Consider the following 130,958-nt stretch of genomic DNA (forward strand, 5'->3'; position numbering starts at 1 on the left):
GGCATCACCTCACGAATCTGAGGTGGTACGGATTCCAGGTGGAGTATTTGTATACGGGATCTTAGATTATGGAGAGGAGTGATCCCGTCCATTTCTTCCTAATTGCCGTAAAAAACATGACCGGAAGATGCGGCGCGTGCACAAGGCTGGCGCACTCCAATCGAACTCGTTGTAGAAAATAAAATTAATCTAATCCGTGAGGAGTTTTCGTGGATAAGTTGTCATGAATTAGCTTCAACTGCTGGTTCAAGTCACCATCCCTGACTGAGTTCTTGCCACTTGTACCGCTCGGTGACCTATAACTGTCTGATATTGTATGTGTAGATCAAATCATCCGTGCCGTCGCTGTTGATCCACGCACAGCAATACTCATCCGTAGATACATTAAGGACATCCTCCCAGCCGCCCCACATTCGATGGAAAACTATGCAGGAATATTTTCGATGGATCCGGCTTCCGTTTTCACTACCTTCAACGATTCTCGGAACATTGACCCCGAGTAGTGTGGCAGTTGACGGAATAAACGTAAGATTGTGCCAATCAACCTCTATTTTGACCCCTGAAGACGGCAAAAAAGCCAAAACGTCAGGTAGATGAAGGTTGCTTCTAAAAATCCTCGTAGGTACACTATTAGAAAATGTAAGACACCTATTCTTCGGTCCTATTTCTGGATCCCATGGTAACTCCTCTCTTGCATGAATTCGACTGTTCAGATTTATGCGTAACCGAATTTGTGGATGACTACGAGTAAATTTTTAAAGTCAAATTCCTTCTAATGTGTCTTCCTTGGCGTAATCGTCCGTGTCCATGCTCGCCACGGATCCTCTCTCTTCTGTGACGACGCTTTCATCGATTTCATTCACTGTGTTCTTATCGTTGGCGGCGTCCTACATCACAAAATTATAAATGGTATATTTATTAGCTGATCGGAACCAAAATAAACATAAAAATAAATAAATAATAAATATAATAAATATAATAAATATAAATATGCTCACTTTGTCCGCTTCTGCACGGTCACTCTTAACATTTTCTCCTTCCTTATCAGCAATCGTTCCACCCGCTTTATTCCATTCATAAGGGTCGGTCCTAAGAAGAAACAAGACTAATTCACCACTTTTATACCTTTCTCTGCAAGACCTACATCTTGATCTTTGGTGGCAAGTCCTGTTTTAGTTTCTCCATAAACTGTTTATATGGTGGAACATCTTTGTATACTAGTTTCCGCAGAGTTTTGGCCATTTCAAGGAATGAAGGAGGACATCCCTAAAAAAAAGAGGTAGAGCTATGCGGAATATGTATAGTCGGATCAAAACGACATTAAAGGCAGCATATCCGGAATCTGACCTCTGGTGAGGGAATCCGCGTGAAAAAGCCAGAAATCAGATTGTAGATTGCGGGACCCGGGATGGTTCCGCTCATCTCTCCGTAATCGCCGGAAAACAAAACGGCGTGGAAATCGTTTTTATTCCTACGAGGTACGTTAGAACGCTCCTCTATGTACACGCTAAGGTCCTTTCAGCAGCTTATTCATTGGTCTTATTTGAATAGGTTGTCGAGGAAACGTTATTAATCTTCGACTGCTCGCACGTGGACGCGGCACGTGCACAAAGGTGGTGTGTTGCGACTGAAATCGAAAAAATAGGGTCTTCCACGCCGTTTTTCTTACGATTAGGGAGAAATGAGCGGAAACACTCTCGGATTCTCAGTCTACAATAGTATCTCCAGCTTTTCCAGCGGATTCCCTCACTACGTTTGATTCGTGGTATCCTGTCTTTAAGATCGGTACAGTTGCATAAGCGGCTCGATGCGGTGCGGCGAAGCGTATGTGGTCAGGATCCGGGGGGATCCTTGCTGACATTCCATTCCCGCTGCAATTCGCGATGGTCCCACCTCGATTCCGACCGCTATCGCCACCACGTCGCTTCGAGAACAACAGCTTATGCAACTGGGTTGAGCTCCATCTCGATTTGATCCTACAGTAGATCTTTATTTCTAGCATAAGGGCATCACCCCACGAATCTGGGATGGTACGGGTTTCAGGTGGGTAATGCCTATACGGGGTCGTAGATTCTGGGGAAGAGGGTGATTCCGTTCATCTCTTCCTGTATCAGTGGAAACGAACGATTCCGGAACGCAGTTTCTTACGACGGCTTCTGTTACAATGCGAAACCTTTGCGCCCCGCCCCTGCCTGCGATTCGTCCGAATGGGTTTTCAACTTTACCCGCCATTACCCGCCTGAAACCCGCACCACCTCAGATTCGTAGGGTGGTCTATGGTTCAAGAAAGAGTGCATGCTAGAAATACCTAGAAAAAAAGGAAAAGAAAAAAAAACCAGTTACCTTGCATAAGGCGATGTCTCCAGTGTTTTCTTTTACTTTAGCAGCCTCTTTACGAACCATTCCTTTCCAGGGCAAAGAAGCCGTTAAACACTCTATCATCGAATACAGTGCACCATACCTGAAAGTGTTTATTTTTATATGTATAAAGATAATTTTATTTCAAAAAAATAGTCACTACAAATCATCATGACGACCCTGTTCCTTGTGTTGGTGTACATTCAACGAGCAGTAGCGGACAGTTCCACGAAACATCACCTGAAGCAGTTGGTGAACAAGTACTTCACATAAAGTTACTCTGTCTTTTCCTGTTACTTCTAGGACGATCACTACTGGTATCCATGATTAGAGTCAACTTCAAACCCACCTTGGTTCTTGCCTCCCGTAGCCGTAGCTTACCCCCTTCATCGGGTAGCAGAATTTGACGGGCAAGTCCAAAGTCGAATATGTATACAACCTAGACCGACAGTATGTCATTACTTTGTCATCATTGCGTTAATTAAAGGTAGAATAATTAAAGGCTATCACGAAATTGACGTAGTACGGAAACCACGGGGAATCCACAGAATTCGTGTTGTAGATTACGGAACCCAGCGTGGGTCTGCTCCACTTCTCCTAACTGTAAAAAAACGGCATGGGAACGACTTTTTTCCCTACGAGATACGTTAGAACACGTCCCCTTGTACACGCTCTGGTCCTCTCAGCAGCCCATTCTTTGGTTTTCCTTGAACAGGGTGGTGAAGATGAATAATTGATCCTCGACCGCTCGCTGATGGACGCGTTGCGTACGCAAGTGTGGTGCGCTCCAACTTACCTCGTAGGAAAGAACGCTGTCTTCCATAGAGTTTCCTACGACGATTAGGAAAGGTTGAGAGGAGCAACGTTGGGTTCCGTAATCTACAACCCAAACTCTACGGCTTTCCTGGGTTTCCTTACTAATTATCCGGAAAGAAAGCTGTAAGATGGGTCGAAACAACGTGAAGCATGGTGCAGTTGCGTAAGCGATTGCTTTCAAAGCGGCGCGGTGGAGCGTAGCGGTTAGGATCGTGGTGGGACCTCTGCTAGCATCATTGGTAGTTCGTGATGGTCCCACCCCGATCTGAACAGCTACGCTCCACCGCGCCGCTTCGAGCGCAGCCGCTTAACCCGACTATACCATTGCCCACCCACCTGAGTGTTCGCAAGACCCATGGCAAGATTGCTCGGCTTCACATCTCGATGCACAAATCCAGCTTCATGCAAATCTTGAAGACCCTGTTCCATAATGAGTGTTACATAGAGATGTCGTGAAGTAGAGTGTTGTGTGTTTACGTACACGAATAACTTGTATACATATTCTTAATGTTGACGGAGCGCTCATTTTTCTGTTTGGCAATCGTCTCCGGATATCTGACAGTTCCTTCCCAAGTAAGCTCATTACAACAAAAGTAAATGAATCAGTTTTGCCAGAAGCGTAGCATCGGCAGACGTGCCGAGAACTGTAAGAAACATTTTTTTTTGAAATCTTTTTCAATTGTGGCAAATTGAAAACGTGTGTGTAGTTAATTTGAGCTCTCCTAACAGCACACATCCAAAAATTCCTATAAAACAAGGAAGGACTTGAGTACCACTTATTTTTTTTTATGTTCCTATCCTCAGCTACATCCCTCTTTTAGCTCAACGTCCTCTAAAAAACCTCCAAAAAATTCATATTTCAAAATTCAGTTCATATTTTAATTTATTTTTTTATTTTAAATTCATATTTTATTTCTGTCTAAAAAAAACAGTGAAGTCAGATTAAAGGAGTATTTTATACCGAAAATAACCAACGTGCGTCTATACAGAAGAAACACAGTATATGGACTAAAAGACGTGTTTCTTGTTCATGAAAAATAATACTGGGTTGGCTAAATATTTTGTTTTTTTTTATACGCATACCCTCTGAAATTTCATAGTTTCCTAATCACACACTGATAATGTATGGACCTTAAGCGTCTGCGACAATTTTCTCGACAGTTTCCTGGGACCTAAAGCTGAGGAGCTGAGACTCAAAGAATAACTCAACAATTTTAATTTTAAAATTTTCAAATTTAGTTTCAATCAACGGTCCTAATTTTTAATTTTTTAAATTTAATCTTAATTTTAGGTCACTGGAAGAATTCAACACTTTTTGCTTCGGGTAATGCTTAAGAGCCTGGATCAAATGGTGGTCTGATTGGGTGAGGTTTGGGAAATAGGATGGATGGGGAACCATTTTCCATACCGGTGGCCAAGTGGTCCAAGCGATCGCGATCACTTCGACCACTCGCAGCCGACGTGAGTCCACTACCTCCTTCTCGACCTCTAAGCATTCCCTGAAGCAAAAGCTGTTTAAATGTTTCAGTGACCTCAAATCCACTGTTGAGTTGTTCATTGAGTCTCACCCCCAGCTTCTGATACCAAGGAATTCTGACTCTTCCAGAATGATGAAACATGATGAATGAAAGACGATGAATGAAAGAGAATGATGAATGGATGATGAAGTGATAGGAACTCTTGGTGAACACATCCAACGGATGATCATCAATGTACTATGAAAAGACCATGAAATTGTAAAGGGTATGCAACTGTAAAAAAAATAACTAGCCAACCTAATAAAAGAAAAAAAAGAGCTGACTCGGAAGTCCGCCGTCGCTCAGTGCCTGGTCTGCATTGCAGAAATCTTGACATCAAGTCCTTCCTTGCCCTTCGCTAATGTGAAATATGCTTTTTCGTTGGATTTATCTAACGTTTCCAGTTTTTCTATTTTTTCTCGGAAGTGGTTGAGATTTACTACAAACTCTCTACTTACTTTTGTATTTTCTTCAGCACGAAAATTTCCATTTTAAGAATTTCGTCATCTTTACTTTTCATTAACGGCTCCACTTTCATTGCAGCTTTTCCTTTAGCCTAAGGAGTACAGATGTTAAGAATAATCCAAAACAATTAAGGATTGGTAGCTTTTTTAAAACACGTACTTTTCCATTTTTATCGAGTAGATTCACTAAGTAAACTTGTCCACAAGCTCCCTCACCGATCTTCTTCTTCACCATAAATTGATCTTTGATTTTGTCTCCGATATTTATTTTCACAGGTCCCATAGGTGTCCCCATTGCTGGATAAAAGCCTAGAGTGATAAGGATCATAGCCACCAGGAATGATGCAAAAACCAAAGACTCATTTCTTGTTTGCTGTGCTACCGGATTCATGGAATGGCTCTCTTTCGGTCCCAGTCTTTGATGCAAACGATCCATCAAAGACTGGGACCCAAACAGAGCCATCTCCAAGCTTTACCAAGGATGCCCGCAGAGCCACCAAACCGCGCTCCCTTGCAACTTTGAAGTCTCCGGGCAGCCTAAGACCTTGTAGCGGCTGCATGAAAAGACCCTTGTCAGTCATCTGCACTGGAGTCGCTCTCGATGAGGCAACTCTGCTAAGTTGGAGGGAGCATTTCTCCGCTAAACCGACAAAGGCCATCAGTCCCTGAACTCGAGCGTGTCCAATGACCGATGTACATTGCGGTGTTAGAGGAACTGTCGGTAAACCCGGAGGTTCTGACTCTCTAAGGGAATAACTAAACAAGACTGCTCACCAGTAGTATGTCCTAGAAAACTGAGACCTCCTTATTGTGGATAGTCACAGAAATAGGTTATCATAAATTATTTACTTCAAAACACTCCTTTTTTCGTTACTAGGAGTTACTCATTACCAATTAGAAGAGGTTTTTTCGAGTACTTTTCTATTTTAGAACATCTTTACCTTTCAAAAAGACTACAATTATCAAAAAATAGATTTGGAAATAGAAAGATTTCTTTTAGACATGATCACCTCAATAAAAAAGTTCGCTGTCTTTATTTTTTTTTTTCTTTTTTAATGTTTTAAGTACGGATGTCCCCAACAGAAGAAACGATAAAAGGTATGAGTATCAAAAGAAAATCGTCCGACTGAAGAGGAGCAAATTTTTGAAATACTGCATTTTCTGAATTTCCATTCCAGCTTCGCCATTCCCGAGGATGATTGTGCAGTAATGGAACTACAGTAAACTACAGTATAATACCATAAAGGCAAAAAAAAACTTTCTCCTACTTTTTCAGGTGATTCCTTCGAAGCTCATAGCTTGAACGCCGATCAACTCTAACCTCGTCACCTGTTTGCGCACACGCATACGCATCATACTACGGAAATTTGGAGAGTTTCCCATTTATTTGGTGAGGATTCCACATTTCTATCTTGTTTTTTTTTGCTTTTCTGTAACCGGTCAAAGATCCATCATGACTTTACGGACATCCTGTATAATAAGTAGAAGGTACCTGTAGAATTCGGGCTTTCTGAATAAATTTCTCAATCAATTTTCACTGTAAGCTCTCTAAATCTTACATTTTTTAGTGCATTTAAGTAGAATAAGTCCAACATTTACTCTCCTCATGCATTCACCTCATGGGAATATTTAAAATACGTGAATTCCCGCTTCTATTCCACTGCCACAGTTTTCGGTAAGAAAAACAAATCTCCTCAAGTTTTAATATAGAATTTACAGTACAGCTATAAAGAATTAGGAATGTTGTCATGAGAATGCCTATGAAAATCAGGTCAGGTCGATCACAAAACATCACAGTCATATAGAAGGCACATAAATATATGTACACCGTGACTAGCACAACGAGCGATCTTAAGTGATCTCAGAAAGAAAAAAAAAGAACCCTATTAGAGATAGAACTTGGGTAGAAGTCAGAAAAGCCGTCATAAATAAATCTCAAGCTACCACAATTATGTTTAAATTAGTACCAGGAAACACCACAAGGAACTACAATTCCAGTGTAATTGAAAAAGTTGCGGATTCTCAGTGAAGAACTTAGAAATTTCTGCAGGACATCTTCAGAATCATCCGCAAGATATGTTTTGCCCGTATCTCACCGTCCGTAAATGACATCGTTTAATGACTCGACGTAAAGATCGTTACAGCTTGACATCGCCTTCAAACTTTGCGCGTAAAAAGCGTAGTCTTGTGAAACGAATCTGTAATTTGAACAGTTGTAGGCAAAAAAAAAATAGAAGAAACCAGTCTTAAAGGACTGGTAAAAAAAGATATTTGTTTATTATTTTTTGTTTGTTCTTGTTTGCATCCATTGTTTCTCGGAATTTTAACATTTAGCAGTAAGTATGGAGGATATACATACACCCATGGACACCTAAGCTGTTAATTTCACAAGTAAGCATTAACAATTTCATACAGAACAAAAAAAGTGCCTTTATTTTGCATGTAACACTCCCCGACTTGTGGAAATCAGCCAGGGTTGGGCGCATGCAACATTACAGACAACAACTCTCCTAGATGAAGAAAGGCAGTTCTTTAATGCTCAAAAAATAAATAATTGAAAGAACACTGACAAAAAAAAATAATATAAGATAAACAAAAGTAATAAATAGGTATTAAGATAATAAGTAAGAATTGATAAATAATAAAATATCAAATAAAAATCATGTTGGAGAATCTCAAATGTTTCATTCCTACTTATCTCTATCATGAAGGTATACGGTAGACATATACAAACAAGAAAACAAAGAAAAACATGACTATTTCTTTCCCCCATTTATAACGCAACCCTTGAAGATAAAAACAATTTGTAACACAAACATAAAAACAAGTTGTAACACTGAAATTCTTCTTACCCATATTTGAGTGAGTCGTGCGGAGAAATACCGATTTTTGCCAAATGCAATTTCAGATTTCCTTTAAAGTGTTCATGCACTGTATCGAAAAGAGACTGAAAAGTATTGTAATGCACAGTTCTGCTATTGATTAAGCTTATATGAACTCTAAGGTCAATAAAAAGGAATAAAATTCCAGAATAAACTTCCTAGAGCAAGGATCAATACCTTTATCTGCTCATCGGGGAAAATACCGGCCAAACCGTTATGAAATTTCTGCATTTGACGGCAGATCTGTTGAAAAGATGGCGATGGTACTGATGAGGTCACTTCCCACTGAAAAACAGAACAGAAGTTAGGTATGTAGCCAATCTTTCCTACTGGCACTTACATTATTCAAACAGTTGATAGTGTGGTGATCGATTACACTAATTAACTTAGCAGTTATTTCACCAATATGGTCTGAATAGTCTGTTAAAGCCTATAAATAAGGGAACATAAGACTAAGTCGTAAGCAATGTGAAGAATTGGACTAGACCTGCTTGAAATGGCGCATGAGATGCTTCTGATCTTCTTTCAGGGATGATTCGGCCTCATTGGCCACCATTGGGATGAAGTGAACGATTAGCTGCAGGGAACGTGACGCTAGAGCTGCAAAACATAAAAGTAGTTACCTAACGGGATATGTGATAGATCTTCCGTGCTTTCCATCTAAAATACAAACTACTTGTTTTTAACTGTATTGAAAATAAATTATTTGCTTGTATTCACTATTTTACCCCAAGTTATCTTAACGAAAATGCAGCGAATTGTGGAAAACAATAAGTTAACAAGTAACAGACGTTTCCATAATAAATGACTGACGCTGAAAAAGATGTAACCAGGATTTTCTCCTCAAAAAACAAAAACCACAATGAAAATTCCCTGAGAAAACAAAACTATAACAACAATTACCTAAATTTCGAACCGATATTGTCTTCAATCCGACCAACTGCAGAGCACCGGCTCCCAAAATCAGTTGACAACATCGACTGGAAATAAAATTCACGAAAATTAACAATAAATTGAGGATCACCAAATGTATTTAATAACAATAATTGAAATTGTGAATGAAGTTAAAAGGTAAGAAAGCGAAGCAAAAATCCCACTGATATTCGCACCTGTTGAATCCTTTGAGCAGCTCAACAACTCGTGATAAAATATCGGCAGCGAATGTCGGAAGAGCGGCGAAACATTCACAGTAATCCGCAAGAATCTTCATGAAAATCAAAGAAGAGCTGGAAACCATGCATAAAACTTCTCAAAATATATCCCATCATAAATAAAGCAGTTATTTCCTCGTCTGTCTGTAAGACGCATATAAATAGGTACTTCAAGTAAGTAGACCAGTGCGCTTATTGACCCGGAATATTGTCCCACTGTATATCATATCATTATATATAGCGCCGGGAGAATACTGAGGTGAAAGTAAACTCACAAGCTTCACGAAACAACGAGTTATCGAAAAAGAACAACAAGCAGGAGCAACTAGATCGTACCTCTAAAGAGAGGAAAGTGCGCTCTGCTCGCCGACACCCGTGCATATCCGTAAAACCCTGCGCCTGGACCTTTATGCGCAGCTGCGAAGGAAAGGAAGACTATGGCTGTTGTATAGGGAATTTCGACTCCAGTAAGACCATTCACTCTGTGCATTCCTTCCCTCCTCCCTCCCAATCCAAGTTTCTGCGTGTGCATGAAGCGGGACGAAACCAAGACGAACTCATTCCCGCTGGCACGGGTAAAACTACGGCACAGGTGGTGACACCGGAAATTCTTTGTATTTTTTCCTAATTTATTTTTAGGCGCATAGAAACGGACGGAACCTTACCCGTCAAGGTTTTCGTACGATATCAGGAAAAATAAACTGACCCGACCACGACGTAAGGGGTATTTTCTACCATTAGCGCCTCTCCTCCTACCGACAGTCCAGAGGCCGGAACATTTCTGAGTCGATTTGTTCGAATGGCTTCGTCCACTAGACATTGAAATTCAGCCGCTACCTCGGACGCTTTCCAGAGTTCAGCATCCAACATTGAGCTTCAAAAATAAATATTAAGGCGGTGGAAGATTCCCGAATGAAGTCAAATTTTTGAATGAAAAAAAAAAATAAAAGCTGGAAAAGATTAGGATAAACAGGAAAGGTAAAGAACATTGGGAAATAAAAACGTTAAGGAAAGAAGGTTAATTGAAAACGGACCTCATTTTTGCTCGACGTTGTGAGTGAAACCGTTCGATGTACTCTAAGCACAATTTTTGCAGACATTTCGAGAGTGGGCTAACAGCAATTGGCTAAAAAATGACAATTCACAAAGTAAAAAAAAAAAGAAAATTGCCGAACAAAGCAATCTTCACCTCAGTCTTATGCCATCCCTGAACAGAACAGTCTTGTTGATATGTCTTAACCAAGGAAATCATTTGCGTCATTTGCTCTGGTGTTGTCAGATCCTGTACTCCTTCCTGGAGCTGCAAAAAGAAATTCGATATCCTCTAAACAGACTGGTAATTGAACCCAGTTTTAAACACATATGCTCTGAGAGTGTAGGTTCGAATATACGGGGTAGAGATTTTGAGATTTTCCTTGAAAAAAGTTCAGTTAGCAACGAAATGTGATGAGCTACTTAGTCTGAGGTTAGATACAAATATTACGCCGTATGAACATCCATAGGATCGGTGTGGTGGACAATACAATAGGCAAGTGGGACAATTCTTACGAATAAGGAAACATTCCGGGAACATAAACTTTATGATGATTAATGGATGTATGGGATATTAAATATTATAATATTAAATATTAAATATTAAATCAATATTAAATCTCAGAATAATTCTTTGTGGCCGAAGGTGCACAAGGATAATTTTTCTCACTCCTGACTAAATAGAAGAGCAAAAAAGACGGTTGCTGTCAGTTCTACAATGGAAGAAAAATAGCCGTCTGACATCAAAACAAGTTTCGCTAGTGAGAATAATTTCGTTAACGAAAATTCTTCGTGGAAATTGGCACGCAAGATTTTTTCAAACACCATCCTTCCTTTAGATTTCGTGCAATAATTCTGAGTACTTAATATATGTTCAATGAATTAAGAAAAAGTGTGAAAATTTGAAAGAAACCCGTAACTGTACCAAAATGTGAGAGCAATGTAATAAAACTAACCTTAGATCTTGCAACTAGCAGTCGACATAACCGTGTTTGGGCGCAGTGGTGAGCGAATTCAGCCAAAATGGAAGCAGATTTCAAGAGTTGTGGTAGCGATCGAATTTCAACAGCAAGTAAAGCGGCCGGATCACTGGAGGACATTAAATCAGTTGTTGACGATAGCCCACCGAATGTTAGCTGAAAAACAAGAGTAATCAACACAATAATTACCTGCCACCTATTCCCGGCAAAGATGTAATTCCAAGAACAAAAACAATGATATCAAGCTGGCTACTGTAGATAATTTTCTGTCTCTAATCACTGATACGATTCTGCTGGCGCAGAAATAATTCGAAACCAGAAAGAAGCTTCGATCTTCAGGAAGTTTCGATAAATACTGTAGATAATGCAATCCCTTTACTTAGTACATCCTTGCTTCCTTGAGAAGGAATGTGCGGCTTAACCATGGAACATATTGATTGGGTATATCGAAAAACATCGAAAAAAAAAACCCTTGAATTCAGCACAATCTTAGGACTCAGCGCAAAAACAATACAAAACGGTACGAGTACTTCAGTCCTTGAAGGTAAGCTTCAGAAATTAAACCCGCTATACCAAGATAGATCAAAAACATGAACATAGTTATTCAAAAAAGCTGTTTTCATGTACGTCTTAGGAGCTGGAATTTCCTTTCTAAGAAAAAGAGGAATATCCAAGAAATAATACCAGGGAACAGGAATGCGGTAAACGTTAGCACCACGTATCTTCCTCAAGCTGTACCGAGATGGAAGTGATTTCGGAGACTAATTAAGGGAATATGATAGGTTTTCTAGAAAAATTACACATGAAAAGCTTCGGAAAAATGTTATATTCATGTGATTGGATAAAACAAAATTTTCATGAAAATGATTCATTATTAAATGGTGATAGAATAGAGAAAATGTACGAAAAAATCTACATGAACTTACATCTTGATCGCTCGAAGATAGTTCTAGGGTTGCACGTACTTGAAGCGAATCTTCACTGAAAGGTGATTTCATACGTTTTGTAGCAGTAGAATGATTTCTTATACGTTCAGCGCATTCATACACCACTTTTTGTAATGCCTGAAAAAAAAACCTTATCAAAATGAGGAACGAATTCACACAAGCGAGGGGCGAATTGAACGATAAATTCTAGTAGTTTTCAGTACAAATTCATTAACGCTCTCGATCTCCGGTGCCTTTTTTTTCTAAAGAATATTCTACTACCACTTAAATGAGGAAGAATTCAAAGAAAAGCAGTTGCTGTACACGTAAGTCCAGTACAAAGAATGTTCTGGTTCAACCGGAAAACCCTTAAAAGAACACGTAATCTCCCACCTCAACCCTCTTGCAGAAATTGAAGAACTCTTTTGTGACATCGTCCACTGTTTTCAACCAATCATCAAAACTCAAGCGACGTACAGGCTCACCAAGTTGGCTGCAAGAAAAATTAGATAAGGGAACGGATGAGGGAAGAAAAATATATGTATCAGAAAAATGTCTCATAATTCAGATCACAAAAAAGAGGAACAAACGATGAAGTGATAGAATGATTGATAAATCTTTTTGAAATACGGGAACTTCTGACCACAAATCAGAAATTTTAGGAAAAAGAATCTAAGATTCTCAGAAAAAAAAATCTTAGGATGTTAACGGAGATATTGGACATATACTCACGGTTGTCAACCAATATGTGTACTATTTGTATCCTCAAAAACTCAAAAGCCATATTTGGTTGCAAAATTGTCAATTGCAAATGGAAGTACGAATTGAATAATTTCAAATCATCTATCGTGCAGTACTCTGGGTATCATCATTGCTATATAACAGCTGAGAAAAAAAGAATGGAATGAAAAAGAAAAGAAGAAAAAAAAAGAAAATGGATAAAGCAATGTCTTTCCGCTCACAACTGCGTGCTGTTATTTTATAAATGAATGTTATAATAAATAAATAATGACTTAATTCAATTGCAATCAATCAAATGCATAATCAATTGCACGTACTTCGTCAAAGAAGCAACATAAATAAAGGAATTTCGCAGCAGAAATAAAATCAGATCACCTTCAGTGACCAAGGATAAATATCTGTACTCCAAGTCACCTGCTTTGCCTCCCAAACATGGAAGAGGTTGCCCAAAGAGCACCGAAACTCTCAAGACTAAGCGAAATCATGTTTTCTCTTCCACATTCTTACCTATTTCTGTACATTAATTATAATCCTTACACTTATACTATTTTTCACTGTGGAAAGAAATAATAATTAACATTAAATAATAATTATAACAAACATAGACTAGAGAAATTAAAAATAAACAAAAAATCATCAAAATAAATTAATAAAAAAAATAATTTCTAGTAAGAAATCTGTCCCTGACTTTGAGCTATCACTTGTGACACAAAATTTCTAAACCAGAGACTCACCTAAGCGTAGGATCAAAATCAGTGAGATCAAGGCCACTTTGTACTATATGAAGTTTCACTTCATGTCGAAGTATGCCTTTCACTGCCTCCAATATTTCTGTTCGAATCATTGACATAAAACTGAAACGTCGTACTTGGACGAGGCCCATGATAACGCATGTCAGTTCACCCTAAATTACGCTGGATCTATTTTTATTTTGATTATTTTCTTATTTATTTATTTTCAATGAATGAATTTCAGTGAACCGTCGATAGAACGTACATCGTAGGTCATTAGAACCCCTTCCTCTGGCTTAGTGCCGAATTCTTTTTGTATCAAAGAAGCAAAATCTTCCAGCATCATTCGCCCAATAACACCATACAACTCTGTTAGTTGTGATCCGAGGTGCCTAGAAAACTGTGTATTCGGCCTCGCTGACGAATTCGAAGGAAAATATCTGACGGACCTGAAGCACTGGACCCCGTTCAATTCACAACTTAGCACATCCTCACTGGTCTCTATGCATTCGATTGCCTTCGGGTAGTCACTTTGATTAAGGAGCATTTGTACGGTGGTTTGGGCTTCACGAAGGCATGCAACATCCTCAAATTGTTTTGTGAGTGAATTTTTGAGGGTAAGAACAAGAACTAAGTCTAGTAACTACAAATCTAACGTAAAATGGTCGGCTAAACAAAATTTTCCACAATTACGGTGCGAATAAATGTTTTGTCTATAAGAAAGCGTGAATGAGAAAGGTTGAGTTCTCACCAAAGAATATTTAAAAAAAGAAAACAGATAACAAAAGAAAAACAGAAAAAAGACTGGTATGCATTGTATAAATCGTACGCACTAATGCGGTCGCCGTGAGTATGGAATATCAACTATCTTTAGCCGTACGGTATAAACTACAGTACCTTTAGTGAGTTTAACGTACACTTACTTCATTTCTAGGAATTAAATCGGCAAGAAAAAAGTCATGCGGTCACTTTTTGGTCGCCAAATACACTATTTTAGGTAAGAAGAAAAACGCAGCACTAAGGATAGCGTTGGAAAATATTCCGCTCCTACAATTCGACTTACGTATCAAGCACATCCTGATTCCTACTTGTGAGACTTATCACTATTCCTATGAGTCCGGTACAAGAGTTAAAGAAAGTTTACACTGATTTCCGCTATTACGTAATCTTATTATTGGTATTATATTATTATTTTCTTGGATTCAGACCAAAAGATGAAAGCTAGAGGTTAAAATGCAGGAAATAAGAAAGAGTATCAGAAAAACGGAGAAAGTATGGAACTACGAGTTCTGAGGACTGAAATTTTCATTTGCCGACTCTGCCCTGCAAAGAAAAGTACTGGTCTTATCTAGTTCTGCCTTATCCTCATCTATACAACTGTGGTTCTGTTCCAGAATTTTAAGCTTGATGAGTAGAAAATTGTACCCAGTGTATTTACCGATGCTCCTCCACCCGCAAAAATCGTAGTTTCTGTAAAGCTCAAAATTCTCAAATTACCACAAAATTTAATATTTCAAGGATTCAAATATATATCGCAAATAGCATGTAATTGAAATTTGTCGTAGAAGAAAGTTCAAAAGTGAGGAAATTCGACTTTATTTTTTGCTAACTTTTTTCTGATAGGTTGAATACGTAACATCCAAAGTCTCTATAGGAAAAAAGGATGCAGTTGACCTTACTGTAGCCCTTCTGGTCAGCACCATGCACAGTGAAATCCTATTCCATTTCGCTACGGACCTCCTGGCTTTAAGGTTTGAAGGATAGGTGAAAACAAACAACACCCGTTCTCTGATTAAATTTAGCTTTAGAAAAAAAAATATTTTGTAGATTGGGAGTAGTAATAAAATCAAATGTTTTTAAGTGAAAAATAATCACAGCTGTGTTTCAAACTACACTCACAAACAGCTTCGCAAGCAATTTGTGCTTCTTTTCTCGTTGTTCGTATAGGCGAATGATTTTCCGGGTTCTATCGCAAACCAGATGAGATACAGCTTGGAGGTTGGAGCTGAACAGTAGACGACTGTTTTCGTATACAGTCCCGAATTCAGAGAACACAAACCGTACAATCTACTTACCGTACTTTTCTGATGTTTCCCATTGCATCAGCCAATTCCTCATGAAGCCTACCGTAGCTGTGCACCATTTGCCAGAAAGCGGCTGATTTCGCTACCAGACGTGTTGCCAGCCGAGAATCAACCACGTCATGGAATGATTCCAGACGTGAACTTAGGGACATGTAGTCTCGAAAGGATCCATGTTCCTGAAAGTGATTTTCTTGACAGAATCAATCGAAGTTAGTTATGTGCGACTTCACCTTTCGACTATCAACTTCTGGTGGGCATGAAACGGCCGTTTTTCCACTTCTTGTAACGATGAGTGGATCCGGTACACCTTTCTGCGGCACAGTGAAGATATCGGTGAAAGTTCGCTCATCGGACAGATGGAATAACGGATCCATAAGAACCTAAACGCCATTATTTCGTTCGATTGCTAACCTCCGCCGATATTTAGTAGCTCGGTATACTTTTTCAAACATTACATCATCTACGCCGAGAGTATTGTGTCATCCACCCTCACTTCTCGACACAAAACAACAGCTGTACTTGCCCGCGAGAAAATAGAACGAACAGCGTTCAATGCAATCGTCGTCGCTCCAAGCATTACGATTCACTAAACTACGTTACCCGCACAAAAAAACTAGAAGAAAATGTAGCGAACAATCTAATGTCTACAATTTCGATATGGATTCAATTTATTGGTAAGTGTTCTTCTTTTCATTTTTTTCTTATCCTGAACTGGTAACGCATTTTCCTCATGTTATTGTCCTCTCATATGTCCTCGGAATATTTTCTATAAACTAATGACAAGGAAGTAAGAACTTTGCTACCGTAAAGAATTTTGAAAAAATTTTACTTTAAAAAATTGAAAGAATTTTACTTCCAAAAAAATTGGATTGATCTACAACTGATTTTGAAGCAGCAACTAGTAGAACGAGTAATCATTTAAAAAAGCATCGTATCAAGAAATTGACGTAGTGTAGATACCTGATGGGAAATAGAGTTCGGGATGTAGATTACGGATACGAGCGTGGTCTCGCACAGTTTCCCCTAATCGTTCTAAAAACGGCGCCCATTCCTACGAGGTAAGTTGGAACGGGCCATCTTTGTGCACGGGCCGCATCCACACGCCGGCAGTCAAAAGCCAATGAGGCTTCCTCAGCAGCCTATTCAGGTAAAACCAATGGATAGGCAGCTACTAAGGGAACCGGAGCTTGTACAGAGGGATGCGTACCTCCGTGGAAACAACCGCTTTCCCCAAACCGTTTTTTTTTTTTGACGATTAGGGGAAATTGGGTGGAGAAACGCTCAAATTCGTTATCTACACCCCGAACAGTACATTTTCCATAAGATCTCCACAGGTTTCGGGATACGCTGGTTTTAACATAAAAAAAGAGATTTTTGCGATGAACTTCATTAGTTGTCATTTTTCCCCCTCTTTTTTTTTAAATTACAGTCTTTGCAAATTCCTTCCTACGGAAATATTTCTATGCCTATATCAAATTCTTTTGAAATGGCATCCAGGGAACGCTTCATCTCCATGATTTTAAACTTTTCACAATCCTCGATGCAAATACATTGTCATTCGCCTTGGAATAATATGGAAAAAATAGAAATGAGTAGTTCTCTAATGTACAACAATACACTATGAACTTTCTTCCTGTTGTCCGAATCACCGTTTTTAAGTCAAATACTTGGAATCAAAAGTAGTATTATCGATTACAATTATTTTCAATTATCTTTTTTTCTTTCGGACACAGCATCATCTTTTCTGCATAGGACCTTGGCTACGTTAATTCTGAGTATCACTGTCGGTTTATTCAAAGCATCCACTTCGTTGGTTTTTTGGAGCTTTTTTTTTCTTAGTAAGGCGGTGCGCAGCGGCTTTTATTACAGTGAGGAACTATTCTTGAACAAAGGGTAAACAAAAGAAAATCTTTTTCAAGAAGCCTGAAAAGCGTTGAATCCTCTCTGATCTGGATCCTTTCACAAGTCATGTTTTTGATGTTTTCTTTCGTTTTTTGGGTTTTTTCCTGATCTGTCTGATGACAAACTGATTAAGCATGCGCTAGGTGTATTAAAATTAGTAGTGCTTTAGTGACCAATAAAAAATTACTGTAGTTCATTTTGGATTGTTTTCTTCATGTCTGAACACTGAAATTCCAGAATAACCAAAATAGATGTCGCATAGAGATTTGCACTAAACGTACAACTGTTCAATTCGCAGCTTTTTTTTTTCGGCAGGTCACCCTTCTTCTCTGGATTTACTTCCGAGAAATCTAAATTCCTATGAAAGATAAATCTCATAAATTTAATGCAAACAGTAGGAATTTCTGAATTTCCACTGATAGTTCTAAAATGAACAGAAACAAGTGATCAGTTCCCTCATTTGTGGATTTATTTGTTCAAATACATCTATCGCGGGGCTAGATCCCTTCCCACTTTTTTATACGCATATTTTTTGTTGTTGACCCATAAAGTTCTGAACGGCAGCACTTAAGGGTGGAGACTTCGGTAGTAGCTAGGTTTGATGATTATTGTGTCTTTTTTTCTAGATCCAGAAAAGTTATAGTCTAAAGGGGTCGTATATTTGTATGAGAGGAATAAATCCCATTAGTTTTTATTACACTTCTCGGACTCTGTTGAAAGCCAGTCAGCCGCAGATGTAAAAGCAAACTTGATCACCAATCAATCAACTCTAAAATTCTCATCGTATTAGATTTGAAAATGATGGATCCTATGAAAGAGAAAAAAATCTGCAGTCTCGGTCTCAGATGACTCACAGCGAACATTTGTTGCCACTGTGTGTGTGTTAGAAGATTAACGATAGAGTCTGTAACGTCAACTACCCCGCTCGCTACTCAGTCAATTTCGGTAATAAACCTAAAGTGCACGCAATAACAGTAATTTTCTCGATCGTCAAGGTTTAAACAGCGTACGATATTGTTATTTTATTGCTGTGTCATCTGTCAAGTGTGTCATAAAGCGCATTTTTTTTTCATTTCAAATCTCTAAGTTGATGGTGCAAGCCATCAAAATTAAGAATTAAGAATTTCTTCGTACACAATAACGAATTGTTTTAAGGCGGGCGTAGTGCAGCGGTTAGAGGTTCCGCTTCCTGCACGATCGATCGGAGGTTCGACTTTCCCCTAATGCTAAGACAACTCCTTTATTCAAAAAAAAAAAATTGAGGAAGCGCTATGTAGTCCACATATGAAAGGAGTTTGCATCTCAAGGATTTCAAGCGTTTCACAGCTGAATATCCTTGCATTTTGCGCTGTCAGCAGAGCAGTCGTTAAGGTCTTCGGGCTGTGTCTGCACTATCGGTCGGAGGTTCGAATCCGCCCTAGTGCTCACCAAGCCTTTCATCTCTCCGGGTTCGATAAATTGGTACCAGACCGTCTGGGAGGATAAAAACACTGACTTAACACATCGGTTGGCCTCAGCAAGTCATTGTTGAGGCCATTTACACGTTCGTAAACCTCAAACGATTCTGAATTGAAGTGAACGTGGTGGCGGATCCCAAGCGGATTGATCAACGCCAGGAACTTTATCCTTTATTATAGAGTTGTCTTATTCTTTGTGGTCATCAGTGCGTGAGAAATTGTAATCTCGTCCAATAGGTAGAAAGGTACAGATCGGGAACGAGTTCCTGCAGTATTACACCAGCATTCGCTGCCGCAATCATTTGCGATGGGCTGTCACGGTCACAATGCAATTCACAATGAACAATGCTATGCTGTGTCTGATTGTAAGACGAAAAAGAATACACAGCTGTTTAGTAGTGGTCAAGATCACGCGAATAATCACTTTTCTTGATTTCGGTTCTTTCGATCTTTTGTACCATCCAATTAAAGTAGATTGATCTACCCAACTCTTCTTATTCACCTTCTGCGGGGACCTCTAAATTGTCCGATAACCTCGAAAAAGAAAAAAGCCACACCCTTGTCACATCACAGCCCATCAGTCTAGTAGTTAGTGTCCGTTAACTCCTGCTTCTCTTCAAAATTCCAAACTCGGCACAACAATACTAAAAGATCCTAGCTCCTGGAGTGTGAAAGATGAGAAAATAGATCGAAGGGCAAATGCTATCCTTCACCCCAGAGGTGCGATAAGGGTATAGGAGACCTAGGGGTATAGGAGCCAGATCCTTATCAGGTGAAGGGGGGTTAACTCATGGGGTGCAGCTCAAGCGATGAGGATCCCTTTCCCAACCTTCCAAAAGTGAAGGGGGTCCCATCGTAAACCGTCCGAAAGTGAAGGGGGTCGCAGCATCGGCTCTGAATATCGCATGTATGCTTCACCCTAGCCATTCCTCAATAATCCTTGTCCTAGGACCTTCCTTCTGGAAGAACTCCACATCTACAGAGCATCAGTTGAAGCAACTGTCGCATCCACAAGCGATACAATTTCACGGATGTTAAGATTTATTCCCACAATAGGAATCCAATATTTAAACAATTTCATAGTTTGGAACTGTACTGGCCGTTAATTTCATAGTGAAGCCAGTACAGTTCCAAATTATGATGTGAAACTGAAAGGATGCTAAGGTTGCGTATCAAAAAAAAACATTAGGTTGTTAATGGGAATTTCGATGATACCAATAGAACTGCGCACGAGGAAGGAATATCTGCTAGGAAGGCAGTAGAAGCATTCTGGATTTCCGTCAGGGATCCATCTGTGAAGAATAACAAACAGAAATGAGTGCTTATCAATTATCAATGACTTCATGCCGTTCGTAACTCTCTGTGAGCTATAAGATTGTCCCAAATGTGATTCCTTAACACTATCCAGTTCTAGGTACTTAAGGATACTGCACTGTGCGTAGATTTCATTCGATTTCGGTTACAATCTCTAAGAATATGGTGGTTCACCAGCTCCACTAGACGCTGAGACTGGTCAAACTGTTTTCTAGTTCGGAGTTCTTGCGTGGTTTAGTTGGAGTGATTCTTGCGTAGTGTAGTTGGAAAGGTATACCGAGGCTTTGCGAGCTGAGAAGAGGAGTTCGATGGCGTATGCGTAGCATCAGAAAAAGCCTCGAACCATTTCCAGAACTTTGATAAAGACGAGGTTGTGCTACCACCATTGGCCACTCCCGCCAAGTTTCACCAAAACCTCCTTGGCAAAGCAGGAAAACATAAATACTGTTCCAAATTAATCAGCATTCTATCATAACGATCTACATCGGCCGAGCACCGCTTCTTCAATACGCGAAACAGTACTCAACATACCAGAGGAAGATCGTCCGCGTCTCCTTCTCCACATGTGGACGGTTGCTGAAGAGCAGCAAGCGCTCGCTTCGTCGCATGATACCTCTTGTAGATCTTAAATGGATTTTGGTTTAATCATCACTCCCCATCGCAGTAATCTAGGGAGTACAGCTAAATTAACTAAATTCTCACTCACCCTCCCTGTATTCTTCTGATGCGTCACAAATTGTTGATCCGAGATCGGAGGAATAAGGGTCGAGCGGGGTATGGTAGTGGGAGGCACGAATGAATCGCCCCAATGTCGAGTGAAGAACGTGTTCACTTCGGATCGTGAGCGTCCTGGATCGGACAATACTGACGAAAGGTTCTGCGTGAAGCTGAAAGTGACCGTTCTGATTCATTAACAAAATTTCTTCGACTAGTGACAGACACACTGCGTGTTCGCAACCAGTCATTACCACTTATGTGGAATTTTTACGCTATTATGAATGCTTATACCGAATTAATGAAAATTGGTAAGAGTGGGAGTAGCGAAACAAACCAAAAACAAAGGCAGAATACCCAGGAGAGTTCTCTTTTTGAATAGATCAGTTAGGTCCAGACATGAGATCACAAGCAGAGGTACGGAATCGAAGGAGAATGGTACGGTACAGTGTATAAAGAGGGCAATCAACGTCTTATCGTCATATTCAGCAAAAATCAAGTCGAAGTATTAATGATGTAAAGAAGTATAGATAAATTCGGGGTTGGGGAAGAGGGAGAGGGAGAGGAGGGGAGGAGGAGGAGGGAGGAACAGTCAGAATTCGTACGTGAGTATTTCAATAAAAGTTGATTTTAGAAAAGTTTGATGAGTTAAAATATCGCGCAGTGCAGTATGAAGAGATACAAAGAATAATAGCCGCAAAACAACACCAGCCACCGTAGGATAGAGGAGAATAGTAGTAGCAGTAGATTTTTGTAACTTAAAAAATCAATGCCCTGTTTTTGAAAGCGTAGTTTTTCTTTAGTTTTTTAATGGAAAAAATCCCTATAAAAACGAATTCAATGTATCAGCTCAACACTCTTGAACTGTATATTTCACCTTTTTATAATCAATATATTGAAGAAAAACTGCTTACAGAAGACTTTTTCTACTGCAAAGTACATCAATTCAATAAACTAAAAAAAGAGTGAATGTCATCTTTCAAATCGGTCAAAACCTGCTGCAAATATATGACAACCTTACCGGATTTCAAGAGGCCGAGGAATCGATGAAATGCAAGAATTCACAAACCGTCTTCATAATGACCTCGAATTCTTATTATTGAAAATTTTGGGTCCTAACAAACGATGAAAATATTCAAAACTTAATTAATTCTCAAAAAGGAACTGTATTAAGGGCCTCAAAAATCCTTATGTTGTCTCATAAATATTTCACTCTCTCAAACTTTAACCTCAATAAAAGTAAATAAAGAAAAGGCTTAAAAATTGCCAGAATGCAAATATTTTGGTTTCTTGCCAGTTTAGTTTTCCCTCAAATTTTTACCCTCACTTAATTTTCAATCTTTTCTGTGAGTCCATAAAAACGGAAAAATTGAATTAAATGTTGAAAAAAATACTGAAAAATAATGTTACCATCATCTCAAACGATCCTTCTGACGACATCATGTTCCTTAGTATCCTTTAAAAAAAGTGTTTGTGAGAACAGAAATTCTTTATCAGGCGTACAATAGTGGGGACACAAGTACATAAACTGGAGCGCACTACTTTTCCCTCGTAGGTCTTTGTTGTCAGTTTCTGACATCAATAACAAAAACCACGCACAGAAACCTGCGATTCATTGGTACGAACAGAAAGGAGGGAGGGTCTTCTACACAGTCAAGGTTAAACTGTTCGTACACTTCACATTTTCCACTAAACGCAAGCCCGCGCATCTTTAACAAACTCGAGACTACTATTACGGTATGGCGCAACGCCTTCCCAGGTGAGCGAGCAGCCGTAGCTCGTTAGTCAAAAAAAAAAACGCGCTAGTACACAATTTTTTTTTCTTAAAGATCGTATTTGATGTATTGTTCTTGTAGAAATTTTACACCTTTGTTCTTACCGACTTTTTGTGGATATCAACAGAATCAAGTTCCACTACATACGTGCATCACTTTGTTTCCCTAATACTGTCACCGTAGCTCCATTTCCTTAACACAATGTCCTCTCCATTGGCCAACCCAATTTGTGGCTATTGTTGAAAACAGACATTTTGTAAAGTGTTTGCCGCCGACTGGTCTATGCATTGTCTGTGCCGCATTGCTGATTACCGATTCAACTGTAGAAAATTGCGGCACTTTGGCCGACCCTCACAATCGAAAGACCACTTAAGAACAAATCTATCAATGTCGTCTTACGAAAACTTTTCTGCCCCTTTGGAACCTAAATCGTATGAGAAAAAAAACGCGTATTCAAGTTCTCCATCTTTGACGAATTCCAATTGTCAGCGAAAAAGACAAGTTTCAAGTGCTGTTCACATCGAAACATATGTAGATTTCTACTTTACAGAACTTGTTCGGAAAATAAGGTCTCAAAAATGAACCAAGGCATGAGTAGATTTTCCGCCAATAATATAGATTTTAATAACTATATTAACCCTAGTTGTTTTAAATCGTTTCGGTCCACATAGACAATTTCTGCACTTACCGTAACTTATGAGTTTTCAGGATGAGTCGTGTTGCCGACTATGGTAGTCCTCCACGGGAAAAAAGCAAGATTAGCTCGTGTAAGGAGGCGATGTTTGGAGAACGTGCACGTAAATGGGCATTCATATTTATTGTTGCATTTCTAGCCTGTTTGACGATTAAGGATGTTGTTGATTTGGTGAATTTTGATTTCTTTGGTGGATTTAATATCATATCCACAAAATATCTTAGAGCACATTCTGCTGAATCAGCTGCTCTAGCCCGCGATATTGCTTTAATTTAAATATTCGTAGGTAGATAATGAAAGTGCTATATAATCGATACACAGCGCGGAGCAAAATTTTTCTTTTCGAGGAAACTAAAACTAGATTTTCACTTTTTCTGGACGCTCCAGATTGTTTGGCTATTACAATTAGAGTAAGGCGCGATGGAGCAGCAGTTTCTATGCGACGAATAGTCACGAACCACAATCAGTACGTTCTCATCAAACCTTCAACTAAAGCTTTCCGAAAAAAAAACACCGTCTTTCTTCTTTTCAGCATGGAATAAAGAGCGAATAATTAGGAGAAGATCCCATGTTTCTAGATAGAAATGGCATTTCATTACCAAAATTACGAGTGAAACAATAAAAAAAAAACAACCAAAAAACGGCATCATTTTTTACAACTTTTTTTTGATGATATTTAGTTCATAAAATGAAGGGTAGAACCACTTCATTACCTATTCGTGCCTTTGTTATTTGAAGCGACAATAGCCGAGCGACAATAATTTTTTAACTCAATTTCCACAATTCGGACCGAAAAAAAACATTAAGTGCAAGCATTTTATTTTATTTGATAGGTTGAGTTTGGCGAGTAACTAATTTATATTTATCGGCCAGTTGTACATAAATATAACATTAGCGATAGCCGCATTACAACGGAATTGTGATCGCCACACATTCTCCATCGCACTAGCAACGAGAAAAGAGTAGAAAAGAACATCGCTAGCTCTAACCATCAACACTAATTAATGGTGAAAGATGCGTAAAATAAAAGAGATTAACGTAAAAGAGAAATACTTCAAACTTTCTTTAAAAAAACAATAATTGTAACTTTTATATTTCCAAAAATTTATTGAGCATATCCCCGTACTCCAGGTTATCGAATACTGTGAAGAACCGAAGCAATCAGACATGAACATTGTGTTCAACGACTCAATGACTATGCCGAATGTGACGTTTTGTATGTCAAAGCAACAAGCATGGAGTCATTTTAAGATCAATGAAAGTGCGCCGGTGGATGAATGGGATATGATAGTCGATGTAAGTCATTACGCGTATTTACTACTGGTAATTACAGTACTTATACATATTTATGGTACCTATATTTATTTACAGCATGTAGACTATTTAAAAAATTGATGTGAGAGTTCATTTTCTGGATCTTTTTTAAGGATCATTTCTGGATCCTTAAAAATTATTATTATTATTGTTATTGTTATTGTTATTGTTATTGTTATTATTATTATTATTATTATTATTATTATTATTATCATTATCATTATCATTATCATTATCATTATCATTATTATTATTATTATTATTATTATTATTATTATTATTATTATTATTATTATTATTATTATTATTATTATTATTATTATTATTATTATTATTATTATTATTATTATTATTATTATTATTATTATTATTATTATTATTATTATTATTATTATTATTATTATTATTATTATTATTATTATTATTATTATTATTATTATTATTATTATTATTATTATTATTATTATTATTATTATTATTATTATTATTATTATTATTATTATTATTATTATTATTATTATTATTATTATTATTATTATTATTATTATTATTATTATTATTATTATTATTATTATTATTATTATTATTATTATTATTATTATTATTATTATTATTATTATTATTATTATTATTATTATTATTATTATTATTATTATTATTATTATTATTATTATTATTATTATTATTATTATTATTATTATTATTATTATTATTATTATTATTATTATTATTATTATTATTATTATTATTATTATTATTATTATTATTATTATTATTATTATTATTATTATTATTATTATTATTATTATTATTATTATTATTATTATTATTATTATTATTATTATTATTATTATTATTATTATTATTATTATTATTATTATTATTATTATTATTATTATTATTATTATTATTATTATTATTATTATTATTATTATTATTATTATTATTATTATTATTATTATTATTATTATTATTATTATTATTATTATTATTATTATTATTATTACTATTATTATTATTATTATTATTATTATTATTATTATTATTATTATTATTATTATTATTATTATTATTATTATTATTATTATTATTATTATTATTATTATTATTATTACTAGTAGTAGTTTCTTTCAGAAAATTGCTCTAATGAATGGAGAAGTAAAAATAAGTACGTAATAAATACAATAAGTTTGATATTAATAGTAAGCGCTAATAGTAGAAAGCGGCTGTAATTATAAACATCAATCAAACGTAACCCCAGGGAAAATTCTAGCAGAAAAACTTAAACCTAAAACGTTTAATCAATCCCCTTTACAATATTTTATTGTCCTACTTCTTTTGTGGTGTTCCATTCTTTGTAATATCCAACAAAATATCCTTCTGATGCATGCCCTTGTGGTGAAAAGATATTTGTGTATTAGGTCTGTGTCAATTCTTAGGAAAATCTGCATTTATTAATACTTAACAACATCACACTCTCTGGAACAAATTTCAAACAAATTTTGCTTATGGATACATTGGGATAGGTCGCAGACTGTAGGGTACTTGTTAATTAGGGATCTACGGTTTTAACATACGCTAACTTCCAGTTTTATAATTCCTTAACAATAAAATAATGTATAAACAATATATCACCTTTATCGACCTACTATGTATCTTTCTTCTTAGCCTCAGTAAAATTTTGTCGACTAAGATTTCAGCACATGCTAATTACAGTATGATAAGCACTTTGGGCGGAAAAATCAATTTTGTGGTTTCATAATCCCATGTTAGTTTGATTTAAAGAAGCTTAAGAGGGCTGAACTCTTGGTATTAGGAAGTTGTGGATGTGTCAACTGAATGTAGATGTGAAATCAAATTTGAATAATTTTTCATAGTTTTTTTTTCAAGTTTTTTCTTCCAAAAATAGGAAATGAGGTCTGAAGAAAGTGAAATTATAAAAGGGGAACACCAATAAAAGAAAGAAAAATACATTGGGAACCATTCCTTAGGTGTTTGCACAAGAATTTCCCACAACAAAAAAAAGAGAAATGCACAGTAAAACTTGAAATTCATTATAACAACAACTAGCATAGCTGATCCATCAGGACTTTGTCAGGATTCAAACATTCGTACATTAGAACAAACGGTTAAAATTCCTAGTAACGCAGCAGGTGCAAAAATTGATCCCAAAATGAATTAAATACTTCATTTCACAAGTACTGTTAGAAACCCTTGGAAATTAACAACTTTCTTGTGCATTTAAGGAAGCCCTGGCGAATATGACAGATCACGACAGTTTCATTAAGACTTTGTGGGATTATCGATTAGTCATGGAAGCTTATGATATGATCGCCACCTATAACAGTATGGAGAGGGAAACGACAGCACATAATTCTGCTCGATCGATCAACATCTTTCGGACTTCACCACGATTAGCAGGGAAGAGGAAGACGTTTAAGGTACGATCAACGATCCGGATTATAATACAAATAATGGATATCTTTACACAGATTCTTAGGAAAAATCGAAAGCTTTTCAATTATAGAACCTATAGGGTTGATATGTAATTTTTTTAACCTTCTTCTGATATCCTGACCTGACTGGTCTTCACAATTAACAATGTCATGCCTCAATGGTCTGTGGTCTCAACTAAAACAATAAGAGAAGAATACGTCGAGACCCAGGCGTAACCCTCTTTTAGTTCAGGAAAACTCGTTTTTCTGCACCTACTAAAGCGATTCTATTGTTTACGACAAACTTCGCTCCACATAACAAATAACAATGACTTTTAACACGAAGTAGTGGTAATTAATACATATAAAATCCAAGGTTTACAGAAATGGATGGAAGCACTTGAATCTCGGAATGTCACATTCGAAGAATTCACACAGAAAGCTGGCACAGAGGCGCTACGTCGCTCCATGCAACGTTTCGAAAGAACCACTTTTAACGAGGATTTAGTGGTGAAAACAAAACTACGGATTTCATGGATATCACAAATGCAAATATGTTTTCAACCATGGTTCGATACTGATAATTTCTATACTATTGATGATCAGGTTAGTGCACAAATTTTACAGCTATATATTTCTTTGAGTTAGGAGCGTTAATGAATACTTTATGGGGTAAAGAGATGTAAAAAGAAAATTTAACCGTTTACAGAAACGCGTGATAGAAATACGAATGAGAAATGCAAGTTCATGTGGGCGTGTTGTTTCATTCGAAAAAAAAGCAGGTCGTATCGGGAAAAGGATGACCACCGGTTTAGAATCATAACCTTGCACAAAGACCAGCGCAAGACAAGCGCAGCTCCAAAAAAACCAATCTTTTAAACATGTTGGAATCGTTGTAAGATGTATACGAATGAAACAAAAGTTTTATAGTTAGTTATAACAGAATAGTCGCATGTGCGCCATGTGACGAAGAGTAGGGAAGCGGCAATTGCGAGCTCCGCTGCGACAAAACACGCCAGGGGAGCACATTTATACTTCTTTTTTATTGCGCGCGAATTCCACCTGTCGTTTTGTGTGCTGCTCATCCAACAATCGTTGTTGTTCGGCAAATAAAATGCGTGAAGTTGATTAACTGCTTCTGGATTCTCACGCTGGCTTTTCAAGAAAAAAAAATTATGGGGACGCCTCAGGCACATTTTCAAAAACTATATTATTATTGTTAAAACTACATTATTATTACATTATTATTTTCAGGAACTACATAATTATTATTGAAGAAAACATAAATACATTATTATTATCGGTTGACATTGCCTTGATTTTGTCGTCTAGAGATTATTTATAAAGAATGTTACGATCGTAATTTCGTCATATTTCCCGTAAACTCATTTTAAAAAGCACAATATGATAAGCGATAGTCATGAACCAGTGAGATTCCAGCAACTACCAGATTAATCCACACTTTCTATGGTCGAAAAAGCGTTGAACAGTATATTCGAATCTTCTACATGTCAGGGTAACTTCTTCACAATGATGTTATCCCACAATGCTGAGAATCTCAACGGTGAACATCTCGAGTGTATGAGTGTCGACTTCCACGGACGTCCTTCATCGTTAAATCGATTTATGGAGGGTAAGGGAAGGGCGAGAGATGGATTCACTTTTGAGGTTAGTCCAATTTACCGCTGAGGTTTTAGATTTTCACCGATAGCGATTCATTTAGCTCTGTGCTGGGCAGAGACACGAGGTTTCAGTTGAGGTACGTGCCCTTTATCAGATGTTGGAGAACGATGAGCCCGGAAAAGCTTGTCGTGATGTGGAAGAGGGTGAAGACAGTGAATTCGACTGTAGGTCACGTTGTCGAATGGAAATGATACGGGTTCGCTCTATTACTGTTGTTAGCTTCATTTTCTATAAATCATCTAGAAAAAATATGAAGGATTATAATAAAGTATTATATATAACATTTATAATATATAATATATTTACAAATGATATATGTCATATATACTGTCAACGATGAAAAGATCTTAATCACTAGGATTGTTAAAATGAGTGCAATAGCCAGTCTACTACTGTGATCAAAAAGTAGTAAGACTTTCCAAACAAAACAAAAACGGTATATTACTCTTCAAAATTTATTTCATATCCTTCAAAGTAGTCCTCATCGACAGCAATGCACTAATACCAACGCTTCTTCCAATCTTCGAAACATTGGCTATCCTCGATTTCCGGGATGGTCTCAGGCGCATTCTTCGATGTCATTTTCGAACTCCTCAATAGCTCAATCGCTCAGTCAAAACGATGACCAAGAAAGGGTTTTTTTTTTTGAGTTTTGGGAACAGCCAGAAGTCAGGGCGAGCCAAACCAGATGAATAGGGTGGTTGAGGAACGATACTAGTGTCTTTTTTCAAATGAAAAAGCCGCAAACAACCAAAACCGTGTGAGGTGGTGCATCGAAAAATGAACTTTTAGAGGCAAACATCAACAAGCGTAAATCATTAACAACTGACTCTCCTGTCATCAAATTAGACACAAATGTCAGTAAAGCTAGCGCCAACATAAGACAAAAAAAATTATGGATTTGGACAAACTCAAGAGCTTGAAATTGAAGAGTCTTACTACTTTTTGATCGCAGTACTATTCGCGCATTATTCCACCGCTAACATGCGGACGTGTAAATTTTTACTTAACCACTAACTAACTGCTCTAGTGAAAAGTCTGGACGGAATATAGCGGAAGCAAAGTTCTTTTTTTGTTACAACTCAGGAACTGGAAGAAAAAAGAACCCCATTTTGCTTTCTGAAGCGCCCTGTACCTTGGCGTCTGCGCAAGTTTAGTTTAAAGGCATCACCCCACGGATCCGAGGTGGTACGGATTTCAAGTGGATATTCGTATACGGGATGGGAGACTACGGAGAGGGAGGTGATTCTGTCCATTTCTTGCTAATTGGCGTAAAAAAACGGCCCGGAAGATGCAGCCAGAACGCTCGAAGCCGTATCTTTCGGACCGTTTTTTACGAAAAAAAAAACTCTCCATAAACTACGATCCCATATACGAATACTCCGCCTGAAATCCGTACCACCTCAGATTTGTTGGGTGATGCCTTTAATTCCACGTCCTGGAACTCTTAAACGTAATGACTGCTTTGAGAACAGTTATTGGGGTGGAAAACGGCTGCCGAAAGAAAAACGGAGAAAATCAATCCCGACAAAAGAAAGTAGCTTATATTTCACAAATCTATCGATTTTAGAGAGATTTATTACAAAGCCATTTGCTTTTCCACATATAAATAAATCTATATTCTTCAGGACATGTGCAAATGTACACCTTTGTCACTCAGCTACTTAGCAAACGATGATTTGGACAAATTCCCTCTATGCGACTATACAAAATGTGAAGTAGAGTAAGCGGATACTTCTACATAGCCTTATTTCTCATCAACTTTGAATTTTTTTCTGGATTTTATTCTAGATCATGAAAAGAAACATCGCGTTGAAATAGGTATTTCAATTGCAACATCACAAAATTATTTTCAAACGAATTCAAAAATTTTTTAGCAATCTTCTATGACTTCGATGAATTTCAGCGTACAAAAAGGTAACTACTCGGACAGCGAATGTGGCAAACGTTGTTTCCGTGATTGTCGTCAAATCCGCTACGAAATTGATCACGAAGTTCAAGGAAGGATGGTTAGACCAGGTGCGAATATGAAATTCTGGAACAGAAATGATCCAGAATTTCCACATCATGCCAAAAATTTGAGAAAATGGGTTCTCTAGGAAGTGTCGAAGGGGAATGCTAAGTGTGAGCATAGGTGCGATGGGGAGGAGCGCCGGACCCTTCCCAAGGGTGAAGGAGGTCCAGGTCTAAGGGTGCAGCTCAAGTGATGAGGATGAGAGTGAGGGAAGCGGTCGGTCGGCCTGCAAACTTGTTTCTGGAGACACCGGTATAATGAGTTTGCAGGAGTTACACGACGCTGCGTGGGAGATACGACAATGATAATAATTATGATGCATAACTATGTCTTTTTTGCGCGTGAGAATGTGAAGTTTTGTAGAGATTTCCAGAATATTCTGGAGACAACGTGACATTATCGAAGACCGGAGTATGAACTAGTTAATAGTCACTCAAAAACATTTGTAAAAATGCGAGAATACGTCGGAAACATGAAGAGGATGAACACCATTCGCACGTCAAAGTTATAAACCACAATAACTGTTGTGCAGCTGCTGTTCGAGACCCTTTACTAAAGGATACTGGCCCTTGCCCTCAGGGGAAATGTCATCTGCTCAGATTTCATACAGTTCAACTGTTTGAAGGAACGACTTGATAATGATCATCCACAGGTAGACATTTGCGTGCCCTAATTGCATAGGAACAAAGCATCCACTACAGACGAAAGCGATTTTCTGAGAAAATTTTCTGAATTTTGAGAAAAGTACACCTGCAGAAATATGCAAATAAAGAGATTACGCGGGAAAGAATTTGCTGGTTTTTTCAAGCAAATTTTTCTTTTGTAAATAGATCCTCTCCCATCCACTCCTACAAGAGACACCATATGAAGACAAAAAAAAACTATAAAAAAGAACTGCTCAACTCTACAACTTGAAATATATATTTTTAAATTATATAGTCTTCAGATTTACATCTTATACATAATAAACTACATAATAAGCATCTACATAATAAACACTGATTTTATATTATAATAAACTCCAGCAAAAATCGAACAAGAAACTTAATTACTGAAAAAAAATAATTTTCGGATAATGATTTTCAGATAAAGCTAAAAACACTGAATTAGGACAACGATAAATCCCTATGCGCCATTGTATAGGTCTCATTACGTGTTCATAAGTCTAAAACTATTCTAATCTCAAGTCAAACATGTTAGCGCCCAAAGAGGCTGGGCAATTTCTGGAAAATTTCCACAGACGGTAGTGAGAATTTCAACGTATTTAAAACCTTAGCGCTTTTCCCGAAAATACTAATGTTTGGCCTTTTTTTCTCCTCAAATAATGCTTATGCAGATTTAACACTGATCAATTTGAACTGGGGATCATTCGAATATCTCACAATGGAACAACAATGGAAATATTCAATCACAGCATTTATCGCTGCTCTTGGAGGTTCTATTGGAATGTGGCTTGGATTGAGTATACTCTCATTAATCCAGGTCAGTCGTTGGGTACAGGATCCTCATGAGTACAGTCCAGAAAGTAATTCAGTAGCAATGAAAAGCCCAATTTCTTACTTTTAGGGAGGAACATATTTGTACACATATCTAACAAAGAAGGTTGTGAAGGAAAAAATACTGAAAAAGGTGTCCGAACAAAATCGCCGAAGAGAAAGCAAGGTGAGGATATTCTTCACAAATAATTTTTTTAAATTCTCTGCAAATGTCCATCGAAACCCTCTCATTTTTCGCAACATATGTTGTTAATTCTTTGTAAATATGCATGTTTTTTGCACTAACTCTGAAATGTCCTAAGTCTTCATGACATTCTACTCATTCAAGAATATTTATATACGAAATTTGATCTTTAGTCGCCAAGAAGAACACGACAAGGATAGCTCCTTCTATATAACGGTGACATTTTTAAGGCACTCCTAGAACTTCTCAAATCTTTTAACACTGTGTGGAACTATCAAATCACAGGTCTCTTCTACCACTAAGGCGCTATCCAACTTTGTAGGGACAGATAGAGTAAGATAATCGGTTCAAGAAAGATGAGGATCCTGCAGTTTGTCAAAAATTTTCATCTATTCATTGTTATACAGGATAAGACCTCATAGAAACTGTCAGGACCAGTCGTGAACACTGCTCCTAACAGCTTCAACGTGAAGACGTCCCTTTCATTAACATCACTTCACGCAGTTTGAGCCACAGTCACAATCTGCACCGTGACGATATCGTTTGCAATTTTTTTGGAGCTCGTCTATCTCCTTCCTCCACTGCTTAAAACGTTGGAAATAGTGTTTTGTTTGGTTTTATATCAATCACTGCGACAACGTCGTCCAGACGATAATTTGTCATAATTTCGAAATCAACTACAAAGTTGGATAGTGCCTTTAGTCAGCACCACCTCCTCTGAGTGTCTGTAATTTTTCACTATTCACTTTCAACTCCTCACTTTCTTTCCATCACCTTTTCAGCTCTCCGGACTCGCGGATTTACCGACGAAGAAGATATCGATAGCAGCTAATCCTTTCGAAAACCCGTTTAGTTCACCATCACATTCTCCAAATTATGAGCTTAAAGTAAGCACTATACAAGCACTTTCCTTTTTCTTCCTAACAGAAATAACAGAGAGAAAGATAAGACACTGTAAAGAGCTCTAAGAGCTAAGCACTAGGCTTTAAGAGAATAGTACCTTGTAACAAATAAGATTAAGTTACAAATAGATTTGCCAATTTTGCACATTCTCCTTCTGCTGTAAGAAGAATATACGAGCTTCAAAAAAAAAAAAAAACAGAATAAGGGGATAAGAATACGTATCAAATTAGGGCATAGATGAGAGCAAAGGCCCCATAGTACATTTGTAGACAAATCCATGAACGAATAAGAGTTGGGAGAAACAAAAAAGATCAATAAGATGGCAAGAATGCAACATTAATAGAAGCAAAAAAGGCAGGGCCTCACACTAGAGTGAGCACTAACAGTGACGTGAGAATAGGAGAATGAATATTAGAACGAGGAAGAGTGAACTGGGAGAGAAGACGAATGAAATCATTTGAATTTTTAAAGAAAAGAAGAACGAGAAATTTAGGAAGGTAAACGAATACACAACTAACGTGTAAGAGTGAATAACGAGATGAAGATGTCTACAAACTGACGAAAAGTAGTTGCTTACTTAGGACCTTACCTTACTTTTTGTGCGATGTACAATGGGGTCAAAACGACGTGAAACGTGACCTGGTGAAATTACGTAAGCGGCTGGGGTTGATGTGGCGTGATGGGGATAGCGATTGCGATCGAGCTGGGACCTTTGCTGTCTGCTTTCGAGCTGCAGAACTGAGTAAGGGCCACAGTTCGATCCCCACCGCTGACTCCATGGCACCACAACGAAAAAGAGCCGCTTACGCAGTTGCACCAGGCTTCAGGTCCTTTTGACGCGACTGTAGTGTAACACTGTCCCACTTCTCTACAATCCTAGTGAAGAATCTCTAATTGAGACTTAAAAAACAGTATGTTCAATTCGCTGGTCGCCACAAAAGAATCTCTATATATCACAGAATCACATTTTTCAGGAAGTTTCTCCACCTGGCTACAGTCGTAACCCTAATCCAACTAAAATACAAGTGGATTAGCCTGAGTACTAACAACTGGGAATGAAACGGCCCATATGATCTTGCCTCAATGATATCACTTAATTGTTCACGAGATTTTCATAGATACCGGTGCAACACGATTCATTCTGTCGAATTTTTACTAATACTCCAGTCATGGTTGTGAATGTATAATATTCTATTTTGCATGCTTTCAATGGAAAAAACGAATAAATGTTGTTATTATTCTTATATTGTTGTACTCGTAACATGTATAGATAGGAACCGACCTCGTTAAAGTGAACTCTTTATCATGCGGGCCCCCTGTGGTGGGCGTTGCCAGCTGAAGAGGTACTGAAGTGCAGGAAATGAATGTTTTGAAAAAGTTTGTACATTTATATTAACTGACCACAGTGTACACGACGAATGTGTGCCTCGTAATCGTCATCAGAAACACCTTCCAGTGGAAGCTTTTGACACACATTGTTGTCGCCATATCTGAAATATAATATCTGAAATATCGAAATATCTGAAATATCTGCCCGCAAAAATAACAATGAAACAAACATGGGGTATCAGAAGAACAGGTCTACCTGTTAACGTAAAGCCAAACAACTGGTTATCATCACATCACGATAAGAATTAACTCGATCCCGTAATTAAGAAAGAAAATTAAGCCTTTATTTCTGCGAAAAACTTCGATTCGACGATTTTAGAAGTAAATGTGGCCGTATGAAGAGCAACGAAGGCAAACTGGTTTCGCAAATCCAAGAATAATGCAAATTTGTAACCTCTGTTCGAAAATGCTATGACGGTAATATTTATGTGATGATGTGGTGGTTCTTCTTGAACAGAGTGAAAGATGATGACGACAAAGTGTCAATCTTTTACCGTGAAGTATTTACAAAAAAAAAAACTAAAATAAATCCAAAACTACTAAAAACAATATAAACACAACCAAAACCTAAAAATAAACTTAGTAGAACAAATTACGGGTCATATATTTTCATTGGCGACATGAGACAACTTAAATAGATTGCTTAAGAGGCGGGAATTTGTAAGATCTACACTCACCTTAAAGTCTCACGAGGAAAATATACACATACATATTCATTAGTTTTTAGAGAAACAGATCTGTACGTACGTATTTACCACCTCCTTCATTAGTTGTGAATTCACTGAGGTCATCGAAGTAAAATGTAAACAAGTTTGTTAAACGTAAAATGTGGGCGCGCTATATCTGTGCTATCTTCGAGGAGTGCCAACCAGCAATCCTTGCATTAAACAGCATAGCGTTAATGCATACTAGCACAATGATGCAAGCAAATATACGAAAAGTTATAAATGAGAATATGTACCTCGTTTTCTCCACTTCAATCAATATAAACCGATTTCTGAAACTGAGCTTAGACTCTCTTACGAGTTAAAGAAATTGAGCAGAAGTAATTTGACCAACATCTTCATATCACCATAAATTGTTCTTCAATTGATCTTCGAATCCCTTCATTTTATCAATTCTTTTCGTGTCAGAGAGTGTCCTTCAGGTAAAATCCTCTATTTTCTTAGCCTGACGTGTCATAATCTTGAAAAACTTAGAGAAGAAGGATAGAAAACTGCAGATTCGGGAGAATCGAACATGGGGCAGAACGAAAAAGTGTCGCAACTTCAGGAATCATGTTCAGAATACCAAATAAATGGAAGATTTTGTAAATCGATAAATTATGCGTTCGATAAATAAGTCATGATACAAATCGATGAAAACGTGGAGTTGTTGTTGTACAGGGAGTGTTCTATATCCACAATTATGGATACTTATAGTCATCTGTAAAGGCATCAGCTTTTCATGTATGTTAGGTTGTACAGAGTGAAGTTAATGAGCCAATACTTACTGCTTTAGAAGCATGTCGTAAGGGCAGACGCGGTAGTCATTAAGCGGTTCTCAGATCTTTTGTTTTAATTTCTGTCTGCGTAAGCTGCGATGAATTGTTTATCTACTAATTATCGCTGAATTACTATTCATTGATTACGTGGAATTATTAATTATTGCCACTAACTACCACATTTCTTCTCTGCACAATGTCTGTAAGGTCACGTAGAATGAATTATACAATACGAACGACTAACAATTAGTGCAAAAATATACTGATTTAACTCAGATCACACCACTTATCTAAAGCTAACTGGGTAACTGGGATTTAAGAAATGTTACATATATATATATATATATATATATATATGCTTCATATAATATATATGTATATTTAAATATAGTAAGGTGAAAACGACATGACGCTCGACCGTAACGCTTCGAGCTAACGTTGGAATCGATGTCGGACCATCGTGAACTGCAACAATGAACGGTAATAGCAAGGTTCCACACGCGCTCCTAACCGCTACGCTTCACCTAACCGCTTCGAGCGCAGCTGCTTACGCAACTGCACTGTGCTTCAAGCCCTTTTGACCCTCCTATTCCTAAGAAGTTTAACTGCGCTCATCATCACTTACTTCCAACATGAAACATAGAACCGAAATCCAAAAATTCCCATGCAACATCTGACTGAATCGTATGACTAACGATGTAAACTATGTGAATATGAAAACAGAGTCAGGCGAAATTTCCTGAATGTGAGCACATCTTGTTACGTAATAAGTAACAATCAATTTCAAAAATGTAGCGCATCGGCAAAGCTCAACGGCTTAAAAATTCAAGAGTTTTCAAGAAACAAAGATAAAGGCAACTCTGAACACTGCACTTTTACTTGCAACTTACGCAAATTTAGAAAAGAAACTGTAATTAGGTGCTCACCGACAAATGTACGATCCTCCTTCTCTCGTAGAGTGCACCACTCGCAAATGACGAGCGAATTGAGCTTGATCGTGGAACTCCAGTCGTGGAAGGCATAACTCGCATTCCCTGAATGGGGAGAAATATTCAAATAGACTTGTGTTTAAAAAAAATCTGTAATTTGTCCACGACACTTGGAACTAACCTCGGATAAAGACCAAAAGCAAACTTGGACGCCTGCATAGGAGAACAACGATCTAACCGTACTTCTTCAGCATTCATAAAGTGCAAAGTTCAAGAAGATCAGCCGGAAGCATCAACTTCACCTCCAAAATGATCTCCGCGTGCGATTGCCGCGGCGAGTCGCCTCCGACCATTCGCGACATCGCGAACGACAAATCCCATACCGCGAAAAGTAAAATGAATTCTCAACGGTGGGGAAACACAGCAATATCTGTGGTGAATGGCTTCTCAGCTATTCTATGATTATCCTGTCTTGAAACCCGTTGAAAAACTAAAGAATGTCCTTCAACAAGCGCTGAAAGCAGCGAAAGATCCAGTTCAAACGGTCCGCAAAATTTCGTGTTTGTCTCATTTGTCGCCTACAGACCTTGATCGTCATGTCTGCCAATACGTTTTTTGTGCTATGAAAAGTCATGCGCTAGAGGTTCTCTTCTTCAGAGGCTCCCATTAGAATCGATTGCTTATCGTTGTGATTTAGTAGGGTTGTCTTCCTCCTATTTCTTCAATGGTTCTGAATACTGAGGAGTCCGTAGTTATCGAAGAGCAACCGCTAAGCTTACGAGGTGGTGAGTTCAGTCATTCTTCTGCTCCTGTTTTTCTTTTCATAGATCGCATCGTACTATATACAGTAACTGGCGTGCTTGTACTGTATATCAGTGGTTAATAGGTTTCCTGGATGAAAACAAACGTCGTTAGTGTTCAGAAAGTGAACTTAATGACGGCACAAAATGACTTCATATTAATATGAGTGAAAAGTTTTCGGAATGTCTAAGAATACATAGTAGGTATAGTGAATATCTTCTAGGTCTCATTTCCTTTCTCGCAGTTATCCCTAGGGGGCCAGATTAACATAGTCTCAAGTTCCTTCTGGTTTTCGAGTCTTGGAAAACGATTCTCCTCTTCCACTACTATCTTAATTTACACCTTCTGAAGAGATTTACCGGTTCGGATAATGGTATAAGCTCTCTTGCTATCTTACAAAGATGACATATTGGTAGCCTGGTCAATTATTGTATATCATATTAATCCGGGAGAAAACTACATTCCGAAAGAAAGCGCTCATAGTCGTATTTGAGGGAGCGACTTTTGGACCCATATTTCGGACCGGAATCACCTGATATCCGTTCTGCATTCCGTTCTCTTAGCCTCTGCGGCTTATTTGTTGCGGTACGCTCATCTGTTGTTGATTAATGTTCAGCTGGGCGTCGCACGACGAAAAGTCTGCAAACGTTCCACAGCGGAATGCAGCACGAAAATCAGGTGATTCCGATTGATTGGATGATGTGCGGTTGTCTTGGTCTCGCTGCATTTGCAGATTTGATGGTTATCGACCGCAATTTCCGGCGGTGTGAAGATATGCCGCCGCGTTTTTTGCGAGTGGAGCGGAGAAGCAGGCGATTCTGCTATCGTGTCAACTAAAAAGATGACTCAGCGTTAGAGTGTTTCCCCTAAAGCATGCCACAAATCTGACGTGGTGAGGAAATCAGGGAGGAAAGCTAGAGATGGGGTTGTTGATTGCAGTATCCGGGGTGGTTCACCTAATCTGTCCCTACTCATCGCATAAAACGGTGAGAAAGACGTCGTCTTTTGCGACGATTCCAGTTGCAATGCGCCACATCCAAGTAAATTATCAGTAATGTCTTCTCACCAGCGTATTCAAGGGAGACAAATGAATTGGCTGCTGAGGGGACCGGAACGTGTATATTGATTCGCGTTCTAACGTATCTCGTCGGAACTAAAGCGCTTCCCACGCCGTTTTTTTTTCGACGATTAGGGAAACATGAGCGGAACCACTCTGGTTGCCACAATCTACTACCTGAACTCTACGCTTTCGCTGTGGGTCACCCCGTCAAAATCGTGATACGCTGTCTTTAAAGACTTAAGATAACTCTTCAGTTCTTACAGTTTTTACTTCAAACATAGCACATGCACTTTTTTAGAATTAACTTCATCGCCATTTAAGCTCAATAAATACAATTTTTTAGGTCAGTCTTTGCTACAATCAATAAATGAATTGGAGAAACCTCTTGGCGAACAAAGCTCTGTTTTTAAAACTGGAGATGATTCGTCCAGATTCGCTTTAATCGCGTTGGAGTCAGATTCGAAAGGTTAGCTTACACCTCTACTGATCTGGTGCACTCGATTTCCCGAGCATTTGCATGGCATTATTTCTTGGTTTCACCTTTTTTGTTCGCTTTTATCAGTTGTGAAAGGCAATGTGGTAGTCAGTTTACGCTTTATCTGCAAACATCTTTCATCATGGAAGGCTCATAGCTTTTGTAACTGTAATGAATTATAATTATTTATTTTCTACAACCTTTTTCCCATGGATGAATGATAACAGGAGTAACAACTGAGCTGCTTCGCTGTTAGTGAGCACTAATCGGTCATTTGTTATATACTTGTAAAGAGTATATAATATTGTCAATAATTTTTTCCTCACATCTAAAACCACATTTATATTCTTTTACCTTCATGGAAACAAATCGCTTACCAGTTTTCGAAGCTGCGTAGAGTAGTGTTTTCCTTCTTTACGTCTACTCTGTTTTCTCTAATCGGTGATAAAGGCGTTTTTATAGTTTCGCCTCTATGCTAAGGCATAGGATGGCGGCAGATCGGAGTGTCATTGCGAGCCCTTTGCAGCAAACGAAGCTCTGTCATTGAGATGTTTTTTTTTGTTGCAAATCAAATACATCAATTTAGTTTTTTTTTTTTTGCCTTCCATTCTCCACTAAGCATCGTGTTTGACAACAATATAACGCTCTGAAACTAATTTGGTGCCCCTTTTCACTTTTTATTTATGTCCCTTTCTCCTCAACTACAAAGAAGTGACTTTTATGACTACGTAATTACTTTTTTCGCAGTATTTTTTTCGCTTCCTCATTTCGTCATCAACAGGGTAACGACCTGGCTGTCTTTGAAACTTTTGAACTTCGCAGTGCGCTAGTGTTAATGCGAGGGGCGGGACCTCTCATGATCATCTGTAAGTTTAGATACGAGCCTACAGTACCAGTCCTATCCTTATGTCTAGTAACGATGTCTTGCTTCGGATATCAATCCTTCAGTTCAGAATCTTGTGACGATTTTAGTTCAGTTTTAAGGAATTCAAGTTCCTTCCGTAAGTTCAAGAGGAGATCCATAACTCGCTTTTTCCGTTCTATAACATCTACACACTCATTCAAAGTAACACTAGCACTATGCCTTTCACAACTTTTTCTAGCACTTTTTCATTTTTTTCGGGATTCAGGTTTTGGTTTCAACATAGTTGGTGGAAAGGATAGTCCTCATATCCCAGGGCACAGTGGGATTTTCGTTTCTGTCATAAAGCAAGACGGACCCGCATACAATGATGGGAGAATCTCTGTTGGTGACCTTATACTGTCTGTGAGTGGCAGATGACCTTTTCAGAACCTTTTTTTTCAAGCATTGCATTTTTGGGAGTTTGTCAGGGTGAAATTTTGTATTCATTGCATGCTAAAATATGTTTTTCCATGTGTGCACTTTTCAAGAAAGATTAAAACTTTTCACTTGTTTAAACCACTGTTTTGGGGAGTGTCTAACTTTGAATTTGTTTCTAACATTTTGATGAGTTGAGAGGAGTTTGTAGGAATGGTTGTGTTGACTAAAGGCTATTAAGCTTTGGAAATTATGTTCTCTATAGTTTCAAGGGTAGAAGCTAAAGTCTTTCCAGAAACAGTGCCGCCTTATGTCCACTGAGATAGCATCGATCGCATAGGACGAGACATGTCAAGAGCTGAAGTGTTCTTTTTAAGGTTTTTGGATTTTTTTTTTTTAAAATTGTTCAAAATGACGTTCTAAAGCGTTGTTTGCAACTGTTCAAGCGGCTGCGATGCTTGTTATGACACACTAAAATTTTTTAAAAAATGCGAATCGGCGCTGTGGAGAAAGCGATCAAGGTGGGACAATAATGAACCGCTGCGGGGAATGATGCCGAATTTGTGGTGTGTAGAGCCGCAGAACTTTTGTATGCGATGTAGTTGATGCTTTATTATCCCATACTATTATGCAATCCACGAATACGTGGGTGCTGCCTTGAGCTTTTGTCATCAATGAAGGCATAAAAGTTGGGATAACACGAAGGACAAAATAAAATAAAAAACTTCACAGATGCTAAGAAAGGCAACTAGGAACTTTCAAGAAGGACTTTGGCTTTTTTAAATTGAATTCTTCCAATCAATTATTGCTGTGCTAAAGCTAACGGAATTTTTATGGGAACATTCCCGCGGCGTTCATTCGACATTGAGCTATTATTGCTAGTGTTACTGTGTGTTTTCTGATATCATATTCAGTGTTCACAGACGCCTTTGTGCACAAACTCGCAGTGTAAGAGTGGGGATTAAAAGAGTTCTTGTCGTAGATTAGTTAAGAAAAGCAGGAAAAACCAACGTCATGTTTTTCAGATTAATGGAATCGATCTTGTAAATAAAACTCACGACGAAGCAGTAGCAGTTTTTCGTTCACAAGCAGGATCTAATGCTCAGCTACTCGTTGAAATCGGAGCAGAAAACAGAATACTGAATGTGAGAGTTCGACCTATGGATTTTTCTTGATGCATGATTGAAATTTTCAGGAGAAATTCACTGCTGATACACATATATGTGCAGGAAAATCACCGATTTATGGGGATTCGAAACAACTAACTTCTGGTTCACAAACTCCTATAATTTCTTACGGTAATTCAGAGCTATAGGTGTTTCAGTGTTTCTCAATGAAACTAAAAAGTCTAGATAAAGGATCTACTCAGTCAACACCATCACCGCGAGTTGAATCAAAAGGTCAGGAGGAAGATGACGAGTCAGTTTCCAGCTGCGCACCCTCTGTACATTCGTATTTGGATGATGTACCACGGACACCAAAGAGACCAATGAGCTATTTGGATCCAAGGAAGTAAGTAGTAGGCTTTTGTTTCGTTTTCTCTAGTAGCCCAGATCTCTCCACAAACAGATAGGGGTGGAGGTCGTTCACGACCCTTGTGCGCAAGCCTGAACGAATAGAAATAACCCTTCATATCGCGGAGACAATGTATACAGATATAAGTATGAAGGAATAGAAATATTCCTTCATAAAGTGGATGATATTTTGAAGATTTTGAAAGTTATATCGTTGTAGAAAAAAGTTCCCATCGCAAATCTTGTACAGAATCCGGAACATTGTCCGTATGTGTTTATTTTCGGGAAGAAATCACATTTACGTATGAATGTGAAACTACACTTGCGTTAGTTGTCGAGAGCCCTAATTACGAGTGCAGTAGTCATTCGGCCGGAAACATTAGTCTTATTCCTATTAGAAACTTATAAACCATATAGAACCTAATTCCATTTTACGCACCTTCTTCCTGACATGCTTGGCTACTGAGGCTCTCAATGGTCTGATAATGAATATAACGAATGTGATGACCAGACTAAGCAGAAATGTCGATTTTGCCGATTTGTTAAACTCTCTATGTTTTTTTTTTTGGGAACTCAATGAAGAGGTTCACCCAAATTCATCTAAATAGCGCAGACTATCATCACGAATATGCTAATCTTTTTTTTTCCACAAAAGTATCTATTGGAATAGAAAGCGCGAGCATGGCAAAAGGTGTGAAGGCCGACGTGTCTTATATTGGAAGGTGGATACTAGAAAACCTTCATTATACGTATATTTCGCCTCAATCACATTGGCTGTGTGTTTTTCTGGCAGTGAAGTGCAGTGCGTTACGGCAGTCTAACGGCTGCTCGTCAGTCTCTATTACCCTCTTCCGGAGCTCAAATTTTGAAAGTTAGTGTTTTCGTGCTAAAAGATTGTTCTTAAACCGGTAACCTTGGAAGAAGCGGTTATTGTAGGCATCCTTTCTAAACTAGCGTTGACAGGAATTGAACTCTATGATGAATATCTTCACGTCCTTCTGACTGCGTTCCGACTAGTTCTCACTAGAGTAGTTCTGACTCTGTTTTCTTTCATATCTCCTGCCAAATACAAATACGTGAAAATAGTATTGTGTAATGTCGATTCATGTGTTTCAGCCCATCTTTAGTAACGGAAGTTCTCTACGTATCGATTGGTTTGGCGGTTATTTCTCTAGGAATCTACATCGGGTATCGCATCGTTCGAAGGAGATGAACAGATTCCAATGAAATTAAATAGGATAGATCTGATGTATGCATTTGTAGAAAACAGATGTCGAATTTCTTGTGCTTATGGAATCGAAATATGTGGAAAGAAACAGGAAAGATCATTTATAAATAATTTCACAAACTGTTTACAATGTTCACAAACGAAGATTAATTATGGATATAAGCATCAGCATCGCAACAACGACTCAATTTTTGAAAAACGGATCATTCGGATCAGCATCCAACGCACTTCTTTCTGACAAATTTGTGGTCTCTTCTCCTTCCACTTCCGTGACAGCTTCTCTCTTAGGAGCGGTTGCAGCCTCAGCGGCCCGTTGAAGTGCTGCAAGCCTTCTGGAGTAAATTATTGCCACCATTTCCAGCACCAGCGACGTGAACAACACAATCCCAAATGGAATGAAGAATAGGAGCATATCATTTCTAAAAATGTATACACTCCAAAATCCTGCTCGATATCTCCAACAAAAAGAAAACACCTAAACAGTAGTGGAATTTCTTGTTCATTGATATCATTCATTCATTGACATCTAATCAGAAAATGAGTCAGAAGATCTCTTCATTTCCGAAATTTTCAATGAGGCAAGGAAGAGAGAAGAAGAAAGAAGAAACACAAATTTTTCTTGTTGGCTAAAAAAAAATTCCAGAAGATGGAGGACTGTTTTCATTGTTATCAATACACTCCAACAGTTGCAACCACATACAGTAGCTCAATTCTGTGTGTTCACCAGCAACAGTTATCCTTTTGTTTCGACATTTATGATAAGAGACGCTCGCTCTTGTCTATATTTTCTAATAGTATGCCTACGAGGTTTTTAGATGCAACCCTTTATTTGCCTGATGTTTCGGCTTTCTTGCCGTCTTCAGAGGCCTTAATAGAGGTTGATTGGAACAATCCTACGTTTACTCCGTCAAGTGTCACAACATATTTGGTTGCCAGAAGCATGCCGAGGTTTGAAGAAAAGGGAACGTTTGAATTGTTCGCTTTCGTTAACCCACAGGCTATATGTGTATTTATGACCCAATTTCTGAGTTAAAGAGCCTTTTCAATTAAAGAATAAAGTCTCTGGCGTATCAGTCATCTTGGGATGTGTCAACGCATTTTTACTGCAATTTGTAATCGACGGTAAGGCAACGGTGAGCGGAACCACTACGGGTTCCGCAATCCATTATCCGAGCTTTACGCTTTTGCTGTGGTTTTCGTACCATCAAGTTTTTTCGTGAGTTTCCGTTGCGTCGTTGCAACGTGCCGGCGGCATACTATGACGTAATTAGCGAATATGGAGGTATTAGCGATAGCAGGGCGCACTTTGTTCGCACCTTCTGTATTTCTTAGAAACGCTCGTTTCCGTTTTCCTAACTTTCTTACATAACAGGGAGCTAGCCGGTCACGCGAGCTTGTCCAATTTCTATTCCGATTCTGATAACTTTTGGTAATTTCACATTCTCACTATACGAACTTACGGGTCTCGTTGTGGGTTCTGCAACCTTCGATCACTGCCAAGTGGATCGTACACACCTGCTATGTCGCTGCCAGCAATCCTCAGTGGCATTTTCTAAATCTTTTATTAAGTAGACACAAAAAAATGAAATGAAAAAACGGATGAAATGCTAATGGCAAGGACCCTTCATATCTACTACTGTTGCATTCATTTACCTAAAAGCTTCGTTTCAACTATACAAGCCTGCGGTATTCGCACAATCAGCTTGCTTGAACTCTACATTCAAATGAACCAATCATTATCGATTAATGGTAAGAAATAATGCTATCATTGTTGTTGTTTTCGTTATATAGGAGTATTTTCACAAACAGCTCGTCACTCAAATTATTTGCTTTCGTGTTTGTTTGATTGCACCAAATTTGCATGAGTGAGTGTTTCTTGAAAGCTGTAAGTCCTTAGAATTCTGTGACGCCTCATCGCTGATGACGACGAATTAATTTTCGTAGCTTTTGATTGGTTGCTTGAGCTATAGTCAAGATAGGTATTGATCTTTCTTTATTAACTAATAGCTAGTTGTCGCCTTCGTCAGAGTGTGAAAAATCAAAGTCATCAGAGACTTGTCCTCTCAAGCGCCTCATCACTTTATAGAAAGCATTCAAGCGATATGCAAACTCAAAAAACAACACATCAGCTAATGCTTACCTCATTTGCCGAATTTAGTAATGTTACAGACCACCACGACCAAAATCACGAGTCATAACGGTTTCTAGGTTGGATCTAATGATCCGCCCGTAGATCAAAAATTGCACAGATCTGATCCATTTGGCGCCAGTTCGTTTGTGACCGCAATGCACTCATCCTTTCTGTTGATTCTGGACGTTTGGCTGTTATCTGAAATACCTCTAGTGATCTGCGTGCTATGATTTCGAACTCGAAGGATAGTATCGCAACTTCTACTCTATTTCGGAGTTTTCATCATGTATTTTACGGTGTGCTGTGAGTGCGGTGGATGGTTTAGATTTTACGAGCCCATCTAGATGCCACTCGACCCCGAACACACAGCTCACCTATCCTGATACTATGCAATCACCGTCTCTTCCATATGAACAAACCATGCAGCTTGGAGTTGTACAAAGTCGGTCATGCTCACGATTACGTATCGGCTGACTCTTGAGGTTCGTTAGTAGTATCTCCACAGCCTTCTCATAATTTGTATACCCGCTTTGCGTAGACAGCTCTGTACCGCACTGCTCATATCATCAGACATGTAAGGTAGACAGAACGGAATCCTTTCTGGGCAATCCATGACTTCGTTGGGTCTTCGGGAGGGGAGTTGATTGATTAGTTTTCGATAGCAATCACTATCGTTTTTTTTTTGTCTGAGATAGCCTGTCGTCAAATGTTGTCAATTTTGTTCGACGCGAATTCTTACGTATATTAGAAATCATGTGTGCCTCGGATTTTGCTAGATGAACCACTGTCTCGAAAGAGTGCTTGCTATTCGCTCTCTCACCACAAACTTGCAATATACATCGTACCAGCGGAGTGTCGGGATTCTGTGCAATCAGTGCTACATCAAGCATCTGACAACATTTGAAAATGGAGGGGTTGAAGGAAGTGACCGCAGCGACTGGTGATGAGGAACGAAGCAGGGTGAGCACTTGGTACATTGCTTGAGACGATGATCGATCACCACTCATTTATTGATCTGTTGCATTCCGCAAATCTGCCTCTCAAAACCTACGGAATACAACAAAAAGTTGCCTATGGAAGTGCTTGAGGGTACTAATATCAACACGTCGCGGAAAATGCCCTACGGCATTCGTCCATCATTATTGTTGATTTCGCCTCTTTTTTTTTCGGAGAATGTGGAACTTTCCCAACTGGGGTTTTTATGTATATTAGCCACGAATATGACAATCATCTTGAGTGAAAGTAGCAATTTTATGGATTTGTTGGTTTTTACGAGTATTTTTTTCTTCTTGGATTCAATAAAGCCTTGCTATGTGGTATGTGAGTATACGGTTTATACGTGTTTCAATAACAACTTTATCCTGGAACATGTATTTTGTCGAGTAATTAATTTCGTCAACCCATTGGTCATGGTCAGAGCGGAAGGTTTCAGCATTTTTGCCTTATCATCTCCGTCAATCCTCCCATTCTTCTCTTTCTGGATACTGATCAGATACTTTGATGCATTGCCGAGTCAAAACGACCTGAAGCCGCGCGCGTTCGCTGCAATTGCTGGTAGTTAAACCAAGAAATAATAGTGCACAGAAGCGTCACTGTCAGTTTTCTACGGGTATGAAAACGAACCTTTGAGAAACAAAGAACATGAATATCTGATGTCCAACAGAGCATCTATCTTCTACCTACGCTGTGAATGTGAAGCAGCATCGTGATCTGATTATTTCATCTTCTTGGTTTTAATTCTTTTGGGAGCTGAGATCTTCTTGAGCACGGGTTTTCTGAATTTTGAGATCCTTTTGATCTCAGAGCTATCTGAAGTTTAAAATCTTCTTGGTCACAGTACTTCTCGAAGTTTATGATTCTCTTGGTCATTGAGCTTTCTAAGGTTTGCAGTCCTCTATCCGATTAACTTGAATAAAAATCGATAAAGATGACATCAGCACAGGAGGTCGGCGAAGCCGTTGTTCACATATACATAGAATATATATTCCAAACATGAACAAACATTTCTTCCGTTTGGATTCGACTGAGATCCAGAGAAAATCTGCTGAACAAGCTAGAGAGGAAAAACTATAGAAAAGTGGCGTATGTACGACTAATTCTTTTGTTCCGTTATTCTCAGTATCTCATTAGAGTTTATCTCAACATTAGTTTTAAGCCTAAAATGATGTTTCTGAAAAAAAAACTACTCTAAAGAGAATATACTCTGAGTTCTATTTATCAATACTGTAGAACAAATCCAGCACAGTTTTTGCCGATTTAACACCACAATTTCTCCGTGAAAAATTGATGCACATACTGAGTAAAACTTGTGAAATAATAATATAATACAAATACCCGCTAGAGCTACAATTTCATAACAATGAAAAAGCCAAGGTAAAACATATACGAGCTACCATGACCGTAAGACAAAGTTACACCCTAGTAGTTGTTTGACAAAGTTTCAAGAACAAGTATTTTAGCATCTAATTCGTAAGCAATTCTAAAGCACAATTGTCAAATTTGACTTATATTAATTGTGTAAGTAAGGCTTCAAAAATTTTCAATACTACTACATAGGAAGAGTAGGAGCTTTTTGTGAAGCATCAGAGACATACACTTTTTACAATCATGTCTATTGTTTCATCCATTGAGTCGCGTGCCACAGCACCTGAGTAAGGTGGCATGGTGACTGCAAGCTGAGTTGTGATTTCGTTTTCGTCACACGAGTAGAAGTATCTTTAAATGTAAGAGATAAGATACAAAGAGCCAACTTGAGTCGCGCAAATAAAAATTTCCGAAAAAAAGTCTTACTTCTCTAGAATTTCATGAGCTGCAACGTGTATGTTCATGGAGTGACTGTTGCACAAAAATTCCAACTTATCCTTTGCTCCGAGCTCTTCCATTCGAGTAGCGACAGGATTCAGGAAGTCTGGAGAAATAAAAATGAAGGGTATAAATGGGTATGCAAGAAAATAACGAACAGTATCTAGAAAAAGATGAAATTATAAAATCAAACGTCATAATTACGCAATTATTTCTAGAAAGCCAAAAAGCACAAAGCTATTATTCTTAAGAACTTGGCCTTCCAACAATCAACAATGCAGTCCTTGTGCAATTCAACATTCGACATCTTATAAAATAAAGGTCCACAAAACCTATCTGCATACGCTCTCTCTTTCTCTCTCTTCTGCTATTAGGCCTTTTGTGGTCATGACGAGAGATATAGGTACAATTCATACATAAACTTCCTTCAGACCCCCTTGAACGGCTATACTATAATCTAACCACTTGTAGTTTTTGATCAGTTACCTGTCAATCCTATCGCAAGTTCTTCTCCATAAGCGAGCAAGGAAGACAGAGCTTCCATAGCGTCAGCAACAAGTGAATATTCCAAAACTGTAAGAAAGTCACAAAGTGGAGCCAATAAATCGGCTGCTAAAAGTGCCGCGAGATGACAGGAGCGGGGAGACGTTGCAGTGTGGTACATGATGTAGAACGCCTGAAAACCCATCTTCATCGAATTTCTCAATTATAGAGTGAATACCAAGATCAACACCTCTTTACGGGTTTCATAGTCAGCCATCTCGAGCAAAATCGACATTTGCTTAAGCGTTCCAGCATCGAGAACGGCTTGTAATACATCACCACCTTCGGCTGCGATGTTACTACAAATGAAGCAAGACTCCCGCATCGTTGTACTTCGCGACATAAGGGGAATAAGGTTGTTGAGTAGATTCTCCCTAATCATATCTGGAAAAAAAAAAAACAAAAAAAATGTGCAGTAGACGAAAGAATGGTGATCTACTCAAATAAATAGTAGCTAAATACGTAACGGTATATTTCATATCTCTATTCTCTCTCTTGACAGCTTCAACATCTCCTATCATAATCTTATAAAAAGAAGTCCTACCTTTCGTGTACAACGATGTTTCTTGTATGACATTCGCAATGCAGCGTAAAACACCTTGCAGGACATATGAAGAACACTTAGGTATTAAATATATCAGTTTACATAAGATTCCAGCATCTGCCATAGGCTAAACAATGAAATTACTTGGAATATTTCAAGTGGAGTGGAGAAAGAAACACTCACCCCATAAAACTCTACACATTCGGACATTAGTTTGCAGGTCCGAACAGCGTCAGCCTGGATAGTTTCGTCCTCAGAAGATAAATGACGAGCAACAAGAGGTAGCAAGGGACAAAGCTAAAATAGTTCGTACGGAAAGAATAATCGAACACACCGAACTGATACATTAAACCAGAGCGCGGCACTGAGTTAATATAAACGAGTAGTGTATGAACATTGTATATGGTATAGTCATTGTATACGCCTGAGACTTCATCCTCTTATGGGGAGCTAGCGGTTCAGATCTAGATGGGACCTTCAGATCAGGTTCAGATCTAGATGCGAACTATGGCAATTAATGATGCTAGAAATGGTCCCTCCTCGATCCGAACCGCCCAACTTCCTGAACATCCTATAATTCGCAGTTGTTCCCTTTAGATCCATTTCACAGTACCAAAATAACGTTAAAAGAGGAATCAACCATTTTCTTATTTAATTTTAGAAGGGGACGAAGGGTTGCGGAGACAGTTTTCAACATCAACACCGTATTTTGGTCCCAAAACTACTAATGATAGTAAATTAGTGGTACAAGCAGTTTGAAATTTGAAGCAAAATGCGAAGTTGGAGAAGATAGATAAGTAATGAGAGCCGAGAAGTATATCCAACATATAGAAAAGATGCATCGAGAACTACTACACTCATTTACTAAATCTTCCAGCAAGCGGTTATTATTTCTTCAATCATTTCGACAAGTATTGCAGGAAGGCGGTGTGTAATCACCAGAAAACAGAAAACGCCTCTCACAACGCCATCAAGTCCGGAACAAGGACCCCTCCTAAGAAAGGATAAACGAACTTATTTCTCATCGAAAAATTGTGTTATTGAATTAGTCATAACATTGATGAATAAGAAATGTGTTTGTGTTTATTCATTGTGATTTAGTGATCCACAAACGGCATTTCAGTCGCACTCTCCAGGCAAAGTCTCACCTCTTTCTGGCTACTTGAAACAGTCACGCATGAGAATTTCTAAGCAGTACGTAAAATTGGATAACGGAGGGAAAGAAACGCGCTCCTTCTCTAGCCATTTTGCACATATTTGCAGGCAACAGGTACTATGATAGAGGGTCCAACATAACTAGTCGACGGCCATGCTTTCATACTAATCAGCTTTGAACTATGAATTACATGGAAAAGTTGTTAAGGTGAAAGCATGATATTTCATTGTGAGCGTTTCTGAGTGCAAACTGTACTCACTTCCCCCATTTTAAAAGGAAAAAAAAACTAAGACAACGCCAGCACAGTCGACTATCTGGATAAACAAACAATCGGAACAAAAAGAGGCCCATAGAACTCAGCCACTTCACGCAACGTGTGATCGAATCCACTTACAACGGGAGGTGTAAAAATCCTCACATAAAGTTCTCTTCCTATGTCTTAAACATTTTATGGGAAGTGTTAGCCAGGGTTTACTTGATAAGTGAACCGAAACGAATCTAAACGTCAGGAGCCCTGAGTAGAAAGCGAAGGGAGATTTCTAGTAGGAGACTTACCGACATTCACTATCACTAAACAAATAATCACCACTACCGAAGACCATAAAAGAACTTTAGTATCTTGTTCTTACGTTTATAACGTTTACGTTCGAAGTAAAATATGTGATCGTCAACAGCGCTGAGCATTAGAATTTTACAAAAACAAAAAAAAAACCTCAGCAACATCAGGAGTGAACTCGTGAATGTCTGCAAATAGAACAGCAATCAAAAACATCAAATGTCTGAGGATGACAAGCTTCTTATTCCTGAAATTATCTAGAATTCGTACTTGGTTCTATCACTGGGTTGTCTGGAAATAAGAGAATTGAAGGAGTGTGTAGTACCTAGATGCAATTTGTAGAATGTCCTGCACAATTCCACTAGCAACAACGAAGTTCCTATTAGCAACCGAGTTTTCCACCAAGCTAGCAACAGACCATAGAAGCTGTGATAGAACGGAGTTCTCCAGTTGTCCTGGCACCCTGTAGCAGTAAACAACTACTTTGCTCCAGGAGAAAAGAATTCTAGATTTATTAGAGTGACCTATTGAAAATGTAGAAAAACAAACAAATCAAAAATGGAACAACTAAAACACCGCACATGCTTTTTGGAGAAGCAGCTCGTCGGATAAGACCACAGAATGTAGAAAGGACTTGACCACGAACTTCGTTCGTAAACGGTTGCTTTTCGTGTCGCCGAAACATGTTTACAAGAATCCATGATACATCATCGATAAGCTCTTCATCTCCGCGGATAAGCAACCGTGTGAGTTGGGAAATGAGCGATATGTCACCCAAACTCGACATGCAGTTCACATCCTCTAAATTGAGAACATGTAAAATAGTCAGACGAACAGAATATACGATTAAAGGACTTACCAGCGCTTTCAGAGATCTTAGAACGTAGAAATTTTAGACCAGCACATTCGTTCTGGAAATTCCCACTCTTTATCATGTCAAGAACAGCTTTCGGAATGATGCAACAGTCATCTGCGAGCGTAAACTGAAAACAGACGCGATGAAATGAAAAACTTTCTCGAAGCTAACGATGGATGAGATTTACTATGTACCGTTACAGTGAGAACAAGGATTCATTACAAAAACTCGTTTTTTTTTTAATTATTACAACTTTTTTCAGTTTTTATTAGTAGACGGAGCAGAGTTGATAAATCTTCCAAAACCAGATACCATACAAAGAGCTATAATTTATAAGTACTGAAGAAGAAACTGTGTGTTACCTCCACTTCGTCGCTGTCTAGCCTTCTCTTACTATTAAAGAAATCTTCTTGCTTCTGCTTTCTTATTTGAACTTCCGATATTCGTCTTCGTTTTCTCAATTCTTCGGTTGACAGACCTGGAAATATTTGCATTAGGGTCCAGAACGGAAGAGAAATACCTAAACTTCTAGTATTCGATCTCATTCACCCATCACTGCATGATTTATTCGAAAGAGTGGAACGGTAGATGCTCGGAAGTTTGCAAAACTCTAACTCCATCCTCTTCTATTGTAAGACATCCCTCTTTCCCTCTAGGATAATAGGATAACCCTCACCGGTTCGAAAGGATTGAAACATGTATAACATTACAGTCCCTAACTCTCATTCCACTTGTAGATTAGTCGTTTCATTTCTATGAAACAGGGTGAAGGACTGTATTACACGGTAAGTTATTCCTAACTCTCTTTGTAATATTTATAGCTAGATGGACTTGCAGTCATAGTTGGGTCAAAACGATATGAAGTACGGTGTAGTTGCGTAAGCGGTTGCGCTCGAAGCGGCGCGGCGGAGAAAGCGGTTGGAATCGAGGTGGGACCATCGCGAACTGCAGCGATGAATGGTGGCAACAAGGATCCCTCCTCGATCCCACACCGCTTCTTGTTCAATTCATCTCTACAATATCTTTCACAATCCAAGCAACCGTAATCGTGCAAGATAGCACAGTTGGACTGAAGATGGATAAAGTGTCGTTTGAAGCGGGGGGGGGGGGGGGGGGGGCACTCAGTGGTGCTCTTATTTCTCGAAGTAAATAATCAAATAATCAATTTACTCGGGGCCCTAAGGCCTAAGCATTAGACTTAGAGGATCTATGACACGTAAACTTAGGTTACTAAGAGAAAAAAGTAAGTTGGAGCTTCGGGAAATAAGGACGCCACTGAGTGCCCCCCCCCCCCCCTCCCCCAAACAGCATTTTCCCCTCGAAGATTAAAAGTATAGAATTTCGGACAGATCCACAAAGCCACGTACTAGTCTTTCTCGGGATTTGATAATATTCAAGAATAATTCATATTCATTTTTTCAATAATTCATAATAGTATGTAAGAGATTCCCAAAGGATACCTTTGAGTTTGTACAGACTTTCATAATGACTTGTATCTGGATTCGAAACTCCTGCACCATCGTCAATATTCATGTAGTTATCAAACTGTCCTAGAATTTACAGAAGAAAAATCCTAATTGCAACTGTTTTTTGTAGAATATACCAAGAACACACAAACAAAACAGGAAAAACTACAGAGTACAAGAAAAAGAAGGAATTATTAGCAAAACAACAGTCACCTTCACTCAGCTCCATGGACGTTGACGGAACTAGTAACGACGAGAGTGAAGGTTCGCTCCATTGCCGCGGTGCGCTCTAGTGAGTAACCGCGAATACCAAATTTCCAATTATTTTCTTGTGGTTACGAATTTCCGAACTTATTTCAAGGAAAATCTCCTGTTGGTTAATAAATCCTAAGTTTTATGAACGAACGATGCTTAAGCTTGACATATAGTCGTTAATTGATTCGTATATTTAATTCGTTCTTTATTTTCTTCCACTTCTTATCAATTCCTCCGGAGATTTCCCTTATTGGTTTTAGGGATTTCATTTTATGGACCTCATTCGGATAGCAAATCCAATAGCAAATCGTAAACAACGCTATTCAACTAAATATTTCGAGCAGTATCGTTCAGCGGGTTGGGCACGAGCTTCTGCCGGTGAAAGTGGAAGTGATGTGAGTTGGATTTTATCCGATTTGTTTCCTTTTTATGTGTTTTGTATAAAAAATGTGATATGTCGGAGTTGAATCCTTTCCGTAAACCATACAGCGTTTCTTCCTTTAACGATTGCATCCGGTATACTTATCGAGAAGTGTCTGTCATAGAGTTGTTTCGCTCACTACTTCATCTCTCGATTCATTTATTTAATAAATAAATATTAATTGAATTCATTTAATTTAACGATACCCGCAGTTTTTGTGTCAGCACCATTTTCACATGTTCTCGAAGAAAAAGATGGTGCCTCTCAAGAATATTGTCTGTATTTTCTGTACTGTATTATCACGTGGATGAATGTATGTTGTTCATCATATAGTTGGCTAGAATGGCGAGTTCCAAAAGGAGAGAAGTCGAATAATTTTGGTTCACTTTCACCTCCTCGTGTTTTGTGTTTAAACTACATAGATTCTTTCGTCAGGAGTATAAGTTCATTTTCTGATTGCAGTTGTCCTCGTAAGTACGAATATCGCAGGGCTTCCTATCTGGAGTTATTTGTCGCAGAATATCCTTCGGCATGCTTTGATATTCGAACTTTTTTCTCGAAATATACTTCTGACAATTACCAACTCATATTTAGACAGACAGAACCAAATGTGCAAATGTGTACTGTTTGAGGGTTTCTTTAGGCAATCTGTCAGAATATGTTAGCGGATTCTTTGAAAGAATTACCATTACCTTGCAAAGAGACAAGGAATTTTGGTTTTTGGTCTAATGGTAAGAATGCGTCACTTCAAACGTATCCTACAGTCGGCGTGTAACTTGTTCTGTCGGCAGTTCTGCTACGTCCTCAGTAGGGCGGTCAGACCCCTGACCTCCCGATCGATATGATGATGGCGCCGATGAGTTTCTTCGAGCTACCTGTTTCTTCCCTTTGTTTGTGTGGTTTTCCCGTCTTTCTTGTGAGGACTCCTTCTAAGATTTCAGTTTGCAGGGATTGATTTCTGCTGTTTTTGTGCGAGATTCAATTTTTCCTAGCTTTTTTTTTAGCATAACTTAAACATAAAATAGCTCGACAAATCAGTTGTTCTTTGGACTTTCATCGTGGCGGATAATAGAAATAGCTCTGTTTATTCAGTGCACATGGGTTGTGTGTCGGTTTTCGCCTCATAGCGAAACTTTGCTCTATCTTGGAGATGATGAAGGGAACATTGCCATAGCAGATGTGGCTCCTGTTGTTGAATCTGATCATGAACTTGGAACTACGATCTTGCAACGTGAGTTTAATCCACATCAGTGTTTTATGCAATCTTGGATCTTCTAATTTATTTTTTTTTTCGAGATTCCTGTGTTAAGATTTTGCTGCACATGAGGCCACTATTATGGATGTTGTCGGTGTTCCAAACTGTCCTACTCAGTTACTGTCTATATCAGGGGATACAACGGTTCGGTGAGTGAACACTGTGTATCTGACAAAAGTGTATACGTCCCGTTAGGTTGGAAGATATTTGCGAGTATTCCATGTCGACTCACATATTCAATTTCCTTTCAATTCGTTTCTTGATCTGGTCCATCTCTTCTAGATTATGGGACCTTCATTCTCAACAATCCACTCTATACTTCGGTCATGAGATGTCCGTTCGTAGTGCATGTTTTGCGCCAAATAATAGTCGTTAGTTTTGTTATCAGCTATTCACTATGTTTAACTATGCGTCTCAACACGATGATTATGAAAAAGTTTTGCTTAGATGTTTTCGCTACGGGTGGACGTGATGGACAGATTCGTTTGTGGGATTCTAGAACAAGTACTTTCCAAAAACAGGGGCAGCAGTTGAAGAAACCTGTGAATATATATAGAAATGCCCATGTTATCAAAGGTAAGCTATGCATGGGTTCAAATAGTTTTTTTGCAACAAAAATGGATTAATATCAAAGTATGAAATTATGTGGAAGTAATATGTAAAAGTAGATGTTTCCTCCGACAACAATTCCACGAAAAGGCCTTCGCTAAAATCCGATTAGACTTCAAAAGATGCAGTTCCTTCAAGCATAGCAGTACAGTTGCAGAGAGTTTCGTAATGGTGCATAATAGACTTGACTTGCATTCTCATGCAAAAGTGGTGGATGGAAGAGCTCACTGACATATAGCGCCTTATTTCGTTTTTAAGAATTTCACTACTAGCAGTCTTTTTATTTCTAGAAGAGTCTTTTAAGATTTTCGTACTCCACCGAAGAGAAAATCAACACCACTGCGACTATCGAATCGTTTGGAAAAGGTGGAACCTCCGAGCGTCACTAGTCTTGTGTATGCAAATGAGTATATGCTGATTTCGGCATCTTCTAATGCTAAAAGGTCTGTGAATTGGTTCTTCTCTATTTTGATGGTGAATAGCGAAGTTTAACTACCAAACTGCTCTGGTTTAGAGAACAAATTGCATTGTTTTCAGTGGCTTGAAGATTTGGGACACTCGAAAAATTGCTGTCAAGGAAGAAGGACATGCACTATCTGTGTTGGAAGTCCCTATAAACAAAGATGCTGGTATGCGACTTGAATCATTGTATTTTAACGTGAGAAATGTTCTGCTCCAGGATGTGCTTTGATAAATTTATAGGTGTCACATGTCTCTCTCTTGATCGGTACGGAAGTTCGCTATTTGCAGCCGTGACAGATAATTACGTCTACGAGTACGGCATCCTGACCAACAACACTAAACCTAGTGGGCATATTGTGGTTTTATTTCTGTTTGTGGTCTTTCTGTACTGTTTTTTTTTTGGATAATTAGCTTCTCTGTAGAAAATATATTTCAGTTCGACATTTTGGTGGTGCATCAATAGAATCTTTTTATGTGCAGGTTCGTGTTTTTGCTGTCATCTACATATCCAGAAATGTTGACAACTGGTGCTTTGTATATTTTCTTTTCGTGTCTCTTAGGTGCAAGCATCTCCTGTTAGCGATCACATCCTTTGCGGCTCGAAGAATCAGCAAGCTGTGCTGTGGGATTTGCAGGTACGTCATCATTAGTGTGGTTCCTGGTTGGGGGTTCAAAATGTCGTTCGAAGGAGATCTTTACATCGTATAAAATATACGCTATGCACTCGGATTTCCGCTCATCTCGTCATGATTTAGAATTATCGTAAAGTGCAGAGCTCAGACTAATCGAAGTGGGTTTAAGATAGATATCTACAAAGTTGATGTAGGATTCAATTCTTAAGATGTAGGGTAAGATAATTAGCCGCTTGATCTATTTTTGCGTCAGCGCACATTCCCTCAAACCACTTTTTCAAAAGATGAGAATTCAGTGGTAAACCGTATTAGGAACTCACAAAGAATGGAGCAGCTGCGCCATTCCCTCGGAAACCGTCAAATCCAGGTTTCCTTGGCAGGGTTATAATTTCTTTGTTACGGTGCATGCCTTACTCCAAGAAGAAGTCATATCAAAATTAGTTTCTGCTGCTTTACCCATCAGAAGAGTAGTTTTCATCTATTCTTTTTTTATTTTCTTGAATTTTTTTGTCACCATTTACCTCTCAATGCAATTCCATTCTAGGACTTACACAACTTTTCGGATGAGCACATGTCTTCCGCAAAACAAGGTCGAGCTGCATTCCCAATGTTCACATTAAATGGACACGATTCTGAAGTGTGCTGTGTTAGTTGGAGTCGCGCCGGGAAGTTAGATATTGGTTCTTTTTGTAATTAAAGTGGCGAAATTTGAAAAAAATTTAATAAGATCAGCATAATGGAGTATTCATACGCGGAAGAAGATATATCATGATTCATAAATTATCCCTATCTATTTCCCTCATCCTCTTCTCATCTTTCTTGCTTTTTTTTTGTTCGTTTTAAAAAAGCGACTGCAGACTTTTAGTTCTCATTATGACGTTTATTTCTATTGTTTTGGGCTCTGCGACACAGGTCGCTATTATTTGGGCTTTTACTGGCATTTTACAACAGCTAGACACTTACAAAATATCCTGATTCGAATAAATGATGCTGGGAATAGGATTTTATGGATTATAGTTACGTCGTGCTCCTAATGCACAGTTTTTGCACTTCGGTGATTTTTCACTAATTTCAGATCAGTACTTTTAGCGGAGTGCAGATTTTTCTTTCTTTATTTTTGTTCTTGACTCTGTTAAATTTATTGTGAAGTTATTCTGTCAAATTATATCTAAAACTGAATATTTCAAACGAGTTTTATTTTATCTTCTAAATCAGTTTCGGTTGTTGTGATATAATTTAATGAAAGCTGTCGACGCAGATACATCGCTTCCATGGATGATGAGCATTTGCGTATTTGGAGCGCTGATACTGTCAAATCGCGTAATAAGGAAAAGGAGCCGAACTCGAATCTGGAAGGAATGACACCTTATCAGTTGAAAGAATCTGAAAAGACTATGCTGCTCATGAACAGGTTTTTTTCTTTTTTTTTTGAAGAATTCATTAGCATTGGAACTAAAGGTGCTTATTAGGAGGTGCTAAATCTTGTTTTCTAGAATGTCAATCGCTCAGTGTCGTCCGGATACGAGTGCTCCTGTTAGCAATACTCCGTCTCGTAAAAGGAAGGAGCCGTTCGCAAGTCCTATCAAACGGTTGAAAACGCCTACAAAGTCTCCGAATTCAAAAATAATGAAGTAAGGTCTTTTACATTCCCATGATCACGGAAGCGAGAGTTTCCAGTGATTTTCGGGATTTTGCTTGGGAATATTGAAGCATATTAAGTATAGCAGGGGCGGGTGTGGTGTAGCGGTTAGAGGTTCCGCTGCCTGCGCGATCGATCGGAGGTTCCATTCCGCCCTAGTGCTCACCAAGCCTTTCATCCCTTCGGGGTCGATAAATTGGCACCAAACTTGCCTGGGAGAATAAAAACACTGACTTGACAGATCGGCTAGCCCCCGATGTCATTGTATAGGCCAGTTACACATTGTTAAACCTCAAACCATTCTGAATTGAAGTAAACGTGGTGGCGCATTCCAAGCTGATTGATTAACGGCGGAAACTTTATCCTTTATCCTTTATTAAGTATAGCAGATCAACAGAGCCTCTAATTGGTTTCAACCTCTCTTTCTTGTTAATTTATTTGTCGCTTGGAAGGGATTACTTTGATTGAAATAATTATTCCATTTCATTCAGGCTAGCTTCTCCCATTTTACCGCTATCTAACATTACGAACGCTACACCAAACTCTCCAGACTCTTCAAGTACGTCGACACCGTTTTCACAGCGAAGGAAGCGACGAAGAAGCGCATTCTCCTATAGGTTCTCATATTATTTTTCTGGAAATCTTGGAATTTGCTTCTTTATCTTAAACAATATTTGGCTTTTCTTCCAGATATCCCACAGAGAATCTACCAAATAAAGTGTACGAACGATTCGTGGCAAAGTATAGGGCCAAACGACTGGCAGAGAATCAGCCGTCAGAAAGCCCAAACGCTTCTCAAACACTCAATGTGAGATTATTCGTGTTTCTTGTAAGAATCAATTCCAAGTGAGATATTTCACGGTCATATTTCTTTATCTTAGAGCACTAAGAAGAATATGGATGATTTCTGTATACGCAGTAGTGGTGGGAAAATGGAGCTAAGTAAATCAGGAAGAACACGGTTTGTTTCCATTTGTTCTCGTTTTGGAGAGGCTTTATGTTACCCGGCGATGATGGCACTTAGATCTGTTTAAGGTTACCCAGTGTCTCAGAGTTTACTGGCTCTGTTTGCTCTAAAATGCTCACAGAAGACGATCGTGCTCATCAAAATTCTCCTCGGAAACTAACAATTAAATTGACTCCCTTAAAGTCAAGACCATTGACACAAACCAAAGGTATGTTTGAACATATAAGCAAACAGTTTTCTGAATTTTTCGGAAGAAAAAATTCCCGAAAACACCACATGTTTTTACTCGTAAGAGTGCGGAGTATGTCCGGCGAATGAGTAAATTCATTTTGTGCCGCATAATGTCTACCATGTCACCGTATGCAGTCATTTTGTTGTACTTTTATATTGTATTTATTTGTTTTTTAAATATAGTTTTTATAGTAGTTCATAGTATTCTATCACTAGAAGTCTTGGTATATTTCCCAAGCTCAAATTGACTTTAGATTTCGTATGCTCATCGTAGTTCAAAAGGAGTCGGTCATGTGAATGAATGAGGATCACATTTTACGCCTATTCTTCAGTTTTGATTGTCTAGTTTTAAAAACTCGATTTCACGATATTTCTCCATTTCCACAATTTCCAGACTCATAGCTATAATTTTCGAGTTTTTTTTATTATTTTTAGAACAATCGAGTATTCAAAGAAGATCGAGCCGAAACTTACTAGATTATTTCTCAAAGAAGTGATGGGATGTTCAGCAAGAATTCTCTTGTAGCAAAACCTATAAGCGAGTGACTGGCGGTGAAATTTATGAACGATAGCGTGCGCCAGTTGCATGTAGGCTGCACAACTAATACGTGCCCCACGGAACATTGATAAGCAATCGCCTATCAACATTATTTTGTAGCAATCCGGAAAAAGTGTTTCTCAGAGAGACAGAGCAGTACTATCGATTGATAGGCAGCGCGTACGTGATAGCATTCATTAGGATTCACCTATCATTTTGCAACCAATTTGTGCTAGTAAACAATTTTTTTTTTTACTCCCTCGTCGGCACTCTCTGTGTTGGTGCTGGAGTAGTGTAAATAAAACAATAAATAAAATAGTGGATCGATAAAACTGGACAAGATTCTGCTTCCGAGCACAGATTTGTTTTGAGGCTTGTACTGAAAAATACTGGAGGAAATTACAATAACATCACAAAATTTTATTGTTACCATCGAACTCGTCAGACCTACTATAATACAGCTACTACTAACATCAAATGTTGAGTTTTTGCAGTCTACAGAGAAATCGCCACAGTTTATGTTCTTTTTTGCAAAGCAACAGAAAAAATAGATTTTTTTGACATTATTTATTCATTAATTGATTTATTTATTGGTCCTTCTGACCCTTCTCACTTTTTTGATCCATTAAAATCCTGGAAATTGACAGCATCCACCAGCTATCGTTCATAAAGCGTTCGCACAATCGTAGACTCCTACTCTTGTATTAGTTTATTCGGGTTTTCACTTATTGCCTTATTCCCCATCTTCGCTCACTCACCATTGTACTGTTCAGATTTTCCATGTGATAATAATTTTATTAATAGCTTACGGTAATTGTGGGATAATTATGTGTTGTGACTTTCTAAGCTTCATTTCCAACGATTGTGAACTTGTTGTCCTACTTTTAATGCATTGTTTGTCCAAAGGTATTGTTTTGTTTACCTATACAGGTTCTTCACGTTGCCATACCAATCTGAATGCAATCTGATCGGTTCGCTTTTAAAATCCTTAGAGTGGGATTTTAACAGTAGCTGTTGAGTTTTGTAAGAAACAAACACTTGTATTTATTTATTTTCTTTTCAATTCTCATTCTCTGTAACTACAATATATCAATATAATTGTGATAATTTGTCACCTCATTTTTTTCAACATTGAAGAAAATAAAGCTAGTCTCATTGAAGATCTTATAAATCAATAAATCACTGGTGAACAACGTGAAATAACAATCTAATCCTGAAGTTACAACATTTGTAAGCCTGAATGAATATGAATATTTGGTTATATATGCCGTTGTGATGCGTATGCAAACCCGCCCCTCGTTGCTTGTGTCCGCCTCTTTATCGGTCTGGACGAGATGATGTCGTTGAGAAGTCGTCCGGCTTCTTCAGCTCGTAAACGATTCGCCATATAAGCCACACCTTCCATAGTTTCTCGTCCAACTCGGGAAATATGTGATTCTGGCAGAAGAAATCCGGGGCTGTAAGTACGGGAAGTTGAAATATTTCATGTATTTGTTCTTCTATACAGACTTACACTAACTCTAATTGAGTTGGAGATAATTCGAATGTGAATGAGTATTTTATACCGATGCTCTTTGCCCAATCGTCGGCAGCTCCTGATGCTGGATCTGAATGGGACCTTATTAACTTTTGATTGGTGGAAAAATTCCACGGATCACTTACAGAGACCGTCAGCGCTGTTGGAAACGAGATAGCGGGTCCCATAGACAGATTGGATGGCCGCGGCAATTCCCTTTGCCATCGACTTCTGAAGTGAATTTTCTCGAGTGTTTTGTAATGCGTAGCGGATACGTAAACAATGCGTTTAACAGCGCTTCCAATTGTTTGGAATGAATGTCAGGAATTATATCTCTTCCAAGCTCATAGGGTGGAAATAATATCGTTATAGCATATATTATGTATGTATTGTACGATTTTCAAGGAACACCCCGAAATAATTTGCTTGCTCAAAGACTGCGCATCATGAATCTGACGATGTTAGGGTTTCCGTTGGCAAATATAGAGTTTGGGGTGTAGATTACGAGAATTGCCACGGTTCCACTCATTTCCCCTCAATCGTCCTGAAAAGTGGCGTGGGAAACAGCGTTTGTTATTACGAGATACGTAAGAACGCGCCACACTCGCACTGCATTCGCCGCATCCGCGAGCGAGCGATCGAAAATCAATGACGTCTCCTCAGCCACCTATTCAAGTAAAATCAATGAATAGGTTGCAGAGAGAACAGGATCGTGTACAAGGAGAGAGGAGGGGTTGCGTTCTAATGTACCTTGTAGGAAAAAAAGTTTCTAACGCAGTTCTTCAGGAATATTAGGGGGAATTGCGATGGACTATGCTCATACTAGTATTCTCCACCTCGAACTCTATATTTGCCCACAGGAATCCCAGCATTGTCAGTTTTGTGATACCATGCCCTTAAATTTCCCTTTCTTTTATTCCTACACGACTATATTATAACAAACTGTATTTTATTTATCTGGTCGTGTAGAAAGTGAACTTCTTAAAATTTTAAAATTAAAAACTGTATCAATATTTTCTACTCCTTGAGCACATGTTAACTTTCTCAGATTAATTTCAGTCTTACATATCTTCAAGATCGGAACCCACCAGGTCTTCAACATCCGGAGGGTAGACGTGCACCTTATGTCCCCATGGGTACAGGATATCTTGACCAAATGAATGTAGTGCTATGTATCCTCGAATTTGATCTTTTTTCTCCAGGATCGCTGCCGCTAATCCCATCACCTATGAATAGCTGTATTTAATTTCAATTTCAATATTAAGAAGAAGAAAACTCCACCTCAGGCTCACTTAACGCTACACGACCGCAATAAATCTCTCTGAAATACAATTCTAGTTAGATTCGTAAGTTTTGTAAAGATTCTGTGAAACATTGGAGAACATGTTGACGACCTACTGGCAAGGCCAATGGCTCACTCCTTCTTCTCCAAAATGGAATGGATAATTTCTGTTCGCATCCACACCGCTACATTGCTCGCTGAATCGACTAGCTGTTGACCGTGATCTAAATTAGCTAATTATTAATTAATTTTAGTGCATTCAATTTTATTCAACAACCAAGTCATACGGTAACGCAAAAAATAAGCACCCTTTGATTTGATTTGCCACCAATTCTTAGTAGCCAAAAATTAGCGATGCAGATATGAAGAATGGTCGTTACACTCCTTTTCATTTTTTTTTTCTGCTTTTTTTTTGTTTTCTGTTTTTGCCCTGTAGCTGTTGAAAACCAAGAAATGTCAATGATCAGTTATTGATTAGTGAAAAGCTAGGTCCCATTTGAAAGTGTTGGGGAAGGAAGAGCTTCATTAAAGTGAACATTATTAACAAAAAAGGTACCTATCGACAAAAAAGAGGAAAAAATAGTTGGTCGGAAAGCTGAGCCTTATGGATAACTGTGCGCAAACGGTCCACGGTCCAAAAATTTGCAAATACCTTGTCTTTCTCCACATTCTATTCGTCTCTCGACTATATTCGTATCCATCAGGATTTGTGTTTGGCACCACAATAATATCCATTTCATGTAGCAATCGTTTATAGGAGAAATCGTGAACGAACTGTAAAAAAAAAGTTAGTTAAATGCTTCCAGGAGAGTAGAATCTCAGAAAAATTGCGACCGTACCTGCCAAATGATATTGAGAGCAGTTGAATGTGCAATCCATTCTCTTGCATGTATCCCTGCATCTATCCATAGAATTGGTTTCTTTACAGTTGATGGATATCCAATCTTTAAGAAAACAAGGTGCTCTTAGACGATTTTTCTAAAGATTTGGGATTTTTTAATTTTTTTTTCATTTTCTTGCGTTATCTACATAGAGGTTCCCCCGACTGCTTAGCTTGGTGACTTTAACGGTAAAAAATCTCTTGAGTTACTAAAAAAATCAAAAAATAATAATAAATAATGAATAATAATAATAAAAATTAATAGATATTTAATCAATAATAACAGAATAATAATAAAAATAATTAATAAATAAAAATTAATATAATAATAGTAAAAATTAATATAAATTAAATTAAATTAATATAATAATAGTAAAAATAACAATAAAAATCCCTCAATATCCCACTAATCTATGTAGGTTCAGCTCAGTTTTCAATGCTGAATCGACATATGAGGCGAAATAGGGCCGAGTATTGGCCCATTCCCAAACATTCCACTATGGTGTGGTGCGAATTTCATCATTAAAAGGTTAAAAATTGCCCGATTCACGGAAAATAGGTCCAAAGTAGGTGTTTTGGTCTCGATTCCGAACAATAATGACAAGAATTTAGTAATAAGATAGAATTTAAAAAGTAGTACTTACTTTAATGGCATAGATGCTTCGTCCTTCGTAGGATGTTGCGACTTGCCATACGTCGACAAGTTGTGGGAATCGTTTAGCGAGTTGAAGTAGTAAAGCCATTTGCTGAAGTGAATAAATAGCTTTAAATAAATATAAGTTCGCTTTTTTTCAAAAAAAAATTTTTTTTCAAAAAAAAAGTCTTCAGAAACATGTGAATGATTGAGGTTTTATTTTGACTCTGGGTAGGGGGAGAGGTTATAGTTGTTCAGATCTATGCTACCGTTTCCAAAAATACCATATGCTACGTCCACGGTGGATGTTGGCACTGATATCTTAGAGTCACGGTAGAGTCAAAATGACATGAATCACGACGCAGTTGCGTAAGCGGCCGCGCGATGAAGTAAGCGGTTGGAATCGTGGTGGGACCATCGCGAGCTAAAACAGCGGAGGGACCCGTCAGCAAGGGTCCCCTCTAGATCCCATGTGCCACGCTCCACCGCACCGCATCCGAGCGCAACCGCTTACGCAACTACACCCTGGTTCATGTCGTTTTGACCCTACCATACTCCTCTACGCACGTCTGTCCATTGGACCGTAACTGATACGATGACAGTAACGCTTATAAGCTTCTTACAGGTCCTATTTTTGTTTTGTTGCTGTTTTCTATGTAAATAGGTACAGTTGTTGATATAATAAAGCTTCCCTTCTCTAGGATCAGCACCCGCCATATCCGCTGGGACTCCATCGAGTGGCGGTTGCAAGGAAGCAAAGCGGGAGTGTCTGTTTCCTTCCTGGGCGTAATACGTCAGGTCGACAGAGCATGTTAGGCGGCGATTTCTCTTTGTGGTGCTTAGGATTTTGATAGGATTACATTCGGGACTAAGGTAAGCTGTAATTTGGGGTGGGTGGGAGAAAACTCAATTGCGCTTTTACTTCTGGAAGTAAATAATTAAGTTAGTCGAGGCGCTCGAAAACTTAGACATTAGTCTTAGTGGATCTATGAAGTGTAAGCTAAAGTTAGTAACAGAAAAAAGAAAGAAAGAGCTTTTAGAAATAAGGGCACAGTTGATTCCTCCCTCAACTAAATTTTCCCAGAGATCCTTGGAACTATTCATAAACTTACACGATAAGATGTAAAGTATAATTATTCCATTTTTCTATCCTTTTCTGTTCAAGAACACTCACATCATCAAATGAAAGATATTTTTTCTGTATGAGCTCGTACGTGATTTCGCCTTCTACCGGTCCTATCAGCGCTCGACGCTCTCGTCGTAGATCGTGAGACATATTTGTTGCTGAAAGATATCCATAGGGGTTTTGGAAGGAAAAAAAAACCCCAGAACTATTTTACTTCAACGATACTCACTGAGCAGTTCATTAGCGATACCATTTTGATCAAGATATTCGCGTACAAAGCCTAGATCTTTCTCCAGCACAAGCATTTCTGCTGGCCGTCCAGTGCATCGTACTTGTCGTAAATAGTCTATCTGAAAGAAAAAAGTCTATTGTTGAGTAATATGAATGATTTGTCGAACCCGTTGTTCCACAAAATCGTTGTTGTTTTGAAAAGTCCCGTTTTTCTAGTGCTGTTTATTTGTTTATTTATTTATTTTATCTAGAAGGAGCCATAGTTGGGCCATAAAACAGTACTCGTTATCAATGATTTTCCAATCAACTCAAAGCATTGTCGTATCATTGGTCTTTTCACATCCGAGGAAATATTCAAGGATTTGTCATGAACCTCTTTGTTTTTTACATTTCGATGCTCTAAGCTTTCTATAACTTGGTAGTAATATAAATTTCAACTTATTAAAACAAATTCTATTATTGTTGCATATTAGTGTACACCAAAATTTGCCAGGAAATTCCTTCGGAAGACTGTCGTCCACAACACTGCAGTCAAATTATAATTGTAATTAATAAAATTATCGACAAAAATAGAGAAATGTGCTCGTTCCTTGTGAAGAAAGGAATCGTTGAGATTTTGTGGTTTGATGTCAATAGGATGGAAACAACATAGCGAATAATCGCTAGAACGTTATGCTGCTATGCCCTCTTAATGATAGAACGTGGCTACCCTAAAAACCTTAAAAAATGTCCGAGGAGGAGAAAAATGAATAGTAGATTTCAAAGAATTGATCTTAGCTGCTTGACCGTCAAGCAAAATCCTGAGAGTGAGGCTCGGGTAGATACCAGCTATGTTTTTTCAGAGGTATCATTCACAGGGGAAACCAGTACACCCTGAAGTTTATGGAGACTCAAGAAATTAGTGGTTTTTTCTCCCGAATTTATTTGTTTTTATTCGCGGATTTGTTACCGTAACCGTTCTTCCCTTGAACCACGCATTAAAAATAGCCGAAAACATGAAAACTTTCATGAAGTGAAAAAAATCTGAAAACTACAAAGACTTCAGGAAGAAAAAAATTGGAAATTAGACGGTGCACATAAAATATCAAGAATGGCTGGATAATCATGTAATCTACGGAAAATTTTCCTCATAGAAACACTCACTCGATATCCTAAGAGTCCATCCAATCTCCGTAGATCGTCCTTTATAGAATCTTTTGTTGTTGAGATCCGTAGAACTGTGTAGCTGAAGTGAAATTTTGAATGAAATTTTGTTATTTCATTCGGAAATGATGGAAATTCACGTTTTCTATCGATAGAAAAGGAAAAAGAGAGAGGAAAAAGATGTTCCAGCGGGTGTTTGCAGATTAGAGTAGCAGTTGCCAGAGGTTTCTTGCTTCTTTCGAGAAATACATTTAGAAAAGTGGAATTCAAAAATTGGATTTGGATTTCAAAAATTGAAAACCAATAGCGACTCCTACGTCACCAAGTTACAATATTTTGTATGTCTCTTATGTTATTTTATTGTGGTTGTTGTTTGTTGTTGTTTTGTGTTCAATGTTTTGTGTCCGTGTGTTGGTGCCCCCTTCGACTAACATTTCAAGTTCAAGCATGGTGGAAATTTCTAGAAATAAATTTTTTTAAATTGAAAAATTCGTCCCTTGATTACCATCAGAGCAGCGTGATTTTGCCAGTTTGAATTCACAAGGAGTTTTCCGAAAAAGGGGAAGTTAATGTGTGAAAATGAGATCAAGGATGGGGTCGTTAGAAATTTCAGCTCGTTGCGATTGATGCTCTTTCATCAAGAGGCTAGTGTTTGCTCCATTTCCACTCAGTTTTAGGTCTCTTTTAGGATTCCATAGCGTTGGACTGAAAAGAAAAATCCTACACGAAGTTTCCCCCACTTTAACACACGTATTCGTGTCACAATGGGACCTCAATCAATAATGTAGTTTTCACAATGGTCTATCATTTGTGTCAGATCAATAGTTTTCTTCCTGTTTGTGGCAGAAAACTATATCCGAATAATTGAAAAGTTCGACTTTCAATGAACCTTGGCACAGTGTCGATGTCGTATTGATTTTTAGTAAATTGTGATTGATCGTTAAACGAGATTGTTAAATAAATTTATTGACTAACGTTTCAGCCGAATCCCCTTCTTCAGAGCCTGATACGGGCGAGTCAACTCACTATCTACACGACCTAATCTCTCTACAACTGAATGAGCAGACTCTCAGCCTACTTTTTCCGTACCACAGCCGCTATGACTCCCGAGCTTAGGCTTACTTGGCCCAGTACGGATCACTGCGCCTCCACTGGCAGCATCTCTCTGGATTGCCCATTTTGAGAGCGGCTTGGTCAAAATTTCAAATTGCCAACAAATTCTAATCAAAAAATGCCTTAACCTCACCTCCACGGCCACCAGGATGATATGACTCTGACCAGCATGACTTCCGAACTTAGGCCTATTTGCACCACTACCGCTATCGTAGCGACCTACACTGATTGCTCACCTTGGACCGTAGAAGCCTAGTGGACTCGAAAATTGCTGGAGACCAGATTCACTCGATCACGAGAGCGAATGATTCGATTGTCTCATTCAAACATGAAAAGTTATCCCAGATATGGTGCGAGTTCAAACGTTATCGAGAGATATTCACGTCTGCTGCGATTTATTCTAGGGTTTTCGTCGTGGATATCCAAAATGCCTCCTCCAATTTTCGAGCTAACGTTTCAGATCCGTGAGCCAAAATCTGAATCCTGATTTAAAATTGGCTCCGTTGCGTTTTTTTTTGATCTACGGACGCCTAATGGTGTCGCATTCCCGTAACCTATTCTTTCTACGTGCTCTTTGATGTGAATATTTAGCGGTCGCACCATTTCACCAACTTACTCGTAGCTCGTACAAGAGATCAGATGGATTACACCGAATCTCAAGCAGTCTCCTGGTCTACCTGTGGCACAGATAAAACAGCTCGGCATTGTATAGATGGTATCGCACAGGCCATTCCACCGAACTGGCTGACGTTTCAAATTGTTCGGCGGTATTTCAAGGACTGAAGCAGAGCTATCTAAGTCTGCTATCCTTAGGTGCCGCCTAATACCAGTGCTCATTTCATCGGAGATATAAGGAAGGCAGAGAGGTATCTCATCTGCGGTGTGGGTTTCCAAATGTAGTGCTCATGCACGTCGGTGTCGTCTCGTTTCAGACGTACGGATTTCACAACCATTAGAAACAACGATTTCGCTAGCCAAAGTTAACAATTTCTTTCTCTCCTCAGGTCCACTACAAACGGTTTTTGCTGTGCGAAACATGTCGTAATCACAGCCTTCTCTTCATTTTAAATGGATCCAGAGAGAAAGTGAGCTAAAATGTTCTTGCTACTAGGCTTGCGATACCATTTCGTTCCGTACGTACCGTTCCAGATTCCGTCGACGTTTGAAAATGGAAGCCGATTGCTCTCTTGTTTCTCTCCAGAGAGTTTTTTTTTCAGTTTGTGTTCGGAGTGTGAGTTCAGCAAGTCAGAACATTTGTCCATCCAGAACATTTGTCCATCTCCGCATGGGTGGCGCAGATGAGAAAGCAGTCGTCAATGTACCGCGAGTAGAACAAAGGGCGGAATTCCAGAGCAGGTGATTCAACGTTGGCCATAAAGGAAATAGCGAAGGTGGGACCATATCTCTGTCCCATAGCCAAACTTCTAAGTTGTGTAAAGTAATTTCCATCATTGGAATTGCCCATTTCCGGCTCTGAAGAAGGCGATTTTGCTGAAAGTCAGCCAATAAAATTATTTAACAATCTCCTGTACAGCTTACTAAGAATCAATACTACATATCCGAGCAGTCATTTTGCAGTTGTAATTAAATGAAGTCGTAAAATCTTCATATGATGTCTGCCCTCTACGCTCTGTTGGTGTTTATATAAACTGCGACGCTCTAGAGAACGATGAACGTGGAAACGGCGAGATCACAGGAAAATCGACAGCTACGCTTCATAGCTTTTACATATGAATTTTTTGTTTTCTGACTAGTCAACATATCGAATGCAGCTAAATTGCTGGGACTCTGTTCGTTTCGACCTGGCTTGGCCCGGTATGCGCACAGACGTTATCAGAATCGGAAACATCCACTTCTGTTGAACTATAGACACGATTGAATAACAGATTCAGGGTGAGTGTGCCGGAGTCGGTAGGAGGTCCACTGTGGCCCACTGTGGTCGATGGTTTGAAACCGTCCCAGTGCCGACCAAGCCTTTCATCCTTCGGAATTAGATAAATTGGTTCCAAACTTGCCTGGGAAGATAAGAGCAGTGACTTGATACATCGGCTAGCCCCTCCTCAAATAATTCCATAGGCTGACATGAGTTCGTAAGCCTCAAACGATTCAGAATTGAAGTGAACGTGGTGGGGGTGTGGATCCCAAGTGGATTGATACTTCAGAAACTTCATCCTTTCTCCTTTAGTGTACAACATCGTATGCGAAAGAAAACGACAACGATTATATCCACGAATTCTATCCATCTAAACAAGATTTTCTATTTAAGATTATCCAGAGTATGCTCCTAAGACCCAAATAGGCAAGTTCCGACTTTCTAACCAAACGATAACGGATCCACCGACGAGCGGAGTGGTTTTCGTCGATGCAACGCGACGATGCGACAATGAACCAAGTAAGCTAATCTGGGTGGGTTCATGCTCGAACGTAGATTCAATGAACGAGTCTTTCGTCGTTAAATACATGCACTTTGTAGAATTACATCGAAAAAGATTTAGGAACTAGCGTGGAAATTTCCATTCTGCAAGTCTTTTTCGCTGCGTTTATCTACGCGTTTCTCCCTAAGTTATGATGGTGATGGTCGAGTGTTAAACGATTTTCACATGATCAAACGATCATTAACGATCATGTGAGGGTGTGTATTTGCGGACGCAAAGCGGCCTATAAGCAAAAAAAAACAAATGGAACTCACTCGGTAAAGTTGGCGTTGACGAGAATTGTGGCAGATGAGCTGATCAAAAATATGAGGTATGGTAATGAAAGCATTGCACTGAAATGCAAAATATTAAATTTTTAAATCGGAGAGAAAAAAACTCGCGAAAAACTATCGAATCGTAGCTATAGGTGATCGTTGTGATAGAAATTGAAAGCACAGTGAGCAGTAGTCCGTAACTCCGACAAAGTAAGCAAACAATACCAGGCGAACAATGCGAGCAAACTCTAGTGATATCAAAAACCGAGGGAGGGACGAAAAACAGGTACTCCTCGGTACTACTAGGGCTACGGTGGTGAAGGTGAAGTATGTGTGTGCGTGTGAGTGTATGTGTGTGTGTGTGGAATCTGAAGGAAGGAGGAGAAATCTGTGATGAATCAACTGAGAGGGAGCGGGAGCGGGAGAGAGAGGGAGCGAGCGAGAACACGTGTGAGAGTTTTTTCCGCTTCACATCGGCATCGGTGGACCTCATCGAGCAAACGATTTCGCACAGCTTTAGGCGATCTCAGACCATCTGGAAGCGCGTTTTTTCCCGGTTCGTATAAACAATGATGCTCACAAAGTACGAATGAGGTGCACGTACTATACTGAATTTCCCACAGGGAAAAAGTAGAGATTTCTGGTGAGGAGAATGGATGAACGAAAAAAAAAACACTTCAAATTTGAGAAATCGTATTTGTGGAATATTCATAGAAACATATGCACACGTAAATTTTTTAGTATATATAAAATAAAAAACACCTAAATGTATAGAATATATGGAAAAATAAAATGTTTTTTATAATATAACATTTATACTTATTTTTTTTAATAATATTCATATTTATGTCTATATGTTTATTGTTTATAAATGATGTTTTTTATTCTTATAAATGTTTTTTTTCTACATTTTTTCTCATAAATCGACAAGTACAATGTATCCAAGTGTATAGTGTACGGTACAGTACTGTTCAGGTATTTTTCGACCCCAAATCGGCTCTGGTTGATTCGCGCCAATCCATGAAGGGACCTGCACCTGCACAGGAAATCTAATAAAGACAGTGTTCGAAAGATTTTTGATATTGAGATCTTTTCAGGTTGGAAAAGGGACGTAAAGGAAAAACGAGCACTAACATTAAAATACCCGGACAAAAATACACATCCGAAGCTTCAGTTTACTCAACGATACAACTCTTTACACTCCACTAGGAGTTCTTGAAAAATAACGCGTAATCCGGTGAATCCTTTGGAGTCCACGGGTGTAAAGAGTTGTCTCGTCAGGTAAGCAGAGGCTTCTGGGCAGTCTCGAGGTTGCATCGCTAATATCTCTTGTATTTCGGGTCCCATACCTAAAACTGAATGTGAAACACCAGTTAGTAGTGTGAGGAACCTAAAATAGCAAGATTTTGCAAACGCTGGCTTCAATCGAGTCGCATATAGGAGGTGTCGGTACTGTACGGTCAATGTTTCGATACCGTTCGAAGACAATGGAACGTTTCGTCCTTTCAGTGCAAATAATTTGGTAATAGATTTCTCCGGGAGGACAAGGACATCGAAATGTCATCATGTGGCAGCCACCAGACATTATTAATATATATTTTCCTAAATCGGAGCGTGGGTGTACTGCAGTCGGTAAAAGGTCAGCTGTAGCCGCCGCCTCATCGATAGTTCGAATCCGCCCCAGTGCTCACCAAGTCGTTCTTCCCTTCAGGACCGATATATTGGTACCAGACACGTCTGGGAGGATAAAAACACTGAGTTCACATATCGGCTAGCCACCGCAAGTCATTGTGTAGGCCAGTTACGCGTTCGTAAACCTCAAACGATTCTGAATTGAAATGAACGTGGTGGCGTGGTCCCATGTGGATTGAACAACGCCGTGCCCTTTATCCTTTCTTTTTACTACTTTTTTTCGCTCTAATGGCTCGTAAATGAACAAAAAAGACCGTTATGTACAAAAAAAGAAACCTTTCCATAGGATTGATCATAAGAACGTGTTTTATGACATTCGAATGAGCGAAGAAAATGTGCAAATAGTAATTTTCCATTCCTTATCTTAGGAATGAATAATTGGAATGGAATTTGAGCTCACGACTACAAAACAACTTTTAATGCAACGTTCGCAAACTGTCGATTCGATGCCGGTTATGGAACACGACTTTCTTTCTTGTTTTTTTTCTTCCTTTCTTTTCTTCTTCTTTTTCCTCTCTTCAGAGAAGTGTTTACAAATATTTTCTGTTTACTTGTAAAAATGAGCCACCAATTAACTACTCCACCGTAAAATGCTTTGCGGAAGCTACAGTAATCCTGTAACTTCCAACTAACTATCAAACAAATCAGCTTTTTAACGGGTAACAGGGATCTGTTAATAAAGTTGTGCTAGATAGATGTTAAATAGATCTGTTACTGATTTGTGAAATCTTCAAAAAGGCACACGCCCTCTCTTCATTCCACACGTAATCAATCCGTTATGAATTTTAAGAGCTGCTTAGCGCTTGCAATGGGGCGAAAAAATGATAAGATATAAGAAAAGATAAAAAGAAAAAGAGATAGAGAAAAAAGAACAAAAAAAATAATTAACAAAATAAAAGATGAAGTGTTCATTGTTAATCAATCCCTTTCGGATGCTTCAATACACTCGATTTCATTCGAAACGGCCAATGTTAGGACCTAATATTTATTCAGAATAGTCAAAATAAGTGGTCTGTGTGATCTGCGTGGTAATCCACTATATCATTAGAATACGCCCACGTTCTCAGTGAAGGACTTTGAAACGAATTCATCGACGCCCAAAGGAGATGGGAGGTTTGGTTGCCCTGGGACGGTTTCGAAATATTAACCGCACAGACGTAACGGTGATCACCTACCACTACGCTACACTATGCTCCCAGTTAAATATATCCTTTTTAATGAATTAACAAATCAGTGAATGGAGCAGGTGTAGCGCAGTAGGTGAGAGACTGTTTGACTGTGACTGCACCACCCCCATCCCTATGCCAACCAGGAAATATGGGATTGTTTTAAAGCGGGTGTAGTGCAGCGGTTAGAGGTTCCGCTGGCTGCACGATCGATCGGAGGTTCGAATCCGCCCTGGTGCCTCACCAAGCCTTTCATCCCTTCGGGTTCGATAAATTGGTACCAGACTTGTCAGGGAGGATAAGAAACACTGACTTGACACATCGGCTCGCCCCCGCCAATCATTGCGTAGACATTTATAAATTTCCGACAATTCTGAATTGAAATCGAACAAGAGGAGGTGCATTCCCGTAGGGATTAATCAACGCCACTGCACTTTATGCACTCCTAGCATGTTGTCGATGAAAGAAAAATGTTGAAAATTGAAGAGAAAGTCTAAACAAATTTATGTGTAATGTAGAATTGTGACCGATTATAAATGTGAGAGAGCAATGATCGAAAGCGATGATCCAGAAAGTACAGCCGGTCGCCATATATTTTTTCAAATGCATGAAGTTGGGAAATTTCTATTCTATTTTTTTGGGAGAAAATAAAGCGTAAGGATGTAAATTATTTTATGATCTATCAATTATTGCCGTTTAAGAATTCACAAATAAATGAATAAAAGGTGAATGAAGTACATAAAAAGGTAAATAATGAAGTGAATAAAAGGTAAATAGACTAAACAAAAGAGTAAATAAAACAGATAAAAAAGCAGAAGCAGACAAAGAGTTCTACTCAAATTCCTCCCAACAAAGATTTCTTTCTGGATTATCGATTGATCACGTGGCATGTTTTGTGTTTTACTATTGGGGAAGAACAGTAGAAATGTCCATATGAATATGAATCGAGGAAGATGTACACGTGATCAAATCCCATGGCATGGATTGAATGCACTCGGGAATGGCGATGAATCTGAAAATTGCACGCTGTAGCGAAATCTGTTGCCGGAAGTGGCTGCAACGATCCACCCACCGAAAAGTGCTGGTAATCGTAGCAAGGGGAGAAAATTCAGGCAATTTTCCATCACGAGAACACCAGATGAAATCAGATGAAATTTCGTCCTTTTTGAAATGTTCCCCGCTAGAAAAAGACAGAAATTTTCACGAGGTTTTGGTAGCGATTTTCAATTCGTTCGTTGAACACAAGAAATTCGAAAAAAAAGTGGAAGCACTGAAAATAAATAAAAGTTTCGTGTGGAGCGTTACGGGAAATCCTTTTTGTTTGTTTTCTCATTGGTTCGATATCGAATAAATGTGAAATGTAAACATCCATGCGAATCCCCGATAACTGATCACATAGGGTTTGGGAAAGTTCAGAAATGTTTACTGTTTTCATAGAAATATTGTGGAGGATTCACTGTAAAGTTTAACTGATTAATAAATTTTAAAAAAATCAAAATTAAAGTTAAAAATCACAATAAACTAGCTTAAGATTTTAAGATGAACGTCAATTACTCATTTGACACAGGGAAATGATGCATCAATTTGCTTCTCAAGGAAATCTTCAAAAAAAAATCTAAAATAAATTTAGAAAAAAAATTTGGATGTGAAAATTACAATAAACTAGCTCAAGATGAACGTCATCTACTCATTTGAGGAGAAATCTTCAAAAAAAAATCCAAAACAAATTTAAAAAATAAAATTTAAACTGAAAATTACAACAAACTAGCTTGAGAGGAACGTCGATTACTCATTTGACAAGAACAAATGATGCTTCAAATTGCTTCTCGAGGGAATCTTCACGAAATCTCAAAATAAATTTAGAAAAATGAAAATTTAAAGTGGAAATTACTATGGACCAGTTCGCGGTAAGCATCGATTAAGAAAAGATGATGCTTTGCGTATTTTCTCGAGGAAATCTTAGAAAACCTCGTACCTCAAAAGGTTACCTCGCTCTCCTCATATAGCGGACCTAGTACGCTTAAATCGTGGAAAACTCATAGTTTTCCCACAACAACGAGCCTCCATTCATCACGTCTCGTCTCTATGATTGAGGAGAGAAAAAATGTAGTAAAAGAAAAAGTGATGAGATGAACGATGAAGAAAGAAGGAATGGAGAAATAGTTTGAAGAAAGCACGTAATACAGTAGTGTTTCAGAAATGTCCTATTATCAAAGGATAAAGGATAAAGCTACTGGTGCTAATCAATCTGCTTGGGACCCACCACCACGTTCATTTCAATTCAGAATCGTTTGAGGTTCACGAACATGGAATTGGCCTATACAGTGACTTGCGGGGCTAGCCCATGGGTCAAGTCAGTTTTTTTTTGTCCTCCCAGACAAGTCTGGTACCAATTTATCGACCCCAGAATGATGAAAGGATTGGTGAGCACTAGGGCGGATTCGAAACCTCGACCCTGTGGCTACAACGTACCTTTAACCGACTGCGCAATACACGCCCTGAATTAAAAATTAAAAAGTTATGGATTAAAATTTAAAAAAAACATAAAATTTACTCTGTTGTATTTGCTGTATCTAGGTGCTAAAGTAGATGTGTACCTTGATTTTTATTCGATGTCAATAACAAAACAACAAACAAATAAATTTACGGCTCTCCTGTCCGAGACCAGAATTGGTGAGTACGAGAGTAAAGAAAGGGATACTCACTCGTGATATTTGTCGGTAAATAATATTACCAGTTACCAGTACAATCATGTTGTTTACGAAATAGTAAACAATCTTATTGTCATGAATGCCTGTTTATTAATCCATTAAATATATTTCTATAAAAATTTGAAACAATATTTTAAACATCAGAACCGAGGCGATGCTTCTTAATCTTCTAAAGGCCTAATCCTTGGGATTTTCTCATTTTTGGCTAGGATTTTAAGTATCTTTCTCAATTAAAGATATACATATGGATATTATCTGTAAAAAGAATATGTGGTGCGTTAGGTAAGAGCGCCGGTTGTGACTACACGATCGATGGTTCAAAATTGCCCGGCGCCAACCAAGTTTTTCATCCCTCCCGAATCAAGAAATTGATACCAGACTTGTTTGGGAGGATGAAACTACTGGCTTGATATAAGGGTTGACCTCGCAAGTCATTTCAGAGCTACACACGCGACCATAAACCTCGAATGATTCTGAATTAATTTCGAAAGCGTAGCCACATTCCGCATAAGGATTGATCCACGCAGTGCACCTTATCCTTTATCGCTTACTTAAATATTAATTTGATGTTCAGGAATTATTCAAAGAATTACTTGCAGGAAGTTTATTAAGAATAATAGTTTTATTATTTAAGAATTTAGATATCTAAAGGGTCTTAGTTGTAATGTATATTCGCAAGATGGGAATTCTACTAGAAAGTATGCTATTCTACAAAAAGAAATTTACAAAATTATTCGAAAAAAAACCTCGAAAATTGGAATGAAAACAAAAATTCAGAATTCTAACCTAGAAATAAACCTTTCAACGTCCAGGGGAAAATTCTCAAAAAGAATTCAACTACAAAATTCATAGTTGTTCTAAGTCATGAAAGGAGTTTTCTCATAGTGCAACAGGGGCATCCTCTTACAGGCATAGTTATTATATATATATTTATTTATTTATTTATTTATTCATGCACTCAATCGTGCTACACAACACGAGAAAAAGCAAGCAGTAGATGAGTTTTGAGCGAAAAAAAAGTGAAAATACAAGAAATACGCGTGTGGTGGAGATAAATTTAGAATAAATGACGATGACTGGAGGATTGGGATTGGCACGCAGTGTCTTTGAAGCCTTCGCTAGAAGGCCATTTTTATCAATAAATTTAGAAAATTCTAATGTCGAGAGGCATTAAGGTCTTTAAGGTCTAGGATACTGTCTATCTGAGCAATATTAGATACTTTAGTTTATTTGCAGTATGTTTTCATAAATAGCACAACATCTATGTGTAAATATTTATTTATTTACCTATTCTTCACATAGTCAACGGAAGTATGGATGAAGTATACCACGAACACAAATATATAAACTTAGAGGAAGTAGAAGACCCAAAATTGTGCTTTATATTTTTCTTGTTTACTAGAATTGCTTAGAATAATTTGTCAGGATTAGTTCCTAGGAGAAAACAGAACGAGAAAAAAAGTATAGTTCTTGTGGAAAGAGATTGAAAGTTTCTTCGTGCCTAATAGCCAAACAATTGCTCACCAGTACATTTTTTTCTCATTCGAAAAGTGACTTCAGCGATAAATCAACACCTTTTAATGGATCGCAGCTGTTATCAGCTTGGAAACTTTGCTGCAAATGAACCTCATCATCATCGAAGGGGCAGTGAAACGAACGGCAGAGGAATGTTCGAAGAGAAATTTATGTAGCTAACTGTTTATTGCTACACTACAGAGTGCTGAGGACAACATTATAGTGACCACTTAGTGGTAATGTTGAGGAACGTTGCAGGTTTAATGTTGTTGAGTGCGAACGGGAAGATACGATCAACCTCCACCCTTCTGGTACACTGGTTAGCTTCGAACAACAACATAAACTCACGTTTTTTTTTGGACCGGCTAGCGTCTCGATGAGACTCACTACGGAGGAAATTAGTGAAACAAACGGTCTCGTGTTCTGATACCTCAGCATACTTTTTTTTCCTAAATATTAAAACTTTTTTTTAAACTCAAAAGCAGTGAAACAAACGGTTCTGTTTGTTGAAAATTTCTTTTTCATTATCTGAAAACGGTTTTTTTTTCTTTGAAAGACGATTTAGTCGAAACGTTAGGACAATAACAATTTTCACTTAAACCTCGTAGGGAAAACAAGAAAATATAAAAAGGTTTTTTTTTCTTTATTCGAAAAATTTGAAAACTACAAAGAACAGAACCGGAACTTTATGAAAGCTGATCTTTAAGCTGATTCTTGAACAGAATTCCTCCACAGTGTAGAAAAGTTCTGACACTTCCATTCTTATAATATTTTTATTTTTTATTTTTATAATATTTTCATTCTGTTCAGCATTGATAGATTCTAGAGGGTCAGAGTTCAGAATGTATCGCATTATTCAACACCTAATAAAAATTAAATACAAACTTTTGGAGAAAAAAAAACAACAATCGACCACTTATTGGATATAGTACGAAGAGGAATGTGTAGAGAAAAAAAGAGAATATGTGATTTTCAAAAAAAAAAAGCCCAAGGAAAACAGGGCGATTTTTCTTTGTTTCCTAACCGAAACAGCTTCCATAACATACATTTGTCATAGATTTGTGAAGGCAAAGTCAGTCAGTTAGCAAATAACGAGATATAATATTTGATATGGAGAAGGTATAGCGCAGTCGGTAAGATGTCCAACAGTGATTGCACGATCAGTCAGTGGTTCAAATCCGCCCTAGTGCTCACCAAGCCTTTCATCCCTCCGGGGTCGATAAATTGGTACCAGACTTGTCTGGGAGGATAAAACACTGACTTGATACATCGGCTTGCCCCCGCAAGTCATTGTATAGGCCAACACACGTTCAAAAACCTCAACAACCTTACCGAATTGCAGTAAAACGCGTTGGCGGATCCCAAACGGATTGATACGTTAGGAACTTTATTCCTATTTTTATAATATGTGATATTAGCGACAGCAGATATTGAAGATATTGGGACTATTTTGAACGTAATGTTCTGACTCAGGCAATTGGTGTCTTCTTTTTTTTTTGTGGTGCACCATCGGTGAATATGTGAACAAGTAGAGAAGTAAATAAATAAATAAATAGATAAATAAGCTAGAAATCTTGATTTTAAACGCAAAAAAATTCGAGAACTACCGAAAAATTTCTGATTTGAAGAACAGAAACTTTGCAACACCCAAGATTTAATCGGAAAATCTCCCAAAGAAAAAAAACTAAACCTGGAGTGTTTTCTTGGAGGTTCTGAGATGAAATAACGATTACGGAATAAATTAACTAAAATTGTTTGCTTAGTGGGATTCTTTTATGGCGCTTTGAGATGTCACAATTTTTATTAAAGGATTAATAAGGATAATGTCTTGGTTTCAACTCAATTTCCCTGCTTTTTCGACGATTTAGCAACACTTACTTAGGATAAATCAAGAGTAAAGGTACTAGTTCTCCGGACTTTTCATTCAATTTCGTTTTAGTGAAGTAGAAGTACAGAGAACTTCATAAAATAAAAACAAATTTTGAGCAGAAGTGGGACCTTAACAGAATGTTAATGTTCATCATGCTTTCATCTGATTCCGCTGGACATAACATTCACCTCAGCAGGGGTGACTCATTTTGACGTACAGCATCAAAAGCCCAGATTGTCTGCTTACCCCAGCGGTAATTGATCAGTGCGATCTCGGCGCGGTCCCGATGGTTCGAGTCCGTCCCGATCCAACAGATCGTTTTATCTCTCTTAAGTCGGTAGTTTTCAGTGATTCTCGGAATATTCTCGGACGATAAACACACTAACTCGATACATAGACTTCCCAGCAAGTCATTGTATAGTTCACATCCGTACAAATACCACACGATTCTGAATTGGAGGCAAACGCTCTGAGGAGATCCTACAAATATTGCTGAACGCTAGCCACTTAATCCTATGGTTGGAGGTCTTTCTTAGGTACAGTAGGATCGCCTAAATCCATAAGGACCTGTGCTTTCTGGATCTCGAAATTCTGAAAGTGAAAGAAATTACTAAGTAAAACTGCCTGATTCTTTGCTTCCGCTCATTCCTGACGCATTGTAGCAAGATGCAGGAATTCAAGATAATTGCGGAGATATTCTTCCTGTAAAGCAACCTTTGGGATTTTACCGTATCCTTTACGGTAAAATCCCAAAGGTTGCTTTACAGTTTTCTGGGTATAGCTCGGAAAATAAAATATTCTATCGGATTTTTTCCACTAAAACCTGAACACAATGGTCGTGAGCATAGAACAGATGGCGAGTGCAGAAATATCAACGAGGTATTCGAGATCATGCGATTACTGAGTGCAAAATGAGGGTATCGATGATTTTTGCGCTAGATATACGGAATAGGAATAAAGAAAATGCAAAGGACGTCCTTGAAGAAATGTACTGCTGCACTTTCCTTTTAAGAGATAACCTTAGGTTAAAAAAAGGTCGCCGGAAGCATGTCCAAAGAAAAAGAAAAAACGAAAAAAAAGGACCGAGCAATCGATAGAAGTGGGTAGTGGGTGGAGAGGTCCGTAAATTTCGAGCATAATTCTTGGGGTAGCAAATTGAGCGTGATAAATTGACAAAAGAATAGTTGGCATAGAAAAAATAAGTTCAATTTGAAAGAATTCAGGTGCCAAACATTAAAAAAAGCAATTCAATAAACATAAACAATAAAAACGGTTAAAAATGAAATGTAGAGAAGCAGGGAGGAAATCACAGAAGAGCTCGAAAACACTGGAGCTACTAGAAGAGAAATCAAAAGCTTACGGAAGGAGAAGTCCTTAAGAGATGGTTTTAAGGAAAAGAGAGACTCATACACATGAAAGAAAATTATAGAAAAAGAAAAAAAGTTACTTAGATCACTAATGCAAATTAAATTTGAGAATGCATTTGTCCGAATTTATTCTTCTTTCCTGGAAAAGAAGATGGCAGTCTTCCGTTCAGAACAACTTAATTTCTCAACAATTTAATTCAATTATAGGATTCCTATTACATATTACAAAGACGTGACTGTGTTTAACCCGGTTATTTGTTTTCTTGACCCATTTATGTTACTAACAGCCTTTAACGTTCTCCACGCCCCAATGAGTGAAGCACCACCGTGAAAGTTGCTGAGAAAGTCGTGATAAAAATGATCCTGGTTTTCTAGGACACAACATAAAAGGGGTGATTTTAATTCACCGATTGATAATATGAGAGGAAGCACACGGCGGAGAAATTTTCTTGTGCAAACATTGACATTTAATGATTTGACTGGTAAAGAATTCCTTCCAATTTTTTTATAACTCTACTGAAACACTTCCGATGACAGTTATAGGGGAATTCGAGATTGTGTCCTTGTCTATCAAAAGTGTGATGATACATTGTTGGCAGACAAGGCTACAGATGATGTGAAGAAAGTAGACATTGAATGTTACGCTTGGATTCACTCTATAGCAATGTGACCATTCAATTTTTTCTGAGGTTCATGATAAAGTTGAATCGGAGCGTCGGTGACTGAGTGTCCGCGACGATTCACAGCTGAAACGCAAATTGAGCGTGAGAAATTGGTTGTACGTATACTTTTTTTTTTTGGAAGAAAGCTCGATCGGAAACTTCACGTGAACAGTTCTATTAGTTCTATTCTAACAGTTACCAAGGTGTCTCTACGGACGTTTATCCTTACGTATATACGTCCGTAGGGACGCCTTGGTTATCCAAGGCTTCCATGACCGACTTCGTCTCAACTGAATCGAAGGGCTAACGTTTCGGCGTTGTCGCCTTCGTCAGAGCCTCAGTAACCAACGTAGTCAGTCAACAAGTTGCAATCTCTATGCCATGATTCAAGGAAAGTCGAACTTTCGCACTTCTGAATCGAAGGGATTCTTCAGGTCTATGAAAATAAGGCTCGGCGACATTCCGTACTCGCGCGATATTCCCATGAGTTTTAGAACGATGAGTGTGTAATCAATGTTGATAAACTTTTTTCTTCAAAATCATCCTCACTTGCATGGCTGTTCTTCATCTTCTGTTTTTCCAACCCTGTTTAGGACAACCCTTGTAAAAAGCTTATAGTTGACAGACAATGAGCAGATAGGGTGATAGTTGTCCTAGATAGAACCTCTTTCTTATATTACAGCACGGCATTGCTGATTTTCCATCGCTTGGGAACGTTGCATTCTGACAGATAACGAGTAAAAAGACTCGCTAGTGTTTTGACAAGAACTGCCGGTATGTTCTTCAGATGTTCAAACCTGATAGGAACTTCCCACCAGCATTACTGCATGTCGGACTGCGGAAGGAAGAACCTCTGGAATGACATGAAGATTTCCTCTGTTGAAGGGTAAGTGAACGTTCCTGTCGAAGGGGTCTAAGTAGAAGTCGTGAATGTTCTTCCCCATCCCATGTCTTAATGCTGTAGCTGTTCCGTTTGGGTTCCAAAAAGGAACATTCTTGTTTTACGATTGGGTAGGTCCCGGCGAGCGTAGAGAATGCTCTTGTCCTCCTCCGCTTCTCTGCAAGGCTTCGACGTAAGTTTGAGGTCGCCTGTAGCTCGTACTCCTTCATGCCGTATTCGAGTTTGCAGAGACAGGTGCCTCTTGATTGTTTCAAGACTCTCCGTTTCTTTCTCAAAATTCTGAAGATGTTTAACGTACCGATCATATTCATGTTGACGTTGTTCATTGTGATACCTTTCCGAAGCCGGCTAGGAAAGCGAAAGAGGTCTAAGTTCTTAATAGTTCTGTGTCTTTGCTCTGTGAACATAGCAGCTTACTCTCCTTTTCGTGTGAAGGAAAATCGTTCTCGAAGAAGGCAATGGTTCGATCCTGTATAGGATTTTGGCGCAACAACGATATCCGTGAGCCTGACTGACGATGATATGGTAAACATTACTGCGGTACCCTCTTCCGGTCGACTCCCACGTGCAGCGTAGAGAGGAGGTTTCTTGAATTGTGAGTTCCCGGGGGTAGTCTTAGTCGCCATGATAAACCCGGAAAGCGTAGCCTCGCGACTTGGCTTTGACAGCATTAGTAAGGGAGACCCTTGGCTCTTCATAGTGTTGTGAAACAAATTCAAAGGATCCGCCAAAACAAGCAGCGGCTACCTCCATAGCCCTTCGTTTTCCGGAGCCGGAAAAGAGTTCGATTTTTTCGACTCACTAGAAAGTGAAAATATGGTTAGGACTGGACTGTTGACAGGATTCCACACTGTCTCAACAAAATATGTGAGAAGGTGATGTCTGTGATTCGTATAGAATGGCGACTGCTTATGGAGAGACCAAAGCAGGCTACGGCAAGTCCGCTTACTGTGGAGAAGGGGTCAGGATTTGATTTGTGGTAAGCGGTTGTAGTCACGGTGGGACCCTGATTAGTCCGTTAGTTAGATTAAGAAGACAAACGAGTTAGTGAAAGTCCTAATCTTTGCCTTCTCACTTTCCTGTGAAACTGAACAAGGGACCTACAGTTTCATAGGAGCTTGTTCGAGTTAGAAAGTCTTTTCAGCCCTCTGCAGGTGACGTCTAAGCCTCCCACGACTGATGATGCACATTTTTTTTAATGAAGTTAGTGAGTAAAGTAAAGTAAAGTCAACATCAACCGTACTTATCAAGCCACCTCAGCAGAAAGCCTAATACAGATGATCAGTCTTAACAAGGAAAGAAAAATGACAAAAAACGGGATGAAATGACGTTGGGATGGGTACCAACGAATGCAGAACACTCTCTAGCGACACCAAAGATGAAATCCTCCTAAGCCTTCACAGCTTGAACTAGAGCTGAGAGCTCACCTAGATGTAACTCAACGATCAGAGCCTTATCATCTGCAATGACGTAAAGGTAGCGTATGACAATTTTAATCCTAATTTCAATTATTAATTCAATTAATTTTAATAATTTCAATCTCCAGCGTAGTTCCACTCATTTTCCCGTAATCATCGTGAAAAACGGCGTGGAACACATCGTTTTTTCTATGACGATTTCGCTCGCAAACTTTTTTGCACGCGCCGCCTACAGTAAGCGATTGAAGATCAATAATGTTTGGTCATCAGCCACGTCAAGTGAAGCCAATGAATAGATGGCTGAGGGGATGGGACCGTGTATATAGGGGAGCGTTCTAACGTGCTTCGTAGAAGCTAAAGCGGTTCCCACGCCGTTTTTTTCGACAATTAGAGGGAGACGAGCGGTACCACCCCGGATCCCGCAATCTGCTCTACTACACAAACGCTACGCTTTCGCTGTGGGATCCGCACCAAAGTCAAAGTCGTGACATGCTGCCTTGGACAGCTCCAGAGAAGACAAATAGCAGAAACGATGCTGCGACGCGCAGTATAGCTGGGGACCGAGATTTTATTGATTTGCTTAGGCTGCGGTCAAAATTGGTATTGATATTTATTAACAGCTAACGTTTCGGCGTTTTCGCCTTCGTCAGAGCTTGGAGAAAAAAATCAATCGAATCAATAAAGAGCTACGTATTCAACATGCCAAGATTCAGAGACATCAGGATCAAGACAGTCGAACATGGGCAACACTGAGGACAGAGAATCTAATCAAGTAGAATTTTTTCCTATTATGAACGTGAACTTGTGCACGGAACGAATTTGCACAACTACGCTTTGTATAATTTTGTATGAATTGATCTAGAAAAAAATAGTTATCTTTTCAAATAACAGTCAAAAACAGATCGATAACTCGAAACGAAATAGTTAGATCAATGAAAAGATTCCTTAATATCATATCAAAAACGCCGAAAATGTTCTTTCTGAGATCAGACCCGGTTATAATTGGGGAATTTTCGTTGCTAAGAAGAAAAATATCGGCCATACTAGTTCGTAGTTCGCTAGTCTCTCTTACACAAATATAAATGACGACAATAAATATAAATAAATAAATATATAATATAAATGACGACTATAATAGTATGAGACGGCTTTAAGGATACGGAAATTGTTATAAAAGAAATGTTACAATGAAAAAAAGAGAGTAGAAGCAATTAAGGAACAAAAACAAGAGGAACCAGCTTCTTTTCTACAGCTTTTCCTCATACAATTCTATCTTTTTCAAGGCATGACCTCATATATCGATGGAAGATCAAGGAAAGAAGATCAAGGAATTTCCTCGAGCATCTCCTGTTTACAAACATCTTCATAATTACACAACATATGTAATCATCGACAAATTCGAAAGATAGATCACTCGAAAATATTTTGGTAGGTATGAGAAGCGAAAAACTTTATTAATCTCAAATATTTCATTCCATATTAAATAAAATAGTTGAGATTGATTCCATATTCCATATTCGTCTAGTAACTCGTTTTGAAAATCAAGAAAAAAGGGGAAAAAAGAGAGAGAAGAAAAATATCGGCCATACGATAGTTCGCTAGTCTCTCTTAGACAAAATTTGACGACTATAATGGCATGAGACCGTTTTAAGGATATAAGGATACGGAAATTGAATTGTTATAAAAGAAGTGTTACAATGAAAAAAAAAAGAGTGGAAGCAATTAGGGAACAAAAATAAAAGCAACCAACTTTTTTCTTTCTACAACTTTTTCTCATACAATTCTATCTTTTTCAAGGCATGATCACATATATCGATAGAAGATCAACTAAAGAAGATCAAGGAATTTTCTCGAGCATCTTCTATTTACACCCATTTTCATGCTTTCGACAAATTCGAAGGATGGATCATTCGAAAATATGTTCGTTGGTTTGAGAAGTGAAAGAACTTTATCAATCTCAACAATTTCATTCCATTTTGAAATAATACATCTTTTAGAAAATTCCTTTTGAAATTCAAAAAAAAAAGGAAAAAAAGAGAGAAGGAAAAGAAAGCAGAAATGATAGAGCTCTATCAACAAGTCAAATACTATTTGAGCATTTTAGAGTGAATGCAGAGAGAAAACGTTTATTACGTTTATTTTTTACATTATTTTTTCTTAATTACATTTCATATACGTATATGTTACGAAGGAAGAAGCAGTTTTACGAGAGGAGAAGAAAACTCAACAAAGAAACCGAATGAAAAACTTAACTTGTGGTCTCAATCGACGATCACGAAGATATTGGAGATATTGACGTTCTTTTTGATCTACCACGTTCTGCCCTCATCATCGAAAATTATGTTTCATTCATAATCCGGGGCGTTTTTGATCTGTTGTAACAAAATTGGGTTCTTATTAACAAACTAAGGTAATTAACAGAAAGTCAGGGGCGTCACTGATCCTAGAAAACTAATTTTCGAAACTTTTTACAGAGGATTTGAAATAAGTCGGGAAATACAGTGGAAACTTGTTTTACCAGTTAAATGAGGGAAAAAAACTTGATTTATTGCAGTTTTGTTAAATATAGATTTTACAGCGTTAAGAGAACGCTATCCTAAGAAAACAAAAGAAAACTCCAAGCGAAATTCAACGAACGAAAAATTCAGGAAAAAAATCTTCTGACCACGAAAAGATTTGGTTAAATAGTTGGCTTGTAACTAGGAATGCTCTATAAAGAGCCGCTGGTGTTTACACATAATCCTTATTGAGTAAGCAACTATAAAGTAGGTTGTCTTGGTAAAACTCAAAAAAGTGACCTGTTCAGATGATCTCGTACTTCATAGGTGGTCGACTAAATAAGCAGAGTATTTGTTACAAAAAAAAAAGAGAAATTTCGCCAAAAATCCAAGTGGGTTCAAGAGGAGGTTCTTTTTTGGGTCAAGGAAGAAGTTGGTCAAATGGGAATAATATAAAGAGCTTCCCTGCGTTTATACACAAGAGGTCTTTAAACTTTACTATTTGAAAAAAGCAAAGCTATTTCCACCTACTTTATATTTAAATATTATATTTCATACCTACGTTTATTTTTCACACTAATTTTTCTTAATTATATTTCATATACGTATATGTTTCATAGTTATATGTATTTTTCATATTTATGTCACTTGATTTTATTTCCTATTTATGCTTCGTATTTGATATTTAATATTTATATATTTAACAAGCTACTTATATCCTCCATCTAATAATGAGAAAACCAACTACTACTAACTTCCACTATGGACGGAAACACGAGAAAAAGAATTGGAAATTTAGAATTTCCATCACTAAATCTGTGTACAAGGAAAAGATAACTTTCGGAGAAAAATATTTATTGTCTTCTAGTCAACACTAGAATTAAAATCACAACCCGTCTAGGTTTCAAACAAACATAGAATGAAAGTACGACCCGTATATGGATAGGCATGACACGTGACTGAGCGGACAGTGTAACTACATAGGAGGTTCGTTTGACGGAGGACGTCGTTAATCGTCACCTGCAAAACAGTAGCTTTGGATTATCGGAAAGAAGCCAGCGAAGAAAACACATCTTCTAATTGAGAATATATCTAGGATTATCGTCTTTTTTTTTCTGAAAAAAAAACCTCCACTGAACATCACTTTTTCCTTTTATCCGTTGTTTGAATTCACATGTGCTAAAAATTCACTTCACTCAAAGGAAATGATAAAATAGAACAAAATTTTAATTATTAAAATTAATTATATGTACCCAAAAGGTTCCAAATCCAGGAAATGTTCTTCCTTTTCTTTCTGGTTTTCTTTTTTCGTTAACGAGAACAAGAGAAAAAAATGTAAAATTCAAAGCCAAATGTACACCCACAACACCCAGGTAAGCACTAGCACTTTGTTCACATACCATAAAAAGGAGAGGGGCAGCAAATCTTGGTAAGAGAACTAAAACAAGAGGAGCTAAGCCAGAGAGGTCTATTTCCGTTCTTCCACCTTCAGTACTCTCTTCAATTCAAATTCGAAAGGGTTGTAATTGCCCGTTATTATAATCTGCCCCGTTGTAATTGCCGTTATTATAATGTCTAATAATTTATAATTATTTTGATTCATTTTTCAAATATTTTATTTTTAATTCTATTTTATATATAACAGACTTTAAAGTTAAGATCACGATATTGGCACGTGAACCTAGTACTGGGATGCAAGGGTCTGGAAGCATTTTGGATCCACCGCAAGCGCCCAAAGATGAATCGCAGAGAGGAATGCCTCTTTGCCATTAGGCGGGAACTCGTGCCCTATTTAAGGCTGACCACAGGTATCTAACAGTGGCAGGATAGTGCACTACTTAGCTTGAGCAGAACTTAGATTGTTATTCATCTTTATTCTGGCTAACGTTTCGACGTCATCGCCTTCTTCAATGCCTGGAAAATCAAAGACGCATGTTGAAAGTTATCCCCTCAAGCGCCTCATCACATCACAAGATGTAACTTAGCAAAGAAATTGCTCAAAGACTACGTCAGCAGAAGCAGACCATAATAGCGCTCATCTTGATAGCCGTTAAGCCGCGATGTTAGCGGATCACCGGTTGTTTGAGTTGCGCCGCTAGTGGTAACTAGTAACGATGCCCTTTGCATCTAACCCCGTAGGTCAAAACCCGCATAGGTTTTTATATAGGTCCGCATAGGTCAGCGCCAGCTCGTTGGTCACAGCAATGCATTCTTCCTTACGATCCATGGTTGGACTTTTGGCCGCAGGTGCGATAAGGAGGACTCTCTCGGACCCTCCTCAGGTGAAAGAGGTCCAGCTTATGGGGTGCAGATTAAATGGTGAGGATCCCTTCGCCAATCGATCAAAAGTGAAAGGGTCCCTTCGCCAACCATACATAAGTGAAGGGGTCCCTTCGCCAACCGTACAAAAGTGAAAGGGGTCGGAGCACCGGGTCCGACTATGTATGCTTTAGGCTGTTATTTAAAACGCTATCAATGTTTTCCGCGTCAGAACCTCGGATACGCATGCCAAGATCGTGAGTGCTATGTTGAAATGGGTACTTCCATGGTAGGAGTCAGTCGATCCTAAGATACGATATTCACTTTAACTTATAGCTGTGAGACCCAACAGTGAACTTAGGACGTTCTTTGTAGGGCGGATAGGTCATTTGATCGGATAAATCACGCTCGATTTCACTCATTTCAGGCTCTGAATGTGGTGAATTCGCCGAAACGTTAGCCAAAAATAAAAAATTACTACAACACCGTATCCCGCTCAATTTAAGAAAATACAAAGAAAGAAAGGATTTAATTTAAGAATTTAAGAAAAACCTATAAAAAAAATACCTTATAATAAGTAGAAATCTCCCTGAGATCGTACGAAATACCAGTTTTCCAAAGGAGTCAATAAACTGCGACAACTGGACAGCGGTGTCTTGCAGTAGTTCTGCTCTTCGCGCCATCTGCAACCATTTGTGGCAAAGATGCGAGGATGAGGTTTCAATGATCACGGACACCAACTATTTATTGATCCTTAGATAAAACTCAACTTTAAACTACTTACGGCTTCAGACACATTCCGAGCACTTTTTGAGTGTTAAAATGGAAATCGGCTCCTTTCGGGAAAATAGCGTTTGTTTGATTGATTAGAGATCCTAGAAGGTCGTTGATGAACGGTCCTGATGGAAGTAAATTAACCATTTTTGGATTTTCTCCGGTCACATGATTGTAACGATGATGGAGAAGAACAGCGTCTTTCGTAGGGACCTAAAGAAAACACTTTGGTGAAATATTTAAGAGCACTAGGTTTAAATTTAAAGAAGTCAGGCTTAAGAGAATCCATTACTTCCGTATTTATTTAACTTTTCCTGGTTGACATTCTCATTGAAAAAAGTTCGCAAACATTTTCGTGAGAAACTGCAGCGTTTAACTTTAACGAAAAGGAGAAAACTTTGACAGATCGGAAGTGATTTGCCCGAAAGAAGGGGTGTCAACAATCATATAGCAAACAAATCCATAAAATCAAGTATTCACAAGAAAAATCTTATCAAGTAAAATCAAATACTACTTGAAAATAGCAATTTGAAAATTAATTCTAAGAGAACACCTAAAAATGAAACTCAGCGTAAGTATAAACGTTCTCAAATCTAACGTAAGCAGAGAAAAAAAACTTATGGAATGTTAAAATGAAATTCACTAAAAAAAAAGTAATCAAAACTAATGGAGAAATTGCAAAGGAACGTTCCAGAGTACCAAAATTTCCAAAGAAGGTATAGTTGTTGTGAAAAATATTCGCTGCTGGACCACGTTTTCTTCCTTATTCGTTTCAGGGACATTCGTCAAAAAAAAATCACGGATTCGCATATACATTTATGAACGACTGTTGAAAACAGAAGAAACAGGGAAACACTTCTTTTTCAGGATTCTACCACTAAATATGATGTAGGATATTCTGAAGATTATAGCTTTATGTCCAAAATTTGTATCAAATATATATTTATACCAAATATTTACACCTATACCAAATTAGACCAAAAAGCGAAGTGGCCACAGCTGAAATACCCCGATATCGATTGAAACCATATCTGCAGCGTTCCTTAGTCAATGATTCCTCGGCGAGAGATCAAAGAGATCAAGATTTTTGATACAGGCACGAGATAAGACATAAAAAAAATAACTGGAATGTGCTTGGCGTTCCACTGGAAATGCCACAAGGGCCAAACAAAGAGGTGAAAGCATAGACCAATTTCTATCCCTACACGATTTCTGAAATTAAAACAAAAACAAATAAAGTAAACGTCAAGAATTAAAGTCAACAAAACAACAATCTACATAAACCCTAATAACAGTTTGACGGTTCTTTCTGCGCTCAGTTCTTGCGAAGGCCAGAATTTAAGATAAGTAATAAGTAATAGGTAATAGATAAGTAATAAGTGAATAAGATAAGATAAGTAAGTAAGTAAAGAAATGATAAGATGTAGTAATCATAAGTAGTCGGTGGAATCCTTACTAAATCCACCAAAATATCTAAATCCATGCATATTCTTCCTTACTTTTAGTTATGAGACCCAAGCAGTAAAGTTAGGATTTTTTTTTGGGCGGATAGGGTATCGGATCGGAAGAATCACCGTCGACGTTACCCTTTCAGGATCTGAAGACGGCGATGTTGCCGAAAAGTTAGCCACAAATAAAGGACTATAACAATCTCGAACAACAACAACAAACAAACAACAAACAACTACAACAACAATGAATTAAAGAAAACAAATACAAAAACCACACAATTAATTAAATCCAAGTAATTATCGCACCTTTAATGTAATTGAACTCGACCTATACTTTCGAACATCGTGTGTTGCTTGCAGATCTACCGCTTCCGTGCGAAAGATCACCTCAATCAATCAATCAATCGTGGAGTTTTCGCGGAAATAGCGTCTAGTAAGCGGAAAAGATACCTTTGACGGTCCTTGCAATTCAAATTCAGTCGCATTTTTAATTCCAGAATAATTCAATGCGGCGAAGGAGAAATTCTGCCCTGCCAGGGGCGGATTTAGTCGAAGACTGCGATGTGCGAATGAAAGAGCGCCCACGGATGAGTTTGAAAATAATTCGTTCAATAACCCCAACAACGTTCCCTGTCTGAAAAATCCACATTCCACTCTTTTAGGCTCAGATAATGTGAGATCGTAAAGATCTATGAACAGAAAAGGAAAGAAGGAGAAAATAACGTTTTTCCTACAGACTTACCTAGGAACGATGATTTCATCGACGTCGATCACTGCTCCAAATTCGCTGTCGATTCGTAGCACGCAATCGTTGTGAGCGAGTGAATGGGCGAGACGATACAGGGAGAGGTTTGGATCCACGAATGAACTTCGAGGAAGAGATGGCCAGCGAATTATCGTCACAAAACCCTGGATACCAGAAATTCGCTTGCCTGTTGGTTAAATACGACAGAAAAGAAAAAAGTAAGGTTATTCATAAGGTCTATTTCAAGAGATTTGATTAAATGATTGATCAAATGATTGATTATTTCAAAATCAATCGAACTCGAACAACAAAAAAAAAACAAACAAGCAAACAAGGGAATATTTTCCCAGTCTGAAATGAGTGCAGGAAGACGAACCTCTTTTTGATAGTGTTGTAGCACATCCTGAACATGACGGCTGGAAGAATGATAGTACATGAAGACATGGCGAACCCCTTGAGCTTTCCATGTCTCCAACGCAAATATGATCTTCGTCCAGTCTGTAAACCTATAAAAACTCTTATCCGATGACGGACCTCGAGCCTACCGTCTAGTTATTCCAGAGAGAAAAACCCATTTCTACGTGAATTGTTTGCGTTTTCGATATATACAAGTATATTTATTTATAGAAACATATATTAGGTGAAGTAAAAAATTCTGAGCGTTTCCTTATCCGATGACGGACCTGGAACTGAGTGTTTTTATTCCGGAGAAAAAAAAACAATTTATACGTAAATTATCCGCGTTTTCAACATATTTATTTATAGGAACATATAATAGGTGAAATAATAAAAAATTCTTGGCGTTTTCGCTAGATTTCTTTAGTGGACCCATATCTGACGATGAAAACATCACATCAGTCATACCATATGGTTAGGATTTCAAGGTTAGGTCATTCTGCTTCAAAAGAAAGTTCCTTATCAAGCCTGTTAAGTAGATATCTTGAAAGTCCTCCGTGCTAGGAATAACTAAAAACCTATGCTTAGGGAATGGCCAAGCTGAACTAAGAAAAAAAGAACGCAGCACGATGATCACTTGTGAACTGCTGAGCGAAATCTTTTATAATGGTCACATTTAACGACTTCTTCACTTCCATAGCACCTTATGTACAGAGGAAACGTTTAAAAACGTAGAAAACCTAGCCATCAACCTATTGTTGACGAAAGAAATTATTTATTTCTGTAATTATTATCAGCTTCTCCAAAAACAAAAACAAAATCTTGATCAGTAAAAATCAGTATTATTTTGCTCTAAAATTATATTTCATGGAGAGGTTCGTTATGTAGAAGATTCCCTCTTTAATTTGCCGATGATACTGACCTTTATTAATAATCTCAGCAGAACTTAAAATGCCTGGTCGAGCCAGTTATATGTTCCAGCGTTTCCGAAATGGGGTATAGAAGAGAAAAATCGATATATTTCTCAGTAACCAAAATAAAAAGGAGGAGAAAACGGCTAAAAAGGAAAAATTTGTGCTTTTTATAGACCTAATACAATATCGAATGCAATGGAGCAAAGTGGTGGTTTCAGCGATTCCATTCCATTCAGTAATATTGACGTCGAAGATCAGGCACGCTTTGGTAGGCCAATCGTCGATGAAACCATGGAAATGAAAATGTCGATGAAATAATAGAAATCGTTGAAAATGTCCATGAAATCATGGAAATCGCCGAAAATGTCGATAAGATCACAGAAATCGTCAAGTCGAACCGCCATGTGAGTGCGTATTCTACTGCCCAGCGACTGAGGATTAGCCAGAAAGCCGTTTGGAACAATCCGCATAAGGCTGGTCTCAAGAAGATGTTCGATGTATGGGGAAAAGCCGAAAAAAAAAACGCTCAGAACTTTTTTCTCACCTAATTATTGTATAGTGTTTTATTTGATCGAGAAACCGCTATGAAAACTGGCCTATCGGCAATCACAGGGTAAAATGTAGTGGGGAAGGGGACACTCAACGCCGACGTAATTTCTGGAGGTAAATAACTGAATCAGCTGGGCCCTAAGACCTAAGCACTACTCTTAGAGGATCTATCAGATGTAAGTTAAATTTACTAGATGAAAAAAGTAAGATAAAGCGTCTAGAAATAAGGGCGCTACTGAGTGCTTCTCCCAATCAATGGGGTCAAAACGACACGAACCACGGTACAGTCGTTGAGTAAGCGGTTGCGCTCGAAGCGGTACGGCGCAGCGTAGCTGCCGGAATCTAAACGGGACCCATGGTGACACCATTCCTTACTGTAGTTCACGTTGGTCCCAACTCGATTCCAATTGTTTTCTCTATCACGGCGCTTCGAGCGCAGCCAACTGCACCATGCTTCATATCGTTTTCACCCTACTATACAAATAAATAACGACCAGGAAAATACACCCACCAGTAAATTGGAGGCACACAAAAGCTGAGAGTTCCTTTCACTTTTCTTGACACTTGATTCAAGGGAATCCTGACACTTTTCCCGTCTCTCAACAGCGTTATCTGGAAGCAACATGTAGTCGGGTCAAAATGGCATGAAACGCGGGTGCAGTTGCGTCAGCAGTTCCGTCCGAAGCGGCGCGGTTGAGCGTAGCGGTTGGAATCAAGGTGGGACCATCGCGAACTGCAGCAAGGAACGATGGTAGCAGGGGTCCTCACTCGATCGTAACCGACACGCTGCACCGCCGCCGCTTCGAGCGTAACCGCTTACGCAACTGCATCGTGCTTCATGTCCTTCTGACTCTATTATGCTCTAGATGCATCAATTTATTCAAATGAGGATAGTTGAGCGACCGAACTTACGTGAGTAGCGCTCGTATTCGTATCGTTCACGATCCCATCAAAAACAAATGAATTATAGCTACATCCAGGAGCCCATATCCATGGACAAGTCCCCTCAATTGGCTGTGCTCGGAGCGTGAACCATTTGTCGCCGACACGCGCTTCTATCGCTGTGTCTGGATCAACACAGCGATTTATCGACAGGACACGCAACGAGGACCCATTACTGCTGAAAATCTTGTTACAATTTTGTATCTTTTCCGTATTTTTATCTATCTTTTTATTTATCTTTTTCGTTATTTTTTGTATTTTTCATGAGTAAAAAAATAAGTGTTATTTTTATCACCCAGCTGAGGAAAAAAAAACACAAAGGATTTTTTAGAATAACATTCCAAGATTGAGATTGGGAAAAGCTGGCCTCCAAACCCCTGAGTCACCGAATATTCTCCGTCTTATCAGGAGGAACTCGCACCTCTCTTAATTAGAAAAAATAGAATGTAGAAATATTGATGTTATCTGGATGTTTTACCTTCTAAGTAAATTTCTCGGCATCTCCACAGACTACATATACTTCTCGAGATCTAGTCTTTTAAAATAATTAAAATGTTAACACACGGATACTGTTCTGCTAAGAAATTGAAAATCAGGGAAAAAAACGGTGTAAAAAGTGGGTTGAATCGATGGAAGACATTGAACCCGTATGTTTGATTCACACCTTTTTTCCATGTACGCTTTATAAAGGAAAAATGTGTCAGGAAAGATGTCCATCTCGACGTGGTCCGATGGTCCAGCGTTTCTGAAAGATATTAATATATTTCAAGACAAATAAATAAATAAGTAAATATTACACCCAAACAATGCTGTAGTATTAGTTAAAAGCAGCGTATCACGAAACTAACGTAACTGGGGAACCTGGGGTGAAAATATGGAGTTTGAGGTTCCACCTAGTCGTCCTGAAAAAGGGCGTAGGAAAGACGTTCGTTCCTACGAGGCACGACCTCCTCCCCCCCACCACTTCAACCCCCTTTGTGCTCGCGTCCACCAGCGAGCGCTCGAAAATCAATCACGTCTCCTGAGCAGTCTATTCAAGTACAATAAAAGAAATGAATAGGCTGCTGAGTGGACGCGTCGGCGCGTTCCAACGTTCCTCGTAAGACCAAACGTCCTTTCCCACGCCGTTTTCAGAACAGCCAGGAAGGATTGCGTAGGGCCGCGTTCGTTTTCGTAATCTCCTTCCAAAATTCCATTTTTTATTTTTATTTATATTTTTTATTCTCCCAGTAGGTTTCCCAATTACGTCAGTTTCATGATACGCTACCTTTAATCGCGTAAGCGACGCGCTATTGATTGGGCGGCACAGGGAGGAGAGAGTGTGTGTTGCGTCAAGCAGAAAAGAGCGTGCGTGCTTCACGGCAGCGCTTCATGTCGCGCTCATTCGGTTCAACAAATTCGATGTCGAGTATAAACGCGCATATATACAATCGCGGTGCACAACCGCTGTGATTACAAGGATTCAAATAATAATGAGAAAAGAGGGGAAATTTATCCAACTCACAGTTTGTTCATTCTTTGAGCAATTCTGCTGGCAAGCAAATTCAGTCGACTAGTGTAATTCAACAAGCAAATTAGTAGAAAAAATAACATGGAAATAAAAACCAGATTTGAAGTGACCATCTGAAGTGAAGATGTAAAATTCCCTATGAATTTTAAACAAATTTCTAAGAGAAAGAGGGAAAAAAAACGAAAGAACGAATGAATGAGAGGAGTAAAAGTGTTGCAGAATCGAAATAAAATACGAAATATTTCAATGTCAATAGAATAGGGATCAAATTGTAAATACAGGAAAAAAATTATCAAGCGAAAAAAAAATCCTAGAAAGTAGGGACATTCGCAAAACCAGGAAAGATGTACTTGATGCGAAATATATGTACTCGATGTAAAATAAATTAATAAATAAGTAATAATAAATAAACATATAGTCAAAAAATAAACAATATAAAAAATATAAAAAATACAAATATAAAATATATAAAATAATATAAAAATAATAAATAAATAAATATATAAAATATATAAAAATAAAATAGACAATATAATAATAGATAATATAAAATAAAAAATAAAATATATAATATAAAAATAGATAAAAAGGAGAAATCTCTGAAGTTTTAGTGATCATGTGAGGAGAAATATTCTTGCCGGCTCTGCTGTTTCCACAACATCACGCCGGATTTCACTAACACGGGCTGAGAGATAAGAAATCTATTGAAGGCGACACGGGACGCTTTTAAAATGTCATGAAAATATGTATATGTACGATGTGTAAAGTAAAAGCGAAAGGGGAGAGAGAGGGATGGAAACGGGATTCGAAAAGAAGCGCGTACGTATGTACGTGAAGTTCATACGCTTTTACTTTTACAGAGGTTTGAAGAAGTGGAGGTCGTTGAAGAAGTTATGTAGGATCACTTGATCTATGAGTTTCTATGAGTTCCTGATCGTCTTATCCACGAACAAGTGTTGGTAGATTTTCGAGAGGACTAGGCGGGGAATACTACGCAATTCATTTCTCTACACTTCGACCCCACCATAGAACGATGACTGTATAGGCGAAACGAAAATAAAATAAAATAATCCAAAATTACTGCATAAAGAAATAGAAAAAAAGTATAAAGTGTAAAGTATAGAAATAAAATTAAACGAACGAAGAAAATTGTGCTCATAAAGTGACGAAAATAAGGTAAAAAGAAATAGAAATGAAGCATAAATAAAGTAAAAATAAAATAAAGAAATAAGAAAAGATGTAACGTGTAAAGTATATAAGTAAAATTAGAGAAGGAAAATAGATATAGAAAGTAACTAAAATAAAGTAAAATAAGGCAAAAATTAAGTAAACAAATAAAAAAGTAAAACGTGTGAAGTGTAGAAGTAAAATTAGAGGAAGAAAATAGATATATGAAGTAGCGAAAATGAAATAAAATAAAATCAAAATTCAAAGGAAGAGAATTTATGTAACAGCAAAAATGTGACTTTCCTCATACGACCTGCATATGAGTCTTGTTTACCAACCTAAAAATTCATATTTCACTATTATATACAAATTTCCGGGTGCAAAACTAGGTACTGTACTGTATTTAGGTCTTGTGTAACTAGTGCATTTTTGACAAAAGACAGATGTCCCTGAAAAATAGAGATATACGGTAGCATGTAAAAAAGGTGCACATACCGTAAAAAAAAGGTGTAGAGAAGAAGTAAGTATACAGTTTTTATACCAGTTATTACTATAAAAACTGTCATGAACACTTCCACGTTGAAATTAGGAAAATGGAGTGGAAAACAATAAGAGAACTCCAACATTATTTATTATTTATCAGAATTTACAATTAATAATTAATAATAATTTATCAAAATTCCGAATTAACAGAATTTCTACTTTATTTTACTATCTTTTACTATCTTTTACTATTTTTTATTATCTTTTATTATCTCTTAATTTTATTATCTTTTACGTTATCTGAATTCTTTTCAACGCACTGGTGAAACACTGTACGAAGAACAGTAGGTAGGTAGCAGAGTCAGTTATTTCGGCAGCAGCAACGGTTAATCTCCTCAGGATGGACCACATGGTAAATAGCTGAAGGCAAATTATCACTAGAGATATATAAAATATAATAGAATAATATATTGAATGTAATATATAAGATGGTCAAGGAATAAAGCCTCAGGGGTATCAATCCACTGTGGGTGCACCATAGGGTTCACTTCAATTCAGAATCGTTAGAGGTTTACGACCCCGTGTCTAGCCCATCGAATCACTTTCGGGGGCTAGCCGATGTGTCAAATCGGCGTTTTTATCCTCCCAGAAAAATCTGGTCTGATACCAATTTATCGACTCCGGAGGGATGAAAAGCTTTTTTTGCATTAAGACGGCTTCGAACCGTCGACATATTACATTATATAAAAATAGTGCGTGTAATAAAATATTCAAGTACCATTTTACCCATTCCCGCGCCATCACGTCACCGTAAATGGTTCGAAAACCCTGTCCCTTCGGGGTCAATAAGTTCGTGATGACCTATCTGGAAGAATAAAAACTCCACGTTTGTACATCGGCCTGCTCTGTAAAGCATGGTAGAGGCCATCACTGAGCTACCCATGCACTTGTTTCTAATTTAGTAAAATAAACAACTCCAAAAAAAAAAAAAAACGCTCCTCCGACTGTTTGGATTGTTTGCTACACGGCGTCACGGCCACTGCGGCAAATCCATGCGGCACTTCAAGTGTTAAAATTTAGATGTCTTTAAATTTTCGCCATCAGAAAGTTATTTTAAAGAAATTTTCGCAATCGGAAAGCTTAATTTTTATGTCTTTTCGCCGAAATCATTTTCATGGAATGTGAAATGTTAATAAAATCACAAAGTGATTTTTAAGTGATTGATGTAGCAAAAAACTTGGTTCACGAGAAAATACACAAAAACTCTTAAATGAAGCTAAATTCATCTTTAAATTCATAAATCCAGAGAACACAATGGTCCTGCTAAGTAGAATATATCGCCGAGGATTAGAATAAACTTTATTTGTAACTCTATAACTCTATTTGTAAGTCTAACTCTAACTGTTTTGATCTTTGATTATTGTTTAAAGTTAAAGTTTATCTTAAAGTGTTAAGTGTATTGTAAAGTGTTAAAAATTCGTAATTTTATTTTGTAAAATTTTTAGTTTTTCTTTCTGTTAAAATTTTGTTAAGGATATTTTGGAGGCCATGCGGACATTCATGTCGCCACGCTCAATGTTTTAAACCACTCGACCTCTTTTTCCGGGAATTTCGGGAATGTGTTTAGAGGAGCTGATGAAACGGCAGCAAAATGGAAAATTGGAAAAGGAAACAGGAGAATGATTGAAACGAAATGAAGGTTCAGGTGACGAATGGTGTTTTGAATAAAATCAGCGAATCGGTAAAACGAAGGAATTCTCCTCCGCAAGATGTTGTGTCTTTGTCTTTGCAATGTGCGTATCGTAAGGACTTCGATAAAGGACGCCAGACAGAAAAAGAAGAAAACATCTCCATCGACTGTTCGTACCAGAAGAATCAAGGATAACGTGAATTGAAATACTTTCATAGGAGAAATAAATCATAGCACTTTCTTTCTTGTGAAATTTTATTTGTTTTCTGAATCCTGGTAAAATTCAGTGCTCCACAGCAGATTTTCTTAACAAATAAGTAGTACATCACTCGACTAAAAAGACTTCTAGACTAAAAATAGCTTTTTTCTTCACATGAGCGCAAGAAAAGTGGCGGAAAAATAAGAAAAATTCTTCGATTAGAAGCGCTACGATGATTATTTACTTTATTTTTTTTTCATTATAGCTTTAAACAACAAATATATATTTTTCTGAGTCTTCTCTTACTCTCTTTAGTTGAATAAAAAAAACTCACAGAGTAAATGAGGGATAGTTAATTAGTTAATGAACACTGTCACATGTGTCGTTGAATCAACAAAATTTTTACTTGGAAAAAAAATTCCAACTCTTAGTGGATACAGCCATACGTTTGAGTTGTGGAATTATTGTTCCTATGTAGTTTATTATAAAAAAAGAATTAATTTTTCAAAAACATAAAATAGAATCTGTAGCGAGAAATTGTGCATTGCGGCTGACGCATCGCATTCTGAACTTAATAAGAGCTTTTATGAGTGGTAGGCAAACCATTGGATCATCCAAAGTTTGGCTCTGGACGCTAAAATCCTTCAGTCTGTCCTTCCTCTCCTACAAGTGCCGAACACTTGTGGTGCTTCTCTATCAATTCCATCATAACTTTGTAAAAAAAAAACGTAACTGCTAGGATCGATCTAAACCGTTTGAAAGCCTCAACAAATCACACAGAAGGAATTTGAACTTTAAAAAGTTCAAAAATAAATATAATAATATAAAAATGAATAATGCAAAGAAAAAGTTGGAATAAAAAATTGAATTTAAATTTGCTTGAATAAGCCGATAAATACGCTCTATCGCTTCCTCGTCAGACTTTAGCTCTACTAAAATACTTTCACTATTCTATCATTCTATTTTAAATGTATCAAGAAACGTTATTTGTGGGATTGCCCAATAATTACAAAACAAATTCGTAATTGACTAGGATGAGAACTCTGATAAAGATGCTCAGAATAAGATTCATAAGGAAAAAAAAAACAAAAAAAGAAGACGAAGAGACGGAATCCTCCTAAAATCCTGTAATTATGGTGTGAAATCTGTACGCGAAGATGGTCATTCGCCGTGAGGAATGATTATTTAGCTACAAAAGCATCCCCCTTACAGATGACATGACATTCCGGAGGAATGCAGCCTCGGCTTAATAGGCGGAGAAGGGGCGCATCTGCCGTTGTTGTCGGGTAACAATCCCCCGTAAACAATGTGGTGCCAAAATGAGCGTGGAGAGATTTTCGGGGCGCAGATGTGGTGCAGTGCGCGAACGGACGTGTGCGGAGTGGTGAAGACGGGCACACACGGGTGTTTTTCGTGGATCCAGATTGACTGACTGATGATGAGTGCGGCAGGAGACAGCTCGATTAAGAAGTTTTTAAAAGTTTTTTCTATCTATTTTATTTCTATTTTTAAAAATTATTCATTATTTTATATTTTTTATTTTTTCCATCTATTTTTATTTCTATTTTTAAAAATTATTCATTATTTTATACTTTTTATTTTTTCTATCTATTTTTATTTTTATTTAAAAATATCAATTATTATTTTATATTTTTTATTTTTTCTATCTATTTTTATTTCAACATTTAGAAATCGTTTGTTTATTTTTATTTTCTGCTTTTAAAAATTTAAAAAATAGACTGTATTCTCACTATCTTTTATAAGATCCGAGTGTTATTCTGAATTTATGTTCAGGAAAAAAATAAAAAATTATATTTATAAATTTCTATTTATGGACTCTGTTCTCACTATCTTCTATTACATCCATGTATTATTCCGATTGCATATCAAAAAATTTTTTTTTCGATAGATTTCTATTTATTGAGCTTGATCCCAGTATCTTCCCTTACTTCCGAGTGTTATTCTGAATGCATATCCAAAAAAAGTAAGAATTGATTTTATTAACTTATATTTTATATTTTATTTATGTTCTCTAACAGTGTGTCTTCAAGGTTTTTGAACAAATTCGCATTTATTTGCCTATTTGAATAAACGTCGAATTGTACCAATCAACCTCTATTCATGGCCCCGAAAACGGCGAAAAACCCGGAAAAATCAAACGAATAAAGGATCCGTTTGGAAAAAAAACCTCGTAGACGCACTATTAGAAAACATAGAGAAAAGTATGCCGAGATTTCAAGACACGAGATCTAACATTGAATTATTTTATTTCTGTTTATTTTATACATTTTGTGCCAAAGTGCAGATTATTTATGTTATTAAGCACTAGCATTGTATAGTAAGTTACATTTTTATTTTATTTTTTGATTTATTACTTTATCAATTAGCTTCTACGAATTAGTAGACAAGAAGTCCCACGAAAATCTTCGTGTTCTCTTTTCAGTAAAAACTTTACTGTAAGATAGAAATAACGGCAGAAAAGAGAAAAAAAAAGCCGGAAATCTGGATAAAGCCGACTTTCACTTTGTCTGTAAAGGGAAATAACGGCAGAAAACAGAAATAGCTGGAGATACGGAAAAAAGCTCACTTTTACTTTGTCTTCAAGGAGAAATAATAGCAAGAAAAAAAGAAGAAAAAAGCTGGAAATCCGGGGAAAAAAGCTCACTTTTACTTTGTCTGTAAAGGGAAATAACAACAGAAAAGAGAAAAAAAGCTGGAAAATCGGAACAAGGCTGACTATTACTTTGTCTGCAAAGGGAAAAGGCGAGAACGTGGATACTCTGGAAGGACACATTACAAACGGCAAACATATGGGGCAGTAACAAGTTGCATCGCTTCTCGTTGTTCTCGTTTTACACGTCACAATGAGCGATTGAGAACTACACGATAATTTTATGACTTCGATGAGTATTCAGCTACAGTAGGAGGAAGGAACTAATACGTGATAATAATCTGTAGCAATAGTAACGAAACTGTTTCATATCAAATTGTTCTAAAAAGTCGTAGACTGAAATTTGGGAAAAAAAATGGAATCAATTCATGGAAGTATGTACTGTGGAGTAGTTATGGAATTTCTTTCAACTTCCATACATTTTCGATTTTAGGAACATTGAATTGATGGATTGAAAGATGTACTCAACGCTGGGGAGTTTTCTTTTTTCTCGACTATCTTAACTTTCTGCCATCGTCCTCCTGGACTCCTTTATGACCCTCGTCTCTACATATCGCCAACTTTCTTTTTTTTTCTTTTTTTTTGTTCCCCAGAAGTTCTCATTCATCTTTTTGTTTTGCTCTCGTCTGATGGGGTCTACATGAAATCAGCGAAATCAGCTGCGAATCGCTTTAACATCACGAACATTTCAGCTTATTCAATTCCCAATTTGTTTTTCAAACTTTTCTTTGATTTTTTCTTTGTTTTTTTTTAATTTGATGATGATTTTCAATTAATGAATTTGATGATATTTTCAATTAATTTGATGAATGATCAATTTCAACTTATTTTTCTAAATTAATTTTTTTTTAATTTTAATTTTTCTAAATTAATTTTTCGACTTTAGCTTACTTAGTATCCGTAGATGAATGATCAATTTCAACTTATTTTTGTGAATTAATTTTTTTTAGTTTTAATTTTTCTAAATTAATTTTTTGACTTTAGCTTATTTCGTATCCGTACAGTGCCTCTTGTTGGATGAAAATAATTTTTCTCATCATTAGTCGATCGTTGTGAACAGTGGTTGAAACTGTGTACTGTTCCTAAATAAAAGTACATATCATTACGGTACAATGTGTACTCTATTCCACATCACTACCTATGGTCGTTCTGAAATTACATATACTACATATTATTATACAAATATTGGTAATATGAACATTATTATTTGATTGATGTATTATATTATTGTCAAATTATGTTATATTATTATATTATGTTATTGTTATAGTGTATTTATGTTGTATTATTATTTTACTATTATGTTAACATTATATTATCGTATATTATTACATATTTGCTTATTATTATTTATTATATTACATATTATATTATATATTACTGTATATTATTATTATTATTACTATTATTATTATTATTATTATTATTATTATTATTATTATTATTATTATTATTATTATTATTATTATTATTATTATTATACCATATTTAAGCAAAATTTTATGGAACCTATGCGCGAGCAGAAATCATGTTGATGCCTAGAAAATAGTACCGCAAACTTTCACACACACACACACAGAGTTTCCGATAGAAATCCTGATTGGGTCCGGAACGGTTCTTCCTGGGAAATAAAGGTCCGCGACCGGATTTTTTTTTTGCAACTTTCAACGAGATGAAGGTAAACACGGTCTTACTAGATTATTTACAGCCTTTCACGTTAAATTTGGATCACATTGAAGCAAGAAGATGGAAATCGGACACTCGCGACAAATGTTCACATCATTCCTCATAAACAAAAATCTATGTCATAACAATCCGAATCGTAATAGGAGCCAGTGTATTAATTTATTTTATTGTTATTATTATTATTATTGCCAGGGATTTAAATTCAAAGTTTTTCGAAAAAGCTACACAACACAACGTGAAATTTTTTTACAAAAATATTTCAAATAAATAATAGCAAACTAACAAAAAATTAACTAAATTAAGAAGTTGAATGATTAATAACAAATAATCGATAAATCTTAAAATTAAGTAATTTCAAAAAATAGATAAATACTGGAGTTTTATCTCACCTCTGAATCTCTAAAATTAAATTGACTCATTTTAAGCCCTAAGGCAACGACGCATCGTGGGAATATTTGACATTCCGTGAATATAAAATTCCGAACTACGACTAATCACATTCGCGTTCTGCAATATTCAAGTTTTTGGCAGAACCTGGCAACAGTGTCAATAGCTAAAATAAATATAAAATAAATAAATAAAAACAACATAGAAAATAAATAAATATGATTCAATATCTGCACTAAATAGCAATAAAAATAAAAATTCTATTTTGATATGTCTTAATAATAGCATCAGCATACAAGTACAGTGAAAATGTGTTTAAAAAATTAAGAATAAAACGTTTTATCTGCATTTAATGTCACATTATAACGAAAATAAAGTAAATAAGTAAGTAAACAATAAGTAAGTAGGAAACGAAGGTTTTACCAGCTGTTAGGTAACGTTTAGCGTTAAGATTTAATCGATAAGCGGCAGAAAGGTTCTAATGTACTTCAAAATATTTATCCACAGCTAATCCAATGAGAAAAGTTCGAGCAATGTGGCGAGGCTGTTTCTGGACCAGAAATGTGCTGATGTGGTCAGAAGCTTACGAGAACAATGCGTAGAATAAACAACTGCAAGGCTGCTCGACAGAACGTCTCCGAGGTCGAAAATCGCCGAGCACAGCACTGCGTCGGCGAATTTCTCTCATTAATGCAGGCAGATGGGGGAGAATTCCCCAACTGCAACACATAAATAGCTCTGACATGTTGGAAACAGACATGTAATTACTATTATTGTAATTATTGTAATGTAATGTAATGTAATTATCGTAATTAATTGCAAATTGGCAAGTATGGATTGTAATTAAATAAATAAATAGGATAAATTAATAATTCCTATTTGAGACAACATAAGAAAAATGTCCACGTGTGAGTTTCTACGGGAACCTTTAAAAGTTCACCCGACAAATGCTCATAGACTTAATTTTGCTTAGAGTGTCCAGAAAAAAACCCCTGTTTCTCACCATTTCACACAACGCTTTTTTCAAAGGAATTCTAGTTTCCACACGCCTCTCCTTAAGGGAGTTAAAGGCATCACCCCACGAATCTGAGGTGGTATGGAGGATTTCAGGTGGAGTATTCGTATACGGCATAGTAGACTATGGAGAGGGGGTGATTCCGTCCATTTCTTCCTAATTCCCGTAAAAACGGCCCGGAAGATGCGGCACGTGCACAAGGCTGGCGCGCTCCAAACGAACTCGTTGTAGAAGAAGTGTATGTCAATGTGCTTTTCTCACGGAGTTATTGAGCTGAGAAGACTTAGATATGAGAAAAAAAGAAATTCTAAGACGGACATGGTGAATCTGAACAGGCAGTTCCGGAGAGAAGCAACATCTCGCAGAATGGAAATAACGACGTATTGACAGATTCCATGCGAGCTATTGAGCGGCAGATCAAAAAGAAGGGGTCAAATATGTTCGAGGACGATTCACGTCGGCGAAGATCGGAAAACCTATGCTAGGCAGCCCGTCGTTTAAGTCAAGTAAGTCAGGATAAGATTTATATCCAGTCAGGATCAGATGCAGTTAACTGTGAAATCAGTTCACAGGTCAGTACAACCGATTCACAAACATATAGATGACGTAACATCAAATCATAAATAGTAAACAAAACGGTTGTGTACACATCTTCAACAACAAATAACCATGCAAACACCTTTTCCCCTCCTGGTACTTCCATTAAGTACCAGTCTCTAACGTATTCTGCGAACAAGTTAAAGGCATCACTCCACGAATATAAGGTGGTACGGACAAGGATTTCAGGTGGAGTATTCGTATACGGGGTCGTAGAATATGGGGAGGGAGGGTGATTGCGTCCATTTCTTCCTAATTGCCGTAAAAACGGCCCGGAAAATATAGCTTCGAGCGTTCCGGCGCGCTATTTTCTACAAGGAGTTCGATTGGAGCGCGCCAACCCTGGGCACGCGTCGCATCTTCCTCGCTCCTCGGATTCGTGGGGTGATGCCCGTAAGCTTGGCACCCTGGACGCGGTATTCCATTGCTCGGCAACGCAAAATGAACTGAGAAGGGAAATACCAATATCTCAGAGGCGCACATTCATTAAATAACCCCCCCCCCATCCAAAAATTTTCGGCAGTAAAACGTGAAAAAAAAACTACGACTAGACAAGAGAACGAATGTATGTTATATCACAGAAAATTCAGGCCTTCGAAAATTTGCACAAGCTACATCGAATTTAGATCAAGCAAACAACTACCCGACACTTATCGCAGAAATATTTCATCGCCGGAAAGGGAAGTTCCGGATTAATGCCAGAGAAAGAAAGTGGGTGGATTTTTATTTTTTGGAAAATATCTGTTTTTTTTTTCATTTCTTTTGAGGAAATATTTGCGACAAATATTTGAGAAATATATAATAAAAAATATATAGCGATGAATATTTGCGACAAATATTTGAGAAATATATAATAAAAAAAATATAGCGATGAATATTTGCGATAAATATTTGAGAAATATATGCGACCAAGATAAGAAAATATTTGCATCAAATCCATTCCAAGCATGCTACTGAACTTGAGATCTGAGAGTTTTCATTCTCTGCAGTATTCTCGGAGGGTCACCCTCAGAAAAAAGAAAAAAAAGGACCGGAGAAGTGGAAGAATATGTGACTTGGTCGAGTTTTTATACCATGAAATTAGCTCCAATTTTTCTGCGAACGATCCAGACGACACTAGTCGGAATTGATGACTTCCGATGACTCAATCGCTGTGATTTCTGAATGATTTCACTCAACAATGACGTTTCCAATGAAATTCCTACCAAAAACCACTTTTTTTCCGCTTGGAAACATCCATAGGTATGACAGAAAACAGAACACAAACAAACAACAACAACAAAAACAAACAAAAAACAACAGAGCTCACTAGAATTTCGCATAAGTTTTACGTAGCAAATTTGGCGCTTCATAGCATTTTGTGTGATGGGTTGACAGGTGATTCTTGTGGTACAAAAAAAGAGGAGAAATCCTCACGCGAGATCCTTTTTCCAAGCACAGGACGCTAAGGTAGGAAATAATAAAAACAAAAATAAACATAAACAATAGAACAGAAGTAAATCAACAAAAAAAAACACTTGAAAGAGCATTCCGTTCCTTTTTTTTCGCTGTCCACGAAACTTCACTCAAGGTACGTACTATCCTGTAGTAAAGAGTAAAAGGATGAAGTATTTGGTGTTAACCAATCCGCTTAGGACCCACCACCACGTTCACTTCATTTCAGAATCGTTTGAGGTTTACGAACGTGTAACTGGCCTATTACAAGGACCTGCGGTGGCTAGTCGATGTGTCAATTCAGTACTTTTTTATCCTCCCAGACAAGTCTGGTACCAATTTATCGACTCTGGAGGGATGGAAGGCTTGGTTGGCACTAGCACGGGTTCGAACCCCAGATCGATTCTGCAGTCAGAGCGGAACCCAACCCCCCTCTAACCGACTGCACTACACCCGCCCTTCTTAAGAAGGTTAGAGTTCATCATTCGACTCTTCATCACTGAAAGTGATTCGCTAAGGAAGCGGTGCTAAACCCTAAGGATTAAGCTCCGAGGATCCATGACATTTAGGCTGAAGCTACTAAAAGCCAAAACATTAATAGTTCCAGCTCTATCTTCCTTTTTTTCTTAGTTACTTAAGCCTACATCGCATGGATCCTCCAAGAGTAATGTTTAGGTCCTGCGGCTCCGATCTACTTAGCTATTCACTTCCAATAAACGTGTACGGAGAGTTTGGTAAAGTATTGATATATTCAGAGCACAATTCACAATTTTTTCCACAATTCAAATTCGAAATCCACCAAAAAACAAAAGAAAAGAACCAGTTACATGAAAAATCTTTTGATAGAAGTGAAACTTTCCTCAAAAGATCATTTTGAAATTTTTTGTTGTTCTAATCTGATAATAGCCAAGATTTTTCTTGTAGTTTAGAACAATTCAACCTCTCTTGTGTTTTCTACCTTCGCCTTCCGGAACCTCGCGTTGGGTAAGTTCAGACTTCCATGGTTTTCTTGGCGAAAATCTCTCGAATCTGCTTGAAATCCGTATTGCAGCACCTCGCAATAACTAACTTTTTTCTTGTGTTTCCAACACGATTTGAAAGCTTTAGTCTGTGCGCTCAGCGATATTTCCCTTTTTTTTTGAAAATTTTCTGGTGAACTGGGCACAACTGTCGCTGCGGCGCAGCAGATTCTGCGCTCCATTGCGCACAAGGGCGCCAATTTTTGAATTCACTACCTGGTTTTTAGCCGATTCAAATGTTCAAACATTATTTTCATCGAGGCAGATTATAGCGTATTATTCGCGGATTTTCCTGCCCAATCACTAGTGCAGATTTCAATTCCTAGCACTTTTAATCCTAGGATGTCGTTGCTTGAATTTCCACCGCTTAATTCTTCTGGAAAACCGTATGCTATAGAAGAATACAATGGTCGAATTCTCACTGGAAATCTGGAGCAGTTCCGTTCGATGGCCAAGTGCGATGCTGTAGGTTTAACCATATTATTTCCTTCAGGGAAATCTTTCTTTATATCTGATGAGACTTTAAAATGCGTATGCAAGTATGTAGTTTGCAGATGGCTGATTATCCTTTTGTGGAGCGAGCACATCTTAACAGTCTTCAACATTCCATTTCTAAAAGTGACGTTGCGGATGCGTTTGTGTTTAGAGAAGCGGATCATGTTAGGCAAGCGATTGACAGATGGTGCGTCTTACAAACTTCTTTCTTAATCCGTAGAAGTCATCTATAATTATTTATTTGATCTTTTCATCGGTACAGTTGTTATTAATCCGTAAAATGGGGTAAAATGTAGTGTGGGTGGCTACGCAGCGGGGCTCTTATTTCTGGAAGTAAATAACTAAATCAAGACCTTAAGAGGGCACTTCTTAGGGGTGTCTATGACAAGTAACCTAAGGTTACTAAAAGAAAAAAGTAAGATAGAGGGCCCAGCAATAAAGGTGCCACTGAGACGGATATTTTGATGGTGGAAAAGCTTTGAAATCTGAAAGTTCAGTAAAAGAGAATGCCTTTTCGCACGCATTGATAAGCTTTAATCAAAATCTAACTACTGAAAGAGCGCTGTCGCAAATACAAATAAGACTACTTGCACTTACATATACATTTTTTCTCGGGTGGTTCCACTTACAAGGTTGGAAATTTACTTAATTTATACAGCCAACTTTGCACGGATTTTACTCCTATCTCCAGGCGTAAATGTGTTTCTTCCCCTTTAATATCGTCGGAATTTCTTAATTATTTGTATTATTATTGTTATTGTATTGTATTTGTATTTGTTGCCATGTTCACGTTTTTAGGGAAAAAGACGGAATAACAGGTTTAATCGATCATATAGCAAATATTACCGAGGATAGTAAGCTTTGGCCAATTGCGAGACTAGGTTAGTCACATTTCTAGCTGGTTTTTCTTCATTTTTATGCTCCTGAAATTCATGAAAGATTTCTTACAAAAGTTACATCTCATTTTTGAAGAGCATATACTTTAAGGCCGAAGTCTTCTCCGAGCACGAAATGGTGTTGTTAGCGTTACTTCGAAAGTTCTTCCTTCGATAAGTCAAAGTCGAGTTGAGGAACTTCTACAAGAATATGTTCCAACTCTTAATTGGTATTTTCTTCTCTCAAGTTGAATTCCATCGTCCTTGCCTAAATCCGCCCATTTTTCGGAAGAACAACTGGCTACGATGCGTAGCTGTGCACGACGACGGACGACGTATTGCCATTTGTCAAACCAATAACTACATTCGAGTATATAGCATTGGGCGAACTCAGAAGACTCCATTGACTCTCAAACATCCACTGCAATCCAATGTTTCTTGCATGGCGTGGGAGTAAGTTCTAAACACATTTCTTTGTCCTTTACATAAAGAAAAGAAAGAACTCAACGTAATTTTTGTTTTTTTTTTAAGTTGAAAAGATGTGGATACCTCAAATTTCTAGGGTGTTTAAGGAGTAGGGTTAAAGTGTCGTGTGCCTGAATCATTATATTTAGTTTTTCTTGCTGTCTAACTTTAATGAGTTGAGTTCCATTGTTCGTTTCAGACCATTTGACCAGAGAATCCTTGCTGTCGCAGCCAACAACAAAATCTTGATCTGGAGGTTGAGTATGAAAGCGGCTAATATCAAGTAAGTTGTTCCGATGTACTAAGTAGCTTCAGTATACGGTTGCTCAAGCCAAAAACATACAAGACGTGAGAGCCACACGTCTGCTGGAATTCAAATTTCTCTGTGTTTGACCTCATTTGACTCATTTACTTGTATACTGGCTCAGCTGGATGTCCATCACAATCATTTGGTTGAATACCAAAGTGCTAAACGTGGCTAAATGTAAAGTATTATTCATATTATTATATATTCAGGCCTTCTGTGCAGTGTGCTCAGGTGATCGAGCTACCTGCGGAGCCTATTAGTGAAATTGTTTGGGATCGCACCACGACTAACGTAATTCTAGCAGTATCTCCGAACAGCGCCAAAATAATGGTACTATCAAGCAATTTATTGATTTGGACAAATGACCTAAAGGTCCACTCTGACGTTCAATAAAATGTTTATTAGATTGTTGATGTATCGACTGGAGAGATTGAGTCTTTTGGGGCATGGACTGGTGGGAATGTGACAAGAATTGTAGCAACTACAGATGGTCGGCGTTTAGCTGTTCTTTATACCAGTAACGTTATTAGGTAAGTTAACTTTTACTATACACTTTTCTAGTCGCTGCCATGTATTCTCATTTATTCATATTTTTATTATTCATTTATTTATTTTGTATTTCGTTAGAGTGTACGACCGGACCTGCTGGCGGGAGGAACGGTGGGGTGATCTTGCAGGACGTGCTGTAAGTGCTGTATGGTCACCTACAGGAGATTCCTTGCTTTTTGCTTCTGAAGGAAGCAGTCATCTCTATACTATCAATTTCGCTGCTAAAAACGTCGTTAATGAAGATGGAGTCACCGAAACGTGAGTCTTATGGTCTATATCTTGAACAACTGTATGTGAGTAAGCAGTCATAGAAAAATTAGCATCTCGAGTTAATAAACAACAGCTTTGGTGCTTTATTTGCTTCTTCTGTTCTTCATTTGCTTTTCTTACCTATTTAAAGAGTTCAAGCGACTCCGCTTCAAGCGGAGTCGCTTACGTAAAAGCATCAGAATCCAGGACATTTTGACCAGACTACGTGCTCTATTCAATTGATTAATATGACAGGACTTACGATGGGGCTTCTGCGTTTCTTTTTCCTTTTAAGTTTTTTCTTTTTCTTTTTGCGCTCCGCGTTATGACCACTTCCCAGTATCGCATTCGTTAGTGGGATGGGTTTAGCTGCACTGTTGGAACAAAATCATGGCGTTAACTTTAGAAATGATGACCTTTACCGTGAATATTAATGAGACTTAACTTCGCTTGGGAATTGTAGTTAGGTGCACATCTTCATTTCTTCGTACTAAAATGAATTGGTACCAATGGTCATCTAAAGAAGAAGTGCTGGAAAACTGTATTGTATTTTCAGACGGTGGACTGGAGACTGCCATGCAGTACCTGTGTTCGATTTATCGCCCGTGGAGTTTGATCCTTCTGAGCTAGAAATTTCTGGCGCAGTAGAGAGGTATATAATTTTTTTGCGGAATTCATTTGTGACTGTATTTTATGGGGGCCTTTCACCGTTTTCTTATTTAGATTCAAAACATTTCTCCCATTTTTGTGTTTAATTTTTTACTCACTGTTAACAAATTGCCTTGTTTCAGAGAAATTGTTACGATCGGTGGAAGAGTGCAATCCCTCGCCTTGAGTCCAGATGGTCAACGACTAGCTGTTAGTTTTGCTGGTGAGTTCAACCGTTTCCGTTTTTTCCTTAACATTGTTAATTTTTACTATCCCAAATGTATTTTTTTAAAGAAAATCCATGTGTTGTTGCTTTGCTAATTGTTGATTGGTCTCCAACCGTTAGGCTCACTCCCAGGTATACGTTATGATATTACTCTTTTGATAATTTAATTAGCTTATGGTTTTTTATGTTGAATTAACTGTTAAATTTTAAAAATTCTTGCTCAGTTTTATCTGATTCTTATGTTTAATTCTTTAGTGGTTTTGTGGAAGCTCCTCTACTCGGAAATGCGTCGCTCATTACCTTTTTACCGAAATTTGACAACGGTTCCATGCTTACAATTGTGGGTGCTAAATCCTAGTTCTAGAATCTTATTTTGGAGTTTTAGATTTGTTCATAGTTGTAGCTTTTTAGCCTTTTAAAAACTATTTCAAGGTTTGGTCTGGTGGCAGCATACAGTATCTTCCTCTTTTATACGGTCACAGCTCATCATCCCACTTCAATTCGCGAACAATCCTCGAAGAAATCGGTGGAAGAACCACCGCAGGTTTGTGTTTACACAACTAATTGAGTAGGAAGCCGATTATCGTGAACATATCCAGCTCTTCACACCACAAGCGAATCCCTGCAGTCATCTGAACTACCCAGTGAACTCATAGATCGATCTGAAGCTGAAGAAATCGTGTTATTCTCAGAAAAAATTCGAGCGGAGAAACCTCTGAACTCTAGCTGATTTATCGGTTTGCTCTTCATGTAAATACGTAACGGGAGTTGATTTATTACACTCATGCATAACATTTCTATTTGCATTCTGCGCATGTTTGTACATATTTTTGAATTATTCGCAACGAAATCTCCAATTATTCGGGGAATTTGGATGGATTTGGATTCAATCATTTCCACTGATAAACATAACGTCATTTTGGTCCTCTTTCAACTTCATATTGTCATTTTATTTCATGTTTTGGCGAAGTGATGCTCCTATAACTCGACTTTCCTTTGAATGCCCTTTGTTACTCCGCATACTACTTACCTGTATTTCTCATGCTTTCACTTTTCCGCTCTTAATATACCAAAGACCTTTGAACTTATTAGAATATTTTTTGCGGTTAATCTCGGTAAATTTGGACCATGGCGGTGCTAATCTCTTTATGATAAAAACGTTCGTACGTTTGTGCAAGTCATAAATCGCCTTTGTTTAGGGCGATTTAAGCGAAACTTGCACAGGTGCTAGGGGGTAGGGCGCGGACTACAGCATACTTTTCGACTGGAAATGTTGATCCGCTATTCGATAGTATAGATTTAATTGATTTTCGCCCATGTTCGACTGTCTTTGAATCTCGGCATGTCGAAACGTAGTTTTTAATTGATTTTCTTGAGCTGTAGCCAAGATTGGTATTGATCTCCATTTATTAAACAACAGCTAACGTTTCGGCGTTATCGCCTTCGTCAGAGCCTGGAAAATTCAAAGTCATTAGTGATTTATCCTCTGAAGCGCCCCATCACCCTACAGAAAGCATCCAAACGATAGGCAAATTCAAACAGCAACACATTGGCTAGTACTTACCTAATTAGCTACACTTGGCAGCGCAACAGACCACGTACCACAACTGTGAGTCACAATGGTTTTATATAGGGACCTCACGGCCCGCCCCGTAGATCAAGACCTTGATTTTCGTTGATTTTCACCTACTTTCGTTCTGATCGCATCGTTAGTTGGAAATTGCCAGCTGAGGATTTAGCATGCGCTGTATACAGAAATAGTAGTAGTCATTTTATGGAAAGATATAGTTTATGTCAGTCCGGCGATAACCGGACGTTAACTCTGGTTTATTATTATACGAGTATGAAAGTTCGGCTAACTCCGGGCTATAGATTTCTTGTGGTACCAGCTTCTCTCACCCTCATTATTCAATAAGAATTTGAAGTAATGGTAATTTCTATAAACTTTCACTATAGAATTACATTTCTCTTTCAATTAACAATGTTCCTCTTCTTTTTTTTCAATTGAAATATAAGGATTGGTGAAAATAAAACTGAGATAACCAAACTCAATTGCAAACAGAGAGAAAACATTTTTTTCCCGAAACTTCGAAGCTTGAGAGAATTCTACCCGACTGTTTTCTTGCGGAGTTGCTGCAAAATTCATAAAAGCTCTCAAAAGATGAATTTGTTCCTTCCAAGTGTTGCTGCTTATTCTGAAAGAAGGCTGACTGTTTTTCAGGAAATTCGCTTTTTCTCTGTTGGATACCCCAGTTTTTGTCATGAAAAAGCGTTAGTGCTTTTTGTTAACCAGGATTGAGGTTTGATCAGTCGTTTATAAGCGTGTGAAGAGCAATTAAAACATCATCATCGGATTATTTTTTTCATCTCATGTGAGCGTATTATCTGGAGTGCCTTGACTGAAAGAATCCTAACAGAGGTACCGCTGTGTTGTTCACCTTGATCACCTTGACTCGCGCTCTTCGAACTGGTTGAGCGGGCGCTAATAATATTTCCATTTGTCTCGATCGCGTGCCAGAGTATTTGTGAAGAAGTCGACCATCGGGTCGGCGGTCTTTCTGTGGTGCGTTTAATATCGTGTGGGACTCAGTCGCTCACGATTCTGGCCTCACGCTTGTCGATATGGCGCATCACATCTGCTTTTGATGCATAGGTCAAAGCAGGAAGTACTGTAGTATTGAAGATTTGAGTACGGTGCCATTATGACGTTCTAAATTGCAATCAGTATTTATTATCTTCACGCTCCTACAATGAAAGCTGAAGGAACCATAGCCCATAGCCAGAACTGTGCTGTGCCATCGTTGGAGACAAGACTAGACGCAAAGAAGGCTCCAGGGAAAACTCATTGTTTTGATGCTCCTAAGCTTTTTTTAAAGCTAGGAGCTTTAAAACATATTTTTAATCTGAACAGTTCACTGACGAAGATGTTTACTTTATAGAAGAACGCACATTTTAAAGGCATCACCCCACGAATCTGAGGTGGTACGGACTTTCAGGTGGACTATTCGTATACGGGGTAGTAGACAATGGAGAGGGGTGTGATTCCGTCCATTTCTTCCTAATTGCCGTAAAAAAACGGCCCGGAAGATGCGGCGCGGCACAGAGCTGGCGCGCTCCATTCGAACTCCTTGTAGAAAATAGTGAGCCGGAACGCTCGAAGCCGTATCTTCCGGGCCGTTCTCTACAGCAATTAGGAAGAAATGAACGGAATCACCCTCCTTACCATAATCTACGACCCCGTATACGAATGCTCCACCGGAAATCCGTACCACTCCAGATTCGTGGGGTGATGCCTTTAAGAAAGTAATAGTTCAATATTATTACAGAAGAATAGAACACAAGATAGTTTAGAGCATAGCTGTATATTAGTGGAGTGGAATGGGCTTTCGTTTCGCCTCTGCCCTCAGACGGAAAGAGTAGAAGTGGGAGAATAAGCGAACCTTAGCGTGGTTTTTAGGACTCCTTGTTAAATTGTCAAAATTACTCCTACTGGGACCTGTACTCGCACATTTTTCCTGTGAGTTAATATCATAACCGGTCATTATTCGTCAATTGCACGAACTTGGTAAGGTTAACAAGAAACGGGAACACCTCACTGACCAGCGTCATATCAAAATAATTATATCCTTAGATGAAAAATGGATCTACAACTTTTTGAAGATAATACGCCGCGCCGAGACCAACCAGGACAGGCTCAAGGAGAAAGAATGAATTGTAAAGCGTGTTCTCTATGTCTTGCACCATTCCTAATACCACTTATTTTGATTGATGGCGCATTTTTTTTCGCGAGTGAATCTTAAGGAACTCTCATATAGTTGAAAGTGAACGTCAAGTGCTTCTTTACGCCAAGATCTCCGGAGTGATGACATCCCGTGATCCGCATTTTCCTTAAAATAGAAGCTGGAACAATCATCTGACCGTAGGCCACCTATACTTCCGTTTTCGACTTTCACTGACTTTTCTTTTTCTTTCCTTCGCAAAATCCTCAAAAAACTTTTCTTCGAAGAATTCCGTGAAGGAATCTGATCACCAGGGTGGCATTCTTCCTGTATCGCAAAACTAACTGTTGTTGAAACGCATCACGTGTCCGATCCGCATTACTTCACCTCTTTTGGTGACTTCGGTGTCATCTTTGACCTCTTCGGTGCAGGATGAACTTCGAATCCTCATTTTTTATTGATGTGAAGCATGGAAACAGAGTACTCGTCGCAACATCCGCTCTACAGACCGTTCGGGTGACGCTGATCGCATTTTCTTTCTACTTGCGTCCCTACTGGTTTGGTTAAATGTAGATGAAAACGGAAAGAATGGTAGTGTCAAGTCGATAAAAATGATAAAACCAACAAGAAAAAAAGATTACAATAATGAATATCTAATTAATAGTGTCGATTTTTATAAATTAACAGTAGTAATATTTGCATGGAATGATCAATTGCGACGTTAATATTCCTGTTAAAGGTTTTTTTCATAGACAAATATATTTAATCTACTTTTAAAGTATGTGTAGCGAGGTCGGTAGGAGATTCTCTTGTGTTTACACGATCGATAGTTTAACATCGCAGTAGAACCAACCAGTCATTTGATCCCTATGGCGGCGATAAATTAGTACCAGAGATGTCTGTGGGTGAATTGAAACACTAACTTGACATATCGACTCGCCTCCCTTCTACAATGACGCAAGAAGTCATTGTAAGCATTCGAATAAGTCATTTTGAAAAGCTACAAAAAATAGACCACAGAAAAAAATAAACCTCAGGCGATTTTGAATTGAAGTTTTGATTTTGAATTGAATGCGTAGATTTATCCAGATAGGGATTGATCAACGCCGTGGTCTTGTCCGTTATTCAGTTTATGCGTGATACCAAGGATGCGCGAATACTCGCCACTAAACTACCGTAGAAGGTTCGAATCCGCCCCAGTGACAACAGAGCCTTTTATCCCTCCGGGGTCGATAAATTGGTACTAAACAAAACAATCAAAGTCAGTGGTTTTATCCCCTAAAAAATGTCTGGGAAGGTAAAAAAAACACGGACTTTATACATCGTGTGTCCCTCGGGAGTCACTGTATAGGCCAGTTACGCGTTCGTAAACCGCGTAAACCTCAAACGATTCTGAAATGTAGTGAACGTGTTGGGTGGTCCCAAACGGATTGATTAACGTCCAGGCACTTTATCCTTTACTATAGCATGTGACACTAAGGAATTCTTCTGGAACCTTCTTACTCTGAGCCTCTTTTGCACTCCGTTCCCATTTGATAATACCTTTCAACAGTGTAGCAGTTGATGGTTTGACGTATCGAGTGTGCGTACATTCCCATTGTAAGAAGTGTACTTGATTGTTTCCACGATATGTGCCCTATCGCGTGATGTACGTGATTGTTGTTTTTGTATTTATGTGCATAAATAACTGTTTATGACTAGTGTGAGAGGAACAAGTAATCATCTTCACATATTTGCAGTAATACGCTTATTTTCCTCAACCGTTTACACGCAGAGTATCATGAAATTGACGTAGTGTGAAAACCTGATGGGAAACATAGAGTTCGGGGAGAAGATCATAAATATCAGCGTGGCGCCGCTGAATTTTTGCTAATCATCCTAGAAAAGCTTCTACAGTAAGCATAAATCTAATAGCTAAGCATAAAAATTGAAAAAAAAAGCATAAAAATAAAAGTGAGCATATATTTAATAGCTTTGTTTCTATCCTAAAACTGCTGTATTCGTAGGAAGCGGTTTGGGAATGAAGGTTGGAAGAAAAAAGGAACGATCGAACTAAATTTATGTATATGTACTTATTTATTTATATAAAATATGTATATAGTCAATATATTAATAGAAATAAATATAGACATAGTAAATAATAAAAATAAATAAAACATTAATATGTATATAATCAGTATATTAATAGAAATAAATATAGACGTAGTAAATAATAAAAATAAATAAAACATTAATATGTATATAATCAGTATATTAATAGAAATAAATATAGACATAGTAAATAATAAAAATAAATAAAACATTAATATGTATATAATCAGTGTATTAATAAAAATAAATATAGACATAGTAAATAATAAAAATAAATAAAACATCAATAAAGATCCATGTGAATATAAATAATATTTATTTATTTAGTCATATATACACCAATGATGTATCAAAGAAAAGACGAAGAGAAGAGAACATATTTGATTGAGTTGGAGTGTTTAAATAAAATTTTGAAAAATTAGTGATACAAAGTTAATACTGATTGACAATATTGATTTATTGATCAATAGCCGAGGTTCGAGAAGGGGATACTGCCAGAATTTTTGCTTCTTAGCGTCCGATTTCACTTCAGTTTTTTTCGTTTCAATTCTTCAATTTTTCTTGGGACATTCTACGTAGATCCACGAATGAGGGGAACATCGTTGCGCTGAGTAGCTGACGGCACGAACCCCCGAACACAAGGAGGCTACCTATTAACAAACGAATCAAGGTCATAATCATAACTTTTTTCATTCCCTCACGGACGCGATGGATGAAAGTAATAAACTTGACGACGAGTAACAGTACATACTTAAGATACTTGTTGTTGTTGTATACGAACATACAACATGAAAACAAAGAAAAAGTATCGAGAAGTTTCTTTTCTGTCTCGCCGCTCTTTTTTCTCGGTTAGAAACCATTCAAAAGTGTTTTTCTCCATTCGTAACTGTCAATGGAAACCTGTCTCATCAACTTCACTTTTCCTAACCCCCAAAAAAAACGATGAAAAGGAAGCGCGAGATTCTTCAAGAGGGAAATGATTGAGTGAAAAGCACTGGTTTACTCGAGTGTGGAATAGATGTTGTTGTCCGAAGAAAAGAAAAGTGTTACGCTAAAGAGAAAAAAAAAAACGATTCGAAGTGCCGATGCTACGACATACGTTGTTGATTCATTGAATACTTTCACCTATTATTCTTCTTCGAGTTCCAGACGTTTTAAACAATCAACATTTACCTTCTTATTTAAGGTAACTAGTTACCTTAAAAGTAGTTTCTCAACGGAAATTTTCTTATCATTACAGTAGCAAATATTTGTCAGGTGAGAAAAGATTCGAAGTTGAAATGGAATGCGGAGAATTTTTTTCTTTTCTTTTTTCCCTTCGTCTTTTCTTTTTTGTTGACAGTTCTCATTTTTTCTTAGCATATTTGATTGTATTAGAGAAAAATTGATCGAAAAATTAACTAAAAATAATGAGAGAATAATTTTGTTCTACTACAAAGGGCCAGGAGAAAGACAAAAACAGAGATTATGTGAACATTGACGAATTTTCGTAATTAAAAGCTGCCATTTTTCAAATTTTCAAAACATTTCGATGGATTTGATGATAATTTGCTTCTGATTTTTGTTTATATGCCTCATTCAGAACTTGTAGAAAGCCTTTTCACTGTACTTTTCCTACTGTACTTTTCTTACCGTACTCTTTGGTTGCTTTTTATTGCACTTTTTTTTGTTGCATTTCATATTTTTTTACTCATTTCAAATTCATTATTTCTCACAAAGTCACTGAATAAACGAAAAGTGACATTTCAATTATTACCAGTACAACTTCTTAGCAAGGTCACATTACTGCGACTAAATTACTGTTATTAGGATTTATTAGTGGCTAAAAACGAACGATTTCAGGGTTAATACGATATTTTATTTGTTTATCGTCAAAGTACACAGTGTTTCACTACGCAGCTAAGAGTTATCCTGAGATTTTTCTTTTGCGTTTATACTTTGCTATCTTTTCTATCACTAACGGGGATCATGTTCGGTCTACTACAGAGCATATTACCAAAAAAAAAAAAAAAACTGCTCCGGGCAACTATGGGTGAAAATCCTTCACATTTCAACGATTCGACTCTGATTGCAATTATTTTTTTTATTATTTAATTATTTTCCCTTTTTTTTCGTCAGATATTAATTTTTTCTCACCATCATATTTGTTCCGGAACACACATGAGTTACTTTATCGTAAGATCCACGTGGAAAAATAACTCCAGAAGAAATAGTTCTCTTATTTTTCAAACACGTTGAATGTAGCAATAAATAATAATAAATAAATAAATAATAATCATAGATTATAAATATTGAATAAATATAGCAATAAATAATAATATTAAATAAATAATAATTGTAGATTATAAATATTGAACAAATGTAGCAGGAAATAATAATATTAAGTAAATAACATTCATAGAATATAAATATAGTAAAAAAAATAATATTATTAAATAATAATTAGAGATTATAAATATTGAATAAATATGGAAATAAATAGTAATATTAAATAAATAATAATTATAGATTATAAATATTGGGTGAATATAGCAATAAATCATAATATTAAATAAATAATAATTGTAGATTATAAATATTGAACAAATGTAGCAGTAAACAATAATATTAAATAAAAACACTCATAGAGTATAAATATAGTAATAAATAATAATATTAAATAAGTAATAATTATAGGTTACAAACATTGAATAAATATGGCAATAAATAGTAATATTAAATAAATAATAATAATATATTATAAATAGAATTTATATGATCGAATTGAAGATGATCTATGAATACCAAACTGGTATAGAAGCCGATCCAGCCGAAAATCGTTTCTTAAGTGAATATTATCCTAGACGAAGACGAGATCAGCTTTATACATAGGACTGTATCGAGGACGTAGCTAACAGGCTAGCGCAAAAGAAAACTACATTATTGTGCACCGCTTTTTCTTACCAGCAAATGATCAAGATAGTTATCGATCGCTATTTCGGCTAACGTTTCGGTCGGCCTTCTCGTCCCTTTCTTCAGAGTCTTAACAGTGGCAGTGGTTGTAAGAGTTGCGCCGGCTAAAGTAGTACACGAGCGAATTCTGCAGTGTCAGGATCCAGAAAAAGAAGTAGAGGCTTCCTTAACCAGCTAGAATAGTTTTTTTGTGTTATAAGTGGTTTGTTTTAAGTTTTATTTATATTTATTTGTCTCTATAATTGAAAAAAAATTGCAAAAGCAAAATTCCATTCGTACTTCTGCTTTTAACGATTAATTGGGGCGGAAAATATCATTTAGACGTATAGGAGAGTAGGCAAATACGTACGTAATAGTATAAATATTTTATTGGACGAAAAAATAAAGGAATACGGTCCTACGAAAATATGTATTGCCAGCTGGAAAATAAGACTCATCTGTGGTCGTTTGCTACGAAGATCAAAAATAATTCCCTAGTTCCATATCCTAAAACCAGAAACCTTGCGGTCGTCAATGCATAAATAATAGCAAAAGAATTAAATTTACTATTAGTAACCAAAGTACTAAATTTAAGACTTTTATTATTTTATTTATTTATTTATTATTATTATTTTATTTTTTTTATTTATTATTATTATCGACGATGTTTGAATCTCGTAGCGCATCAGGAAATAGACGATGTCGGAATCTCTACACGAACAGATTGAGGTGGAGATATAGCCCGTGAGTATGACAGTGATACCACTCAATTCCCCGTTGGTAATCCAGAAAAAAACTGCGTGTAACTGCACTGTGTGATCCAGTTCGCCTAACGATGCAACTTATTACAGATGACAGAGTGAGCGCAACCATCAAAACATCTATGATTATGCATTCGGAGCAGCTAACGTTGCTTGCTTGAGTTATATCAGTAGGATCTGCTGGAGGACGAGGACGCCCGCGCTCTATCGCGTAATAAGTTGCATCGTTGGGGAGATTGAGTAGCACTGGAGTGTTTCACACGCTTTTTTGAGCGTGCTCGTGGTATTCGTAATCCTTTACCTCTTCCTATTCATAGAATAATCCCAACATTTTCAATTTCGTCAGGTCAGGCGCTGGGTTTAACAAAAAGAATTATTGTTAGTATTTTTTTTCAGGAGGAAATCATATGTGGTCACGTAAATATTTACTTCTGAAGACTAAAAAAGTAAAATTTCGAGCTAGAAGTCGAAAAATTTTCGAAATAAAAATTTGATGTTATTCCAAGTTTCTAACGGACCACAAGGAGTGTTATTATTTTATCCTATTTGTTGTCTTTTCTATTTATAATTTTATCTATTTATTATTATTATTGTTATTATTATTATTATTATTATTATTATTTTATTCCATAAAGTGCAGACTTGTTTAAAGCATCTAATTCATTCATTTTGGAACTAAAGCGTGAAATTTTATTTGAACGGATCCTAAATGCCGCCGTTCTGTTAATCCTCGATGAGATCCTCTCTAATCCTTGGATTCGTAGATGGCGATTCCAGTTTTTAGACCGGAATCCTTTCTAAAGCATCACAGAGGTCCCTTTCGTGTTTAGGCGAAGACTTGACTTTGAAAATTTGAGAAAATTCACTACATAGAGGTGTTATCGTCGTGTAATATTTATTTATTTATTTATTTATTTATTTATTTATTCACATACATCAATGGTGCACCAGAAAAGAAAGATAAAAAAAATGTGTTTGTTTATTTTAATATGTTTATTTCTTGATAGTTTGCAGCGTTTCAGCGGTCTTTTTCCCCAGAAAAATACAAACATTTCGACGTTAGGATTAAAATGAGGTTAAGTGAGGGAGGATTCATCTCTAGCTTTGTTTCTAATAACATCTCCTAACATAGTCAAGCTTAAGGATCGTGGAAGAGAAAAAGAAGCGATGGTGCGGGTTTTGAAGGCTTCAAAAATATCTGAACTACATATATCTACGTAAATAGCATTCACCTATTTGTTCTATACGGTAATCGGTTGGGTTTTTCGGGTTTTTCGTGTCGGGAAAGCTTCAAAAATAAAATAGTAAAAAAAAATAAAATAAATAAAATAATAATAAAATACGCTTCAAAAATATCTGAACTACATATATCTACGTAAATAGCATTCACCTATTTGTTCTATACGGTAATCGGTTGGGTTTTTCGTGTTTTTCGTGTCGGGAAAGCCGTTAAACGTATATAGAAAAGAAAATATGTATGAGTGCGCTCGTGCTAAACTTCGTCGAAGGATCAGGGACAGTTTTTCGAGGTGGCGTTCGTCCCTCAAAAGAAACTCGCCGCGATGCTGAATTCGATGAGCGGCGCGAGAAGCGAGTTGCACTCCACCGTCTCCACTGTCGTTCCAGACCGACATCGGCGCTGGCGGGACGGTCCGGCGGTCGGGCGGTCGAACGGCGGGACGGCTGGACGGCCAGCCAGGCCAGCCAGCCATCATCCCACCCCCGCCCGCGCCGACTGTCCTTATTACAGTCGCAGGCGCACTCTATTCAACGGTGCATCGCATCCAGTATATGCGCATACGGACAGGCGAGGTTGTTCCTTCGTAGGTGTGAACTACGCGAGCGCGCGTGCAACGTGTGTGTTCGACTCGGCTCGATTCAACTCATTCGACCTCAATATGAACTACCTATCTGCTAATTATCGTCTTTACTTCTCACCACCACCACCACCACCGCTCAATTCGGAAGATACGCGCGCACGGCGGAATCGTTTTTACACGTTCGAATCGTGCCATTGAATCGAATTTTTCTTTTTGTCGGGTTCATTCTTTCTCGTAACCTGTACAAAAATAATTATATGTAACTTTTGATGGGTTTCCTTTCACAATCCTTTGAGCAAATTTCCTCTTAGGTAAAATATAATAATATATAAAGTATAAATAATAATATATAAAACAAATAAGTAGTTTTCAGGAAACCCAAACTAATGAAGTAAAAAATTTGGGGAAAAATGTAGTTGGGATGGGGAGGCACTAAACCGTACTCTTATTTCTATACGCTCTATCTTTCTTTCTTTTTTCTTAGTAGTAGGGGGCACTCAATATTTTATTATATTTCTTAGTGGTCGGGGACACTCAATATTTTATTATATTTTTATTATATTTATTTATTTTTCCCCTTATTTCTGGAAGTAAATCACTAGATCTGTCGGAGCCCTAAGACCTAAGCATAAGCAACCATAAGGGACTTCTCCCAGAAAGTTACTAAGAGAAAAGAAAGAAAAATAGAGTGTCCTGAAATAAGAGCACGGTTGAGTGCCCCCCATCCCCACCACATTTTTTTCCAAAATTTGTTACTTTATTAGTTTGCCGGTTTCCTGAAAACTGCTTATTTGCTTTATATATTATTATTTATACTGTGTATGTTCTCTATGGCTCATTTCCTCACTGAAACATATGTGTCGATGAATTCTATTCTGTTTCTAAGGCACTACACTGAGACTGAATGAGTAATCCTCGGTAATTTTTCCCCGCCGAACTTTTTCGTTTACAGCTTTATTTTAAAATGTGTTGTAAGTTTAATTGCACAATTATTGTTCAATTAAATACTTGGGATTGGAATGTTCGTGAAACGATAGGAAAACTTCCATTCGTAGTGGGAAAAAGATGAAAATAAGTAGATTTTCTTTTTGGAGGACATTTGGTGAGAACTAAAAAGGGCTGGTCACAGTCTCAGTAATAATAAATTCGCAAAATTCTTACTCACAGACCTTCGACGCTAAATTCTCCTTCTGTTTTTCCGATACTGATCCTTTTCTCTCATTATTTCCGTGTATAAACATATTTCCAAGACTTTACATGATGTTATTTTCATGATCCTCCTCTTTTTCCCTCGCTCTTTACTGGAAAACCTCGATGAGCATAAAAATGGGATCATTATAAAGGTAAACGAATCGTGTTTACATAACTAAATTCCGTATGTTATTGATTTTTTTCCTTTAGTCAAAGAAAAATGCATGAGTTGTCCTCTCATACAAGATTTTTCATTGCAACCTTCCTTTGTTTTCTCTCTTTTTTTCTTTTTTTTTTGCAAGAGAGTCATCACAAACTGGTACTCTTCCTGGTTCTAAACGATGAATAAGTACTTTTACGGTTCTGACAGAATTTTCTGACTTTGCTGCTCGTAGACCCAATGACAATCGAGGAATTCCCCCTCAAGTTTCTTCCTGAAGAAAATTTCCTTAAATGTCGAATTTGTGGTCTTGAAATGTGAAATATCTGACCGTGGCTGGAGAAAAAAAAACCCTGGAAAATAGAAGAAGGTGATGTGTGGCTATTTATAGGAGATTTCATGGATATTATGATTGTATGCTTAACTAGTTATTACAGCATTCCATAGAACAACAAGTAGCGATTTTTTAAAAATGATTATTTGCAAAATGAAGTAGAAATAGAAATAATAAGTAGTAAAATAATAAAATTAGTTGAATAATAATGAATAATAAAGTAATAAAAGTAGTAGAATAAATAAAATAATGATAAATATAATAATAATAGTATTAGAATAATAATAAATAATAAAATATAAAATAAAATTCTAGGAGAGTGAAAGATGCAACTTTTTTTCCTTTTTCTTGTATATCTTGTTCAGCATCGAAAATATAGGCTTGTCAGCCAATCATTCCGTTTGTTTGAAGAATTATTATTGCATCGAATTATTGTTATTATTATTGTTATTATTATTATTATTATTATTATTATTATTATTATTATTATTATTATTATTATTATTATTATTATTATTGTTAAAAGTCGTACATGGAGACTATTTTAATTATTATTTAAGTATCAAATATTACTAATTATTAAGTAAGTCATATTATTTTTAAGTATTAAATTATTACGTATTAATTATTATTATTGTTATTATTATTATTATTATTATTATTATTATTTATTAATATTAGTATTTTACGTATTAAGTAAGTCAAGTAAGTCATATTATTTTTTCATATTTTGCATTATTTTTCATATTTATTTATTTGATTTTTTGTTTAGTGTTTTTTTTCATATTTTGCATTATTTTTCATATTTATTTATTTGATTTTTTCTCATATATGTAACTGTTCAAAAGCCCCTCCTCATATGATGCGAATGGTGCTTAAATCTTAAGAAAAAGCTACTGACTACATGCGTTTCGAACGGAAAAAGAACTTTCCAGATCCAGAACGTGTTGCTGGATATGTGGATTTGGACGCTACGCTTTCCCTCGGCCTTATCGCTTACTATAACAACCGTTTACAATGTGTTCTGGTTCCAGAAGTCGTACAGATGTACGTACGCAGCTTCGTGTCGTGACGAAAAATGACGTTCCTCTTGGACGGTGAAATGATGCGTGAATAGTATCGTTCGTTCGTCCGGATAGCACGGGGGGGGGATACGCAAACTCCGGCTCCACACACCATCTGATTCCACGCACGATATCGCGCTATAAGCTGCTTTGGCTGAAGGTGTTGAGGGTTTTTCGGATCGTATTCTCACGGCAAAAATATCACGTTACGTTTCGTGGATTACGTTCTAAACCAACCACAATCGACGTGGAAATAAATTGAGAGCCAGCAAATTTCTTCCAGCAATGATATCCTGCTGCGGTTTTTCTACCACACTACTATGATCTCATCGGGATTTTTTGCTCCCCGCTCAAAAGCAGTTCTCAGCAATGCTTCACTGCCCATGGGCAGCCTAGATAAAGCTCTAGGCTGTAGGCCACGCAAACCCTTGTCAATCCCTCAGGAGGTTGTCCAAATATTCCTCTTTAATTTTTCTTCGAGAAATGGACTCTTTCTGATTGTTCAGTTTCTTGTTCTGGAATCCAACCATTTCTGTGTTGTTTATTAAGCAGACCCGAATCTGAAGCGGTGGAATTTGGTGAACGAGTGATTATCGAAACGGCCAAGATCGGGTGGCGCCTATTTAGGCCGCACGCTTTCCGGCGTTTTTGTTAAAAATACAATCACCCCCTATCATCCATACGAAACCCTGAAATCTACCGTGGGGTGATGCCTTTAACGGAAGTACCAGGAGGGGAAAAGGTGTTTGCATACTTATTTGTTCTTGAAGACGTGTACACAACCGTTTTGTTTACTATTTATGATATAATGTTACGTCATACTATACATTTGTGACTCCGTCGTACTGACTTGTGAACTGATCTCATAGTTAACTGCATCTGATCCTGACTGTACATAAATCCTATCCTTACTTACTTTACTTAAACGGGGAGCTGTCTAATGCGACTTTTTCGATTTTCGCCGACATGAATCGTCCTCGAATATATTTGACCCCTACTTTTTGATCTGGCGCTCAATAGCTCGCATTGAATCTGTCAATCCGTCGCTATCTCCATTCTGTGAGATGCTGCTTCTCTCCGGAACTGTCTGTGCAGATTTTCCTACACCATGTCCATCCAGAATTTCTTTTTTTTCATGTCTACGTCTTCTCAGCTCAATAACTTTGGGAGAATAGCACACTGACATATACTTTTGATTTTATTTTTATTTTTGTTTATTTATATATATTATTTCATTATATTATATATTATTATATTATATTATATTTTATTTTTATTTACATTTATATATATATATTTATTTTTATATTCCTTTTTCTATATTCTTTTATTTCTATAAAAGTATCCTTGCTCTACGAAATGGTTATGATGTTTTTCTTGACCTCCTAGTTTCTCTTGAGTGTAACTATGAAAAATTGAAACTTTTTTTTTGAGTTTTTCTCTTCATCCAGATTTTTGGAGAGCATCCGGAGCAGCCAGAAAGAGGAAGTTTTGCATATCAGTTTACTAGACCCAAAATACAAATATGGGAGTGGTTTTTTTTCTGGTTTTTTTTTTCTAAGACGTAGTACCGTTGGCTCTGGAATAGGAGAACTTGATGGACTTCTAGTAACTGCTCGAGTATGAAAAACTCTGTAATTCTGGAACACATTGATCACTTTGACTCCCGCTAAATAATCAATAAAAAAATACTTAATTTTGATTTCATAGAAGAATGGTATATTAAAATAAATTGCAATAAAAATAGAGAAAGTTGGTAGTTTTGTGTCGTGTAAGCAATTAATCCCGAACGGAACCGGATTTACTGGCTAGTGCTACATTTAGCGTCAAGAAGCAGTCCTTTCGAGAAAATAAGTTCAAATTTTGTTCTCAGCAAGTTTTTTTTGCACAGTTTAACTTTGTTATGGAACTACTTTATCATTTCTTTTGGCAACGTTTCTTTTTTGAACAGTAATTTGGTTTATTCTTTAAAAAAATTCACAACATTCTAAGTAATTCCTGTACTTTTACTCTGTAACACCTCACAGTTTCAAGTTTTTCTAGAGGTCTTTATCGAAAAAAGCTCAGAAAATTGAATTAAAATTGAGATTTCGACATTGTGGATTCGTCGTAAGATTTCCATTTATGGATTTTCCATTCTATTTCCAAGCCGGAAAAGACCTGAATTCCATCTATATATTCTTAACTGACCTGGAAACTTTTATATAAATAGAAAAAGGAGTCAGTAAGATGATTAAAAAATTCTATGAGTGAGCGAAAATTGAAGGGAACAACGAGCAAATCATTCGATTCGGTAGTGAAATTAGTGTACCGTGAAATTCCCGGAAGTTTCATTATGTTTTCCCGGGACGTGTATTTTTTTTTTCTGTCAAGGACCAGGTCAGCGGTCTGTGGTCGATTTAGGGCATTGCGGGGCACTTTTCTCCTCATCATAGTCAATTTAGTGTGCTGTGGTTACCCCACTGTAAATTCACATTTATTATTATTTTATTATTATTTTGTTATTTATTTATTGAATGGTTATTTTGAATGAGTCCTCTCAGAGAAAGCTTTCTTTCTGTAGACGACGTTACTCTTCTCTCGAGAGCTCAGAAAATTGTCCGAAATAGTTGCTAATTATGATCACGCTTGTTCACGTGCAATGAACGTTTAATTTAATGGCAGTCACGGTTGTTCTGGTTGTTCTTTTACTTCTCTACCGCTCCTAATTACTCTTCGTTAAGTGAGCACTTAGTTACAGTAGTCACATAGGTAAAATTTTGTGGAAATTTGTTCACTTGACTATTTATTTCTATTATTTTTGTTATTTTTCGAGTGATTCGCATTCGTTAATTATTTGTAAGCGAATTTTTCGCGCGCTCTAAAAAGGTGCCATACTCTAAAATGCTTCTCTCCTATCAATAGTCCACCATTTTTTCTCAGCAATTATTGATCGATTGTCATCAAGGCGAAAAAAAAAGTTTCATCTAAACCTCGTTGGCATAACAAGAAAACATAAATACACTCTCAAATGCCGACGTTCAAAGAAGAGGGGACTTGGACTATTACCATTGTTGTTTTTTTCCGCAGTTATCTCTTCTAAATCTTCTAATTTGACTAAAACTCGATTGTTGTTGAAGTTTTCCTTGACTTTATTCATGCAATCCTTTCACACTTTTATTATTTCCTATTTTCTATTACCATTTTTGTTTTTTTTTCCGCAGTGATCTCTTCTAAAGCTTCTAATTTGACTAAAACTCGATTGTTGTTGAAGTTTTCCTTGACGTGACTTGGAATCCGCCCACACTTTTATTACTATTATTATTTTTTTTCACTCCAAAGAGCAGGGGAAGCTACATTCTTATGAGGCCCAATACGCTTTATTTATATTTATTTTTATTGTATTTTTTATTTTATTAATAGTGTTCAATTTCCATAAAGGATCAAGAATATTCCGTATTTGTGCCAAGGGATAAGCAATAAAAAAAACTTTACCTCTATTTTATTCGGAAATTATTTACTGAAAGTCGTTTAAAAACACTCATTTTCTGTTTCCTATTTTCTTCCTATTTTCCTTTATTTATTTCTTATTTTCTATTTTTCTCATCATTTTGAACGTTGTTGATCGTTCTTCACCTCAACTGAAGTGATAGAAGTTCGTAGTGAAGTGAGCATCCTGAGTTCTATATTATTTTATATGCAATCGTGGAAATTTTATAAACCCATACACTTACGCTGTGACGGAAAATGGATGCGAAGCGGGTGGGAACGACGATCGAAATGCAGGAAGAACTCCTGTGCTGGATAATGAGACAGCGATGTTGTAAAAGACGAGAAAGTGTCAGAAAAATGGAATTGAATGGGAAGATAAATGAATGTTCTCAAATATTTTCACGTCAGAAGCTTCATTTTCATTTTTTGAAAGCTTGAGAATGGAAAAAAAAACATGGGAAATAAGGAAAGAAATGAGAAAAGAGGCAATAAAAAAAGAAAATAAATTTGGC

At 37.5% G+C, this 130,958-nt stretch overlaps 11 protein-coding genes across 19 annotated transcripts; 4 read left to right on the forward strand and 7 right to left on the reverse strand.

The window, feature by feature from the left end:
- Positions 1–761: 761 nt before the first annotated feature.
- RB195_012682 (uncharacterized protein) lies at positions 762–23,132 on the reverse strand (the record flags this gene model as incomplete). 2 transcript variants are annotated; one of them, XM_064202172.1, is made up of 33 exons in its annotated part: positions 762–887; positions 999–1,089; positions 1,145–1,266; positions 2,344–2,461; positions 2,522–2,598; positions 2,708–2,797; positions 3,511–3,594; positions 3,656–3,818; positions 5,150–5,247; positions 5,316–5,464; positions 5,930–5,949; positions 7,252–7,353; positions 8,008–8,102; positions 8,215–8,322; positions 8,378–8,467; positions 8,525–8,637; positions 8,941–9,017; positions 9,147–9,263; positions 9,895–10,062; positions 10,223–10,314; positions 10,378–10,488; positions 11,177–11,356; positions 12,127–12,264; positions 12,520–12,619; positions 13,602–13,771; positions 13,864–13,990; positions 14,048–14,184; positions 15,498–15,603; positions 15,674–15,858; positions 15,913–16,062; positions 20,887–20,979; positions 21,062–21,242; positions 23,023–23,132. In XM_064202172.1, the coding sequence occupies 33 exons, from the start codon at positions 23,130–23,132 to the stop codon at positions 762–764; spliced, it is 3,888 nt and encodes a 1,295-aa protein (XP_064058052.1). The 2 variants fall into 2 exon arrangements, with proteins under 2 accessions (XP_064058052.1, XP_064058053.1); XM_064202171.1 differs by lacking the exons at positions 5,930–5,949; positions 23,023–23,132 and adding exons at positions 5,538–5,911; positions 22,397–22,425.
- A 421-nt stretch (positions 23,133–23,553) lies between these two features.
- On the forward strand, positions 23,554–34,601 carry RB195_012683 (uncharacterized protein; the record flags this gene model as incomplete). Its single annotated transcript, XM_013445950.2, has 12 exons — positions 23,554–23,709; positions 24,670–24,834; positions 27,099–27,293; positions 27,672–27,893; positions 28,803–28,955; positions 29,011–29,166; positions 30,599–30,693; positions 30,877–30,989; positions 32,321–32,466; positions 32,551–32,646; positions 33,447–33,551; positions 34,542–34,601. 12 exons carry the CDS (start codon positions 23,554–23,556, stop codon positions 34,599–34,601), a joined length of 1,662 nt encoding a protein of 553 aa, XP_013301404.2.
- Positions 34,602–34,609: 8 nt separating this feature from the next.
- Positions 34,610–37,626, reverse strand: RB195_012684 (uncharacterized protein; the record flags this gene model as incomplete). Of its 2 annotated transcripts, XM_064202173.1 has the most annotated exons (5): positions 34,610–34,646; positions 34,850–34,913; positions 34,969–35,057; positions 37,366–37,473; positions 37,550–37,626. In XM_064202173.1, 5 exons carry the CDS (start codon positions 37,624–37,626, stop codon positions 34,610–34,612), a joined length of 375 nt encoding a protein of 124 aa, XP_064058054.1. The 2 variants fall into 2 exon arrangements, with proteins under 2 accessions (XP_064058054.1, XP_013301403.2); XM_013445949.2 differs by lacking the exon at positions 34,610–34,646 and having other exon boundaries at positions 34,774–34,913.
- Positions 37,627–37,807: 181 nt separating this feature from the next.
- RB195_012685 (uncharacterized protein) lies at positions 37,808–43,710 on the forward strand (the record flags this gene model as incomplete). 5 transcript variants are annotated; one of them, XM_064202174.1, is made up of 8 exons in its annotated part: positions 37,808–38,011; positions 38,069–38,153; positions 39,573–39,695; positions 40,835–40,971; positions 42,009–42,128; positions 42,179–42,281; positions 42,342–42,495; positions 43,614–43,710. In XM_064202174.1, the coding sequence occupies 8 exons, from the start codon at positions 37,808–37,810 to the stop codon at positions 43,708–43,710; spliced, it is 1,023 nt and encodes a 340-aa protein (XP_064058055.1). The 5 variants fall into 5 exon arrangements, with proteins under 5 accessions (XP_064058055.1, XP_064058056.1, XP_064058057.1 ...); XM_064202178.1 differs by lacking the exon at positions 37,808–38,011 and having other exon boundaries at positions 38,093–38,153; positions 42,336–42,495; XM_064202176.1 differs by lacking the exon at positions 37,808–38,011 and having other exon boundaries at positions 38,093–38,153.
- Positions 43,711–43,909: 199 nt separating this feature from the next.
- Positions 43,910–45,274, reverse strand: RB195_012686 (uncharacterized protein; the record flags this gene model as incomplete). The annotated part of the gene is made up of 2 exons (XM_064202179.1): positions 43,910–44,144; positions 45,186–45,274. The coding sequence occupies 2 exons, from the start codon at positions 45,272–45,274 to the stop codon at positions 43,910–43,912; spliced, it is 324 nt and encodes a 107-aa protein (XP_064058060.1).
- Positions 45,275–48,438: 3,164 nt separating this feature from the next.
- On the reverse strand, positions 48,439–54,008 carry RB195_012687 (uncharacterized protein; the record flags this gene model as incomplete). The annotated part of the gene is made up of 13 exons (XM_064202180.1): positions 48,439–48,571; positions 48,647–48,764; positions 49,145–49,334; positions 49,392–49,585; positions 49,746–49,872; positions 49,929–50,042; positions 51,614–51,704; positions 51,783–51,920; positions 52,039–52,258; positions 52,317–52,440; positions 52,676–52,791; positions 53,774–53,863; positions 53,993–54,008. The coding sequence occupies 13 exons, from the start codon at positions 54,006–54,008 to the stop codon at positions 48,439–48,441; spliced, it is 1,671 nt and encodes a 556-aa protein (XP_064058061.1).
- Positions 54,009–54,306: 298 nt separating this feature from the next.
- RB195_012688 (uncharacterized protein) lies at positions 54,307–60,747 on the forward strand (the record flags this gene model as incomplete). The annotated part of the gene is made up of 18 exons (XM_064202181.1): positions 54,307–54,429; positions 55,548–55,686; positions 55,766–55,859; positions 55,993–56,081; positions 56,158–56,286; positions 56,624–56,762; positions 56,857–56,948; positions 57,022–57,126; positions 57,218–57,261; positions 57,342–57,416; positions 57,958–58,082; positions 58,672–58,824; positions 58,907–59,044; positions 59,544–59,669; positions 59,743–59,860; positions 59,934–60,013; positions 60,088–60,227; positions 60,686–60,747. The coding sequence occupies 18 exons, from the start codon at positions 54,307–54,309 to the stop codon at positions 60,745–60,747; spliced, it is 1,971 nt and encodes a 656-aa protein (XP_064058062.1).
- A 1,299-nt stretch (positions 60,748–62,046) lies between these two features.
- Positions 62,047–71,476, reverse strand: RB195_012689 (uncharacterized protein; the record flags this gene model as incomplete). 2 transcript variants are annotated; one of them, XM_064202183.1, is made up of 13 exons in its annotated part: positions 62,047–62,245; positions 62,308–62,395; positions 62,451–62,535; positions 63,393–63,530; positions 63,586–63,625; positions 63,703–63,810; positions 64,239–64,360; positions 64,426–64,530; positions 65,111–65,212; positions 66,275–66,384; positions 66,456–66,576; positions 67,601–67,682; positions 71,403–71,476. In XM_064202183.1, 13 exons carry the CDS (start codon positions 71,474–71,476, stop codon positions 62,047–62,049), a joined length of 1,374 nt encoding a protein of 457 aa, XP_064058063.1. The 2 variants fall into 2 exon arrangements, with proteins under 2 accessions (XP_064058063.1, XP_064058064.1); XM_064202182.1 differs by having other exon boundaries at positions 62,302–62,395.
- Positions 71,477–83,699: 12,223 nt separating this feature from the next.
- RB195_012690 (uncharacterized protein) lies at positions 83,700–83,984 on the reverse strand (the record flags this gene model as incomplete). The annotated part of the gene is made up of 1 exon (XM_064202184.1): positions 83,700–83,984. The coding sequence occupies one exon, from the start codon at positions 83,982–83,984 to the stop codon at positions 83,700–83,702; it is 285 nt and encodes a 94-aa protein (XP_064058065.1).
- Positions 83,985–88,099: 4,115 nt separating this feature from the next.
- Positions 88,100–96,825, reverse strand: RB195_012691 (uncharacterized protein; the record flags this gene model as incomplete). 2 transcript variants are annotated; one of them, XM_064202186.1, is made up of 12 exons in its annotated part: positions 88,100–88,222; positions 90,029–90,050; positions 90,109–90,144; positions 90,246–90,448; positions 91,993–92,073; positions 92,137–92,320; positions 92,429–92,595; positions 92,808–92,937; positions 94,802–94,902; positions 95,203–95,410; positions 95,897–95,977; positions 96,737–96,747. In XM_064202186.1, the coding sequence occupies 12 exons, from the start codon at positions 96,745–96,747 to the stop codon at positions 88,100–88,102; spliced, it is 1,347 nt and encodes a 448-aa protein (XP_064058066.1). The 2 variants fall into 2 exon arrangements, with proteins under 2 accessions (XP_064058066.1, XP_064058067.1); XM_064202185.1 differs by lacking the exon at positions 88,100–88,222 and having other exon boundaries at positions 90,030–90,144; positions 96,737–96,825.
- Positions 96,826–109,432: 12,607 nt separating this feature from the next.
- Positions 109,433–113,634, forward strand: RB195_012692 (uncharacterized protein; the record flags this gene model as incomplete). The annotated part of the gene is made up of 15 exons (XM_064202187.1): positions 109,433–109,555; positions 109,645–109,772; positions 110,384–110,466; positions 110,573–110,690; positions 110,839–110,913; positions 111,125–111,208; positions 111,442–111,562; positions 111,638–111,762; positions 111,860–112,039; positions 112,587–112,682; positions 112,822–112,901; positions 112,973–113,036; positions 113,160–113,244; positions 113,337–113,448; positions 113,504–113,634. The coding sequence occupies 15 exons, from the start codon at positions 109,433–109,435 to the stop codon at positions 113,632–113,634; spliced, it is 1,605 nt and encodes a 534-aa protein (XP_064058068.1).
- Positions 113,635–130,958: the final 17,324 nt, after the last annotated feature.

The sequence above is a fragment of the Necator americanus genome, chromosome V, assembly GCF_031761385.1.
Source record: "Necator americanus strain Aroian chromosome V, whole genome shotgun sequence".
Lineage (NCBI taxonomy): Eukaryota > Metazoa > Nematoda > Chromadorea > Rhabditida > Ancylostomatidae > Necator > Necator americanus.